Source organism: Anopheles moucheti, chromosome 3 (genome assembly GCF_943734755.1).
Source record: "Anopheles moucheti chromosome 3, idAnoMoucSN_F20_07, whole genome shotgun sequence".
In the NCBI taxonomy this organism is placed as follows: domain Eukaryota; kingdom Metazoa; phylum Arthropoda; class Insecta; order Diptera; family Culicidae; genus Anopheles; species Anopheles moucheti.
The window spans coordinates 5194506-5301031 of NC_069141.1; the positions used below are offsets into that span (position 1 = coordinate 5194506).

Genomic DNA, 106526 nt, shown 5'->3' on the forward strand with positions numbered 1-106526 from the left:
TTTGTAGACCGTTCATGTTGATTGTTTTGGAATTTTAATAACGAAATTCATTCGAGCCTTGCCGTGTCCGTTCACCTTAAGCTCACTTGAGCTTCAAATGGAATTTTTGATGTTTTGAAATTGATTACTTTATTTTCCGGATATAATCCGGTGTGATCGTATTCTTTATTACCTTTATTAATTATGCATTCTCATAGAGTAAACATAACTCATACCATTGACTTATTTGATTGTAATCGCACAGTTTGTCGCGAAATGAAAAGCGATAATCATTGGAAAGATGTTTCCTTGGAGCTTGAAGGTTTTAAATCGCAAAATTGGACTCCTGACGCATTCATACGTCAAAGCATTCACTTTTTCATTCCCTGTCAGTATCTTTAGACACATATTTAACGTGCAATTGATTTTCCCACGCAAAGTTTTCCACGGTTTGGGAGGGGTGCGTCCTCATGCGCTTCAGAATCCATGCCAAAAGCGAGTTGTGGTCGTGCCTACGCTACTTTGGGTAAAGGAAAATCATTCGACTGGAAAAAGCAAACCATGCACAGAATCGTTGTCGACGAGTCGTGCTGGCGAGTTGGTAGTGGCCGCACGTTGGAAAAGTCGATTTTTTTAAGAAAACGGAACAGCATGATGGCAAATGTAAACTTGTAATGCTTATTATGCTACTCTCAGCCTTTGAATATTGATGCTATGGGATCGGGGATCACCGTCCGATTCGTCTTAGACATGTTGGAGTTCTAGAATTTTTCAAAATCATTCGATTCTGGATGTTTGAAGCATTTTACACATTCTGTTTAAAAATAATTTCTAATATGGCAATTTGGTTAGCTTGTTATTTGAAGATACCATCTTGAATTATCCTTTTTTACAATTTGTTAAAATATTTTTTTTATTTAAACCGAACGAATCCCCTTTTAATTATTGGTATGAGTCCTCCTTTTCAAGTAGTATTAAATGAATAAGTTAAATTAAACAATAAATTTCATTTATTTTGCAATTCCTCAAAACATTTGGTCCTGGCAGGAAAAATTGAATTGCAATTTAATTTAACTGGTATTTGTTTTTCACCAATCGAGCAACTTTCGTTGCCGAGTATCTTCGGGGCACGATTTATTTTAAAGAAAATCGTGCTGAAAGCATCATCGCTTCGCAAGCCTCTTCAAGCCGTCTTGTATTACACTGCGATCCTTCAAGGCTTTTATTTGTTTTGAACCACTGCCAACCAAAGTTGTCGTTCCTTATGCCGTGGCTCACCAAAAGAATCGACAAATCTTTGAGCATTCGTACGCACCCTAACCTTCAAGAAGTGAACGATTATTTCATGATTGAACTTTCCCGCCACAGTTTTTGTCGATCGAGTTAAATGAATGCAGCTCGGAAGAAGGTAAAAAAAAACCATGGGAAGGCACACGAATGGTTGTGTAAAAATTTTCCGTCGCAAGTGAAACAGTTGTCGAATTTATTGAGGTTAGTCTTGTTGATTACGTGCAGCTGGTGGAAAAGAACAAACATTCAGGCAAGTAATGAATTCACAAAATATTTCTTTCGACCGTGTAGGACCCCGATATAGATGAGTAAATTTTACAGTGCATACCGCATAGAACCGAAACAAGAAATGGCCGCTCGAGGTTGGTATTTGCTGGGAAAAGGGCAAAACTTTGTGGCAGGTGTACGGAAAAATGGCCACGGCAGTAAACACCGGTTGGGAAAAAGTAAGCTAATGTTTACGTTAGACTTGCTACAGTTCGATGTTGATCTTTTGCTGTTATCGAACGGATGCAAAAGTGCCGCAGACTGGAGTCTACGTTTTACGTTTTGTGGCAAACAAAAAAGTCGCGGCAAGTTTTTTCCAGTGCTTTTGAGGCTATAATCGAACTCCCTTAAATTGGAAAGTTAAACAGAGAAAACCAACAAGGTGAACGTATCACTGAGCAAATCTTTATTTATTATTCGAGAACAGGGAGCTTACGGATGAGCGTAAATAAAACAACCAATATAGCACAGAAGTGTGGTTGGATTGATTGGAAATTCATCTTAAAAAAATGTTTTATGTGTAAATACAATTTTATTATTGCAAGGAGTGTGATTTATGATTTTAAAGTTATAATATTATTGCCACTTTTCCATTTATCAAACTCTCTGTTTTGAGGTCAACATGTTCAAAACAACGTTCAACACAAATAGTTTCAAGCTAATTAAACGCAACTGAGGAAAATGCTATAATTTTTATAGCATCATTAAGGGACGAGTTCCACGCGATCCTTAATTAATTAAAGTTGCCGAAAGCTTCATTACAAAGGCGCACAAATCGTTCATACTTTTCAATCAACGCTGAAAATCGCTTACCCCTTGCCTCTACACTCGAAAAAGGTCCTTGTTTTTCTTGAGGTTTCTTTGCAGGAGTCGGCGACAAACGTACCGTAAAGATTCGTCCAAAGTAACCGTTAAGTAAATGCAAAATGTAGTCCAGAAATTTTCCACCACTCTGCTGCCTACGCATTGTGGAAATTTCCCCGACTTCCCATCTCCCAAAAAGGTGAAAAAGCGCTCTATCGAGAGACACAAAACGGTACTCAACTGTCGAAGGTTAATCAAACATCAACAGGCAGAGTAAAGTATGGGAGTTTATTAGTAGCGAGTTGGGATTGGTCACACAGACTGAAAATACGAAAAGGATTCTTATGTTGAAGATTACTGAGCCGATGTTGAACTGCCTCCTGTTTAGACCCGGGGAACCTTTTATGCCCCGATACTTCAAGAAATTCTTTACCACTGAGTGGGCTCATTAAATTTATTGCAAATAATGATGCTGAATCATTTCACGCGCCCTGCTACCCTGCAGATCTGGCATCCGAAAACAATTTGCCGATGTCCGGTCGGTAAACATTCCACCCAACCTTCTTTTTTTGTAGCAGCCAACGCCAACCTTAAACCTTTTTTTTCTGGTGAGCTTACGGCGTCCCAAAAAGATTCAACCTAATTCAGTTACTTTGCGAGCTGCTGCTTCAGAGCCGAGCTGTGCTTTTCTTCGGCCAGGATGGCATTTTTGGATGCTTCACATCGGAATGCGAACGTGATGCCAAAGAAATTCCAACGCGCTACCAACAGCTTGGCAGCTGCTGGTACCCTATACTGACGAGTACAGCACAACGAGCCCGTTCCTCACTTGCGCGAGCTACAACATGGACAATGGTCAATGGTTTAAGGTGTAAAGTTTTCTCATTTTCATAAGCCGTATTATAAATCCTAATTTGCCAAGCTTTGCCGTACCGATTGGGGTGAAAAATGATTATTAGTTAAAGTTTATTCTCGGTTTTGGATAAAGAATGGCCATGGGAATAATGTTGTTTGATGCAATTTTCGCGAAAGCGTGCCACGTTTGGGTTATTAGTTCATGCTTAGGATACATCTGAGTACTAAAGCTCTTAAATGTACTTATAAAAAAAATACCTCATCAAATTCTGTCATGCAAAACGTCCAACATTCAAATATTGTGCGCGATCCAGTGGTTTATGTACCCTTCTGTTCAGGCACTCTTTTTAAATATTTGATCATAACGAATTCAGATTTCATACCATGCAAACCCAATCCGGTGAGGGCTTAGGCGAATGATAAAACCCCAAATACTCAACCCCAGTTACTCCGAAAGGGACTAATCGCAGTTGTTTACAATATGCCTTTCTTATCGCTTTTCCCATTATCCTCCTTTGGTTGACTTCAGAAATTCTTTTACTCTAGGGCCTCAAACACATTCTTCCCACTCGGTGTAAACCCTACCGTAGTTGCGTAGGACAAATAATTGGATTTATCGTCGGATTTGTAACGATTGATCCTTTATTTTTCTTTCGTTTTGAGCGACAACATCGATCGGTTAAATGTCATTTTTGCATGATTGAATGGTTCGATGTTTTCATCCCCGTGGGAATCGAGTATGGCGTGCGGTAAGGACTTATGGAAAGCGGGTACGGGATTTACACATTTGCACACATTTGACTGGAATGTGATGTTTGATAGAAATATATATATAACAAGAACTCCTTTATTATCCAAAGATAGACTCGATATGTAACGAACCTTCTGCTTTGAATCTTAAAGCCTTATCCTTTCTTCTTCTAGTTCTGTAACTTTAAGCAGTTAACGCGAAACTACAAGCCCGAAGAGCATGTATTGATCGTAAAGAATAAAAAAAACCCTTGTAACACATGGCACAAAACGGTTATGATGAACGTAATATCATCAAATTAAAATAAATCATCCTAAGCTATCGCAAAACGACATCGGCCTTCTCGTCGTTGCCTGCCCCAAAATGCAACGGTCAGTTCTGTTACGCTTGCTGACCACACCACGGAAGTTGTCTGTGGTATGGGGTTTTGAAGAATGTAAATCATCATGCTACAATCATTGGGCACATTCCTCTCAATCACGTCGACATATGCTGTGACAAGACGATTTTTCCTTTGTCCCACATTTCCTTCACGCAACCGTTGTTTTCCTCACAGTCGGCTTTAGTACACACCCGTATCGCAATGAGCGTTGCGCTTAGAACTGTAGTAATGGGTAAGGATTCGGCTCGTAAAGTTCCGTGCCCATAAAGATATCAAGTTGCAAAGTGTTGCCAGTGCAAAATCGCTTCCCGGAGCACTCCATCATAATACGCCTCATTTTGCCGGTAATTGGGTGAAAATTAATGCCCTTTGTTTTGTTGCACTGGACGGGGAAGCGTTGGACGAAAAATATTAATACCGGATATTCAAGTGGTTCCGGTGACACTGGGTTCAAGGGTGACGAATAAAAGAGGCATGAAGGTATGGAAGTTTCGTTGAAGTATCAATTCGCAATTTATGCAATTGACGGATTTTCACCTTGGATTTGTGCAGTAAAATTTTACGAACTTTTGACCTTACCTTATGGCTGGTGGAATTTCAAAATTCATCGATTGCATACATTCAGGCCTTTCGGATGTCGACCAAATATGTAAATGCATTGTAGAGTGTCCGAAATTGATGTGTATAGAGCAACCAAACAAAACAGCTACTTTGAGAGCAGTGTTGAACTATTGATTTTTACTTAAACAACACACCACCATTTATTACAGACTTAGATAGATAAGACAACTCTTGATAACGCTGAGCTAAGCTTGATTGATGATTGTGCTCACTGCTGACATGATTACCATCACGTTCATATCGCCTGTGATGGGAAATAATGGGGTTGAGGGAGACACTTATCCTCAACTGCTGCAAGTAACACTCTGTTACCCAAAGTCTGTACAGTGCGACATGCAGATGAAAGCACCGAGCCGCAACAATAATAATTAATTAATTCTGTATTAATTTCCACTGTGAACCTTGAGCCGTGTGTGGCATCTGTTAGCATTTTCTCCTTCCCCTCGGAACAAAGAACAAACCATCTTGCACGCCGAATGTTTGATAAAATTCACATTTCTGCACACAAACGAGAGCGCGCGTCACAAACGCCGTGCCGTGCGTCACATTAGCGCGTTAGGAGTGTCACATGTTTGACATTGGCAGCCCGGCGGGCTCGCGAAGCTCATCTTGCTTTCACTTTCATCGGGTTGTTCTGCTTGCGCTACGGATTAAATTCCGATTAACCCATTAACCCACGTACAAAAAGCGATGGGAAGAGGCTGATGCGACAGATTAGATATAAATTAATTATTGCATTTCGGCAAATGCTCGTGGGAGGCCTACGAGTTGTTCATCCATATTAGAAAAAAGTTCAAAAGTGTGCTAAATTGGTGAAAGTGTCTTGAAGACTGCAAATTAGCATTAAATTAGGGTATTTTAGGCCGGCTTAAACGTTCTCTTGCCATGCAGATGTCATACGTGCTTGTGAGGGAAATTCGCCTGAAAGTATACTATTTGCATGCCACGGTATAACTTTTAATTCATTCGAATTATTTATCAAGCTACCGCGGAAACTTTAATGAAAGAAGCCTGTTGTCTCTTTTACTGGCTTTGTCAGTCTGCCAGCCATTTTTACTCATTTCATATCACTTTTTGGTATATTAAAACATATCCGTTATGACGCGATATCAAAGCATCGATGTCCCTTTTGAACACTGTGCTGTAAAGCGTACAGCGTAGTATATAGTACAGCGTAGCCTTGTGCCGATGTTTAGCTGTTCTGATCTTCGATAGCAAGTCAGACGTAAATCCCATCGAGAACAAGGTTTTAATCTGCCACGCTCGTGTACCGGGACCGCTGTCGAGGTCGACTGTGGCGAGTGCCGTAATCCGTACGAGATTACGAGATATAGAAATGTATTATGCACTTACCTGGACAGGCGACTCCCGAACGGTTGGGCTCTCACCGTAGTAAACCGGTGCTTCGTGTGGAAATTCGTTTCATGTGGGTTGTTCGAGGTGAGCGCCCGGCCCGGTGGTTTTGGCCCAGCCAACTCTCGAGCATACCGTAACTACATTGTACGAACATGGGATAATACGCGGGAGACAAGGGAATAACTGCCGTCCCGACCGACCGTAACGTCAAATTCTCGTAAACGACAGCGGATATATTTTTACTTTACTAGCATCCCGATCTGCATCACGACGGCCTATACACGTTTCATGGTACTGCAGGGGGTTCTTTTTAGTATCCGGTTCTCCCAACCATGATAACGCCTCTCACGGGATTGAGATCAAGGACTATTTGCTATCTGACCGCAACGACACACCAAAGGCACACCCGACCGAATCGGTGCAAATCGGCTACAGTTTCCCAGAAGAGGGAGTCGTTTTTCTCATATTTTTTTTCGTTGAGGAACAACGATAGTTTCCCACAGCATCAAAACAACCACCACCGCAAAGCTGACAGAAAGCTTAAACCCGGTCGTTAACAGTCCATTGGGCTTGTACGGGCAGGGAGGACCGGATTTTGTCGGATTGGTCCGGAACAAACGTGCGGCGGTCGATGTGCGCATTGCTGTGCTTACTTTTCGGGGGTTTGTTTTGTTTTCAGGCGCAGGGAGGACATTCTTCCACCGAACGGGTCCCCGAAGGGTTGGTGATGGTAAATACTGACTAATCGTGACTAATTCGGAGCTTTCTGTTTTATGCTCGGGTTAAGCTGCAACAGGACGATGCTCGCGGTGAGGATGGTTAAGTAGCTGTCGCTATTTCGGATGTGTGCCGGTAGGGCTAATGACCTGTGAGAGTGGTAGATTAGATGCTTTAAGGTGGACGGTTTACAGGTGTTGTACATGTTTAATGATTCATTAAAGAAAATTACTTAACACTCTAATATTGAAACATGTTTTTTGAGCTGTAGTACAAGCTAGAACTAAAGGTGAATAGTTTCATAACGGAATTCTCGACTCCATATGCATAGTGAGATTCTGTTACATTTCAACTAAATTGGTGACCCCAACTATAAATCCTTTTAAAACTTTGGTGACTTACAAGGATTCCAGTGAGGAGCTGACAAGACCCAGGAGTTGTCAGTTGTAGTAAATGCCACTTGTTGTTGAATCCAAATGACATCTTACGATGTCATGTTCCTCTTCACGGACGTAGCTTTCACGAGCCAGATGTCCTGTACTCGAAGACAACCGCGTAGATAAATGGGGCATTTGATTACGAATTCATGAAACGCACAAACTGCGACCTGTCGATCAAACCGGCGTCTTGAGTTTTGTTTCTTTGCTTCTCCAGCACGCCGCTAAGCGCCAGCTTAAGGCACGAGCATGAGCTTCCCAATCAAACCCGATGCCGATGAGTATGGGCGTATCTTAGGCAGAAGTTTGTTATTCGGGAAAAAAAACATGAAATCGAGATCGTTAAAATGTACTTTTTGCCGAAAAACTTGCCCGTTATGAGGTGTGCAAGAGATGGACGAGAAAGAATCGTTTGATCACGCGAACAATATTTGCGATTCGATGCTATTTTCGGTTGTGGTTGAGTTTGTGAGCTCACCGTATGGAGTATGACAAGAAATATTAATGGGCAAAAGTGTGGCAAAATTAGGCATGTAGCAGCAAAAGTTAACTGTACCAAATCCTCACGAGTAGCGAAGCTCTTAAGGTGAGTTTTTAATGGGTACTGTTTGTAGTTCCGTTCTTTTGCTGTTGCACGGAAAGCACTTACATTCATAAATCAAACTTGTGCGTCATACATTCGGTCGACCCGTCAGTTAGATTTTGTAGAACCGCAGTCTTTCCGGGTGACGTAAAGGATCGTTGGCACCAGGTACGTTTGTTTGTGGCACGGATGTACATTTGTTACGCCCATTAAGATGAAAGTTGTTGTTTAGTGTGGTACAGTTCCATTATTAGCTCGGTCTGTACAAAGAACTTGTACAGAAGCTTCCAGTTCCTTTTCCGACACTAGCAGTCATACACTAACCGGTAACTTCCGACAATTGCATAACTTCAATGATTAAAATAACGCAATTCAACTTTGTTTCCCCTTCCAAGAATGTTGAATCTTTTGAGAAAGATTACGTTGTGACGACTGCTTGCGTTACCGGCCTATTCATTGCATGTTTGTCCTCGTATCATCAAGGAGAGGTATGTTGCAACAAGTTTGTCCACAGTTGTGGGGCAACTAAAATTGACCATCGTGAAGAAAAGCACAACTTGAAAGGAACTATGAATACGGGACGTTCTGAATACAGAAGACGAATGTGTACCATTCGTCTTTGCAACATAGCTCCAGACATGAGCGACATGAGCTGAAGTTTCCATCATCAAACTATTTGAGGTCTGTTACATGTACCGCACCAAAACCACCAGATGACGATGGATTGGCAGCGGCTGAGTTGCAGCAAGTGCCGGAAGTGCTCGTAATGAACGCAGATGGTATAACTTTTGCTCTCATGCCTTGGATGTCTGGAACCACGCACATGTCCGCGAGAGTACCTTGCGGTGTATGAGGGTTGTACGGCCAAAAAACATGATTCTCGAATCCATCTCTTCTCGGCGGGAGAAGTTTTATGCAGCATCAAGCAAGCGAGTAGTGTACGCCAACCGGGTTAGTGATAAGGGATGGTATAGTCTGTCAGACCCCGACGGTAGAGGGAACTCGAAGCTAGAAACAGAAAAAAAACATATACTCCTCTTAACCAGTTGCGTCAAACTCGGGCGAAGTAAATTTATTTTGGCCAAAATTTCATTAATGTGCTAATTCTCGACCCACGACGGACGGGTGAACGCTCACATCAGGGATGAACCTCTCTGGGAGGGGTTGAGAGTGAAAATTAGTTTCTGCCTTAAATTGTTACACACTATGTTGGGTGATGAAAAACTGGTAAACGTGGCGAACGGAAAGGACAAAGTTGTATCCTTTCATTGACACCGAAAGATGGCGTGACATACGGTACCGTGCAGTTGTTTCTGTTTGACGTGACTGGAAAAAGCGTAAGCATATGAGCGACTTGGTAGTGTTTTCGGTATTTTTATCAGAAAGGAGAAGTTTTCGATTGCGAACGTAACTTGTTTGATAAATGTGTGGCATTGAGTAGTTGTGGCGCTTTATGAGGGAGGTAGCGAGGATACTTTGAGATTATCTTGGACCATGGACCAGTGGACAGCGGAGAAGATCATAATTTGAGGACGATTATCTTGTTATTTGTTTGTAATTAATAAAATAGTGGAATTTTTAATGAAGTTTGTAGTGTTTTTACCTGTACATTGCATAAAGCATATTAAAAATAAGGTTAATGTCGCCATTTTTTCAAGTTAAGCGTGTCAGCGCCATGTTACGGGAACGGTTATTATAAAGCAAAGGTGATATAGTATGTTTTAATGAATAGTGAGTAATATTGTACTTAACCACACAAATTGCTACATTACTACGAAACACTAATTCTGTACAGTCCCTCGGAAAACTCGTTATGCTCCCGCACTAAAACTCTACCTATTAAATGCTTCAAGTTTCATTTTCTTTCCCACTATGTTGCGCTTTATACGACCGAGGACCGGTAAACCAATACTCGAAACTCATGAATTACCCAGTGAAACGTATTTAAAAAGAAAACGCATCCTATCTAGCAGACAGGAAAACGCCATGTTCTGTGGTTTCTACCTCGCTTTCCTGGACACTATTTTCAGGTGTTAAAATCACTGCTCTAATAAATTTCACCTCATGCGCCGGGCACAAAATAGCACAACATTACCAGCTCGGATACACTTGTGGAATGTCCCTGCATTTTTTTTTAGTAGTTTGCACCCTTTTCTGTTCTCTACCTGTACAAACGAGCAGTATCAAAAGAACAATCCGATGATGAAGCGGTGTGTTTCGCTTCTTTCGACTCTGTTCTGTGTCGATGCACCCGGGTTCTCCGGTTACTCAACTCGCGCCGGTGTTTTTTTTTACGATCTTTCCACCCATTTGCTGCTATTCGACGAATTGCAACACTTTCGGGTGGGAAAGATGTGAGCAAAATGGGTGCTTGCGAATAAAGTGCAAACTTTAGTATGTCATACCGTACCACCGTGCCGCCCATTTGCCGGAACAGGACAGTGGCAGGACGTGGACTCGGTGGTCTAGAAATTATATCGCTTTTCGCCGGGGTGCTGGAGTTTGTTGATAGACCCAGCACTGCTGTACGCGCCTTGCTTTTCAGGGCGCATGTTTGCTGTTACAATATGTAATGGACTTAACTTTCTACCGGTGGAATGTAGCAAAAGAAAATCCAACAGAACGCATTAATTTGTGGATGGTTTGCTTTACCTCTCGAGATACGCAAAAATGGGTAGTTTTATTTGCGGTTTATGTGTTGGATGATTTGTGTAAGGGTTTTTTCTGTATTTGTTGTTGAAGTCGTGCAAATAAGCTAGAGCAATTATAGCGAGTGTTACATGTTTCTTGCTTATCCTAGTGTGCTTTAGAGATACTAATTTGAAAGAAATCTTACCAGATAAATTTTAATAGTTGTATTGTAAAAAAAAAGCATTACAATAATTGATTGCTGTACCAAAATAGAAACTGATCTAACATTTCCCTTCAAGCAATTAATGAAATGTCAGTCTGGCTAGACTAAAAAGATTTTATGATTGATTTCATTTTGCTTAACGGATAACGCACTGCCTTGCTCTAAGTTGGTGAGAGTGTAAATAAGCGAAAGTTTTGGGATGTGAAAGGATGAATGCTTTCTGTTAATACCCTGGAATGCAAAACCTTCATCAACGATAACGAGCTGCAGCTGGTCGCGCGACGCAGGCGAAAGTGTTTAAAGAAAAAAAGGACATTTCTCATTCTATTATTATCATTTCCCGTCCAGACTGTTTATTTGGGATTCTTTTAAAATACGAGGCAAATGAAACGATTTGTTAATTTGAGCTGTTTGCATAGGCGTCCCCTTTTTTTTTGGAGATTTTTCCTCCCGTTTGCTCTTATTAACTTTTTAATTACATCAAAACTTATTTCTAGCATTAAATTGTTTTCACGTGGTAGAGACTCCACTCGTCTCATTATGAAATTGCCATATTATAGCTCACAACAGTGCTTAGTGCTTAGTGGCCAATTTTGAGGTGTAAAACGAGCGATCTTCCACCGTTCAGTCCAGCAGCCTGTTGAATTGTTGATCGCGCTAATGGATTCGAATTTTTAAACTCTTCACGGTTCGGAGAATCTGCCCCCTTCACGCCGTCCATCCATCGGCGAATTAATCAATATTAGCTGCGATAGGATGATGCTCAATTTTATCGCTTAATTCATTGCCGCGCCTAAGCTTAAAGCACGCTCAATGTGCCTATGCAAACTGGTTCGGCTTCCGCCCAACTACCGCACTACCGTCCCAATGGAGCCGCACTGAGATGGTGCTAATGTACCGTGAAACCTGAACTCCACACAAAAGCCCCAGCCCTCAACGATTGCTTCCGCTGTAAAGCTACCTCCGGGATCATGAATATTTACCACCACCTGGGAGTGTAGTACGGTCGGTCGTTGTCTCGTTTTTCCAACCGGTAAAGATTTTCTACCCTCAGGTTTGGGTTTTAAACGTTTCCCTACATGATGACACTGATTGGAGTAGGTAATCACCGGTAAATAGCATATCGGCGCTCCTGCCGCTAAGGATGTTCTGTCACACAGTTTCTTGCAGCGAGTCGCTGGTAGAAGACTAATCACGCAAAGTGCATCGTCAGTTGGCGGCTGTAACGTTACCCTCTAATGATCTATTCTATGCCTCGTAGTCACTGCCGTGCTGGAACATCTCAAAATGTGACTAGCTCAAGCGGTTTGGTGTTGAGGTAGGTTTTGGTTTGTGAACTGCAGAGCGAGTGGCAGATTACGTTTCCCTACGGTGGTAACAAATTACCATTAATTGAAATTAATTTGATCGAAAAGCGTTTCCGACCAAGCGTAAAGGATTGAGATGGATGGGTAGTCCTCCGGTACGCTTCCATCCATTACCGGGTTAGTCGGTGAGGTGTGTCAGATTTAGGGATTTTAGCAAGAGTGCTTTACAAAAGAAACATTCGCTTCCTAAAAGCACTGAATGAAGTATCGTTTTATCGCCCAACCCACTTAAGAAGGCATCAGAATCATCGTGTCAGATTGCATTTATATGTTCTCCATTTACAACAGGATCCATTTTAAACTGATGCATGTAACACACTAGCACTCTACGTGAGCTGAAAATCAGCAGTTGACTGTAATTAGTTTAGCTAAAGCGCTTTTCAAATCAACCCGAAAAAAACAAAATAATACGATACAACACACTTCGGGTTGGGTTGCTTCGAAAGTCAAACCGCACAGCGATCCCGAAACGTAGCCGCTTCGCATTCCGAACGAACCATAAAGTGCGTTATAAACAACCGTGAAACTAATTTGCATTCATCTGAATAATCATGATAAGATTTTCGACGATACCGGTGATAGCTTAAACATTCGCGCACCCGTGTGAGATAGCGGGCTAAAGCGGGAGGTTGTTTTGAAGGTACCTTCAATCTCACATGGCTTGGCGAGTATTTTGCGCGCTGTATCGGTTTTCTTCCATCGCTGCGATGGGTCGTAGCTTTGGAACTTGTTGGCTTGATCAAACCGCGGTTTGATTTGAATAATGAATGAGTGGCAGGTACTAGGTTCACTGCTGTCCCTGTTCGGGGAACTTTTGCACGTTAGATGATGCGGGTAATTGTGGTCCGCTGTTTTGGGTAGTTTCCGAAAAAGGTGGTTTTGTAACGATAAAGTTTTGGAGATTTTTAGTCAGTAGTAATTGGAGGGAGGAGATGCGTAGGTAAGTCGGGAAGGAAATCTGAAGGAATCGACCTTAACAACCTTATGAGAGCTTAATTTTAATGATAATTACATGCTTTTCCCCAAGTTATCCCTATATTCCAGGATCTAAGTTGTGCTTCAAAAAGGCATTAAATCACAAAATGGATCCTAAAATTAAAAGTAGCTCAATTATCCATTACGATAAGAAAATCAATACCGCTTTGTAATGCATATTGCATACTTTAAGGCGAATTCATCAACCAATCTGTCTCTTATTTATTTGTTATGAATGACTTTAATGGAGCTACTATTCTAGGAATGTTTCAATAAAATAAACTTAACACTGATCCCGCATCTTAATTACCTTTATTTTACCATGTCAACTGTATACAAAATGTTAGATCCGACTTGTCACGTATTTGTAGCACCTGATCGGATACTCGTTACCATCGATACTATTATTATTACATTTATCGACACGATTCCAGTTCCAGCTGTCACTCGACCTGCAAACTGGGCTGGTGTGCATCCATTCGTTGCATAATTTCTATGCTCTATGATCCAACACCGCAGTCAGTCCTATCCCGCGACGAAGGACACATTCAGCAACTTCATTTGCAACAAATAATTAGTCGGTACACGTTGATGTTATCACGCCCTTCTGTGACCTGTGGGTTGTCACTAATTCGCGACAGTTTCACCGAATGGAATGGTGTGACTTTTTGCATCAATTGTGCATGCAATTGATTCGTCGATTCAATTAGGGCTAAATGAGGTTTTGTGAAATTGATTTCGTTGCTCCTAATCATACACTATCGTAACGACCAATCTTGACTCGTGGCGCTGAGGTTGTAGAAGTGCTTTGCAATTAATTGCACTTGTGATTTGAAACAAAGGCTCCTTCAGCTCAGCAGGAAGGGACTGTAAGTACTTGCGCTGTATAATCTATTGGTTTCGAAAATTATCGGTCTGCGGTGGCATGCACTGCGATTGTGGTGATCGTCTCCGAACATGTGAGAGGTGAATCTTGCGTAACATTGCGAAATGCTTGCCACAAGTGTTTAAAAAAAGGCTTCTCGCAAAGGATTTGCTTACAACGCTCCTTCCGTTTCCGTGACTGAGGTTGTGCTGGTGGGGTGGTGTGCCATTGCTTCACGGGTCCACTTATTTGTTTCTCGATTACGGCTCTACTCGAGCAGCAGCCATTCTCTTCGTTCCGGTTGTAGCGCACGGTATTAATTTCCCCATCCGGCGTAAGCCACTTCCGACAAGGTGCTTACGGTTGTTGAAGTTAGTATTGCTAGGGTGACTAAGGGGGGACAAGGGATGACGAACAAAAAGCGCCCGGTTGTATGCAATTCGAAGTTTACATTGAACCCCTCGTGCCCGTTTATCCGAAGTCGAGTGCCATCGATGCTTCGGTATTGGCTTTTCCGACCTACCTAAAAGATTGAATGGCGAGATATCGTTTGCCTTGTGGTATGCAACGATTTGATGCGGGGGAAAAGAGAATGCCACAAAATAAATACTCGTGAAAATAAACTTCCCCACGCTAGGCGTAACCGGATGTGAGAAGGCACACGTACGAAGACACCCAGTACTCACCAGTATTAAGAACAAAAATATCGTATCTATGCCGCTGTTGGGAGAAGCTGATTCTACGAGCAGAGAAAAAAAAAACAGTTCGCCAAAAATAAAGGCCGGAGGTTTGTGTATGGGAGCGAAATAAAAATACTGAATTTTATTACAGCAATATTGACAGAGCGAAGATTCCGCCGTTGCCGAAGACAACGGTTGACAGATCGGAGCGGAAATCGGTGATTTGACAAGGATTTGACGTGGAATTGATTTTCCGATGGTTTGTGGATGAAAGCGGGTGCTAAAATCGAAAGGGTTTGGGATTGTTTTCTCGATTCCTGGGAATCGAAGCTTTAAGCAAGCGTGTGTCTGCGGTGTTCTATGTAGCAATAGCATCACAGCATCTGGTAGAAGCGTATGGTAAATCGCGTATGTATTGAAAAGTCTGTGTCGAATGCGTATTACTATAGGTGACACGTTCATAAATATTTTTAAAGAGCTGTCACCGGAAGCTGTAAGGCTGAGATGGAACAGCACGGTAGGCAGTCATGTAGAGCCAGGTGTATTAATTTAATATTTTCCTGGAAATTGTGACAGTATATCGATGTTTGCTGAATGCAAATGATAGTATCAAAAGCCGACAGAAGCAGATAATAACAATCACAATAAATGGATTGCGTATTACGATAACAAATCAGTCTTATAGTATTCAATCTAGGCTTTATAGCGCCTAATGATATGCGATATGGAAGGTAAAACATTATTATAAAGCCTTTATTATCAATGTATTCGTAATGAAACGTATTACTATTGCATTACAAGATATAAATCAAAAGAAAATATTCCAGAAAGTGGTGTGAATGGAGAAAAGAAGTCCAAAATTAATTACCAGACATGACATTACACATCCAAATTGATGTTCTACGATGAAACAACATTCTTCACGGCAGAAGAAAAGAAATATCGCTTTCTTATTATTTCCCCATAACCACCGGCATCGATGCATGGCAAGGAGATGGTACTTGAGTAATCATTCATCATATGAAGCTATAAGAACTTCTCTTCCATGCCGTGCATGAATGGTGATGAAGCATGCTCCATTAGAAAGATTCACTTACATAAATGCTCAATTCGAATAAATATCAAATATGGTTATGCGTGTGAGTCCCTTCATCGACATACGCTTGCAGAGGGCTGTTATGATTCCTTTCTCGTCATGGTTTTTTTTTTTCTTTCAAGGGTGCGTTCCCCATGAACGCTAATTGAATCACATTTATCACACACATGATGCCGCAGAGCCTGACAGATGCCTACACCATCACAGGACCTTTCAACACCCGTAAAAGGGCCCGAAGTCAATTAATTGCAACCATATCGGTCTCATCATCGCTCTTTTGCACAATTTCCTGCCTCTCAAGCATCTATCGGAGTACCGCCCCGAAAAAAAGGGACGATTAATTGACGGGTGGCAGGCGTAGGCGTCAAATAGGTCCGCTCGTGCTATCGTTCTATCAGTGAAGGTACCGAGAACGGGGCTGTTTTCCGGTGAAAGGAAAATCATTGCAAACGAGTCGGATCTTTTGAGGTTCCGGTGGATGGTTAAAGGCAACCGTCGAGAGCATGTGTTTCCGTGGGGATAAAGGAACGCCACGGAATGCTTCATTTTATCGATGAGGTGTCATCGTAGGACCGGCACGATTTCATCAGCAACGCCTACAGCGCAAAAGGGAGAAACGATGAGAAATTAGCCGCATCGTGGCATATCATCATCTATCATCACACCATCATCGCATGTGAAAATGATCATGGAAATTGGATGAAAAATCACTCCGGTAGTGCTTAACATGCAATCTCAGCCGTCTGTGCGGTGCAGAATTTGGACAAGATCGACACACGGCCCCGATGATGACTTCCAAGTATTGGCGGACATCGAAAGTCATTGGACGTGCCAGACGTTGGTCGAATGCATGAACAGTAACGGTTGCTACACTTTCACCGTTTCATCGCCGTTCTGTGACTATTTTGTTTTTGGTGATGTTCCGTATGCTAGACAAACACCGAAGGACTCTCGACGCAATTTGCCAGCTTCCTGTCTGCGTAGCGTAGTCGTGCGTCTCGAGTACCTTCAAAAAAGTTCACCATCAATTGATGACCAAACGTCTCTCGAGGGTACTATAAATCGATAGGGCAAGTTTGTGAGTGGATTTTTTTGTTTCGGTTGGTGCTCGTAGTCCATCGGTCTCCGTTCTACCGACGCAATTCACCAACGGGAGGATCTTTCATAATATGATTATCCGTATCCTTGGGCGTTTGATAGACTTCGATTCGTTGTGGCACGCTTGGAGAAAGAGAGAGATGTGTTTAAGAGACACACATGGAGTGTTGCAAAATCTGCCAATTCTTGTTTTCATTTTCTTTCGATCTATCAGTCCTTCATGCTCCATACTTCCAGTGGTGAGAGAAACTGCAAGCCACGCGCATGTCGTAGTGCTCCAAATTGTTTCCGGACATCATTGTGCGAAGCAAATTTCGTCCCCTACCAACGGGCGTCCCGTTCCGTTCGGCGTTTGTCGTTGGATCGGATCGTGCACGGAAGCGTACCCTCGGAAGGAAAACTTATTTGGCTGCAATCATGTAAACATGGTGATAAAAAAACGGATTCCCTCCCACCAACCGTCACTTTCGGAACAGCAAACGAACGATCCGTTTTACGCCACCAGGGGGAGATGATCCCTCAAAGTTAGTGTTGCCACACTCGCCTTTTTTGCTGGTTCTTCAGCCCTGGCAGTTTGGTTGACGACGTGGTGTTGAATCGGACCAGCGCTGTGTGCCGAGGGAATAGGGGTGCAACTTTGTTCCCCGTTCGGTGCCATTGTGGATTTTTGTGGAGTGTACGGAACTGGCCGGAAGTTTATTCTGTCAGCTACTTTCCGATTAACCTTTCCTCTTCCAGTCGAGCATGACGTTGAAGCTAGTAAGAGGCATATTGTTTGAAGAGGCAAAAAAGCATGGCAAAGTTATTCTTGTACGAGATTGACGGAACCAACTAACTGCGGACACGTGAAGGATGGTGGGGAAAAATTTGTTTATTAAATATTACTCTTCTCGTACTGTTTGTTGGGAACATGTTTGGGCTGTTCTTTTTCTTGTTGTTATTTCAACAGACTACCTGACGTTTGGCAAACAGTTTCTCGTTAAAGCTGGCTTAAAAGGATGCTGTTTACCTTCGCTTTACATTTAATCCTGTGAACTAGTTATTGACAAACTCTCGAGGTGTTCTCGATTCGGACATCGTCTGACTGTTCCTTCTGTGCCGGATACTACAAAACGGAAACACTTTCAAAATTTATTTTTACACTTGCGCTAGAGCAAACTTAACTCAGATAAGTAAAAGGTTCTTATACACGGAAAACTTTACCCCCTCCTCTCACACCGCTGCTTGTGTTTCCAGGGAGGATGTTCGAGCATCTTTTTTTTTTAATCTGACCCGAGGACATGCTAATTAGGGGAGCAAAAACTTTGAAAATGCACCGGAACGAACCCGGGCTCGGACCGTGTAATGTGCGGGGCTAGAATATTTTGCACTGCATGATTTAACGAAGGTATGCCCGAGAGGAACTTCCGCGAATTCACACTGACCGTTTCGAAAGCACCGGAACGCAACCGGTGCTTCTGGTAAAGTAAACCAGCGCTTAAATTGTTTACCTAACCCGCTAAACCTGTGTGTTGTTGTTTGTGGAATTTACAAAATCTTAACGCTTCTTTGAAGTTGCAGGTTAGCGAGAGCTTTAAGGAATGTTACCCAGAGCATAGTCCGCTTTGGTTGTACCGTTTCATGGCTTAAGGAATGAGCAAGGCGTTGATAGTCTCTAATGAACTTTGCACAAGGCGAATAGTTTTAATCAAGCATCACACATCGGTGCTCATAATTGGAATGGGGAAGTATTTAGTGGTGAATGTACCAAGCAATAGAAGATCATAGGTATTAGATGATCTAAGATACCCGAACCAAAACCTTTATGGTATAATTTAGGCTAGTTTACAACCTTATTTTTGTTCAGAAAATAGAAAAGTGTTGTGTTATCAATATTGCCAATAATTTCGTTGGCCAATCGTTGGCAGCAATTCGATCGATTTGTTAAAATAGATATGTGTGTCAAAATGACAATGTAACATACCTCAAATTTTCTACAGTATACGGGCAATCATATGTATATATAACTAGTATTTTGCGACACTAGCAAAGTGAGATAAATAATTGATGAATTGACCTGACAAATTCTATTTAAATGTGTGTTTTTTTTCTATCAACTGTATCTAAAATGGAATGCAGGAATGGGGTGTTGGATGGACATCGGAATTTAGATATAGCAATGAATTGCTATAAAAGTCATTCGAATATATTGGTATTTTTCATGAATATTTTTCTCTGCTGTATGAAAAAAAAAATTTCTTTTAAACGAATTGATTTTATACAAACATTCCACAAAAAATATTCCCGCGCCTACCCTGCACTTATGTGTTTTTGTTTGTGCATTTTGTGCTCATATTTCCCGGGCCGTTATCATTGAGTATTATTGCACTAAAAGAGGCTTGGTTTATGACACATTTGCTTTCAAACACTCGCCGTGTAACCGTGACACGTAAGCTCACCCTGCCAATCCGAAGAAATAACACATTTTCCGATAATTTCCCCTCCAGTTACAAAACCTTTGAAAAGAAAATGGAACTTTAAACACCGTTATAAATACCGAAACAATGCCAGTGCCGCCCGCTACCGGGTGTGGTTTCCTCTCGGGGATGGCGAACGTTTGGTAACCTTCGGCTGTTTTTTCTTCGGAGCTTGGCTTACGTCATTGGAAAGCATATGAAAGCTCGCAATGTGTGACACGAGATGGAAAAGGACCGGTTTGAAAACGGCGAAAACTCTCACATGTTGACAAACATCGTTTTCCAATCGCTTCACAATTTCCGGCCCAAGTACGGCCTGTGGCTGCTGGCTGGTGCTGTGTTGGTGTGTGGTTGTTGGCCGTTTGCTCACACGGTTAAGGATACTCACCGGGTTGGGCGAAAGCACTACCAACCCTACGTCCCTTCTGTCGCTACCTTTTCGCTCAAGACTGTTGCACTCAGCGTGGTGCAATCGACATGCATCGTGGTGCATGATTTAGTACGAGCAACTGTTATTTAGCAACATAGTGGAACTTTGAAATGGTTTTTAGGTGGTACGAAGCTGTAGCAGCAGCTATTGTTTTAATTTCTCCCGACATTTAAAGCTATACTTTGAACGAGTTACTTCTTTCCGGTTTTTACGATTTCACCAAATGGGTATCGATTGGGTTGCAGACTGGAATGGCTGTTGGTGTACGAACTTACAGGGAATGTAAACCAGTTCTGCTGGTTTTGATCCTCTGTAGTATAATTTAAATTTGATACAACAGTTTTATGTTTGTTTGGATGTGGTTTCGTTCGACACATTCAGCATAGATCTATTTTTTTTATTTATATTAATTTGATGAAATGTTTTCGTTTCGTTGAGTTGATGAAAGGTTATACGGTGTATTTGCGGAAGTTTGTTTGCTGCAATGCTTTGTTTCACTAAACTGCATGATAACTGAGCATTTATTTAATCTATAGAAAAAAAATCCTCACAAACCAGCTTTAAAGTAGATTTTATGCTCGCTAATGATTCTCTCCAATTAATTTGTATGCCTTCGTTGATTGGTTTCTGATTATTAACAATAAAATTGCTAAGCTTCCGCAACACTGAACGATAAAATTGATAGAGTGATAGACGCCGAAGCTCCTGCCGGTCACCATCCAGTACCAACCCGTCGCACGTACAGTACGCACCGAAGGGCTGGTTAATGAAAGCCAAAACACCGGACCGGTGGCAATACGCACCGGGTTCGGCCCGTTCCGGTTGCGTTCAAATCAAATCGGTTTAAGTGAAATTTATTGGCCTCGTAAAACGCCACCGAAACCACCACGTGGCCGGTGGTGCGCACTTTTATAGGTTTGTTTTTATTTTCTAATAAAATTTCACCCAACTGGGTTTGTGGGTTTCGCGAGAGTTTTTTGTTTTCCGCACGGGGCCTGTTAGTTCCAGGACCTTCAAATTTTCATTCCCGACCTCTGGTCCGATTCGGTGAACCGTAATAAGGATTAGATCGATTTTCGTACCGCGCGAAAGATAAATTGATTCGACCGGGTTTGGGTGGGGAAGAAAGGCGAAATGGGCAAAACTCAAACAGAAGATAAACTTAGACATGCAAATCAGTGGTACGGTGAGTCAATGCAAGTTTGCTTTACATTACACTTACACATCTACCTTCCCGGACTTTCGGGCGGATGGTTGCAAACGGTTGGGGTTGCTCTTTTTCGTGTCGAAGTATGTTCGAGGTTCATTAAAGCGTTGGTAATTAAGATTTGAAATGTATTAATGAAGGATAAAGATATTTAAGTGCTTATATTTTATACATCTCGTTTGATACTTTGCATACTAAATTTTCCGAGTTTTAAACAAACATAAAATTAAATAAAATAATTGTACGATGTTTCTTTTTGGATCTTCACACCAATACACACCTACTTTTGGTAACTAGCATATAGCATATAAAATCACATGATTGTTTTTCATACCGAGAACGAAGCAAAGCGAAACTTCCTCACAAGAATCAACATATTAAATTTTCCATTTCAACACCGTACATATCGCTCCACCTATAATCCTATCAGCGAGTTTTACAAAACGATATGGAAAACTTGTACAAAGGAAACCAAAAACGAAAAAGCAGAAGAAAAAAAACATATGTTCCAAAAGGGTGTTCCACCACCCATGATCGGGCAGCTGGCAGCATCAACGATAAAGAGATGGCAAAAAAGAGTTAGCATCCTTTAAACACTCACCAGTTGAACGTACCCCAAGGGGAAAAAAGGCATGAAAAAAGATTCTCACAGAGATTGGCATGTCGGGGGTTCGCTAAAGTGAAGCAAAAATAATAAAAAATAAAAGCCCAACTGAGAATGAATATCCGACGGTGGAAGGATGAAAAATTAGGTTAAACTCCGTGGAAGGACATCGACAGATGACTAACGTGGCCTGTGTGCCTGTTCGCATCGCTGTCGTTAGTAACTTTTCGATGGAAGAATGGTCTCGTTTTTTTATGGCTTTTTTTTTGTCCTGCTGAGGTCACTCGCATTGCTGTCTTTTACCAATGTTGTATACGATCGTGAAGGTCTGTAAACTGTTGCCTTTTGTCGAATGGAGGTCGATAGGATCGATAGGAAAAAAAGCTTAAAGAAAATGAACACACGATGGCTAACTCAACCGGGGGAAATGTCATAACGGTAGAAAATTGGATAAATGGCCGAAAATTGAACTTTACAGTGGTATATTGGTGGCACACGGAGGAACGAGTTGTGGAAAAACTTCCAAAAAATCCGACCCGTCGATATTCTGCTTATCGAACAGGATATCATTTTTACGTGTTGCTACATCGAAAATAACCTACCCTGAAAGGTGGACACAAACACGTTATGATAAATGAACTTTTGCTCGCCGGAACCGTTTTTGAATGACAATCGACCACGTCCGTACACCCCACGTTCTGAATGGCTGCGGACAAAATGGTCAACTAATGGTGTCCCCATCACCCCCAACACCGTGTAATGAAATATGCAATGGTGTGCCGTTGTGAGTAGCAGTGGGTGGAAAAATAGTGGAACATTGATTGCAACAGGACCTGCACGGGGGTCATAAGTGTCACGCTGTTGGATTACAAATCGATCGCAGGTGTTGAAGTTCGACCACCGTCGAACCCAACTGTTGACAGACGGAGCTGCTCCCCATCGGGCATTGATTGGACATTCTCCGCCTGGAATTCTATCCTGCCCGAACCGCATGAGCATGTAGTGTGTATGTGTCTATGGGTATGTAGTTTGCGGTTAACCACGAATCGTCACCTACTGCTCTCTTGCCAGAACGTGGGAAATCAACAAGTGACGATTCGAAGTCATCCAAGGCCGACTTTCCAACGTAGACTTGGTAGACTGACAGCACGCACCCGGGTCGGGATGATTCATCCACACACACACACAAACACACATACGTAGGGAAGTTCCGCAAGACCAAAAAAGCTGTCCCAATCTCGTCCCATCCACTCCGATTCACACTTTGGAATATGTTGGATGCCCTCAGTGGAGTACGTTTCGATCCGTCCCTTGGGGGAACGAAGAGGATGTTTCCTGTGGTCGTTTGTATTGAATCGTTGGTTTTGCCGAACATCCGGACCAAAGTTGGGCGTTGATGGAAATTCTTGGACTGCGGTCTGGTCTGGTTCGCACCGTGGTGAAACCGTGCCAGGGTGTCTGAAAGGATGTCAAACTGTCAACTGCAACAATATTGAGCATTATCGGTTAACCAAACGGCTGAACGGATGGAATCCAGTGTCTGTGTCGAATTGTGGGTAGGCAAGTTGTTAGCTTCTTGTTCAACTCCGATTAGATGATGTGCGCCGATAACGAGCTTGCATAAAGCAGAGAGAGCAGAGCAAATGCTTTTGAGAAGTGGAAGTTTTAGGATGTCCAAGAATCGATATGAAAGTAGTGACTACTAAAGATGACACATTTATGGTTCCCGGTTATGCAGCGCACTTGAAGTTGGGAAGATCTATTTCTATTGTGTCTTTAAGATACGCCATCCTTACAAGGTATGGTAGACTCTTTAGCTGTATAATTGATTTTAAGCCAACTTTAAGTCGCTCCGTAAAACCCATTAGCCTGGTGGCACGATAAAGGCAACCATTGAAGACTATGTATCCGGCTTATCCGGAATCCCGTTCCAGCTTAGGCACGTAACAGAAAGTGATGTGCAAAGACACCTGGTGCGACTGCACTGCTTTTTCACCACCACAAAAAAGCTCCCACTGACCGTGAACGAATCTGGAACTGCAAGCAAAGTTTTGTTTCTAGTTCTTTTTCTTTTATGTTCTCGTGCCAGTTCTACTCACTCCCTGATGCCGATATCGGAACGATGTAAAGGCACGTGAACATTGTGCGGCATGGTCATTCAAGGACATATTCATGCAATTTTCGGTTTCGTGCGGTAAGCGGTGCGTTCCGGTTTTCCGGCAGCTAGAGTGGAAGGGACAATGTCCGGAAGCATAATATTTTCGCTCGTACAGTCGTATGGTGTGGGTTGTATTTCTGTTGGTTGCTTTTTTCATGCTTTTGGAATCAAGGTTAGTTGAGAGCTGTGTGCGCTGTTGCGAGAATGAAGGAAAGAACTTTTCTTGAAACATTGGGAAACCCCTTCGAGTGCCAGTTCTTTAAAGTGGTGATAGCGTGAAGACCAGACGGTTCTTGGGTTAAGACGGGACAACATGTGATGTCTGTTGCCTTTAAGTTCAGTAAGTTATATAATTCGACAAAATTCAAAACAAATTCAGCAGAATTCCGAAAATTGTTTACATTGTTTAACATACGACGTTATTGTAAAGTACCTCAATTAGACTTCCTTTTAAGTGCTATTTTTGGAAGCAGTAACTTCGCAACAAAGAAATGCTAAAAATATTAGAGGATAACGAGATGGATGACTTCTACACTCGACCAAGAAATTCGCCTTTCATCTTTTGTCTCCCTGGAGGAGCAGCGTTCAAAAGACGGTCCCACATTTCAGATGAATTGATAATCGTATAAAGCTCAGGAAGCTGGTCGAAATCACCGTTACCCTGTTATCATCCCGTTACGACTCAGCGTTGGAACCCCTGAGATATGTCATACCGTAAAACTGAGTTGTTACGTGGTTTACTTTTATTAATATTACCCACCGAAGTAACAATAGCACCGCAGCAACATTGGCGGGTTGTGTCTTTCATAGGAGAAGTATTTCGGTCAGCTTCTTCGGTGGTTATCGAAACGAGCACTTTTTTTCGAAAGTGCGATACCACTTTTTTGCCCTCGGAACGAGCTCGCTTGTAGCGGATGTAGCTTGTTTCTTGGGTGCCTTTCGGTCGCGTAGAGTTTATGGACAGAATTTTATGTACTAGATTCGTGCTATCTACTGCGAAAAATTTCAAAAGAAAAGAATGAGTTATCAAGTACAGTGCAAAACTGTTTAGAACGAGAACTTGAATCTACCCTTTGATCTGTCTTTTGTTCATGTATCGAGTGATAAGCTTTTATACATCTTTTTATAGTTTGAGTTCGTGAGCTTTTTGTGTACTTTTTACTTGTTTACTTGTTACTTGTTACTTGTTTTACTTGTCACTTTCTTTGGCTTTCTTCTTGAATGTTTCGTGTGTTCTTATAAAATCTTTTCAGCAGTAATTGTTAAATTTCTTTGGGGATATTTATATTTTTATATTATTTCTAGTTTTAAAATGTTTTTAGCTTTATTGAGCAATACTAAAAAATAAAATAAACTTTAGAAAGTAAAATATATAAAATTGTTCTAATATGCTTAAAGCTAAAAAAAGGGTAGTTGGAAATGCAAAGATAAAAACCAAACGTTTCTCATAAACTTTTCCTCCTGCTCAACATGCCGCAGCTAGATCTAACACTGTGCTATATAAAAACAAGAACAAGATGACAACAATAACATGTGCTCCCTTTATGCGAAATTATTTTCGGCTCAATATCCGGTTCAATTCAAACAAATCCAAAGCCATCAACTGTTTGTTTAATCTCAGTAATGAAAACTCATACCCACAGCCCACCCGAACGAGCGACGAAAGCCCACAAACCGATTCCGGATAATGTTTGCATGCTTTTTTTTGCCTCTTTAATTTGGTAGTTTGATACAAGTGCCTTTGTTTGTCGGAGTGTGGTCGTTTAGAGTGGTGTGGATTCCAAAGGCAAACCTCCGGCAGCAGGATCTCGGTTCCCGCTTTGCATCGGTTACCGTCAAACGTTCCGGCGCGAGGCAGCTGGTGGACGACTGCGTGTCGCGTTCGTTCGATCGCCCATTAAACGCTCGATAACAACACAAATATTTCCCCATCATTAACGGGATTCCAATCTGTGGTGACGCGTGTTGCTTCTCCCTGGAGCAATGCGTTTGTTGACGGAACTACAAACTTCAACCGAGATACCGCGCGTACCGCTCCTGGGTGTGAGTGAGCGAATTAGACGCACTGTTCAAACTGGCGCAAAACAACCCCCGTCTAACCGCGGGGTTATCTTTGACTATGTGGAGTGGAGTGATGATGCAGGGCATCAAGATGGTTTGTGGACTTTCGTTTCCCATGAAGATGCGGCATCCCTACCTGGAGGGTATGTTTCAGGGTAATGTTTGCTCTGTCCATGCAACTAGAATACACATGCTTGCGGTGATTGTGTTGACAGCGTAACAAGCGCGAGAAGCTGCCGATGTCGTTCACTTTACTTCGGATGACAAGGGCAATGTGGACAGAGATAAAAAAATGCCACGAGTTTCTCCTGATAGTTCAAGGAATACTAATAAAAATAGGTACACAGAGAAGCCCCGTTTGGAACTTCACGGTTCGGGCTACAAAATGGACCAAAGTGAATTATTTTTACTTTTACGATGGCCGTCATCAAGGGCTATAGGAATCACTTAATGATAATTCGATAGCTATCTGGTTGATGATAGCATCGTGATAATTACACGGTACATCTTGATGTACCATCCTCCTCCATCCCATTTTCTCTTTTGTTTTAATTTGATAACGAACTTGTAAGCTTACAGAACCATCATAACACCCAAAGCTTCACCCCCGTGTTGGAGGCTTCGGTGGATATGTTTTCCCTGTAACGGTCTACATTAATTGAATACCACCTGGTGATGGGCATTCGTGGAAAAAAGTCACGCAAATGTCCCACCCCCGATCGATGCCATAAATAAGCCAACCGGGAGATAAAGCAACGCAGCGCGATCCAACAGTTTGTGGCCGTGGGTGGTGTTAATTGAGGGTGACTTTTTATCGAACATTTATAATCTATTTCAAGTGCGAATTGATTGGCATTTGATGGATGGTTCCGGGAACACGACTGGAGTTGGGGCTCTGGTTTACGGTGCGAAAGCCGTAGAAGATGGCAGATCAACTTATTGAAGATAATCTTGATTTTAATTCTATTGATGGCAAGCTTCCACAATGTAGGAGTATTCTGGAATGGGGCTGTCTTCAGATTGCTTCACTGCAGTACAGTCAACTGCAGACGCTTCTTTTCATGGTATAATGATGGATACATTGTGCTAAAGTATGTCATCCTAACACAAAAGAGTGCTGAAAGATGTGATGGTTGCAGGTTACGTTAACGTTAAAGCGTTTAAACTGATGCCACCAGGTGTAGGACGAGGTTAAAGCATTTTATCGGTTCACGTTGAACGTTACCGTACTACGACAAGCGTCATTTCCCAAACTTCAATCGATCTTGCACCAAAGCTCGCGATGGGAAAGGCGCATTGCGTACTGGTAACAAAGACATCGGTGAAGGGATAAAAAGGATTGATTTTTGATAAGAGTGTGAAATTTAATCTGAATTTATTATGTTGTTGTTTTTATGGAAGTTACTACATAGTGTTACGCAAGGATATGGAAATTTGAATTAATAAAGGATTCGCTAGACCTTTAAAAAGTAAAAAAAAACGAAATTAAAAAGTAATTGCTAAATTGTTAATGATTGTTGTTGAAAAATTAAATTAATTTTTTTTCAATGAATCGACAAACACATCGAATCACTCTCGCATTCAACGCAACAAGTGTTTAATCATATTATAAAGACACTTTGTCCATCAGACACAACGAATTAAAACGTCAAACGCTCTCCAAACACATCCTGCCCACAGCAAATGCCATTGGCCAGATAATTACCAAGCATAACAGCTCCAACACAGATTACACTTTTCTGCACAATATCAACATTTGACCCCTGATGTGTGCGTGTGTTTCTATGGTTTACTGCCTGGGAGAGCAACCGTGACAGGTTGTTTGATTTTTATTGACATTATCGGCACGCTTTTATGCACTTATCAAACATCAAAGAAAAACATTTATGCTTTCTGTGGTGCATAAACATGTTAAGCCATAACAGGACGGATGGAACAGGTGTAGGCGCAGGATAATGACATTGTTGTACATCACTGAGGCTTGTTTAATTGACCTTTATGTGATTTATGTGCTTAACGTGGTTCAGCGATTCTTTGACGAAGTCCTGACAGTAAATGCATGTTAAGAATTATTGGTTTAAATCATTAAATTTTCGAGAGAAATTCAATTTGGCGTGCATTGGGCGTATCGGCGTAGCTGTCGGGTTTGATCGGTACAATTTCGCTTCTATCGATACTTTAAAACCACTTCATCAGGCAGCGCACGATTGGAATGAAATTGTAATTCAGCCAGTCAGTTAGAATGTATTATTCATGGTACATAGTAGCATTGCTACCCAATTCGCTACACGAACGCTCCCTACCATTGACCTCAATCGTTTCGATAATTATAACTGCATGTCACGCATTGACTAATCCGACGTATTTCTCATTATTTCAGATACCGCACACAGTACGGCCGCATTTCATTGCTACAGCCCTGCGAACGAGTTCCGCGATCTCGGATTCCCCCAGGGTGCAGGCGAAGGACCTGCCGTAGGTTCGGACGACAAAATCGGACATGAGTGCTAATCGACAGCCGTCAATATCGATCCAGCAGTAGTGTTCCCGTTCGGTGTATTTAATATTTGGTGCGAGGTTTGTGTTGTTTGGACATTGCCTTCCTGGGGAGGTATATCAAACCGCTCGGTTCTGCTCCCCTTTCGTAGCGTGAAGCGTACTGCGTCGAGTGGAAAATGATGTCCCAGCATCTTAACTCGATGCTGGAGCACCTTAAGATGGGTTCGCTGATGAGCAAGGGTGGCTCGGGCGGCAAACAGCAGCAACAGGTTGCACCCGTTGCGTCCGCCGCCAATGGCAGTGTTGCCAGCGCGAGTAGTGCTCCGAACGGCAGCTGTACTAACAATAATTTGCACTGCAATCATCACGGTGGTAGTGGGAGCGCTGGGCACAACAACAACAACAACACCAGCAGCATCAACGCCAACCACAACAACAACTGCCACAATGGTGGCCCACTCGCGGGTGGCAAGATAGCGGACACGGCGGTACTGGTGGAACGGCGTGAAGTTGCCGAAGGGCGTGAGAGCAGCAAAGCGAACCACATCGGTGAGGAACGCCGCGGGTATGATGTGTCACGGAAGAGGTGTAGCATATCGGTGCAGCAGCACGGCGGTGGCACGGACGGTGGCGGTAACATACGGACCAACTACCGGGAGCTGTCACCGGCCTCGTTACGGATCCATCGGAAATCGTCGCATGACATTCGCAATACGCTGCTCGGACCGGACGGTGAGGTGTTGCATCTGCATGACCCTTCGGGCAAGGGTGGTGACGGGATGGGCAAGATGCCGGCCGTCGTCAAGCCGATCAAGCTGAAGAGCATTGTCACGAAGGCGGAATCGTACGACACGATGCACGGCAAGGCGAGCGATGTAAGTAAACGTTGGTTGTACAATATCTTTACTCAATATTGACATATAAATCATTTAAGTTTATTTAGGCTTAGCTACTGGGGTTGTATTTTTTTTTAGTACATTATTTACTACTTACATACTCCCAAGGAAAGATGACAATCATTACCGACATCTTATGTATATTGTTGCTGTTATGAATGACTTTAATGTATGCTATCGTACAACACAATGCGCACTAAGTTGTTCGATCATCAGCAGAACGCCTCGGGCCATTTAGCATGGCTGGCACATCGTCAAAGGATTACTACTCTCCTTTGATTACACACGTTACCATTCCTGCATTCCTGTCACCCACTGTGCATATTTTTTCATTTAACGATTTCCATACGCTTGATGCAAAACGTCGGAACTTTGCTTTCCCGTTTTGCTTCTGAGATTCCGACAGCTTGCAAGCAGGTCACAAAGTCAGCGTCTCCACCTCCGGGACTTCTGACACTGCCTGAACGGTTCACGCCCTATCCTGGCAGCATCATTTGCCGTTCGGTATCGGTGTACATGCAACAATTGTGGTATTGTTGATGAAAATTTATTATTTGCCCCGATGAGTTTATACGGTGACAAGTCGGATCGGGCGACGGTCACGGGAAACGGTCGACGGATGCTTTTCACTATCGCTGATCTGGCAGCTGTTCTGGTACTGTTGACATTCTTACCCCCTTCTTCGTCAGCACCTTTCGTACAAAATGGGCCAAGTTCCCACACACATAATCCATTCGCTGTGCTTCCATTTCGCCACGTCGAGCAAATCCTTCTTCCAGCGAACGGTGGGAAACCACTCGGAGTGTCTCGCTCCGATCGATCCGGCGAAAGGCGTACACGGTGGCAGAATTCCATTGCTTATCTTTATCTGCGGGAAAGCACATCTAGCCACCGAGCAATGTCCGAGGGGTAAGGTAGTGCAAGTTGCGAAAAAGTCCTTAGCCATCCTTCCGGTAATGTAGCGATAATCGTTTCCGACACAAATATGCCACGTTGCCCACATTAACGCATGGTTAGAATCGGGCCAGAAGAGCAGTAGTGCTGGGAATGCTAGCAGCATGCGATGTGTTTCTGTGGTGCTGTTCTCACGATGAAAGTGTTTTAAAGTCCACGTGGTGTTCTGTGTTGGAATTCGTGCACTTCTTCCCTGGAATCACTGGAAGCTTTGGAAGACATCGCTTTAAATCAACAACCGGTGGCCTGTCATCCATGATGGACGTGTTTAATTTAAATATTTTGCTTTCATACATCCAACAGGTGGTTGAAGAGTTACGACCACGCTGAAATCCGTGTCATGAATGTTTCCATCCTGCTGACTTTAATTCGTGGTTCAGCGCGGGGTTAGCAAGAAGCTGCTTAAAACTACAGTTGAAACATTTGCAACCCCGTCAGACCGTCAAAAGCACATCTAGTCTGGTTTTTTTTATGTTCTTCGTTTAAGTTTCACTTCCCTAATGAGGAAAAGTGCGCTGCCGACAGTGGTCCAATGAATATGGAATTGAAAAACCGACGACCGGCACAAGGTTCGGGTGTGCGCAAGATAACATGAGTTGCATTTTAACTTTGGTCGACATCGGTGGGAAAAGTTTTCCTCGCGACAGTTTTTCGTACAGCATCTTCGTGCGAGAAGTTCCGAGAAGTTCTGGCTGAGGCCAGAAATATGTGTGTGTGTTTTTTTTGGTGCTTCTTTGGAACCCATTTCCGTTCCGAGAGCCTTCATCACAAGAAGCATTTTGGATGATGATGATGGCGATGGTGGCAGTGTTCCGGTGTTTTTTCCCTATTTAAGGTATTTTTCTCGCTTTTTTAATTACTTTTTATGATTGCGTGGGGTCAGTCGTGTCAGCTATTGGAGCGTGGGGACACTCATTGGCACTGAATGCACTCAGCGGGATTCGTTTGTTTGTCTCCCTGTTCTTCTTGATGAGCTATTAAAAAAGAGGTTGAAAAAGAAGCTTGTAAAACTGTCTTCTCTAATAAATTACTTGTAACAAAAGCCCTTCCGGTGAGCAAGAAAGGAAATTAAGGACATTTAGTACGTTTAGAGAAATTGGAAAATTTGTCACTTACTCTTTGTGTGTTTTAGTACAAAAAACGTTACAATAAAGCTTCTTGTAAACACTTTTTTTTCATCCACTGCCATGGTAATCGATTTAAAGATCCACAAAGACCTTTAAAGGTTAAATCTTGATTGTTTATCACCTTACGGTGTGGCAAGTTTATTTCACATTTTCCTGAACATTAGCTACCCACATTGTGGTAACATGAAGCGCAGTAAATAATAGCCTGACGAATAGACAGTTCTGCACAATCATCGCATACCAACGCACCACGGTGAAGGTGAAGACGTCTATAAAAATGATGCTTCCTTTGCACGGAACGTCACCGGCAGCTCAATTTATATCGTCCACACAAGCGATTCCGAGCGGTTTGTTTAAAGCTGCCGATGGTTTACTGCTGCTACTGACAGCAGGCTGAAGGTTGTCCCCTTCAGCAGCACCGAGGGCCGTTCCAAAGGACCGCAAATGAATGGTAAGTGACTGTACTTGTCGCCATTCACAAGTGCGCGCCACCATCGTTAGCGTGACGAAGGGAAGGAAGTCGACCGGCCGCACCTGATGTTAAGGATCGCCGTTAAAAGGGAAGACACCTAAGCACACCTTTTGTGACATACGTCGGGGCAAGGAAAAAACAAGTTGAAATCCCTAGAAAAGGGCAACTGACACAGCTGGTCTCGTAGCAGCTTTCGGGTAGTTGGTTGGTAGATTGTTGGCTGCTCGTTTCACTTGCGGTGTAAACGTGTCCGCCTTTCAAACGACGTTCGGCCTGGTGGCCGTTGGTTGATGGAAGAAACGTACCGTAACCGGCTCGTGTCATAAACGAGCGTAATCAGTTTCTTTTTCCTTTGCCGCCAGCAAAAGACAGCTCGTGTGTGAAAAAGCGGGCATACAGATGCAGGGTTGGGCTTTGTCTGGCATCACTTACACGGTCCTCTCGGTGGTTGTAATGTGATCTGAATGCTAATTTTATGTTGCAACGAAAATGTTTCAAAATTGTGAACGATTTATACATTTTGGCGTTGCAACATTTTAGGGAGTCATTTAAAAACGAGCCATTAAAGATAATCTTGAGGGAGGAATAAATATAGCAAAATGATGTGCAAGATCACATTCCAATACGTTCGAATGGATATTAATGAAACTCTTCATTGCTTCCCTTTAATGGTTTTCCGAAAGCTCAATACTTAGCCAGCAAAACTAATGGTCCTCCTTCCTATTCGCAGCATGGCGAACACCACCATCAGGATGCTTGTACTAACATTCCGCATAAATTCTGGGAAGGTCCAACCTGGTAGCTAAAAACGATTCGGATTTAATTAAAGCAGACATCGGGTTCGAAAGAGTTCCAAGTCCCTGCTTTCTGTCCGGAACCTAATCGCATTGATTTAAGGATATTGTCAATTTGTACAAACTACTCTATAACCTTCCGAGCGAAGCACTACCTTCATTCAAACGTAACGCTATCCTGGCCCCAAAATAAGGGCGCTCATATTGGAATTCACCTTCTTTGGGGACATATCTCATCGTGCAAAAGTAATACGCTAGTCTAAATATGTCACCGGGGCATCCTTTTGAAGTTTAGAAACGTTGTACTAATATAAAGCTCACCGCTCTTGAAACCATGGCAGACAAAAGAAAATAACGTCCCGATCAGGACAGGATGGGGATGGAAGTTTTTGAAAACTCCACTTCATCAATCCAACGACTATGCGTTAGTTTGGGGAGCGCTGGCGTATGTTCATTTACAGTAGCTCCCAAGTTTTTGCCCGTTCCTTCCAGAAAGAAGGCCATAGCTGCCATCCCTTAATGCATCGGGCGGAAGAAAACGAGCCCGATCGTTATAGTTTAGTAAGTGATTTTATTACACCCGTTCCACCGTACGGTACACATCGTAAAGGATGAAGTTCCACAGTGCCTTCTACCGATAATAAATCGGTCAATCGATCGAGTAAAGCCTCCCTCTGTCACTCTGCTGCTACACTGGCATCGATTTATGTTAGTAACTTTATTACCAATTATGGTACTCTTTCTCAAACTTCCCGAATGCCCTTCATTCATAATCGGGTGGGAAGATACGTCTCGGATGTTGTCCAGGTCCACCGATGTATTGGGTGGGTTGAAATGTTCTTTCTTGTGAAGCGAAACTTAATGCCACAATCGATTGTGGTGACTTTCAGAGCATGCAAAATCTCTTCCAATCCGTTCGCCGTTGATGGAGGCATTTCCATCGAACATTCCCGGGCTTCCAATCAATCAGATAAATGATTACCAATTACTTGCGCCTCAAGGAGATACTGAACCGGAGGGATGGAAATGATAAACCGAACGATTATATTGGTGCTCAAGCGGTATGGTATTGGACAACAAATATGCTGCGGTGCATTTATTCGGCCTGTGAGAGCAATTACGGTCTTTATCCTTTACTGATGCATTTAGTGTTGTGTGCAGAGCAAGCTTTAAAATTAAATTAAACGTACTTACAATGCTGCAGACGGCACTAGCTGACCAGCTATTTGAGATTCATTCGTTGGAGAACAATGCAACGAGGCATTCTTCCAGGAGGGAACCTTTATTTACAATTCCTCCAGAGTCTTTATTGTGTCTGATGATGAAATCATCTCAGGTGCTCTAGGCACTGGGCTTGGTATTAAATGGTTCGCCTACATTTCCTTCGCTCTATGAAACTGAGCCCTCGCACTTATTATTGCAATCCGGTCACGGTAGCTGGTCTCTGCTACCAAGCGTCTTTATCAGGATGGTGTCAGAGGCCAGTGCTAGCATCTCACCCGACCCCTCGAGGGACATCTTAATCTGTTCCTCTGTCTGTGCGCTTTTTCCTTCTTCGGTAGCACTCTGTTTACTTTTTCCCTGACCATCGGAATGCTCCCATTGAACTACGCTCTCCCTCCCATTGAAGGATTATCCTGGTGGAGTTGAGCATCCTTTTGGACCGGAGATATGTTCGGAAAGATAGACGTTTGAAGCAAACCGTTCGCCAAAGCTGCGCCAGCGGATGACGGATGACGGTAGCACTTCTGGTTCTATTAGTTTGTTTACGTGTCAAATCAGGTCGAGCACGTTAGATTAGACCATTTTTCACACCGCATTTTCTTTCTTTTCGGTCGTACAGGATGATCTTTGTGGGCGGGTGGAGATTGTGCGTTTGCCGCTAACGTGCTGTCCCCTTTGTACGTGGAACCGGAGGTCAATGAAAGTGTACTTAGAAGTTACATCGGGAAGATACGGGAACTGATGATGGAATCAGTGAGATGGGATCCATTTTTCCCGCACAAACAAAAAGAAGTTCCCTGTCCAACAAACAGGATGCTGCTCACAGGCGGTGTCGGTGTGGCAGTGTGTAGTAAAAAAGAAATTTCGCTTTTATCTACACGATGATGCCATTTGCTTCCGCTATCGATAATCTACCATTCTTTCGTTGGAAGAAGATACACGCCCTACCCGTGCTGTTCGCAAAGGCAACAAAGAGCTCAGCAGAAGTGATTGTAGAGGGGAGAAGAAAAATTATTAGTATTGTCACTTCGCTTTCACCGTCGGTCGGATTGTTCCGTTTTGCGGAGTTTGCAAGACGAATACTCAACCCCTTCAACACCATGGAAAGAACGCACTTTCTTTCGCTTTATCTTGCCAGCGTGGGAAAGGCGTGATACTTTTGCTTGTTTTACATTTCGTTATTGCAGCCAGAGTATCTCGCTACAGCAAGAGGAATAAGTTCTGACGTTGATCTGTTTAAAAGAGGCACCGCCACCGCGTACCGGCGCGTTACTTGTCGTTTTTGATCTTCCCATTTAAAGGAAAGGCAATTTTTCTTTAGCTCTAAGCGATTATCGAGATTTCATGCAATACGGAACCAAGGCAGTAGAGTATAAAAATACTCCAGGCAATAAGTGCGACGGCACGATGGATGGTATACCTTTAAGATGGTCGTGTTTGAATGCTTGTCGCTGACTCGGTCGGCTGACTGACGGTTAATAAATTGGATCAAATCAGTACACTTTGATGGTGTACGATTTGTCCGCAGTTTATTGTACGTTAATTTTAGAATCCAGCACGGAAGTGAAGTTCGTCGACGGAACTGTATTTGCTAGAAGGTGACAATAAACGTAGGTAATCTTTTATTCGATTTAACTTGTGAGAGCTGTTGTATTGATATTGGAGATAACTTAACAGAACTTATCCATAAATAATGGCAGTATTTGATTTGTTTCGAGTTTAGACTTTTCTTCTGTTGTATTTTCCTACAATCTGTTGTTTTAACGGTGTCTTTGATGTGGGTGTCTGTAGGCACGAAGTTTCTTAAAAGCTCTGGAAATTTTGCTATTATATACTGATTTACATTAATATCCATATAGCTCTTAATCCTCTAATTCTGGTAAAGAGATGCGAATTGTATATTTGGAGGAAAAATTCTCCATTAAAATGCATTAACAAATTGGTATAATTGTTACGGAATTTTTAAAATGATAACACTCTTAATTATTTACACCATGTGCTCACTTTTATAAACAAACTTTATTACTTACCCAATGGGAAGACATGCAATGCAATGGATATGTATTCTACTATCCATTTTCCTAACTTGATACAACGTAGCATTTGTCAAAGAACAATTTGTTTCCCCTGTCAAGCGGGAATTAAATGTTCTACAGCATCATTTTATCGTTTTCATATTATTTTACCATCACATCTCGGATAGTAGAGACCAAAATAAAACTTGCCCTGTGGAGCCTTTCCAGTAGCGCTTTACACTTTCTTTTTTGACAAATTGAAAACAATCCTTCTACAGCGCCACAAACATTGTCCTTTTGCCGTCTTAGCTTATTACACGATCGCAGCAGTGTTTTCACTTTCCTTTCGCTTTCCTTGTCCTTTGGACCAGAACAAAAAGGCCAATGGCAAAGGAATGAATAAAAAACAAACACACTCCACCCTGACAGCTTCCTTTATTCGATCGTGTGGTTGTGAGGCGCCTTTCAAAAGTTCCCGCCAGATTTAAAGCATAAACCTCACGAAAAGCTTGTGAATGTGAGCCGCAACGGTGTGAGAAGATTTTCCCTGGGTTTGTGTTTTTCTTTTCCACTCTGCAACGTGAGGTTGGCTGGAAGATATCCAACCGGAACAAGCGCTCGTACAAAGTGGATGAAAAGTGACTGGAATTTAATGAGATTGTACTTAGGCAATTACCATACGCACTCACTGGCGTCTTACTACGGGCACGTCCTTCCCGCGCTGGCAGATGGTTAAGGAGATTTGTAATCATTTTGTGCAGTTCCCACACATACAAACACACGCCCTGTTCGCACCACAGCACACAACCCACACAGGGATTTGTTTGACTTTGTCGGGTAAAGCTTACCGAGCAGCAATTGTGGGTTTTCCACTTTTTTGCAGCACAGTATTACCGTTGGGTGTAATTCAATTATTTCCCCCTTGCCACACTTACTCAATTTGGAACGCTTATGTTAATCGTGGACTTTACATGTGCCTTCGATGGAATGTCGAGTAAGCAAGTGAAATCCGGACCGCATATAGGCACACCTCGGTACGTTATTCATTGCCTCTTTTCCATGTATTTACGCGCTTGAATGAAAATCTTTGACGCTTGAATGTTGTCGGAAGTCGAAAGCGATTCAATTGCTGGTGAACAGTGTTATTTCCTCACCGGGTTTTTTCGGAACAGGTTGCCAACATTTCTTACACCTTCTTGTTGTATTATTCATGTGTTTTAAACCCACCAATAAAACCTCACTGATTGGGAATTCCTTCTGCAGAATTGGAGGAAAAGGTAAACTTCAAACGATCTTCTCGTTTCCGTTTCAAAAATGACGTACTTGACGTTGTTCGAAGGGAGATCTTAAAATCAGATTATTTTTGGGAATTAAATAAGTTTCTTAAGTAAGCATCGGTTGAATAGTTCAGTATCAGTATGACTTGCATGTAAACTTCGAGGCAAAGTCGTACTAAACAGTAGTCCTCCCAAAGAATTCTAAACCCATAGAATGATAAGGCAAGTCCTGTTGAGAACCTGTACATAAGCACACGATCCTTTTGTCCCCATGATTGTCAAGTGATTTTCAAGTGTGTTTTTCTTATAGCATCCTATACTCCTAAATGTGTACATGATGTGGGACGGCACGGGGATTGTACTTTCTTCCTTGGCCAGAATTTCAATCTGAAACTTGCTCGTGCCATATAATCCAGTGGTACAAAAACTTTCGACCAGCGAGTTGGGATGATTCTCGCACACGCAGCAGCTGATACTGCTCTACCGCGAAGGAAGAGTACGTCTCGGTGCCCTAAGCATGACTTGAGTCTTAAGCAGCAATCTTGTCCACTTTAAGTTTACCAAGGTACTAAATAGTACTTTCGAGGATGAGCAACGGAAGCGGGGTAAAAGGGTAAAGCGGTGCAGGTGACGAGCATTTTGTGTTGCATATGAGGTGATCAAATATTCATCATGAGCTGGTCTCATTATTTCATTCCCTTGAGGGTTGGCTAACAGGGTGAAGGTCTGCTAACGACACTCGTGCTGTGTTTTAAAGGCTTTCCCGCCCGTGGATGTTTCATTTGTTAGCTTTAACATTTGAAAGCAAATACTTGGTGCGATTGTTTGCTGCTGGATGGACGCTCTTATCTAGCTAAATTTTTTAATATTTTTAATCCAAAACATTACAGGTAACAGAACAGATAAAAATCTAAGCACAAGGTCGTTTGGCAGCATCCGAATCCTATACAGGTATTCAATTCCCGGTATCCTTTTCTCCTATGCGTTCCTTTAGGAAAACGGTACCTGATTGTTCTCTTTTTTCGATTCGTTTTACAAAGGCTCTATTTTCTTTAAGTGAGAATTACTGAATTGAATTTTCACAATACCGTAAGCATTTGCGGTTTAGGAATTTACATCTAACCCGCGACCTTCCTTTGCTTAAAGCGTCCTTTTAATCCAGAGAGAAAGAGAGAGCGATAAAGAGAGAAGAAAGAGAGCGAAAGAGAAGCTTGTTTGTTATTAATGCTGTCAGGTAAAAAATAGATTGCTCCAGCAAGATAAAACCACCAAAAAAGGTAACGCGACAAGGATGCGAAATGTTCAATCGATTTTAGTGCCGGTACACGAAAGCGTAACACAAAAATTAACCCTCCAAAAAATGAAGACATTTTCTGCCGGGTTTGTATCGAGTGACGTTTGGGGAAATGTTTTTTTCTTCCTTGAAAGCAGTTTCAAGAATTGAAGAAGAGAAAGCATCTCATATTTCTTGATTTTCTGTTTCCACCCCAACTTGATGTTACGTTTAGACAACATAAAATGGCTGTTAAATCATTCTCCGGGGGCAGTAATTACCTTCCGCTGTGGTTCGCTGCCATCCAAGTACAGGAAAAGCCTTCTCATGCATCCAATAATGGAAATTCCATCTCACCTGGCCTGGTTGGTACGGGAGCACAAGCTGACGGGCAGGAAGAGCTGTCTATTATTTTATCTTCATTCGCAAATCGAAACCACTAAATCGTCTAGTCGAACGGAAGGACACGGTCTAGCACAATGTGCGGTATTACTCGCTAGATAGTAAATTTAAAGCACAAAAAATGCGAAGCAAATCATGAAAGATGGTTTGTAGGAAGCGCGCAGACAACGCCATGCCAACGTTGTAGATCTCCGGTGGAATGGTTTTAATTCTGTTAAAGATGGTTTAATATCATTGGAATTCTTCGGAGCGGTTTCGGTTCGAAGAATGTTTGCCTAGGTTGTGGTGAAAGTTGAGGTGAGAGCGGCATGGTAATTGCTACATCGAAGCGAAATAAAAGTCCTTTGTTCGGTGGGACTGTTTTTATTCTCTCCCATTTTCTGATTTGCTATCGATTCTTGTGCGCAATTAGTATTCTGGTGTGTTATTTCGGGAAGGATTAGATGAATTGAGGTCGTGGGTCATATTTTGCGACAAGCCTTGTTAAATTATTCGCGATCTTTTTCGGATTGTGGGTATCGAATGTGAATTGGAATGAATATTCAGGGAATGGATGGTAACGAATTCAAGGCTAAATGTATTAACATGCATTAGAAGTTATTCTTGAGCGTTCAATGTCATTAGCGGAATTCGGCCAGGAATATAGTCCTTAATATTTGACCATCTTGTTGTGAAAGGGTAAGACTTTACTTCCGCAATCTTGTTGCTTTGGATATCGTATGACTATTACTTACACATTTAAAAATTATCTGACTTGTGAGCCTTTGCTAAAAACCCCTTTTCTATTAAACAATCTTAAAGAGATGACTTATTGCCTGCCGCTTTTCAATTCTTCAACCGTGTCTTTCTCTTCTCATCTGCAATTGGAGTTTCTTTCAAATGCTAATCAAGTTTACACTTCTGTTAGAAATATTATTCATATCGCCCGAGTCAACAACGGTGTAGAAGAGGTTTCACTCGAGGTAGAAGTATTTTATTCATGAACGATTCGGAAAGTGAAGCGTAAAGTCCTGGACCGTCTCGAGCAACAGGTCTTCTATCATCAGTCGGTCACGGCGGTTCGGGAATGGGAGCAGAAAATTAAAATGCAACCAATGAAACACGAGCGACATTTCGTTGTGATGACAGGAAGATTCCTTTTTAACGATGAGCTGTCTCTAGTACCAGCGGAGGGGTTGAAGATGTTTGACTCTAGTTGAACCATTTATTTGAACATTTTAGCGTGATTGGGGAAAAGTTGTAAGAACGCGGGAAAAAGCTTTTTAAATAGATGACTTTTGTGTAGCGTGACGCAGTAAAGTTTTGGTAGACTTTCTTCCTGTTTAGGTTTACGATCTTCGTTGAATTGTGCTTGAAAGAGCTTTAAGAGGTTGAAAAAACTAAAAAACTGACGTCTAACAAACTTTCCAGACTATTGGAGACTCAACTAGACTAAAATTCGAGCAACGTTTCGATCAAATCATGCTGAAAGAAACACAACAAATAAATTAAATAATTGTTTCATTATAAAATATAGCATTGGGAAAGGATTAACATCTAACTCATTCGTGATTCATTCGCCTTGAAGATCTTATTCCATAACTCTTTGTGACACATGTTTGATAATGTTGACCTCTAGTTTATGAAATTTTTCCCGACTATAACTAACAAATTAACCCCATTTACCATCGACCTCCAAGCTGTGTAATCACTTCCCTTCGGCATATAATACGGAACTAAGAGCTCTTACAGAAACGTCCAGTAGTATGGATCTCGCTGGCGCTGCAATTTTTTCCTCCATTGACACGGATGAGGATAGAAGTTTGTGTCCCTTTAGCGTGCATCCGTCCGCACTGCAGCGATGCAATCGTAAACTATCTGTTAATGCAGTTGGAGCAAGTTTTTACATCTTCCTTCCTCTCGCAAGCCACGCCAATCGTACAAGCGTGTGAAAAGTTTCGCATAAACCCAAATCATAAACTGGATGAAATGAATCGAAGAAAGCAAGCTTACAGTAGGGAACATATACTACCACTGGAAGATGTCAATCGCATCGTGCAAGTGGGAGAAAATTGGAAGTGGTATATTACGATGGGGGAAAAAGTAATTTACACTTCAATTTAAACTTAGCCAAGCTGCGGTGTGGTGTGTCACACGATCTTTTGCGCTTTGAGGTTTCACTAGAACTCGGGTACCCAATCGCCACTTAAAACCACTCCTCCTATTTGTGGTGTAACTTCACCGAAGTCCGAATGTAGTTGCTAAATTGGTTGAGAACGATTCCTTTGGGGATGCTTTCCTTTTTGCGATTCATTTATTGTGGAAGATGAAATAATTAAGATAATGCACCCGGTAAAGTGGTTTGTAAAGGTCATGGTAAATGATTCCAATATGCAAATTATCCCGGAAGGGTACTATCTATAATAAACATAATTAGGTTTTTAGACAAGGGAAACATATTTAGCCACGAAAGAAAGAAATCATAGAAATTTGATACACGATTACAAGGAAACCATAATAAAATCTGGTCAACCTCTCTTACACACGGTACTTAAACCTAAATTTATGATCAATTCGAACCACTGCCCCGAAGTAGAAAAACAAGTGGGGCCAAAACACCACGGGGCAGACAATGCGCGTTTTATCGTCTACGACATTAAACATAATGTTTATCTTCCTTTGACCAGTGTCCCTTTTTCGCCCTTTTTTATGCTGCCATGTGAGCGGGAAAGATGCGCTAGATAGAGCTAGCAGCTGGTGGAGTCCTACGCATAGTCCTTAGGGAAGAAACGATGGCGATGGCGTCGCACGAGTCCTCCCGTCACACGCTCAGTCCTTCGGTGGTTTAGCAAAAGCGATAAAAAATATGCTCCCGCAAATGGAAAGTTTACGAGCGCAAATGAGCTTGCCCATTTGCTCATCATTAATAAATTATCGTACGCCTCCAGTTACTAGCCAGTTTTGTGTGATGTGGTGAGGTATGTGGATGCTGGATTGCCCGAGCGATGAGGTTTCCGGCCAAGCATGTGCTAATGTTTGTTGCTTCCAGTAGAACATACTGCGCCGTAAGAGCACGTGTTAAAGCTGTGTGTTGTTTGTTGCTGTGCCTCTTTTGTAATGGTGTTTGGTAAATCTTTTCAGCTTTTGTTGACTCGTGTGGCATTGTGGACATCGTTTAACGATACACCTCTCTACAAAGGGTAGGCAAAGAAAAGAGAAACATGCATTTTCTATTTGGACGAAACATTAATTTCCCACCGGAAAATGTAAGGAGCCACAAATGCCCGTTTCTTCCCACTCATAAATCTAGCTTAGGCTGCAATTTTTTTATTACTCTTTACTATAATTTCGCGCACCTTCGTGCCCAAGAAAAGCGTGACGAAATGGTTTGCGAGATAATAAATATTTTATTTCCAATCATTTCTCTATTAAGCTCAACTGTGATTTGATGGCGGGTGACAGATGGAAGGAATGATGGCAGATTGAGCTTTAAATAAAAGCTCGTTGCTTTCTCGGTTGAAGGGTGGCCAAGGTAAAGGGAAAGGCAATGAGAAAAAGTCTCAAACCCGTTAACGTTTACCCTTGGGAAGGTTGCCACATTGAATTAAATTAAATTGAAATGATTTGATTTATAGCTTTGTGCAGAAAATAGCTGCAAATCGACTCAACGATTTGAGGATATTATTTATCAATCAATTTTGTGGTCGATCTTTTTTAATTCGTTTGAAATACTCCACAAGATCAATAAAAGAAGAATAAATCTTCTACGCTTTGAATTCGTTCTGATTTGTCATGCGGAGTGCATACTTTGAGGCGCATATGTCTATATTTTTAAAATTTATTGCCTTCACAAGGGCTTTATGATCTACGCTAAATGAAACACTGATAACTGATAACATGATGATGATGATAACATATTTCCGCCCATGTATAGAAATGATATTTCTGTCGTAGAATTGAAAATAAGTTCTACTATCTTACGCAAACTTTTAACTCAATTCAAGTGTTTTGTTAAACGTTAAAGCAGACATTACATCTAGGCTGCATGTTTCTTATTAGAGCACTGATCAGCGGTATTCTCCCACTCATGCTACACATTCAAGGCTTCACACATTCCCACGATAAATACCCCGGTGCTAGTAACGAGCTAATCTTTGGCATTATAGAGTCTCAGCCACGTTGCCACCACTCGCCGTATCGAACCACCACAAACCACCGGCATGTAAATAATCGTCCACGTCGGCACAGCTTCTCGACTATTTGTATATTCAAAACAATTTTCGCACAAAATGCGTGCCCACGTGTGCCGTGTTTGCCCATGGTGCCACCGTGTGGGTTGTATTGTAGCCGGTTCGTTTGGCACTTTCACGGGACGACTTCTTCGCTGAAGCTGAACAATGTTTATGCTAATGCTGCCGGGTTGTACCGGGTTCGTCTCCGAGCGCGTTAGAATGTGTGTAAACGGTAGAAACATCCTAGTCGCCATATTCCTCCCGAGCGCGGTTTCTGTGTGCGTGGTTGTGTGGTGGTGGTTTTGGAATTTTTAACCATTCCAACGACCGAGCTACTCCGAGCCGGACATGGAAACCCCTGCGACGGATACGGTTGGCCAGATTATGTGGCAAAGGATATATGTGAGAGTGTAAACAGACCGAAATAAAAACGAATCCCTAGCATGATGACGTCGGCTCAAACACGGTAAGCACCTGTTCTCCAGCACAGTAGTCCTTTGGGAGAAAATGTTCTATGGGCTGGTGGTGATGGCGGTGAATTCGGGCGAGCGCTTTGCATCTCATTTTAGAACCAAGCGCGTTCCTCCTTTGCTGAGGATACAGTTAATTCCAGCACCAGCTGTACGGCAAGGCGCACCGTCGGCAGGATGGAAATTACAATAAATGAAATGAAAATTGTCATTGTTATTGGTATGGGGTCGCACACGCGAGGGAAACTTTTTCTTTACCTTCACCGATGGAGACGCCTGGTTGACCCGCACAAGTAATATCCGGTGACCAGCTGTACGCCAGCGGGTGGTGTCCCTGGGAAGGTGACACGAAAATTGAAATTATGCTCGGGAGTATTTGAACGGTTTACTTTCGTGCTTTCATTTGCCCATCCGGTGTGGAAATGGTGGAACGTTGGTGGCATGTTCAAGGAATTTCGTTTTTATTATTTCGTGCCCGGGGGAGGAAAAATGTCCTTTCTACAGCGTATTTGTGCATCAGATTGAGGATCGAAAAATGTTTTCACATTCAAAAGCGTCAATTTGAAAATGAAGAAGTCGTCGGGTCGTTCGCGTAACGTTCCAGCACCGTTGAGGGTAGAATTAAAAGTGTGTTGCTACAATACAATCGAATGGAGGTGGAAGCGAATGGTTGTGTGCTTAAATTTTATCGCAAATATTGGGAAAACGTATCATATGTTGTCCTACAAATCGATAAAGTTTTTGGGACAGAGGTTAAAATCTGTAAAATTTGTAGTACCGATGTTCTTAAAGAGGAAAAACAGTCAACTTTTCATTTGACATTTTAATCTTTCTCGACTAAAATCCAACAAACTTCGTACGAGTCTTTGCCTGCTTTGTTTTGCCCAAGATTATACGGTGTATGATTAAAATGCAACAAAACACAACCCGTAAAGGCCAGCATAAGCAAACAGAAAAAGCCATCCCTTGTATAAGTATTTGCACACACTTGCCAGAAAAAGGAGATTTAAATACGACTTCATTTCGTACTTTGCACTGGCTGCATACAATTTCACATGCGGGCTGCCAGGATTTGCTTCTGTTTCAAGTCATCACGATACGAGACTAGCCAGAGAACGATAATTCATGTGCACACACAAAACTCACCACCAGTCGTTGGTGTTTTGCAGTGGAATTGTTCATCGCAAGAGTTACTGCTAAGAAAGAAACGAGCGATTCGTGGAAGAGTGCGATTCGTATGCGAGATTGTGTCAGTAGAAGCACCGGAAGCGATTTAACATGTCGCTGAATTTAATATTTCTCATAATTCAACCCGCTAAGTTGGTGCCCCATGCTGCAGCCTGCATCACACTGCGAAAGCTCACTGTAAATTACTCCCGTTCCATACCGCCGGCACTCAAAACACAGACGAGCGGCTCAATTTTTCATCTTGAATCACCCGCGAGTGGGACTGTAATTCCCGGGATTGTTTCCCCACCCTAGCCACGCTTTACCGCGTGTGATGTGAGCACCACAAATCCCTCGAGTTGCGTCGGTTTCTGCTGGCTGGTTTTTAATATCTGATTCCTTTTTCACTATTTTGCAGGTAATGTCGTGCTCGCGGGAGGTGTGCATGGGAAGCGTTATGACACCGCACGTCATCGGTACGGAAACGCGCAAACCGGAAATAGTGCAGCAGCATGCGAAGGACTTCCTCGATCAGTACTATTCATCTATCAGGCGGTACGTAAGCGATTGATTCGATTATTGGCTGATCAGCAGTTACTGGAACTGGGAGGGAAATCAATGTAACATTCAACGCCTGAAGATACGCTAAACGCATTGCAATGGATGCTATGAGGGTAGAAAGAGAGGACTGTGCTTGCTGTTTTCCATTTGTTTCTCGTTTGAAACATCAGCATCAATCATGCATGTACCGTACAGGGTAGCATAATTCAATTGTATCCCACTCTTGTCAGAAAAATATTTGCCTTCCAATCTGTTTTCAGTGCACTGCCACATTCAGGTGCTAGGTAGACCCACATCGAACCAAACAAATGCTACGATAGGCCTTTTTTGGGTTTCACATGCTACCTTCCAGTGTGTCTGTCCTTTGGATACCTTCTTGTTCATTCAATTCAATACCCTGAACGGTGCTCAGACGATGCGCTTACCTTAAGTGATACTTTCAGTCTCGTTCCTTTCGCGTGATGTGAGTAACAGAGAGCCTCGCACGTGAATGATATGATAAACACTCATCCACATACATACACGAGAATGCTGCGAAACCTTGCAGGAATTCCCATGCAAAAAGCACAAACATATTGACAAACAGTGGGAAGGAAATGGGCGATCAGCGCCCTTCGCTTCACGGATGGTCCATAGTGAAGAGATCTCCGTTTATGAGAAGAAAACCACGGTACGTGAGTGTATTTCTCATTGATTCTTTTGGGTATTGTAGCCGAGTCACACAGACCCTACGTCGAAGTGGATTGCTTTCGCCCTCCAGCAGCATAACTGGGAAGGCAACCCACGGGAAGCTAGGACCTATTTCCCACGCTTGTTCAGCATGGTGCGATACCTCCAACCGTAGGAAACGCGCTGTTGTTTAACATGTGGGAAAGCAAAAACGAGCCAACAGGAAAGCAGGGAGCTTTTAATGCTCGTTTCTATATTGCTTGTTGTGCTATCCTTTTCTGTTTTCCGAAGGGATAAAGTGTTGAAGGTTTTATACTTTTATTTACCCCATTGCTTCTTGGGTATGGGAAATAATTCTGCCACATCCGCTGACACGGAACACATGCATGAAAGGGTTGTCCACAGATGGTTTGAGATGATTTGGAAGTTAATCCCACCGTTATAATGATGGGATTGTTTGGTTTGAAGACATTTACCTTACGTCATTGCTGGTCATTTGGTGTTGTGTTGCGTTACATTACATGCGGAATATTGTCATTTTGTATTGCGAACGAATGTAAATGTGAAATGTAAATGTAAAATGAGGTCATAAATTGTGCGACTTAAGCTTCAGCAAATGATACATAGCCCGTCTGGTTTGGTTACTAAACCGTCTAAAAGTATACAACCTGCATTACAAATTGTCTTCAAACCGCCCAAAAGTATACTACCTGCATTACAAATTGTTTTCAAAAGTGATTCAAATGATATAATTTGGGTTTTTTGGGTTTGGGGGTCCTCTTAGTGAAGGAAACATTTGAGTTGTGTTGATTGATTATTAAAAACCTCTAAATTATAATCATCATTCTTTTGTTAAATGAGCATCCTTTTACTATCGCTTAATTTGTTTGCCGCAGGGTAGATGCATAGTGAAAGTTTGTCTTCAACACCAGCTTTAAACTTATAATTCACATGTAAACGTACCTCAACACTTCTGAAATACAAGCAAACTTCACAAACAATCCCTTCAAGTATAGGTTCTGTTCGCTGTGGTAGTGTTTACCCTGCAGCGCTATCGTGAAACCACCCAAAGCTCCAACTGTAGTGTATCCTAACCCAGTAACGGGCTTAACCACCTGCTCATTAGCGTGTCCAATGCACCATGCTATAGCCGCCAGCTGGATGCATCTCGATTGTGCAAGTTCACGCTCGTCAAGAACCCATACCCGACCGTTATGTCACCGAAAGCAACCACCGAATGCATCACGGTAATGATGCGCCGTTCTTTCGTAAACTTCCCGAACGCACGCCCACTCGGCACGGTCCACGGGCCAACACTTTACGCACATGCTTCCGAGCGACAGCAGGAACTTTCTCTTTGAATCGAGCACCTCGAAAACGTGCGTCTTAGGTGGTGAAATGTCATTTACACATCGAACGCCGGAAACGAAATGTCCTTGTGAAACCACACCGTGTGGAGGTAATGATGGGATGGGGAGTTGAATATTGGGCAGGAAATAATTACAGGCGCGTTCGTTTCGGAAATGGCAGTTTGCAATCGAATGGAGGAGTTTGTTGAAGGTGTGTTCCTTGAGCAGCGATGCAATTAGGCGGTGGTGTTTGGGCCGGAATAAGGCCAAACCATTCGTAACGCACCCACTGGAACGTCTGATGATCAGTTGAACGTTTACTGCTTCGATTTGATAAGAATTATCACACGTATGCCGGACGGTAAATGAACTAAACCATGTTTAAGCTTTGTGTAAATTGACATGACAAATGGTTTTAATCAACGTGTAAGTTTGTCACGTTCCAGCTTACATGTGCTACCGTTGCATCTTCACATTATTTGATAAGAAATATATTTTGATTATTTTTTTTAATGAAGTCTACATTCAGATATGGAAGGAATATTTATATAACCTCGTTCTTAGCCCTTTTTTTGAGTTCCTGCTAAGCTCCACTTAACCTCTACTATACCACTCTATCTTGCTCTCAACTGCACGAGAATACGTCCCATGAGTATTTGACGAAGAAGAATCGGAAAAGCTGCATGAAGATAGCATCACAGCTGAAGTGCACATCAAACAATGTGCAATTTGCATGGTAATTGCAAGAAAACGTACGATTTGCAAAGAATGCGGTGATGCACTTTGTGACGAAAGCGTACCAAAGCGACGTCGACGAATGTGGTACCTGTAGTGATCGACATGCCCGGGATGCTGTTTCGTGCATTGCGAAACGAATCGATTCCATTCGTTTAAAAAACATGGCCGAGAGGTTTTGGCGCTGGAATTCTAACGGAATAAAAGATTGGTATGAATACTTACTGAAAGAATGAAAATGCTTCCCTGGAAAGTCTCGAAAAGTCTGCAGCCTTCAGCTTCTTGCAAGAGAACATTTTCTGAAGTGCACGCGTTGAAATAGTTTATTTGACATGTGTCATATTAGAATGAGCATTTCCGCTTGAATCGTGTCAAGTTTTCGCACGTCGAAAGCACAGCTTGCTAGAGAGGTTTGCTCGTATTGGATGATGCCGATAATGTTATGCAATCAGTGGAGGATCAATCCCCTTGGAGGCCCAGGGCAGAACAACACAATTGTTTTCAGATTTGCGATACCAGGAAAACTTTTTTTTCAAGAGGTTATAACTGCAGTGTGGAATCACTATTGCATTGCATACTATCAAACACGTGAGAGCGTCGCTAGTGTAAGGAAGATGGATGAAACGGAAAGCATCCTTCATCTCGCTCAAACTTCCCGTCGGATGTTACGAAATTCCATTCAAAACCAGCTGTTTTCAGATTGCCGATACCAGGAAAGCATCCACGGAAGAGGTAGCACCTAGTACAGCAATTTTGCTCGAAGACCGCCGAAAGGTATGCAATGTTTAAACACTAACTTTCCCGTTGGTCGTGAAAAATTTCTTCGAAAACTACCAGTTTCCGAATGTATAGTACCAGGAGAGCATCCACGGAAGAGGTAGCTCCTGGTAATTTTGCCCGCCTAAAGGTATGCAATCAACTTGCATTGCAATGCGCCGTAAGGTATGCAATGTTTATACACTAACTTTCCATACAAACCAGCTGTTTTCAGATTGCCGATACCAGGAAAGCATGTTTTTCAAGAGGTAACACCTGGTACCAGCCGAGTACCAGGATGTTGCACAACACATGTTGCACAACACATGTTGCGCAACATATGTTGCACACCATCTGGTATGCAACATATGTCGCGCAACATATGTTGCGCAACATCTGGCATGCAACATCTTACATGCAACAACTTGGGATTGCAACTGGCAGGAAGCGCGTGATTTGTGCTTGCTCGGCTGGTACCAGGTGTTACCTCTTGAAAAACATGCTCTCCTGGTATCGGAAATCTGAAAACAGCTGGTTTGTACGGAAAGTTAGTGTATAAACATTGCATACCTTACGGCGGAAAATTGGTTGCAAAGTTAGTGTATAAACATTGCATACCTTACGGCGCAGTACCAGGAGCTACCTCTTCCGTGCATGCTCTCCTGGTACTATACATTCAAAAACTGGTAGTTTTCGAAGAAATTTTTCACGATCAACGGGAAAGTTAGTGTTTAAACATTGCATACCTTTCGGTGGTTTTCGAGCAAAACTGCTGTACTTGGTGCTACCTCTTCCGTGGATGCTCTCCTGCTACTATACATTCGGAAACTGGTAGTTTTCGAAGAAATTTTTCTCAACTAACGGGAAAATTAGGGTTCCTGGTTCTTGTGCAATTTTGTTTATAGTTTAAAGTCACAAAGTCGATGTGCTTCTCTGCATTTAATTTATCACATAGAAATAAATGTTTTATATATAACCAAGGAAGATGTTTTTGATCATTTTTTACCTTTTCAATTAAATTTTGTGCTATAAATTAACTCTGTGTATTAATAATTGATACCAATTTTTGGGGCCCCTAACACGGCGAGGCCCTAGGCAACCGCCTACTCTGCCTACCGTTTGATCCGCCTCTGTATGCAATGTTTGAATGGTTGATTGAATAAAGGTAGCCGAAGGTTGCGGTCTCTCGAGCGGAACATTATTTTGACACGTTTGCAATCTTGTCGAATGTTCAAGATAAGTGTCAATAAGTTTTTCGTTAATTTAAAAAAGGTTTTGTACTGTACAAGTTGCGTTAAACATAACCTTATTTATTGCGTTTTGCAGAGAACACTCGCTCATAAATCATAGCCTAACTTCAGGCGTCAACACCGTTGATGCGAGATCCTTGCAAGAATATTTCCCCCTACAACAAAGGATCGATTTTCGAACGAATAATGAAACAAATTGATTATCGCACACTACCATCGAACCGTCTCGTACGTGGTCTATTGTTTCAGCCAAACTAATGTCGATAAAGAGTTCGAGCTCGAGTGGATAAAGTCACTCCAAAAAAGCGATGGGAACATTGTAGCCAATGATTTCTTCATTTCTGCCACAATCCGTATGCGAACCACGTCCAATGTTACTGGGAATGTTCGTTCGGTGTTTGTGCTTCGGTCTTGGCATCAATGGCCACCACAAAACGCTACGCAGAAAGGATGCTGTGTGGATGGTTGTGCGGGAAGAGAATTAATTTTCATTGGCGATCGGTTGCTAGCGTCGACACAGCCCATTGAAACGAGCGATAGGCAGCATTTACGTGCAGGAGAAAATGTTATGTTTATAATAATAAACCTTTTAGTGCGTCCAGATCCCAGCGCTCCTTCCATCTTGAATTGCCAAGCTGAAGGGATAGGATATGTTGCAGAATCGAAAGTGAGAGTGAAAAACACCAATCAAACACAAACAAAGCGGTAAAGCTGTAGTTCCCGTCTGTGGCTGTGTTTAGCTTCGGGGCCTGAAAGGTACAGAAGTCACTTGCTTGCCTTTAATTTCAATCATTTGCAGTACTTGCGAACCAAATAGCGATCGATAGGGTAGTAAATAAATCACACCTGTCGACCTTCGATCGACAACAAACGCCAAAGCTTCAGGACCCTTTTCACTGATTGTTCAGCGATTTTGTCCATTCCATTCCATTGTTGTTTGGTTGTGCGGAGTGTTCGGTTTGACATGGAAGGGTTCCTTTGTTGTGTTATGGTGGCAGTGCAAATTGTGAAAGTTGCTCACCATCAGACCACGTGGAGTTTATTTACTCCCGATGCTAGTGGGCGATTGGAAAAATATTTGCTTTTGACACACCTCAACCACGGCGACACTGGCACGGATTGTGGTTTGTTAATAAAAGGTTTCGTTTCATTTCGACGGTATGTGGTTTGTCTCGCTGTCCCGTGGGTGTTTTTTGTTGTTCGTCAGAAGACATTGTTTTGTAGCATTGCATTGATTAGTAGAGAACTTTTTTGAAATCATGTTCATATCATCCGAACTATTCTACAAGTTATTTCAATATATAGAATTTTTCAGAAAAGCGTCCCCATAGTTTCAACTAAAAGCATTTTTAAAAACGAAACAAAAATAAAAAAAAATGCATTCTTTACTGTCTGTATACGTTATCAACACGGGTGAACGATTTTCGATTGGTACTGATTTGCTCTATTTGTTCGTACGGAATCGTTTTTCAAAAAGCCACCTACCCGATGGTTTGTATCTTATAAATAAATATCCCTCCGGTGAACCTATACCTGACAAAAAAGGGTAAAGGATTTACGACTCTGGCGGGCACTTTTGTAGCCATCCATTTTTGTTTCCCTGTTTCGCATTTGGCCACAACCACGGGTAGCTGTCACCGATCGGGTGGTTTAGGAGTAATCCACCACCAAAGCATAAAGGTATTTTGCGTCGTTTGCTTTGCACGGGGGATCTTATTATTCCGCTAGTGGGTGGTATTGGGATTCCCAGCAGGACGGTGGGCAAAAGGCTATCGCGGATATGCAATGTGTAACTGTCGGTATTTTGGACAAATTTCATGGGTAGATGCAATTTTCACGGTATGGAATGGAATTTGCTCTCTTGCCATAAAATGGCTAGCGAAGTGAACGCACAACATAAACAAACGAACGTAACAATGTTCTACAAGCATGTTTTCAAATTATTTCGTGATTTACTTCACGGAAAGGTTAAAGACACCGCGTTAATTTCGTTTGTAAGCCTCACCATTTGTCAGCTCTTTTAACAAACTTATTCACACTCACAAATACAGGTGTACTACCAGTGACGTAAGAGTAAGAGTTCACACCAGTCACAATCCTATTATTTTCATGTTTCCTACTTATACTTTTACACCCTGTTGCCTAAGCCCTCGCTGAAAGCAATTTGAGAAGAAAAACAATACGCCGCTTCTTTTTAAAGCGTGTCAAAATAAAGACCAACTGTCAATGTGACGCGTATGAATGAAATTTATTTAACATCGTTTGGTTCGTGTTCTGGAAAATGTTTTATCTGGCGTAGCAAGCCCAAATTGGTAAAATTGCGTGTGAATTTACAACAGTTCAACATCTCGCAAGTGCTTCGAATGAATGCTATTCGGATCATGTTAAACAGATCAGATAGGATTGATAGATTTTACCCGAAAGCAAATATTGAGCTCCATGAAGGGATTTAATCGACACAATTGTTTGAAGTGAATTATAATGTAGATGTACATAAAAAATAGCAACGTAAAGTGGGGTTGACGTTTATTTGCTGTAGCCAATCGCACATTGCGTTGCAAATTACATACTTTTAGGCGTACAACCTTTAAACTTTAATTCAAACCTGGTTCTTCTTCATCTCACAACAATCTCAAAAGGTCTAGGTCTGCCTGGTAGTGGGATAGTCAGTCCAGCGTACGGGGGATTGGTCCGAATGGGATTTTGGACCGGTCCTGTCGTGCTGCTACTAGTACACTAACGGAACGTCCATTCATTCTGGTTCAATTATGTAAAATCTTGTAAATCAATTAGAATGTTTTGTTAAAATTTTAAATCGTATCTTGTTACAATAATTCTACCATAATGTAATAGGCGTCGGCAAACCATCAATAAAATAGAATTAGCGAAAATGTCCACTAATTGTTATGCTTGCAGGAATTGAGGCAATTGAGCGCAGACATTTTCTGCACAAAGTTTTGTAACACCATTAACCAGAATGGGCAATCAATTCACCGAGAGGCACCCACCTTAACTTCCTCGCCAGCGGACCAACGTTATCCAAATCACGCCAGTAAATACAATCGTTATCGTTTGCTCTATGCGCCCGAATTGGTGTGGGGGATGTACCGGCCCAAACATTACTAGCCAAAAACATTATTTTCTATTTTCCACCGACCCGGCACTAATTCAATTTGCAAAGCGTGGAAGTATTGAAGTGCGTGCTGAGTTTCGTAATTTCGTGAAGTACCGTCGAAAAAATGTTCGGTTGATTATGAATATTTCCACCGTTTTGCTAATTAGCATCCGGCTGGATAGATGGCATCAAATCGGCATAAAATTGTGTTAAAAAGAGAGTTTAATTTGTTTACAGCGATGATGCTTAGCGAGCAGAGCATGAACTTGACTGTGGATGCATATAAATTGTTTACATAAAGTGTGAAAATGGAACGAGAGTGTGTGCATAGTACAACAAACATTGATTATTTTTATAAAAAGGACGATGGGAATGCAAACAAAAGTTATCGATGGTCCTCGAATACCTCCGATGTGAGCAAGCCCATTGTGGATACATTCAGCACAATTATGCTCTAGCTTAAGTACGTAATTCAAACTCGTTACAACTTGTAAATGAGCTTTCCTTTTTTTTCTTGTTGCTTTCCAAGTACTGATCCTTCTCGCTTTTGTTGGTCTGCATCTAATCGAAATACCGAACCAAGCGAAAATTATTTAAAGAAAAATGGGAATGTAATGCGAAGTCTTGTTTGTTTAAAAGGAACACTGGGTGGAAAAATGGAGCTGGGATGGAAAATGACGAGCTTACAACCTCGAACCATCATCAAATATTCTATAAATATTCAATGTCACCAGCTGATAACATTAGCAATGTAAACAACGCTAGTTGGACTTAACAGTTCTACATCCGATATATCTTCTTTTGCTGGTTTAGAACTGCCCGCAAAAGTTGTGTGGGTTTGCTTCAGTTGTGAAAGCTTTTATTTATGCAAATCTCGCGCTTTCAGCTCTCTTTCTGTGGTCCATTTAAACCACTAATCGAGCAAACGAAACGATTTTCGCTTACAAATCGCCAATCGTCGACACTGTCCGTAACCGAAACCACAGCCGTGAGCGTTGTAAATTTGTTGGTCAATTGTTCGGTTGAACGGTTTTCGGTTAGAATCGCATTTGTCAGTAACAATTAAGCCGATGCAAAGCACGGGAACAAGGAAGAGCGTGCGGTGTCCTTTTTCAGCCACCGGTTGATTGTGAATCAATTGCCGTTGGCTTCCGGTTTGGTAGACGATCCAGACCATTTGCGTGTGTGTGTGTGTGGCCATTCAAAGGACAATACCGCAACACTTGTTCACACTTGCGACCGAAAGCGCTGGCGATATGCACTCTCGGTGCGGCTCTCGGTTGTGATTTGCCGTGCGAGCACACTCCCTATCTCACGCTGGATGTGTGTTTACTGTACGGAAACAAATTCCACACCATTCGAATGGAACAGGCAGGATTAAAATGTTATCAAACCAGTACCCACTCCCACTGCAATGGGAGAAAAACAACTTAAACGCATTCCGGTGCACCAAATAGTGCGGTGCAGTTAGAACCGCACGAATTGCCCCGCAGCTCAACCATGGCCGTGTTGGAGGAGTTTTAAAAGGGCGTTAATAATTCCCACTCAGTTGTGTTGGTTTTACCACAGGGGGAAAAAGCGAATGCTTTTTATCGAGCCAACCAACAACATAAACGAATTATTTGATGAGCAGCACAAATTGAGTAAAACATTAAGCATGGGTGGTGAAATATGTAACCAAGCTTATGATTCGTTTTGTAACATCATTTCCTGCAGATTGTACTTTTTTTTGCTGCTCCTTTTAACGTCATGACATGCATTTTTATCTTTCACCAAAGACCGGAAAATTAGTTGGCAACAGTCAACGGTTGCAAACAAAGCTGACGAAAGGTAACAGGGGATGATTGTTGTTTTCGTAGCAGGATGCATGATGCACGCTCTAATTAGCGGGTTAATGGTAGTACCCTCCCAAACAAACGCCGTGTTCTTGTTTTTAGCTCTTGTATAACTCTTTTCAAACAAAATGCAACGCACCACTATGTTGATGCATGTAGTTTTGGGGTTGAGGTGTTTTTTTTTACTTTCCACAACCAATGTAAACGAAGGAAAATAAATAAACTTCTCTTCACGTGAAATGCTGGCGGCAGATTGAAAACAAGAACGGAAAACGGAAGGAAGCAAAAAAAACCATTTGCTTGCACTACTTTCGTACGGGGTGTAATGAATCAGGAAGCATAATCGTGGATAAAAAGAATGTTCATTGCAGTAAACTTAAATATCCGACGGCTATAGGGGTTGCTGGCTTAGCCTGCAACAATGGTGCAAGCGAAAGAGATACATCCAGCACTGGTGTGTAATTATCTACCACGTAAACATCCCAGGAGATAGCAGCAAGTATTACGTTTACTATCATACTCTGAAATGGATAGAACAAACTGACGGATGGATTGGGGATTATGTGGATTGTGTTAACTTGTGGCTAAAGCCATTGTAGATAATCTTTCGCTCCGTGATAACCAACCAAGCGAATAACCTTGAAATTGTATTATTTGTTGCAGGTTTATTTACAGCAATAATTTTTCTTATGAGATAATGCTCAGAAAGGTGTATTACCAATTGCTGTTGTGTTTGTTGACGCTTAACGCCTCAATGTATGCAATTCTCTTATTTCAAAATAAAATTAATATATTACATGTTTGTCACAGATTGTTTACAAACAAAGCCATCGCCACGAACATTGCACACATGAAAGTCTAATTAATGAAACTGCGTGCGTATCATCGACGGAATAGCATCATTTGGATTAGACATGACACACCATTAGCTTGAGTATGGTCGTCCCCCTGTACCGAAACGTTACAACAATCATTAACAAATCATCATCATTAGCAGCGATTGTTATGGTGATCGTGTCGCTGCAACAAAGCAGTTTAATATTCTAGCTCCATTACGCGGCAAGCCAAAGGATCTGGCGTCGCGTGCGTCCAAACGACAAACTTACCCTTTGTGGGCCATTCGGTGCTAGGCACCCGAAATGTACATGCTCGTCTCAATTACATCCGGCACGAAGATGCTGGTGACCATTCGTACGTACGTCCCGTCATAGCCTTCCCCCTGCATTACCCGAAAGGGATCTGTGTTATAGAGCGTGTAAACGATGACACATAGCGTCCTGCCAGGATGGTAGGCAAAACATTCCCACGGACGCAAGAAATCCTGCCCACGCTTCCCCACAAGGGAATACCCGTCGAGATCTTCACCGAGATTTAATCAGAGCTAGGAAAATTGCATACGCAAGCAGGAAGGAACGTAAAGGCGACAACATGATGTTCTGGGCCAGTGTGGTTGAAAACGCCTGAAAGTAGGCTTCACGCTGTGCACGAGCGTTACTGAAACGGGAACACTGTGGAAAGTCGTCCCACCGAGATCTTCTCGTTTTTCGGTTACATAAGCCCACCATCCCAGTCCGTTTTCCACCGGGCAATCGGCAATGGAGACAAATAAAACCGAATGAACATGGTTCGCTTCTTGCTGACCGCACCACGGTACGGTTCACCAGGGGAACCCTACAAGGGCTACAGGAAATCTCTTTGCGATGAGCTCCAGGATTCATCCTCGGTCTGTCATCGGGACGTTTCATTGCCCCCTCGCGCTGTGTCTTTACCTTTGATGATGCTGATGGTTACGACTGCTGGTGGGAATGACCTGTGCTGCCTAGTGTTATTATGGTGGTAAAATCCGGAACGTACGTGCATTGTTGCTGTGTTCCTTTTTCTTCCACACCCTTTACCATTCGGTCGGCTAAAACCGGTATAAACATGTCAGATGTCCTTTTGCCAGTTGTAACATGGCTCGTGCCGATACAATCCTAAGGTCGCCTTTAGTTGCTGGAATCAGAAGTGTCGCTTTGAAATGGAAGCACCCTTTAAGAAACCCTCCTGAAAAGCAGTAAAGGTAGCCGTGCAGGGACTCAGTGTGGAAAATTCTTACGTGCCTTGAGAGTTTGTGCTAAATGTCCTAAGAAAGGTCCATAGAGTAGCATCCAAGTATCCTTCCCCACGTTTGTTTGTTTAGTAGCGTAGCACGATAAGCATGATTAGGTAAGGAACACTCACGCAAAACTTTGTCTGACGAAAGGTCTAGGAGTGCACATCTTCTGACTGTACACACATGTTGTGTCGCCTAACTCAACAAGTGCTTTCGGTACAAAGCGGTATCATCAGCAGCAGAATCTATAGAAATTGTTTATTGATAGTTTTCCTTTGCAATAGAGCAGTCTAATGGGCTCGAAAGCACAGACATCGTCAAGAAAGAGAACCGTCTGCAAACATACACTCCATCGGTTGTGCTCTGCTTCGTCCCCTTTGCGTGTTGAGGAGATTGTACGGGTAAAACACCGGCTGTTGAACGTTAAGGACGTTTATAAACCGGTTAGCTGTACACATTGTCAATTTTGTTCAGAACAATCGCTCTTCGAGTTCAATTGATTGAACGTTTTTCATTCGAATCATGTGCTTTGAAGCAGATTACTGGTTAATGGGATGATTTTATTTTATTTAATTGAATTTTTTTATGCCAACGTGAGTTTAGAAAGTTATACAATCTTTGGGGATACTCTCCTTGGCATCGTTGTAAAATTATGTGAATTCATAATACATTACAAAATTAAACTTTTTTATCCCAACACATCCATCACACGAACAGTTCCTCATTAGCTCAAATTTTATGTGACACTGTTTAACACCATTGCTCGACTGCTCATTCAATTTGTCAAAATTCTTACAAGCGACCGCATCACGAACAAATACGTGCCGGTGGCAATCAGTAAAATGAACGAAATGACCCAAATTCGAGTGCTAAAAACTTTCAACAAATTATCTCCCACTTCCTACCGCCTGTCGGGTGCCTTTTCCACCGCCTGCAAATGACCTCGAATGCCAGTGTTTAGTAAACGAAGGAAAAATTATGCCAGATTTTTGTGCGCGTAAAAAAACGCACACACACACACGCGAAGCGTCTGGTTGTGGTTGGTGTGCGCGTAAAGCAAGGCACATTTAATCCGGTTTCTTGCGAAACCTGCAAGAAGCGAAAGCGAAAAAAAGCTAAATGGTACAGATTTCTTCAATCTGTTTTCGAGATAGCCGCCCCGTAGTCAGCTGCTAGTCGGGGCACTAAATTGTTCGCGATAACCAGCAAAATTACGAGGCACTTGCTTCCGGTTGTGGGTTCTTTACGTTGTCTTATCGTGAGGGAGGGAGGTAGGGAGGGGTAAAGGAGGTTTTTGTTCATCTTGTTTTATTTACTGGTAAATTTCTTCGACACAGCTGCACACCCCTGCTTAAGCGTTCTTGCTACGGTTAGGGGAATTTTGCTGCTTGCATTCTTTTGTCTGGCGGACGTGTTGTCGATCTCGTGCTACACTAACTTTACTTTCTTGCTGCACTTGTCCAATCATTCTTTCGCAGATTAAAATCACCCGCACACGATAGTCGTTGGCAGCAGGTGCAGAAGGAGGTGGAAGCAACAGGCTCCTACCATCTGACGGAAACCGAGCTGATCTACGGTGCGAAGCTGGCCTGGCGCAATTCGTCCCGTTGCATCGGCCGGATACAGTGGTCCAAGCTGCAGGTAAGTCACCGACAAGAAATCGATAGAATTATCGTTTAAACGAACCAAAACTCGCTCGAGACAAACAGTGCGGATGGAGACCAATAAAAAAAACTGGCAACCGTTTTCTTCGTACGGGCAAAAGCACAACAGTGGCTTAGTAAAACGAGAGCAGCAAAAACGATTCTTCTGCGGCATAGCGCAGACGAGAATGCTACATCCGTTCGTTGAAAACCAAACCCCACGGACATGCAGGACACGCTTGGTGGAGGGTGATAGTTAAAGTGATTAATTATTTAAATTGAGAGTCATAGTCCTTATGTAATTAGCGTACCCCTCGTACCCAACGGGCAGCTAGAAGATAGAACAGAGCTGCCCCAACGATGCCGGTTCTTGGCGAAGACAATTTCCCTGCCACTACGAGGAAGCTCATTGGAAAGCTACAAAATGAAGCAGAAGCAATGAAAGGAAATAAAAAGAGAGGGAGAAAGGGAATGAACGAAAAAAAAGAAAGCCGAACACCAAGCAAACAGCACGCGCCACCAACGATGAAAGCATGTGCTAGAACTTGGCCACCCGTGCCGAAGGCGGCAATGGGCTACCCAACAACAAGGGTGTAAATTAAATGATGAAGAAGGAAAAATTAAATTATTTTCATTATCGCCTGCCCTGAGCATGGGACCATGGCGTGTGCACACGTCTTTTCGCACACTGCGGTAGAGGGAGAGAGAGAGAGAGAGCGAACAGAAAGGAACGTAATTGGGTTCTTGAGGTGACGGGTTCCAACCAGTAGGGGAATGGTGAAAAATGCAAAGCAATCTAAACGTTTTGCTGTGCGAAAGATAGCCTCGGTATGGGTTATACGGGAGATTGTGGTTGTTTCTCTTGGGTGTTGCTGCACGCTTTACCATTTCCGGGTTTGGCTTTTGAAATCATGCTCGGTGGAAGTTGCTACATTTGCGTATGCACAATTAATCATACTGCCACTGCACTGAGGGAAATGGAGTCCATGTTGTTCATAGATTGTAAATGATCTTTATAATGCAAGAATGTAACATTGATTTTTATGGGTGATTTGCAATCTACTAGGATTCTTTGAATACTTCCGCATGAGATTATACGGTACTTTTGATTTATTTGAATCGTTAATCATCGTTGATTTAAGCCTTAAAAGATTATTAAGAGAGCTTTTTTAGATGGAGACGCCTAGTTCTTTGTAGCATTGTAAACTACCGGGCGTCTCCATTATGATTGAAGTAAGGACTTTTGAATATTAAAAATAATTTACATTATGAATCAAATAGTAGAATAAACTTAAGCATGAGTAAGAAACCTTTATTTGAATTTCAATTTGTATTCAAATTTAAATTATTTGGAATGAATTTATTAAGCGTGCAATACGCAGACGGATATCAACGAAATGCAAAGTAATCATAAATATTTTTTTTCATCAGCACAGTTTTCGCATTGTGATGAATTCATTGGAATGCTTCGGTATGCTTTAAGCCATATATTTAAATACTTTTTTCTCGAGATAAGCATCCATATTTAGTGCTGCAGCAAATTCCATCTCCATGAATGATAAAGTAGTTGCGCCGGAATGATAACCAACGAATTACACTGGTCAGTGGAATTAAGCTCATTGTTGGGTCCACCTCTAAATTATAATATCAGCTGGTGAAACGTATCGTAAAGAATGCCTAAACACAACTCCGTTGATGCTCAGGAACACAGGGAACCGAATGCAACAAGTCCGTATCATTTTTTCTAAGCTACCCACAACTTTTTGTGATATTTCAGATTCAGTCTCGCAAGACGAGTGGTCAAAGTTGTGGAACTTAATTTAGTCCTTTGCTGCAATTTCATGCATCCATTCTTCTTTTGTGAATCTAAGTTTTTGTCTCCCGAAAGAAACCGGGGCTGCTGGAAATGACAAGCCATATAAACGGTCGGTGGTAGTCAGCTATGTGTATGTGTTTCGTATTCAGCCTCTCTTCGCCTTTACCACAAACAAGCAGATGGGAAAAGGAATAAATGAAACACCTTCGCTCAAGATGGAACGAGTAAGCTTCTTCTGCCCAAAATGGCTCACTTGCCGGACTTTGTATGCCACGAAAGGAGGAGTAAGCCGGTGTAATTTACATTCTCATAAGATAAACAGCTGGAAAATCGTAGCTGGAAGGGGCTTAGGCAAGCCTTAGAAGAAGGGAACGGAATGGAAAACCAGCTGACCACCTGTAAATGTGAGAGAACGTGTTTCGTATTGGGTCAATATCGTTCCACGGGACGAAACAGCTGGAAGCTTTTTCCTGGGAAAACGACTCGTATTTCCTGATCCGGTGCTTTGCCTGAAGATTCAGTCGGGCTAGGGTATCCTTTGCATAAAATCCTACGAAAGGGACAAATCTGAACCTGATGGTAAAGGATTATCCTAGCAAATATACGGCATCATCTCGTCAACCACCGGTTGGTTTGGGTTTAAAGCTAACCGACACAAAGATATTTAGGGCGGAAACTGTTTTAGGTCGATAATTTGCTTTAAGGAATTTAAAGTCGATGATATAAAGAATTTTTATCATGATATATGTGTATGTGAATAATGAAATATTGGTCCTGCATTGAAAAAAGGTACATTGAAACCATGGTTCATTTACTTCTGTGCACGTTGTTCTTTCCCTTCATATTTTTTTAAATTAAAGATAATCTTTTAACGAATTTGAAGCTAAACGTGCTCAATATCCCATGAGCGGAAATGAAATAACCGGATAGCTGCACGCGGATGTATTTTCCTCTTTAACCTTTTTGTCCGTAATACGCTACTGATTGGCTCATTGCGTTTTTCATCACATACACAAGAAACATCAACCATTTGCCATCTGGGTGTTACTCATCAATCGGTGCTACAACACCGCAATGCACTTTCGATATTCCGAGGAGCATGTTTGCTTTTTTCCCTTTTGTGCCATTTCCTTTTCGTATCGTACCTTATTCAACCGGATGCCACCACATTACGTTGCATCCGCATCCCAAACACCGGTAACGGTTGGCACGCGAATGCAATCGACTGCATAATCCGATGATCCGATCACACTGATGATATGGGCGATCTCAGTGCCGATAGTACACCGGTGTGTCGGAGAGCACGTTGGAAGTGTACTTACAATTTTTTTTCGCAGCCACCAGTGCCTCACAATATGCTGCACACTGTTCCCTTTCCGCTATGTCTCATTCTGTCGTGCTCTTCTCCTTTCTCACCCGTACAGGTTTTCGATTGCCGATACGTTACGACCACCAGCGGTATGTTTGAAGCGATCTGCAATCACATCAAATATGCGACCAATAAAGGAAACCTCAGGTATGCTCTACGTACTTTATCGTTTGTATATACCGACGGTAATCTTGTGTCAGGGCTCGTGAATAAAGCTTGTGCCCGTGTACGTGTACGTGTATGTGTGGATGTGTTGATTTTATTGCTCACGTCCTCACTTTAGCAGGTTCACTGTAGAAATATCCTTTTGTAGAGTGGTGAAGCTCGGAATCCTTCCTCCGAGAGACGAGTATACTTATATTGACACCTCACACACATGAGCTGTGATTTCTTTCTCTTTTTATAATATAAAATGGAAATCTCGTTTACGACGTAACCGTGTGAGTAAGTGTGGGGTTGTCAATTTAGCCAATCAAGTGAAGAATATTTTACTCGTTATCTCATGCTGATGGTAATGCAATATGAAGGCTAGATCATAGTAGGGAAATAGAAAATAAAATCTATAATCATACGCCAGAAGTTATGCAATGCGTGTATCAAAATATGTTTATGAAAGTATAGCGACCGTTTGATTGATATCAAGCATTTCAATATTAGACATCATTTTGTACAAGCCATTAAAATTCAATCAAGTTTTTTCCCACATTGATGAAACCTAAAAACAAATATAATGGAAAATAAATACCCCAAACTAGCACCACAGACACACCTTGACCGAATTCAATAGAGCAAAATCGTTGTCACAAGATAATCGAACAGATTCAATTTTTCACTAATACCCACGTAAGCCTCTCGTGCAAACAGAGAACACGATAAAGTCGTCTGATCCGGTTCATCTTTTTCGCTTCACTTTCACCACCTTTTTTCGCCACTTCCAGATCGGCCATCACAATTTTCCCACAGCGAACGGACGGCAAACACGACTACCGCATCTGGAACAATCAGATTATCTCGTACGCCGGCTATAAGAACGCAGACGGTAAAATTATCGGTGATCCGGCCAATGTCGAGTTTACTGATGTATGAAATCGAACCCATGGCGCTCGCCAAACCGCCCGCACGTGATGTGCAGTCGTACTCATCTTTCGATTTGTTCGCATTTTTTCTTTCTTCCCCTCCTGTTTGATCTCAGTTCTGCGTTAAGCTCGGCTGGAAGAGTAAGCGGACGGAGTGGGATATCCTGCCGCTGGTCGTGTCGGCGAACGGGCACGATCCGGACTACTTCGACTATCCGCCCGAGCTGATCCTGGAGGTGCCACTCAGTCATCCACAGTTTAAATGGTTTGCCGAGCTCAATCTTCGGTGGTACGCCGTGCCGATGGTATCGTCAATGCTGTTCGATTGCGGTGGCATCCAGTTTACGGCAACGGCTTTCAGCGGTTGGTACATGTCGACGGAGATCGGTTGCCGCAATCTGTGCGATGCTAACCGACGAAACCTCCTGGAGGTAGGCAATCCGTGTAGCATACGACATGGACGAGTGGATTAAAAAGCGCTGAATAACCGCTTTAAAAATCACCTTTAATGTCTTTTCCTAGCCAATCGCCATCAAGATGGGACTGGACACAAGAAACCCGACGTCGCTCTGGAAGGATAAGGCGCTGGTGGAGATTAATATCGCTGTGCTGCATTCGTTCCAGAGCCGCAATATTACCATCGTCGATCATCACACCGCCAGCGAGAGCTTCATGAAGCACTTTGAAAACGAAACCAAGCTAAGGTAAATATTTCACCGTGCTGTACAATTATTTCTGCCACTGGGGGAAGAGGAATACATCGCCTTTTTTACCACAAAAACTGATGTTTTGCACATTCTCCACCCAGGAATGGTTGTCCGGCCGATTGGATATGGATCGTGCCGCCAATGTCGGCCTCAGTAACGCCAGTTTTTCATCAGGAAATGGCCGTCTACTATCTGCGGCCATCGTTCGAGTATCAGGTAGGTAGCTTTCGAGGTGGTTTGGTAGTGCAATCGGTCATAAATTGTGTCGCTTCTATTGGAAGTAATAAATTGATGCTTGTGTTCCACGCACGTTAGAAGCTTTTAGTGGTTGCGAGTGTTGAGATACATAAGTTCGTTGTATGCAACCTTGTAAAAAAACACCTTGGAATGGTCACTTACAGCTGAAATATACGAAAAGGGAAAAGTTTGAATCGGAGTGTACCAAAAAAGGATTTCAGTCCCGAGGGTATTCAAAGGATTCGATTATTTAAACACGTCCCCGATGTTCCCTGTCCACTTGAAAAGACATGAAAATAATGGATCCAAATCAATGAGAGAAAACTTTTTCTACAATCTGCTAGCAATATGAGCCTCAGGATGTATCCGTGCCATTTTATATTCCTGGATGAATAGAGTACGAGAAACATTGGATTAGGAATCCTTTTTTTTAGCACAATCTGATTTAACGCTTATCTTTGCCTCTTATTTTTCATTTTGCCCTGCAGGGCATCTCGGGAGATGTTTTTAAACTTGCTAATGACACTGTTTTTTTTTTTTGCACTGATGATGAAATTCGGTGTTTTAAAACTTTTCCATTAATATCCTTCCACAGGAAACGGCTATGAAAACGCACATCTGGAAGAAGGGACGAGATTCGGCGAAAAATAAGAAGCCCCGCCGAAAGTTCAACTTTAAGCAAATAGCTAGGTAAGAAACTTATTGTTTACTTTTCTAAAATACATATTTAATTCTCTGCATTAATAATATCAATTCCTTACGTTTGCTCTAAAAAATCTGCTCGACATAATTCTAATTTTAGTCTTGACTTAAATGATTTGTAAGGATCCATTTCGTAATTTATTGAAGAAAATTAAAAATAAGCAAAGAATTTATAACAAAATGCGAAATGAAACTTTAAACCACACAAAATAATCATTCACATTGTTGTAATCCCGCGAATGGAAAACGATGGAAGATAAATTGAATTATCCTTTGAACATGTGAACAAGCTTTACTAGAAGGTTTTCAATCTATTGCTTCCAATGGTGGATTTTTCATTTAAAAAAATAATCAAAAAAAGGATATGTCTCCAAACAATTAATCTTTTGTTGGAAGGATTATGTTGTTCCGTCCTCTTTGTTATGAAATAGGACAATATAGTTCAGAGAGCAGGCAGAGAGCTGCGGAAACAATCGGAAGGACTGGGAAGGGAATCACCGTCGTCAAATAACTTAAATTGTTCGGTGTATATCGACAATGTCGTGTTATGTCTCCTGCAGACCGGTTCAAATTGAAACAAAATTCCGATGAACTTCCTTCATATAAGCCATAAAATATAATTTACTGCAATAGATACGCATTGTAACACATTCTTCGTCGAAATGATTATATGAGAACTCATTCCACTAAACGAAGGATTAATAATCCTAATAATGATTTCCTTCATTGAATTTGTGCGAACCATCTTCTGCTTTGGTCGGTACGGCAAACGCCTCAATAGCAATCGTCGAACTGCGGAAGCAAAATTACCCGGTGGCATTAGCTTCGATTGGATTGAAACTTCATTCGTGCTAAAGGAGTTTAATCGAACGAGCAGGGTTAATTTGTACCCACCAGTTCATTCCTTGTTCGAAAATTCCAGTCAAACGCACACAGCCCAACATCAAACGAACCGTGGATTGTGTCGCCGGAAAATGTGCCACCCCATTGATCCCATTCATGGCTACGAAAACGACACGAAGACATTCCCGCTGCCAGTGCAAATGTGAAATCAAAGTGCAACGGGTCGGGAAAATCGGAAAAAGTCATAAATTTAATAGCCCAATCATCGGCCACAGACCGATCGATGGAGGGATTTCGGCAGGAGTAGATATTGTCGGGTAGGGTCTTCCGCTTACACCCGTGATATGATCGCACGGAAATGGTCGGATGTTTTTTTTCCTCTCTCTTCGTTCGGCACGGTACATCAATCTCATCCCGGAACACTGCTGGTGGCAGGTTCCGATACCATTGGCACGTGTATTGGGCGAGTCAAAATTGGAACATTCTGTGAAGGGAAAATGATTCTTTCGCTACGCATCGCCAACATCATCGTACCGTGGTTTGGTTCGGCTTCTTTACTATGCCATATGTACACGCACACTTTATTGACGCACGGATGAAATGGGTCAAATTCAAATTTCTTTATATTTGATTGACGTTACATGGTGGCAACACGAGGTCACATATGTAAATAGTAGAGTTTATGCATTTTTCATCGATATTATTTCGAGATGAATTTGCTGTCGGGGTTTTGAAGATAAATGAAACCAACAGTTTCTTAATTGCATATTTTGCACATTCTTTCCTGTTACTAAATTATGGAGTATTTTTTATGATATGAAATGTCCAAGAAACAATATATTTGTTAAATTCTCCTGAATTCTAATCAACCAATTTTCAAATAATCTATTTTAGATTAAATTATTTGCACATTCCATTGTACCGAATGATCCCTGTTAAGCCGTATAACTACTAATCTAATTCTAATTCATCTCACCAAATACTCCCCATCGGAAACATACCGTACCGGTCAACTTTGCCAAATTTGCCAATAAATATTTGCAAACTCTTCCCGCTAATGGAAATGCGTTGAGTGCAATTTCGCTTACCACCCCGAAAAGGCCACCCAGGCGCCTACGTTTACAACGGCACCGTTACCAGTGAATGTTCATCCCCAAAAAGCACCACCCCGAACATCGTGATCAACGGTGTTGTCAGGAGCATTGCACTCCTTCCTGCACTGGTGGTGTGTGCCAACAACATGAACCCACCGAAAACATCCCAACCGATTGAATATTTTGTTTCGGTGCGAGCGAAAACCACCACTCGAAGGTGACCGATCAAGCGAACGAAAGGTGTGCCGGCTTTTAACTAACGATTGGTTTTGGGTTAGCAGCTGTAATAGCAGCGAATGGTCGAAGGCCACCGTACGGAACTTCCACGTTTGACTTTACAAGTACCGCTGCAGCAGCATTCTGCTGACGATCGAATGTGCAACCGGCTGCAAAACTACGTTTCTGTTTGAAATTGGAGTGGAATTTTGGAGTGGACCACGGTTTGGGACGGAACGGTTGTTGTTTCTCGCCCACGGAACATTCAATTGTTTGCAGTCGTTTGAGTTGGGGAAATTATTTTCCTCTCTTGGGTGAGACTTCTTTGAAATCATGGCAATTTCAATAGGATCGTATTGATTAAAAATTAGTTTGAATTGATTATTGCGATAATTTGTATCATGTGAAGGAGTATGGAACGATATTTTCATCAAAACTGCAATGAAGCACATCAACTGCTAATAAATCTCCATAAACTGATAACTGATAAAATCACCACCTCCAAGAAAACATTGAAGAAGATTGCCTGGCTAAAGCCTAAATGCTTAACTGAAGACCTTCAATAATCCCAATGACCCTGTAACGCTTCATGTAACGCTACTGCCAACAGTAGATATTATTTAGACCTCAAACTCCAATAATTATTCGAGACCAACAAGAAGTGATATTTCGTGAAGATGACTTAACCCTTTCCTCGAGCATTGCTAATTTGTAATTCAAGTCACAGCCCGCCGGTAGGCACGGTTGTTCAAGGTTGGCAAAGTTGTAGAGCCCTTGTGTAGAAAATTCACTCATCATCCTACTATTAATTTGGAATATAGTCCGAAGCCTCTTGAATTTTGTGTTGGCTTTACACTAATTGATTTTAAAAGCTTTTTTTTGTATCACTCAAAAACAAAACATGTCATGTAGACCCTTACAAGGACGTGTTTTCCCATCCTAAAATTGCATGGTCAACGATGCGCGACCCAACCGCGCTTCAGTGACGATCGCTTAATACCCGTACTAATAGAGAGTTTAATGCTGGTCATAAAAAAAACATCCACGCTACATCATTGCACGCCATGCTGAAGTACCCTGACCGGCTAAACCATCGTACGCCGTCGTACAACCACCTGTTTCACGGCCCACGTTCCACGGCGTTGTTTGTCCGCCCGCCGGCAAAAAACAAGCAAAAAAGCAAACTAATCTACCGGTCATGAATGAATGGAAATCACTCTACATTAAAACATGAACCTTCAAACTTGTGAACTCAAAAAAAAGGCAGAATCAAAAGACATTTTACAAACACCCACAAAAAAATGATTCTATGCTACTGGGGATTCTTGGTAAAACGAGAAGAGGAAAAAAACCGGGCGTGATGAACAGGAAGTACCATGGTACTATGCCATGTTACTGCCATCATCGTCAAATTGCTAACATAACAGCCAATTTGCACCATTCATTCGTTCGCATCTGCACCGGGACCTGACACTTTCTGACCTGCTCCCGGTTTGGCACCAGGGCGACAGTTGAAGTGACTTTCAAATAGACGGGGAAGCGTTCAGTTCCTCTCGCACTAGGGGATGGTCGTGGTCCTTTCGAGGAAATCGTTCACTTTTCCGACACGATTCAATGGAGATGGCAATTTTTGGGGTGATTTTTTCCCATTTTTTTGTTATCATCCTCTTCGGTTTGCTCGCTCTCTCTCTCGCTCTCTTCGACGATCTTCTCTTGCTGATTGAAAAAGCAAAAAAAAAACAAGCTTCACCATTTTTGTGCTCGTGAGGAAAACGGTCAAAAGTGAAACCAATAAAAATGTCATAATAATCAAATTCAATGACCATTTTGGGGACAAACATTGCTTCAAAGAGGAAAAAAAGTTAAATGGATAAAATGAACACTTTAGAAGCAGGAATGGGCTAGAACGAATAGCTTCCATTAAATGCATCGTTATACAAAAATGATCCTTTGCATAGCAAAACAAAGATGAAAACGGAAGTGTGCAGTGTTTTTAAAGATTTTAAAGCATGTTTTCATATCGACAGAGCGCGAATAAATGAGTGAAATGAATAAATCATCATCAAAATTCGATTGTATGCCATTTAAATGTCGTTAGTTTTGGCTTAAACGCCTCTTATGACGACTTTTTAAGAACTTGCTAGCATCATATCTCATTTTGATTTTTGAAAGACACTACATCTTCTTGGAAAATGTTTTTTCGTCCCGCGTGCCATTAAAGCACTCTCCAGAAGGCTGTGAACAATAGAAACATAAATAAAAACTGCCCAACTGTTTACGCTTTCCATCGTTATTCTTTCTTTAACTCTTCCCATTTTTCTGTCGTTAAGCATGCAATTGCATCTTTAACGACTGGTTTTCTTGACTCTGGCCAAGAAAAACAAACCAGCGGCGGGAAAAGATATACGCTCCAACGCTCTGTTGCAGATGTGCCGATTCGTTTTACACTTTGATGATAGATGGCGAAAAACTATAATAAAAAAAAGGACGAACTTTTCCACAATCGCATATGCATCCTGCACTAAAACTGCACACACGAAGCAAGTGTTTCGTAGTCCTTGGAAAAGAATGGAAAAATCCGTCTCAACCAAGTGACACGACCGTGCGACGTGCCGGCAGAGCGGACACCATGTCCGTGTTGCGCTACTGCCGTTAACTGCACTGCGGGGCATTCGTGGCAATCTCATGTTCAATGTTTGCTGGTTGCGTTTTTGCTATTGCTTTTGCTTGTTTTCTTTAGACCGATTTCCCAGTAACGATCAGGATTCACATTCTTCATCTCCATTTTGTGCTGTCCCTACTTTGGCGTAGCGTTTTCTTCTTACCAGTGTAACTCCAATGGGTTTTTGTTGCTTTTCTTTCAGAGCTGTCAAATTTACATCGAAACTGTTCGGACGCGCTCTGTCCCGTCGGATCAAGGCGACGGTGCTGTACGCGACGGAAACTGGACGTTCGGAACAGTACGCTCGTCAGCTAGTGGAACTGCTCGGTCACGCGTTCAACGCACAGGTAAGTCCACTTGATTGAGAAACCTTCCCGTTTACTTGTTTGCTCTATTACCCGTGCGTGTAGTGCAACGGCATACTCGTCGATAGTTGAGTCAATTTCGGGTTAGGTCAGTCGGTTGGTTGAGATGATTGGAAAGAAAGCGGATACGTTGATCCGAACGAATAATGCCCGGTGATATCGTGATCAGGTCGTATACGTGTCGGTATGGGTAATCTCATCCAGCAGGTCATCGATAGGTGCGGATAGGGACGGATTCATGTTTACTAATCGATTTCGATGGAGATATCACGCTAGTTTTGGTAGATAGATTGGTAGACTGATTGAAAATGTTTGAATGACTGATTGAAAAGATTGATATTTAAAATCGTTTTCTTTATATAAGATAAAGTGGGATTTTAAAGTTGCATGCATTTTAATAGTCGAAGAAGATATTAAATTCAGAAATATTCTCAATTTTTCCCCATAAAAGACAATAAGCAAAACAATTAAAATCACTGCCTAAACTATCTTCATTGATTGTCTAAATTTTGTTGATTCAGAGTACGATTCAGAAGTGCTTACTTTTTTGCTCGCCATTTTTTACCGCATCATTCTATCAATGCGGCAAACCTCACAGCAGGTAGCCGAGCAGGAAATAATTGAATTATCTCAACTGGGTTTCCCATTTTTAGCAGTATCCTCACACCGCAACCCCGTAAAGAACGATTCGCTTATCCATCGCATCGCTCTCGAATATTCACCGTGCACTCTTTCTTGGATGGTGCAGCGTCAGTATAGCGAGCGAAGCATTCTTGTTTCCATCGCAGCTATGCGAAGCATGCTTACAATAACATCTTCTTGAGACTCCCTCGAGATATTCACGAAAGCTCTCGTCTCCCTGCACCGACTTCAGTAGATATCGACTAAAAGCGAATCACCTTCTAGCAGGGAAAACGCTTTACTTTAGAACGCACTGGATACGTGTTTTACACCAGAGTCACAGTTTTTTTTATAATGTTTTTCCTTCAAAAAGCACTCGAAGATGTACAACTCACTCAGAAGGTGTTGTACTGTACCAGCGCCCCAAGAAAGTGTACGTCTTACCGTTCTTTTGGAAAATTTAAACACTCTGCATACTCGCTACTCGAAAGCGTACCAAACGTGTTGCATGTTTTCCAGCTCCTGCATGTGGAAAACGTAACGAAAAGGACCTGTAAATTCGTCCGTATATGCTGCAAAACACTAAACGGCACAGAGTAGCAGTGGAGCGAGTAGAATGTTTGACGACAAGCGCAGGTTATGTTGACGTTAAAGCTTGTTTACGTTCCTGGGATGATGGGCTCCCATGGGACGGGAACACTTTCAGCTGAGGGTAAAGAATTAGCCAACTCATCGTTTTTCACCAAAACCCCTTAACTCGTTTCTCGTTCCACCTTCCTGACTATTTTTGGTGAGGAGTGGAGGAAATTTTTATGTTTCCCGAGGAGAGCACCATCACGATACTATTTTCCACTACTTTCCATTATCAACCCTCTCTCTTTTAACCATTCCACTTTTACACGTCAAATGTTGCGTGATTTTGTGATCTCCCAAAAGGAGCGGAGAGAAAGAGAGAGAGAAAGAGAGAATGCACTCAGGCAGCTTCCGTTTCGAAATTCAATCTAAGTCTTGCCTGGCTATCAAGATTTGGCAAAAAGACTTTAAATGTGTTTATAGTTACCGTTCCATAACGTTCATTTTTCGAACGAAAACCCAATAATCAACAAGGGGGTGAGTTTAAAGCGCATTATGTTTGGCTTGCAACAGCACTTTTCTAATGATGCTTGTTGTTTGGAAATGGTTTTGGGGTTTTTGTGTTTTGACAAATATTTTTCTTCTAGGTTATCTATGCTCAGACAAACCGCAGACAGTATTCTTAGGTGTTTATGTTGGGATACTTCATGGTTTTAAACATTCTGATGAGTGTTCTGTTTTTGTTTACTATTCATCAGTCCACTGGTACTTCGATGTTTGTTTTTCAGTTTACTGTTTTGCTGTGTTAATGATTGCTATAATGCACGTTCCGAGATAACGTCCAGATTAAAATTCTTTCAAGTGCAGACAGTCCTGTAGAGATTTTTCTGGCATCGAAGGTATTTTCGATCAATTTTTAACCTTTTTTGCTTAGATTTTGTGCTATAAACTAACTCAAATGTCAAATTTTCAATAACCGAGTATCTTCGAATCCGCGTATAAGAGGTACCGCGTATCTTGAGCATTTCCTGCTTTTGGATGCATTACACTTTTTAAAACTCTTGTATATTTATTAAATTACCCTTCCTTGAGTATGTTTTGTAAAGAACATATATTTTTAGATATCATTTTTACGTTTTGAAGACTTTTCAATAGAAAATAATTCTTACTTACGTATTGTGAGCTAATCGCACGGTATCTTCCTTACAATTTCCTTTTCATCTCCGTTGAATGAAAATTCATCAGCCAACGATGATAAACCAATGTCTACGACAAAAGGGTTTTGCTACGGCGTAGTTCAATAATAGCACATCCAGCAACCAAAACAATCATGAGTCTTCCTGGCGCATGAGCTCCAATCCGTCCAACGACGGAAAAGAAATGAAACAATCTTACTAAACGCTTCCATTCGCATCCCGTCCAACCGCAGACCCACCCACCAATCCGAAGCGAATTTCAATCGAGCAGAACATTTTCCGCTTCACGAAACCTAACTACAAACACAAATCGTCGACGAAAATTGGGAGCCAACGGGGAGAATATTTATTGTTCGTTGTAATTTATGTTGCCCACCCACACTCGGTGGTAAAGGGGCTAACATGTTCATTTTCCTGCATTTATGTTTCTTCGTTTGGTTGGCTCTTTCATTACGATTTTTCTCATGTTCTCACGTTTTGCTTTCCGTTACAGATCTACTGCATGTCGGATTACGACATCTCATCAATCGAACACGAAGCCCTACTGTTGGTGGTTGCTTCCACCTTCGGCAACGGTGATCCCCCGGAGAATGGCGAGGTAAGAATTGATTGCACCCATCACCATCACCCACCATCAGCATCGTAACCCAGCGCTCCCAGTGTGACTAACGTGTGGCGTTTTTATTTCGCCGAACTAACGACTAATAGGGGCCGCGTATGGGACGAAGGGTATCATGCTTCCAACGAGGGTGTTTAATTAACCACACTTTCGATGTAAAATAATAACCTCAAATTAGCAGAAACGGTCGTGCGCTGAGGTACGGCCTCCGCTTAATGCTAGTTGTAAGGGCAAGCACTAACATTACCTTCCGAGAAGAATGTTCTTGGTTTGTGGTACGCATCCTTTCTGGAATCGAACGTCGTTGTGTTGGGTGGCCCAAATTTGACTTTTAGATGCGAAGAAATTGCAGACGTAAGGCAAAAACCGCAGTGATGCTGAGGATGGACTAAGCAAAACATTTTGATTATATGCGTCTGGGAGACGAGCTGGGTGTAATGAATTGTTACTAACCGCAGCCCAATTAGAGAATTTTGGAAAATGATCTTTTAGGGTATTGTGGCAAGCAAAAGGTTGCACAGCTTTATGGAAAACGTTACTGGCAGCATTACGTGTTTTTGAGGTTATGATATGACTAAATGCATTAAACAGGCCAGTAATAAATGTTAATCTTCACTACATAAATTTGTCATACACTGAAATATTAATCCCTCGACAACAATATCATCAAACAGATCAAGAGAGAAAAGACCGATCTAGACCATCATTAAAATTTGCTGTCAAAATTGACATCGGCACAATACAGACATCGCCCAAACCGCAAACTTCTTGTTCAGCGTGAGGTTGTTCGAATTATATTTTCATTAACGCTCGTTTCGTTTTACCACTTCACACAACCTCGCTTCCTTAAACTGTGGCCCACCCGTGTGGTGAATGCATAATGAATGGAGCTTCACAAGCGACCGAAAGAGTGCCAGCTCCCAAACCCAAACAATCACACGTCAACCGGTGGTTTAACATCACACGCAAGACTTCACCGTTGTGCGTACGACAAAGCAAAAGCCAGCGAACACGGCAAAAGGATGTGTCATTTATTTTCAAACAAAGAGAGTAAAGCTTCTGCCACCCAACTTCGCCAACGGTGCCACCACCGAGTCGGTCTCGATAAAGCCATCCAGTAGTGGATGCTTTTCCTTCACGGCACACGGTGAGATAAATAAAACCCGCTGTCTTTCTTTGCGAAAGTGGCGAAAGTAAAACACCGCCTCCGCCAGTTGTGCCATCATCATTCCGGGGGTAGCGAGTTTATTCATCTTTATTTATGAAATGTCATCGTGTCTGGTGCTTTCCACGGCACGGTAGGATCAATGTTCCGAAGCAGAATGTATTACGGTATCCATTAACACGCATCTTTATACACATTCGTAAACATCTTTATTCATTACTTAAATTCTTGAGTGTGAAGAAATCACGTTCCAAATGCACGTGTCGATATTAAACAAATTAACGACTAACATTTTTGAACAGTGTTTTCCTGTACACACATTGTACGAGAGTTTGCTTTGCCGTGTAATTAACAAGCTTTTGCATGGTATGGGAGCTTATTGCTGTTCCTCCTATCAAAAGGTTATTTATGATTTTATTATTTATTTCTTTTACTTTTATTTTCATGTTTTATTTTACAGTCTTTAAAGGCCATGTTGGATACAAAAAAGAAAAAAATGGTATAGTAAATTAGGAAGCACAGAAGCATTAGGACTTCGATGTGCTAATTGTCTTAGGGCAATGTTTTTAATTTACATTATGATGATTTTGTTGACAAAAGCATGAAAACCCATTGCACTCTTATTTTCCAGCTTTTCGCCCAGGATCTATACGCGATGAAGCTACACGAAAGTGGCCACCATCAGGCGCACAGCGAACTGACGATTGCCGCTTCCTCCAAGTCGTTCATCAAAGCCAACTCGCGCAGCGATTTGGGCAAGTTCGGTCCAATGGGTGGTCGTAAAATAGATCGACTCGATTCGCTTCGCGGCTCCACGACGGACACACTGTCGGAGGAAACGTTTGGCCCGTTGTCGAACGTACGGTTTGCGGTGTTTGCCCTCGGTTCGTCCGCCTATCCAAATTTCTGCGCCTTCGGTAAGTACATTGACAACATTCTCGGTGAGCTAGGCGGTGAGCGGCTGATGAAGATGGCGACGGGTGACGAAATTTGTGGCCAGGAGCAAGCGTTCCGTAAGTGGGCGCCGGAGGTGTTCAAGGTAGTGTGCATGCTCCGATCGTAATGGCTGTGGATGACATTCCAAGCGTTCTTATCCCACAGATCGCCTGCGAAACGTTCTGCCTCGACCCGGAGGAAACGCTCTCGGATGCGGCCTTTGCGCTGCAGAGCGAGCTGTCGGAAAATACGGTCCGCTATGCACCGGTCAGCGAGTACGAATCGCTCGATCGTTCCCTGTCCAAGTTCCACAACAAGAAATCCATGGAATGCTCGGTGAAACGGAATCCAATCAATCTGCACTGCGAGATGAACGGTACGGAGCGGTCAACAATTTTGGTTGAGATTATGGCCGAAGGGGTAAGTTGAGGGGAAATTTGGGGGAGGCGGAAATGTAAATGGGGTTTGTTTTGCTCCGGAAAACTCTCTCCAATTTTGGATGCTGGGAAAACAGCTTTCCGGAGAGTGAGTGACCCGAGCGACTGGATGAACTCACGTGTTGCTTTCCCGAATACACTTGTTGCTTTCTCGTAAACGCCAATTCAATGTGAGAGAACATTGTTTTGTTTTTGAAAAGAATTAATGTTTTACAGCAATAAACAATTTATAAATGATGTTTAGGAAACTTAAACCTGAGTCATATTTCAAAGCAAACAAGACATAAAAAATAACCGTTAAAAGCTACTTCGTATGCACTCACCAATGAGTTCCCTGGAAAAGCTCTCTTTAAGCTACCCTTGCGAGAGCTTTTTGATGCAGAGAGGAACATTTGTAGGGTTCTGTTGATGTTAACTTCAAATTAATAGATGGATTTCTTCATTCCATGCACAGATTGATTACGAACCAGGAGATCATGTTGGTATTTTCCCTGCTAATCGAAAAGAAATTGTGGATGGAATCATCGAACGCTTGACTGGTGTGAACGACCCAGATGAAGTGCTGCAACTGCAAATTCTGAAGGAAAAACAAACACAAAATGGTAAGAGTCTTTGTAGCAGCATCAGTTGATGGATGATTGCTTCAGTAATATAATTTGTGCTGCTCTACAGGTGTGTACAAATCATGGGATCCTCATGAGCGACTTCCCGTCTGTACGCTCCGTACACTGTTGACTCGATTCTTGGACATTACTACACCACCGACCAGACAGCTGCTCACCTATCTTGCCTCGTGCTGTGGTGATAAGGCAGATGAAGAAAGACTACTGATGCTGGCTAACGTGAGTCATTTCAGACTGATCAATTACTATTCAAAGTGCTCGAATATATCTCTCCCTCTAAACTTCATTGATCATTCCAGGAATCGTCGGTGTACGAAGATTGGCGCTACTGGAAGCTGCCTCATCTGCTAGAAGTGCTGGAAGAGTTTCCATCCTGTCGTCCCCCGGCAGCAGTCTTTGTTGCACAACTGAATGCACTACAGCCACGTTTCTACTCCATCTCTTCCTCGCCGAGAAAGTACTCGAACGAAATCCATCTAACGGTAGCCATCGTCACGTACCGAGCGGAGGACGGAGAAGGTGCCGAACACTATGGCGTGTGCTCGAACTACTTGGCCAATCTGCAATCGGACGATAAGATGTATCTGTTCGTTCGCAGTGCACCGTCGTTCCACATGTCGAAAGATCCCACCAAACCGGTCATTTTGATCGGTCCCGGTACGGGTATTGCACCGTTCCGCTCGTTCTGGCAAGAATGGGACCACATTAAGACGGAAATGGTCGACTGTAAGGTAAGGGTAGAAGGATATATCAGTACTGTATCGATAAGATTTAATCAAACCGAATGGCTTTCTTTCGTTCTTTCAGATTCCCAAGGTATGGCTATTCTTTGGATGTCGCACGAAGAACGTGGACCTATACCGGGACGAAAAGGAAGAGATGGTACAGAACGGAGTACTCGATCGGGTGTTTTTGGCCCTGTCGCGAGAGGAAAACATTCCGAAGGTGTGTTGACCATTGCCCGTAGCCTTATCCGTTGTTTGTGCTCCCTATTGATGGTATTTTATCAAACTCTCAGACCTACGTACAGGATCTCGCCCTCAAGGAGGCGGAATCGATCTCCGAGCTCATCCTGCAGGAAAAGGCACACATCTACGTGTGCGGCGATGTCACCATGGCCGAACACGTGTACCAGACGCTGCGCAAGATTCTGGCCACGCGCGAAAAGCGCACGGAAACGGAAATGGAGAAGTACATGCTGACGTTGCGGGTGAGTAGCGTGATCGTGATCGTATCATCTTATGCCATTCGTGCGCGGTACCGTATCTGCAGTGACAGATGAGCTGTAGGAATGTTAATGCAAAGCGAAGCATCTTCACTCGGCGTGTCAGTGCGAGCGGTACTGTTTTAATTTGTTTTGTACGGCCGAACATTTGTTTCTTGGCGTAACCGAACATGAGCGATGCCACGTGTCCTTGCGCGAAGGTGTGCTGGATGGGTGTTTTAATAATATTGTTTACAATCGTGCACCACGCAAGATGAGACGGGAATCTGACTAGACGCCAGTTAATTGCCAGTCGTGTGATTAGATACGAGCGATAGGAGAAGATGTTTTTATTTTAATGATTGATTGGGCTTCGGCGAGTGTTGGTAATTCGAATGGGAATGACTCGTACTCCACCGACAACCCCCAAAGCAATTTGCGTGTTGAAAGGTGAAGTTTAGAAAATTAATTATTTTAACGCAAAATATATTCACAAACAATTTGTTAACTTTGCACCATTCTGCTGGACGTGCGCAATAAATCTTGCTCGTCGTCTCTCCATTTAGCTAAATGAGTGATTAAATTTTATGAGCTAGTAACACCATTGCCGCCTTTGCACAGCCGTGCGCTTCGACCATTTTAAATTCACATTTGTCAGCCTGCAGTAATAATTGAACCATTTTGTTGCGACCGTCACTGAAAGGCATGAACTCGGACGCTCGAATGTGTTTTCAAATCATCCCCTTGCATTCAAATGAGTGTGCAAAGTGCTGGGGGGGAGCGGGGGTAGTATTTGCCACCCCTTCTTTCTTTCGGCACGTCCCACTGGTGGTGCTCACCGAAGGTACCCCAAGATATTCGCCCGGTGATAGAGACATCCATCAGTTCATGCTTGCACCTTTTTTTATCGGTTCGACCAGCGCTCATTCGATTGATCCGAGGGGTGATCGGATCGATTCCGCCGGCATTACGATCACGTACTACTCCTGACCGGTGAAGGTTCCCACTATCTCTAGGTCGGGATCGGGTGATTGAATGCGTTTGTTTACGGAAGAGCGCTGAAGAACAATCGATTGTTGCATTGCACCGGTTAAGTCCTTCGGTTAGGTTATTGGCTTGCAATGCTGTCGTAATAATCCTACTATCCACAAATCCATATTTAGAACGCTGTCAAACACTTCTTTAACCAACATAACATTTTTTATAACGCTAGAAGCATCTCTCTAACGCAATCCTTTTACCTTCCTTTGCAGGATGAAAATCGCTATCACGAGGACATTTTCGGTATCACACTACGTACGGCCGAAATACATAACAAGTCACGTGCTACTGCCCGTATTCGAATGGCTTCTCAGCCGTAAGCTTTATTTGCTTGTACTTTTATCGTTGGGGACAAATTTGCCCAACAAAACGATGACGCACACGGGTGCAGTGTTAGGCATAAGCAAAAACTTTACATTAACTACCTACGACACGTGAATGCGGATGTTGGTGTTGGACGTTGCTTTTTAAAGACAAATTAACGGAAACTGTTTATTCCATTCTTAACACCACGGAACGTCGCAACGAATCTTTAATGAAACAAAAATGTTAGTGTGTTAAGACGTTTGATTTTCCAACAAACGAGAACAACCACTTTATTTCGGTTAAGGTGTTTGTGGAACATGTTTAAGGACGTTCAAGCACCAAGGACACTGAACCTCCTTCTCACACGATCCAATTGCATTTGGTACTTTAACTGCTTAAATCCACACTAAATACACACAACTAAGCTTACGAGATGTATTCAAAACCTCCAAACTTTCTGCACCTTTTCACAAAAGCCTGGTTCTCTCAAGGCACTTTCCATTGCACCTACCCTTGATGTATATGAGACATTCCATGCTAATTCCTGCTTATTGCAAATGTTGCGTGCATTATTAAAAAGAGAAACATATTCAATACATCGAACATGACATGTGAAACTCCTCAGCATCTCATCTACTATCAAACACTTCCGTTTTCTAACTCTCTCTGTTCATTAAAGTAAAATAAAAACTGAAACTCTCAGCACACAACACCCTTAAAAATGCACACCGGTTAGAAGGTTTTTAATGGCAAGTTAACAAACGTTTCACTGTTAAATTTTATCGATAAATCTATTTCAAAACTCTAAAAGAAAAAATATTAATAAAAACTATAGCGCACGCACCTTCTTGGTGTGGGCGTGTTTGTGGTGGTAATGGAAAATGTGGTGATACGGTAAACAAAACATAAGATGTCGGTAATGCTAGGATAGGAAATCCTTAATATGAAACAATTTGCAAAAGCAACACAACAAAAAAACACAAACAAACTAATATAGATAGTTACGTTTCATAAAACAAACAACCAAATCCACACTAACTCTAATGCACAAACTCTAGTTAATTGAGGCAAGCGTTCGTAAAGTGCGCGGGCGGGCGAGAAAAGTCCTTTTGAATGAAACTGAAGAATGTGATCAAGATTGTAGCAGATGAAAGATTGAGATTGTATTAAAAACATCTAACAAAGCAAAAACAACGTAAGACAAAAGGAAATTATTATCTTAACAAGTTTATTCAGCACAAGTTAATCACGACTAACAGCAATAAACAAGTGATGTTTGATTATTCGGAAATGATAATGAAATACACAAATCTAATTGATTATTTCTTTTTATCTACTGGTCGTGTATTATAATAATAGTGTAACAAAACACAAAGTTTTATTAAGAAATATTTTAACACAAAAAAATTCATTATTTTCCATAAAAATTATACACTTTAAAATAACATTCTGATAGAAAAGGAATTCAGGATAAGGAAATTTAATTCAGGATAATTGAGGAACATAGTTTGTTAACTATTTTGCAAATCATTTCAAACATGTTTGCGGCACCCACAAAAAGAAGATTATTTACACTTTAACACAACAACAAAGCAGTTAAATCGAACAAAAGTTGCGCAATGTCGGGGTCAGAACACAGAATGGCACCTTACTCCCGATCGCAAGTTACATCGCCCTTGTGTATCATTCTCAGCTACTCTCAATGGATGTGTGTGATATTGTAAACTATACTATCTGATCATTTTATCAAAAAAAAAGAAGAAACATTAAACAACGGAGCCAGCATTAACTCTATCAAAACACGAGACATGAGATGCAAATAAACCAAATCAAACAAAGCTAGCTATACAGATATATTATACATATATAGATATACACATATATACATTTCGATTATATTCTTATACACACATTCGTCACAGGTGTCTCCGTGAACTTTACTAACAGTCGATGCACAAAGCTATGTTTGAAACGATTGTGGAAGGAGCAACTGTTTCCTCCTAAAATCCCCCAAAGAATGACTACAATATTGCCAGTACATAGAAAGCGATCAGAACATTATCTTCTTACTGCGCTTTTCACTTTGTCTCATTTCAAGGGCTTCAATGGCTGCCCTCCTCCCTCCATCATCGTTTTTAAAATTAGAAACCCCAACTATAATTCCGCCCTGGACCTCCAAGGAGATTGATCCTCCACTGACCACCTCCCAAAAAGGCGCATTGCAAATAATGAACATAATGTATTTGAAAGATTCACAAGTGACGTAGCTGTCATCGGCAGCAAACACCACAGAATGGTTCGAGAAAAGCGATACTTTAAAAGCAAATAAACTCACAAAAACACCCGGAAACGCCTAACAGTCGTATTGCAAAAGCATCACAATTGTGTCCGTGTGTCTCGATCGGTTTGGGTGTATGAAAGAAATTATGTACGTGTGCTCCTTTTTTCTGTTACAGCTCGAAGCGGAACACTATGGCGGTGTACTGTGTTCCGGCACATAAAACATTGGACCCGGGTGGAATGGCTTGAAGAAATTGACCACTAGCACGAATGTGTTTTTCTCGGTTTTTGTTTCTGTCTGTTGTAGTGCTTTCATTCTTCTTACTAAATATACTAGTGTACTACACCGTGTAGCTCATTTATCTTCCGCAGGGTCATAAGTATGTTCTGGTGAGTCGCTTCGGCATATCGATTTTGCCTGCCGTCCTTTCGGAGTACCTTTCGCAGGTGGTCGTGAAACAACAGGCAACCTTGACTGTGAGGCATACACGCTGCTGCCTTATGCAAAGGAAGGAAACAATTTTCAACTGGCGGATTGGTTAGGAGCCCAAAAATATTCGGCAGCTTTTTTACTGTTTCAACAAATCAATACACAGCATGGAAATTATCGTAGGATCCAGAAATTAATTTGAATATGCATAAAATACTTCCTTCCTTCCTATCATATCGGCATAGTAACCCAGAGCATTCTCAAACGGCAATCGTTAATATGTAACCATTTGTCATCATGTTCATTCATAACTCCACACAACGCGTCAGCACGCTTAATCACACAACAATGTGTGGTGTAATATTACGCAATCGAAAGCCAACCAACGGAAGCACATGTATCAGCGGGCAAAGATGCTAAAGTCTAAACAACTACTAACCTACATTTCACAGATGCGTTGTAAGTTGATCCTAGTAACAGATTTTAGGAAGGCTACTGCCAGAGAGAGAAAACTGTGAGTGAAGTGTGAACTTTTAATTGAATAACTTGCATTGTAAAGCATTTTACTGTCCGTCCTATGAAATTGTGTCATCAGGGGAGTTTCCGGAATGCGGGAAACTTAAATCCCTCCAAAACAGGTTAAGCGTAGCAAGCCTCACGTCCAGAAGATCGTGTGCGTATTCTTGTTGCTATGACAAAATGGGTGGCTAAAACAATACATTCTCAATGATGGTGACTCTAGTTCATGTATCGTGGCATATTTCTTTGACCATTTCATTCACATCCATACGGCGTCGAATATCGAAGCGCGCCAATTTGTCGTCCGTCGCCGATGTTCGTCCAACACCCCGCCCGTTCGCTTCCTGTTCGGACGAAATTGGACCCCAAGACGCTACGTTTTCTTTTCCCAATCGCTGGGAACTGCACAAAACCGTCATGTCAACGTCTCGCGAGGAGAGCGTACTGCCAGATCGATGTAATTCTATGAATGGACGAACCAGTACCGTGCCGATTATGCAAAGCAATGCACTTGCAATTCGAGCGCGCACATCGGTGGCAATGGTTTCGCTGGACAGACGGACAACCCTTTGGTGGTTATGCATGCGCACGAATGGACATCGGATGATTGTCCGGCTTATCTTGTGGTGTAAACCGGTGGCAACTGCAACCGTTGCAAGTTTGATGGGTTTTGTTTTATTGTAGGTATTATGTTTAGGACGCCACCGCCACATCATACCATCCGTTTTGCTGAGCTGGCTGGGACAGTACGCACTGGAAGCTTCTCAGCCTCAGTTCTGCTGTCGATGTCAATTCTTTCTCAAATATTGATGAATTGAACAACACCCTTTGGAAACAATTTCATTCAAGTTGGGGAAGTTTATTTTGCTTTTATTGTTTTCAATTGTTTCTGTTTCAGTAGACATTTTGGCAGCAACCAATCGATAATGTCGTTCGATGATGAGGTGATTTTAGCTCCCAATAAATGAAGGGAAGTTTACAGTATTGCCATTGGAGGTTAAAACGATGCGTCAGCTAAACCTAATTGCTAAAAATAAACTGGCGGAGTTTTCTGTTGCCAAAATAACAGCAATGTGTAAATATATCTGCAGTGGACGTCTGAAAATGGTTCGATTGTGACGTTCCGCCAAATAAGGCAAAATGACCAACAAAACTTCACTTTTTAAAGCTCACTTAGCATTTTCTTTTCAAATTACACGTGAAATTTTTAATAATTTCCCATGCAGAAGGTTGCTTGAAGACGCTCTGAAGGAAGATGTTACACTCAATGTTGTACGAAAAAGTCATCTGTCAGGGTCATTTATCATCCCCAAAACCACCTTTCCCTCAAAACAACCAACCCAACCGAGGCGCCAGTCACGTGCCCCAATATCCGGTAGAAAGCCATCGTCAAACGTCTGACGTCCAGCGCACCGGTAGGATACGTTACTTAGTGTCCACACCCCGAAGTGTCCTCCGATTCAATGTCATTTTTGTTGTGTATGAAAAATTAGTCTCAAGAGAAGAGAAAGAAACAGAGAGAGAGAGAGGACGAAGGAGAGATACAGCGATAAGGATCAGTTAAATACGACCCAAATCTTCGCCTTGTATCAGACGTCTGACGTCAGGTTTCGACGGTTGGTGAAAGATACACAGTTTGGTCGGAGCATCGACAACAGGAAGTGAAACCTGGTTTCGTTGGCGCCTCGACTCGATCGAAAGAATCCGGAACACGCGACCGGCGCTCGGACGGTTCGGTGTATGACGAGGCAAGGGAACGCGTTATTCCGCTAAAAATATCCTCCGGTGGAAGATGCAGACGTCCCGAAGGCTGTTTTGCTTTCCACGGGGTGCAATAAATGAAAGAAAGAGATGGGTGGGGTATGTTTGGAATGTCCTCCAGTGGAACGTTCATGCCTTCCATTCCACTGCGTTGGACCCGGGTCGCTGCCTGGAACGGAATAAGTCCGTTATAATTCTTCACTTTACAGCCGGCCAACGCCGGTTACCGGTTCGTCTGATGTCGGTCCACGAACAGGTTTGTTTGGTGTGTCTGCCGTTTTTTCTTCTTCTACTACTACCGTGTGCATTCTTCGGACCTTCCCATCCATTCGGGAGTCCTCCGACAATTAATCAACGATCGTGAGGTGTCTCACGCGACGTTTCGCTCGCATACCCCTGACGACCCGTGGCGACCCCGAGATCCCGGCGAGGCGCCATAAACCCGATCGCTGATCGAATTCCCAACTGATCGAGCATGATGCTGCAGCTTCTGCCATGCCCTGTCGTGCGGTGTACCCTCGGGTCTGGGCGCCATTGTTGATCGACATGTTTTGACACATCGGACGCCGGTTGGACGCCGGTCGATGGCACAATCATTTCGGGATGATTAATGGAAATGATCGATTCCGTCCATCACCGCGTAGCTGTTCCCGCCCGTTCCTGATCGCTTGATCGTTGACGGCCACGTGGCTCTGGAGAATTTGCTCGAAATCCCTAGAGGGATGTACTTAAAAAATTCGTTAATTTTATCTCACCTTCAGCATTGCTTAAAGATTTCAAAAACTAATTTGTACAATGAAATACAACTTGTTTCAACTTTACCACTATTTATCTATTTATTCCCAAACTGGCCATCTCGTCGCCCTGCTTAGGAACGCAGGTGGAAGATCACTCACCTTGGGTTTTCCCCCAAGCATAGAAAATACCGCATAAAGTCGTCAAGCTTAATCGAACGACTCCAACCCATCGCTGCTGCATTCCTGACAGCCGTCGAAAGTGTAAAGTCGTGGTCCATTCGCACACCGTAAACAACCGTGACCGACAAACTGTATGTGGTCGAGATGGCGCCCACAACTGCTTTCGGTCATGGCCATTCAACATCCCATTGCAGCGGCAAAACGGGATAGCCGGATTGAAAACATCTTACCCGGTGCATCTTGTCGTCTTTCGATTCTTTGCTTCGTTTGCGCTTGTCTGTTGCTCATCCTGCTGACGGAATTAGAACTTGTGCGCATGGGCTGGGTCATTTTAACTGTAAACCCTACGTTCCCGGGGACGCACCATTAACGCGTATCAATCAAACTTTATAATATCGATCATCAGCAACTATTCTGCACTCAATTGCACTGCACTGCGCAGTGCGTCCCTTTGCACAGACTCCGGCCAAAGCGTCCCGCGTCCAGACCGCTCAGACTGGGGAGTACCTTGCGCAGTCTTGTTCGCGGTATCCGCGGGCTGACATTCCTGTCGGTGTCTTGCTGGTTGTCTCCAAGGAGGAGCGAGCAAACAGGCAGCACCTTTCTTCCTGGTATTTAAGGCCATGAATAATCATCTAAATCAACTAATGAAGAAAAACGAAGTTAGCACAAACCCTAAATGTACGACCATCGATACCGCCAGCGGGTTCCATCTGTTAATGAGCACACTGGCGCCCGTCGTTATTCATTCGTCGACATGGTTGGGCCGCAGTCTTTAGGCTTCTTCATCACCGGCCCGGATGGTGTGAATTCCTCTTCCCGAGCACATTTTATAATTGCCTTGCAAAGTGTGCCATTTCTTCGCACGTGGCTCGGCCACGAATGGTGCTTTGGAGTGGAAAGAATGATTTCACCCGAAGCGACTCCACCGTCTCGATCGGTTGGTGCAATAAAATAGAAATTCCTGTCCTGTCCGACTGTTCCAGTCGTTCGCAAAAGCTTATTTTTGCTATTTCCGGAGAGAATTCTCGACTCATTGAATGCTGTGTGTGTGCTTTCATAGTACCGGATAATTACACCTAGATTTGTTTTTCACCCTTTGACAGTGATTATATTGTTTACAGTTCGAAAATTGTTCATTTAGTGGTATATAAATGATGGTCCCACGTGCCGGTAATGGGTGTTTGGAGATTTCGATTTCGAATAGTTAATTTGTCGGCAGTATGATCACGAACGGACTCAATCGACACATGTCAATCGTAGAGGAAATTAAAGTTTGATTTAGCAAACTTTTTGCAAAGAGTAAATAAATGTATGTAATAAATGTTTGAATTAACGGATTAAAAAATCAATAGACCTATATTTCAATAGACCTTCAAACTTGCAATTTATAGCAAAACTCAACATGTTATATACGCCTTTGTATAATAACGAATAACGACAAAAAGTATTAAAAATTACCATCAAATTAATCTGCGAGTGCGTTTCTCTTTTAATTACAAACATTTCCTATTGAAAAATCGTCAGTTCAGTACCCAACAATCTTGTGTTCGACACCCTTGGCGAATGGGCAACGTGTATGGAAATGAACACGTTGCTGTGGCAACGACTGTTCCTGCGATCGAAGCCCTTGCTCAGCACAAAGAGCAGAGAGAAATGGGGCAAAATGCGAATGCGGCAAAATGTTTCACTTTACATCATAAACATTTTACGGCACGGTTTCGTTATTTGTTAGTTAAATTTAAACTTATCTAAACAGTATATCCTCGCATTGCAACAATAATGACACTCCCAACACAGCACAATGTTGCCGTTAAAAGCTGTAGTTTATTTTGAAGGTATATTTTGCCCCTTGCTACTCTAGCTACAGTGGTGTCCGTAGGAATAAGAATACACGTTATTTAATTTGTTTAAGAAAATCTAAAAACTACGAAACTTACATAAACTTTAAAAGGCCAGTGTCGTCAAACTATGAAAGTAAATTGTTGAGTTATTCAAAAATAATATGAATAATATGATAGCAAGATCTTAAGGGAGTGTAGATTAAAATAATTTCAATTGATATGAGTAATCATTTATTGCGTATTGATGATACTTACGATACCTTGCTCTGAATTACAAGAAACCTTTAAAAATATAGTCATTAATTTTATAACAAAAATTATTTAAAATAAGCACTCTAGAGATGCAACTTTTTAAGGCAAATAATTGATAGAGATAAATAACTTCATTAACTACTGTCGATGATTTATTTAAAAAATCAAATCTTGAATAGCACCATAACTACACCACGCACTGTACCACACAACATAAAAATGCCGCAACCTTCCTACGGTGAGCACAGTCGTGAAATGCAAGCCGTAGTCGAACGCAGTCGTGCTTCTTCGCGCGCGTGAACGGAATTGATTGTTCGCTTGGTCCGTCTTTCGATATTCTCGCGTATTTCCTCCTATCATCAGTGTCAGCGCTTCGTACGAACGGGCCCGGTCCAACGTAAGAAACGGAAGTGTACAGTAGTGAAAAACAGACAGATCAAGCAGGTTAGCTTTTTTTTATTTTACGTTGGATATTTTATTAATTTAAAAAAGATAATATTTACCGGAAACACTCGAAACGGGAAGGTACGTCCCGCTGCAGGTGTGTCTTAGAAGGCTGTGGAAATTAATTCTCCATTCATTTGTCACCTTTTGCGAACGTTTCGTATTGGTCGTGATCGTCAGTGTGCCCGTACCGCGTAACGAGAAAATCGAATTCCTATCGGTTAAGCGGTGCTACTACCAAACGTGCAATCATCGCGAAATTTTAGTTTGAAGTGTTTCGGTTTTAATTTGTTTGTGTGTGTGTGTGTGGCTGTGTGTGTGCGTGCGTGCGTTTGATAGTGCATGTGAGAGGAAAACAAAACCCTCTAAACCGGGGCAGAAGCATAGAAAAGTGCAAGCTTTCCCCACGCGCACACCGCAAAACCGGCAGAAGAGAAGGAGCAATAGTGAGAGGGAGTTAGAAAAAAAAACACATCCCACCCCGCCATTGGGACAACGTGCACTGGAGGGTGTGTTTTAATATTTTTTTTCTGTTCAATTGTTGAAAGGGAAATTAGTGAAAACGCGGTGTACTTCGTACCGCGTAAACGTGCAATGTGTGAACGGTGGGTGTGCGTGAAATAGAGAAGCGAACGTCAGGTGTGTGCGTCCGGAGGGAGGTCGAACCGTTGCTTTGCCCGAATTAATTTGAATTAAAACGGTTGTTGAAGGTGTGCAAAAAGTGGAAACCGCAGCAACACGACGTTCCACCGGTTCCACGTGTTTAGATGCACCCCAGACGAGGCAGGCTACGAAAAGAAGAATCCTAAAACATTTGACATTTCGTTCCATCTTTGGAGGACACTGAGGACACAAAGGTTTTGCTTTTGTCCATTTTGTTGGTGAATAGTTTTGTTTTCATTTTGCCTTCTGGTGGAAATTGCCGAAGAACGTGAAAAAAGTCCTCTGGCGCATCCGAAGGTGAGTGTTGTCTCCGTCAGTTTGACTACGGCAAGAGTTAGCAAACGCATTGCGAAAGATACAGAAAGTTAACACGGCATCAGCCACGGGGAAAAACTAGCGCAAAACTATGCTTGATTTTAAATATTTTATCGACAAAACAAACCAACCTTTTTGTAGCCCGTTAAGAGGAGGGCTGACATCGCCACCATCACCACCACCAATGAGGGTTGCTATGCGAAGGAAGTTTTTCCAACATCGTCTCACCAATTGTGGCCTGGGCAGGGACGAAACAGCCCCGGTTTGGAATGTGCTGCTCAATAACAACTCAAAAAAGGGGGCAAATATATTAAGCAACTAGCGGGCTCGAGTGTGGCAGTGTACGGAGGCACAGGACTATCGCAACGGTTGAAATTCAGCGTGCGAGTGTTAGCCGCGTGTTGGTTAACTTCGTTGTAGAACTGTAGATGCATTCCTGTTGTTTTTTTTTAATTTCGTGTGAACAGGTGTGCTACGGGTATCATCCCATCTTACTGAAAACGACAGCTCGATAGCCTATGAAAATGAAATTAGATTGGAAGAAAACCAATCGCGACTTTTCCATGTATCCTTCCTCCATCACTGTGTCACTGATAGCAGAAATGAGGACGATTAGAGCAGGGGTACCCTACAGCTGATGGCATGATGGTGTGGTTGGTAGTAGTCGTAGTGCTCTGATGCATTTTGAGCAACTGGAAACATTCCAACCATTCATTGCATGCTCTATTTTCAATTAGTACGACCCGACCGACATTTGCTTTGGGGGAGCCGTTTTGGGCAACTGGAACGCACCAGTGAAGTTGAGACGGGTCTTTCTATTCCTACTTTACCGTGTCATGGACATTTGGGAAAGACTGTGTTTGAGATTGAATTATAAATTACTCAATTTCGATGTCTTTTGCGTCTAATCGATAGGCGTGATTATTTTGCTTAGATTGTGCTTTTGGGTTTTCTACAATTCGAAGAACTTAGCACTTCAATCTAGCGTTTAAGCGTTGCTACAGGAATATATTTGTTTATGTAATTTGTTACTCATTGAAGTTAATACTTTCAAGTATCTAATTTTCATTATTTCTTTGAGAGCAACCTGTAAAACCTTGTTGTCTGGTGTGATTTTCTTAATATCTTGCACATTTTAGAGACTAAACATTTTGTGGTTTGTTTTCCCACAAAAGAATGTATCTGTGAATATTATTTCACAATTGTTTGTATAACATTTTCCCACATAGACACTTACTATTATCTCTTTGCCTATAAATGCCATTTTATCACATAAATTGTTCATCAACTTGATTGATCCGCCTTTCCATGAGGTTTTCCCACTTTGTCTGACGGTGGAAAAATTGCTCTCCACATAAGAGCGCCGAGATGAATTAATATCATTCCCAGCCCCACGATAATTCCAGGGCGCGCTTTGAATATTTTTGGCAGCATTGTTTTATCTTCATCATAATACTGCCTCACGTTTTTCGATAAATGAACAACAAAAAGGCGTGCACCGTACCAGCCGGCAGAGCAGTGCCGGCAAAAGCCTAACTCGTCTGGATGAGTGTAACTCCGCCGTGTGTTGGGCAAAGTTTTTCCTTTACATAACTACATTAAATCGACTAGCAAAATCACCATTCGTAAGCCACCGAAACATTCCCCCGGGTCCCCCCACACCCACCCCTTTCCGGACTCACTCTGGAACACACCGTTTTGCGAATTTATCATTTATTGAATCATTAACGGTTAGAGGTTTTTTTCGTCTTTCTTCTTTCTCTTGGATTGCGCTATCTTTTCGTTTTTTTTTTTCTTGTCCCGGCATAGTAACTTCTCCATCGTTTTCATTATTTTCTACTGCACCATTGTGCTTTTGCTCGTTCGGTTTTGTTTTTCTCGATCCACTGCTCTGTGTCTATGTGCGATTCTGCTATATGTCGCCCAAAGTTTTTTGTGGTTTGTTGGACCAAATTTTTACCAACAGTTTTCTTTTTCGTCTATTCCATAGCGCAGTGGAAAAATTGACGTTCAAACGGGCATCGTAACTGACATGTGGTGGTGCTGGAAGCGATGTTATTTCGTTTCGTACCTTCGAAGCTGCCTGTTTTGGATCATCAACCTTTTGTGCATTATTCGATCCCATTTCACTTCTCCACTTTACGAGACGTCATCTGTCTCGAGAGCATCGTTCTATCCGATAGTGCAGCGAGAGATTGTGTGTTGGTTGGTACTTTTTGTACAAGTACGATTGAAAATCAATGGTTTCGATTTTCCATTCAAGTTTTGTTCTTATATACTTTATATCTACGGTCTACGATCTATAAACGGAAAGCAAGAAGTTTAAAATATGAAAGGACGCATGTGAAGAAAAAACAGTCGAAGGGCTATTTTAAGTTTCTTTAAAAATTTAATGTATCTAAATTGTGATTAATTTTCAAAAATAAAATTTATTAAAAACTTCCACTGCACGTATATGCTGAAAGCATTCAAACGAGTTCGGAAGACAAATGTTAAACTTGACAATCAATATTTGTATGAAAACATTTAATTACAATATATAAAGATTTCAATGAGAGTGCACTCGATACATTGAAATTACATCACATTTTCTTCGATGCAATTAGCCGTAGAAATAAATTCTCTCCTCCAGCGGCAAACTTGAGCATGCCGTCAAAGATTCTGCCATCTGCCATGCTACCGTGTACGTCACAGGAATGCAACATCTTCTACCTTTCATCCCTCTCTTGCGAGAGTGTCAAGTTCAAGTTCAGTATCCTTTTATTGCATCATCTCCCGAGGCAAGCGGACTGGTCAGTACCACTTATTACTGCAATCAGTCGTCCACCCCCGGTACCATGCTCGTGCCACTACGACCTGGTGTGCATGAGGGATAGGTTGCATGCATACCTTTGCGATCGCGATTTATGTAAGAGATCGAGATCGCGCGAATGGTTGTGTTGGACCCGGGGTCCTAGCTTTTCTCATTCAGCGCAATAACTACGTCCTCCATAATTCTCATCCATTCCCGTGTGTTTCTTTTTTTTTCGCGCTGTGGGGATTTTCCCTTTTCCCTCTTCTTGTCTAGTGGCGTACATTGCAGCGAAAGAGAGCCTCCGCCCCGTTGGACGATCGTACTGTACTCGGGTGTTTACAACTGATGCCTACAGCATACCCACGTAACAGGCACGGTGACCACAGCCTCCGTTCGGCAACCAATCGATCGTACCGCGGACATACGCGGTGGAAGCTGTGGGCTCTCGATGGAAAGTTCATTGATTCCTGTACTATGTGATAATTGCCAGGTTGAAAACGGAGGAAAACTGCGCTGACGACGAGAATCAACGAGGAGCGCTGTCCGTCCGGGACATCCCTAGATGCTTCCCCGCGTTGTGCCGGGACGTGATCTTTTTCGCCAATTTTTTCGCCTTTCTTGCTCTCTCGTAACTCTTCGTCATGGTGCAATCTTTACTGTATTCCACCTAGGCAGAAGCGGTTACAGCACGGCGAGTTCTTTATGTGCGGACCGTTCACGAGCACGACCCTGACTCTGATTCTGCTACAGCTGGTTGGGATGTTTTGCCCTCCTCTTGCAGAAGAGATGATAATGATGTTAATGTCGAACCGAAGGTGTTCGCTACATTTTATGCCTCCAGCTTCTACCAGATCCCCCCATTGTGGGCAGGTGGTCAGCTGCATCACATTACATCACCATACCTGTGTGTGAGGAATTCCCGAAGGCAAGGAGCGGGCGTGAACGGTCTCACCCAGCAGCAGCTTTCTGTTTGCCCTTTAACGGGCTAGCACATCCAGAGTTCCAGAATGAAGATGACTGAACACATCAGTAGTACCGGAACGATTCTTTCTAGCCATTGCACCCAGTTCGAACCACCGGGTGAAATGCTCGCACGGACATGTACAAATATTCCTCATATATTTTTGCATTCCCGCTATTCTTGTGTAGCTAGTTACTGCAAGTTCGTTTATTTTGTACAAGAATGTGGACCAAACGATACATTCCAGATGGAAGAAATGTAGCAAGCGTACTAGGTCGTTGGCTTTAGTGATATGGTGATGTGGTTACTCCTCCTTCAATTTGTGCCCCAGCAACCTTAGCTGTTCTTCACAGAAAGACGAAAACGTATTGAAAGAGATCCTTCTCTAATTATCTCCTAACTTGTATGGCGCACTTCCATGCAATCACTCTTGGGCGGGGACGCAACATAAATTAGCTTCTATTTTTAGCGTCCAATACCTTCCAGCTGTTGTAAGTTATGCATCCTACCGAAGGCACATTGCGACGAGAGGCACAGAATGAAGGTGTTACCTGAATGCAAGGTTCTCGCTGTACGAACCAGCATTAAGGTCCAACAAAAACAGCCCATCGTCGTCTCATAGCAGCTGGAACTAAATCAGACTGACAGCTGGCTAGCGACGGACGATCTGCCACGGTGCAACCTTCCACAAATCACGAAACGCTCAATGTCCTCCCGATCGGAGGCGTGCACTACGCGCTATCACTGTACGTTTCAGCTTGACGTCCGTGATTTATTCGTTCATTTCGAGGCTTGATGGATCGTGAAAGAGATGTCGCCGGTCGGGAGCATGCACTGCAACGAAATACGGTTCGGTTGCAGTTGACTCGATTTGCTTTCTACTATGTTTCGCACTGTATTTTTGAGGTTTGTTTGGTGAAGAAGTTTTGACCTGAGGCATTTGACGGGTTGGGGCAGATAAGAATGATGAATTATGTAGATCCGATCGTACGATGTGCGAATTTCGCGGCTAGACTGCTAACGACGGTCCAGTGCACAATTGTGACAGTTATCCAAGCAATGTCCGTCCCGAGAAGGCTGGTAGTAGTGAAGAGGCCATAGTGTGATAATGCGTGACTGCACAAGGTTTAGACGAGAGAGCACGTCTCGCGCACAGCAATTCGGATGTAAATGTGCGTCACTCCTAGCGTAACTTCTATCAAGCACACCTTGCACCACCGCCGAAGACAATCCGTACGGTCGTTGGGTCTCTGCAGTACGTTCGGCAGTGATAGGGCAGATTTCGAAATGGGAGCATTTGAACGACGGATAATTGGAACTCTGGTGTGCTTGGAATCAAATTTTAATTGCATCCACCTTAGCTCTGGCCGGGTACTCTGGCGATTGTTTCGAGGTAATGGAATTTTGAAGGTGATCGTGATTGATCCCTCGTGAGCGCCCTCGCTCATAGTTCCTTTCCGAACCGATCTCCACACACACACTACACGTGTACAAGACGATTACAAATTGACGTTCATTAAACGGCAACTTGACTTCCTCTTTTGGAACGGTGCTATTTGATCGGTTTGCGAGATCGTGGCACCCTTCAATTGCTAGTCGAGAGCGATTACTCGAGACATGCCGTTTGTGCCGTTTGTTACATCTATAATGTCCAAAAACATGTCCAGATAAAAAGCAGGACTTCACGTATAGTACACACCCACACCAATATCAGAAAGGTAACATCTCCTTCGACCGTAAAACAAAAATCTCACATTCAAAAGGTTCACGAACGATCCGGGAACTGATTCATTGGGCAGGAATTCGAATAATTCCCGCTGCGCGGAGCCATCTTCCGATCCAAATACCTTCGCAAAGCCATCCTCGAATCGTTGACCAAAACGGAAAACGGACGTGTGCTGTTTTGCTCGTGTTTTTTATTCTCTTAATTCTTTTTTATCCCTCCTTCCCTGAAGCAGATGGAAGATGATGGGTGTACGTGTGTCCGGCGTGCCTTTCCATGGGCCAGGTCTCGTACCACACGAGGGCGAATGTCAGAAGACGTGATCTAACAACACATAATTTGCCTTAACGATCACCGGTGTCGGGATGGAGATGCATGTTTAACTGCGCCACTGTACAGGGAGGGGAAGGTTCCGTTCGTCATCTTCGGCACAATCTTCACCTTTCTGCATTCCTCTGCCTTTTGACCATGTGTCTACGCTCGTTTCGATCTTGATCTTGGCAATGAACTGAAGTGGCAGTGGCAGACAAATGCCTGCGATTCTGCGCATTTTACGCGAGATTCTAATTCCAGTAGCGTTAGTCTCATTATCTGTCTTTATTCTTTGATACAATCGTTCAAGTCCAATGCACAACCTGTCGACTCATCGCTCAGCACGATTTAGAGAGGATCTCTTCAGGTAGTGGATGTTGTGGATGATTCATTTTTTCCACCTGCTGTATTTTTGTTTTATTGGTTCAACAAGACTACAGCAACATACCTGTTCAATTCCTGTCATTCCATCTCATGTTATTTCTGTATTCTGTACGGCAGGCTTGAAGTTTGTCTTACCATTCGTTATCGTTAAGATAAAGTCCAAATCACGTCTAAATCATACTGTTATAACAAACAATTGAAGATTTTTTTTTATACATAATACGTGACTCAAATGATTGGAAAACTTAGTAAATCACCTTTAAATTTGATGTATTATGAAATCACAAAATAGGACAAACTGCGAGGAAAATGCGCATCAGTCCAAAGTCATCGCAATCGAGACGTCACTGGAAGCGAACGATGTCACATGCCTATGCCCTGAATAAAACAACATGTGCGTGAACGGCACATTCTTTGACCATCGAAACTGGTTCTACCGTGAAGATAGCTCCCTCACCTCCACTCTTTTCATCAATTAAGACTGCAATACCCCTTCCGAACGGTCCAAGATGAGGTCGCTGAAGAAAAAGCTTGACCAACCCCTCAATCCACAATCCGTCCATATTGAAATGAACTCGATCGAACTCGATCGTGCGGTGAATTCCTTCGATCGACGTCACCGTTCCGGTTCCGACATTGAGGTTCATTCGATCCGCTGCGGTTCGTTGCTTGTTGGGCGCCGGCATACTGGAGACTCTTCCCTGACGTCACCAATGCCGACGGATGCCTTTGCCAACGCATCGCTTACACCCAATGCCAATGACACCGGCATACCTTTCTCTGTTTCGTTTGCTTAGGCTCTCCTGCTCTCCCAAACACTTGAATCAACTGCACCGGGCAACTGGTAACGAATTCGCAACAATTTCCACACAAAATAACGGCCCTCTTCTACCGTACTCAACTGGCCTTTCCTCCAGCAACAGTCCAACAGTACGCACTGTATGTGTCACATTGCGTAATGCGGCCATATTTTTGGCCTTTCTGTAATGGGTGGCGTGGCGATGGTAACGGAAAGGAAAAACACACAATCTGCGCCGAAAGTTTTCATTCCCTGTGGTGCTTCTTGCAGCATTCAGCTGTTGTGTATTGGATCTACGTCGCTCTTCTTAGTTTTGTATCTGTCAGTTGGAAAGCGCGTTTACGCTCTTACCAACCGAGCTGGCCATGCGATAGGATGCACTGCAGCTCATAAATCGATCAATCACACACGAATTAGTCATCCGGGAATGGTGATGATTTAATTAGGGAATTACGTTAGGTAATTCTGTCTGGCCGGCTGTACACGAGATGGAGTGGGTTTATACCCACGTACGCTGTACTTGTAGCGCTATTGTTACCTGACATTAAATTAGGTGCTTCAGTTGGTTATTTCCTTTGTATCTTTGCACGTTAAAGTACATTCGTAGATAAGAGCAACAGCAGTTTTACATTTCATTGTGCTGAGATGTGTTCATTGTTGCTACCGCTTCGCTTTTATGTCCTCACTGATATCGCCTGTACGCCATTTATGATAATTAGTCACCAGTTTGCAACGGGAAAACTGAAACAAGGTCTGCGAGAAGCAAACTTTTCAGTAAGCCTCATCTTTGGTTGCTTTTCATTGGTTTTCGCACTACATGTGGCGGTTGCTAACGATTTCACGGTAACTAATTACTCATTAATTGAAAAAAACCCCACAACAACATCTGACTAAACAAGAGCACGCGGTGTCTGTGTCGATGCTGGTGATGTTTGTGCACGTTGTTAAATTTGTCCTCACAAGCTGTTTGTTTTGATGATTCGGTAGATACTGGTGCTTTATTTCACCACCATAGCACAAACACTTCCATACCTCGCCAAGGGATGAGTGTACTTAATTCAGTCAGATAACAATTGACGAACATCATTAGAATTGCATGGATATTGTGCAGTGAAGAAGTGGGTACTTTGCACCTTGGTATACCACTTGTACAACGAATCCGCAAACGGGTTGGTAAATTGTGTCTAAAATAGGACGTCTCTGCCTACGATATCAATTGAATGTCATTTTGATGAATATCAGAATTAAAATCTATTTCTGGAGCAAAGCAGACACGACACTGTTGCGAGGGTTTCCTAATTGAATTGTTTCAGTAACGAAACAGCTTCTAATCGAATTATTGCTTAATCGTACCACCGGACGTACATGAGTGACATCGTCATTTATTAATCACCTCTTGATTGATATTACATAACTCATAAGTACAACATCCATAAATGCCACGAAAGGTGGTTATTGATCGCACAATTTTGTACCGAATTTGACGAAATCCTTTATTTGCGTCGGGTACGAGATTCTATTTTTAAGTCTACGTCCTTAGACGAACATAACAATGTGCCTTATTGTTCAGTAAATTGGGCTCAAAGCCCGTCAGTTTGGGTTTAGACATACCACATCCGTTTACCTAACTACTGTGCATAATAATCTCGTGCAAACGTGCGACAGACTGGATCAAGAAGGTCTCCGCACATGGGGATGAAAACTCGACCATGGTTCACGAGCTGTACTCACATGAATTATGCATCGGCCATCGGTCGAATTGTCAGCAAGAAGGTGTTTTGAGGACGCTAATAGACACCCGCAGATGGGTACTGACTATCCGCAGGGTGTGAATTGCAATGTTTTTTTTTAGCGTTCGCAAAGGTATTGAAAGTTTGAAGAGATCATGCAAGAATCATTAATTTATTAGCACGTCACATTTTTTATCAAGTCAATTCCAACAGGTTAGAGGTCTGGTCTTCCAGAACAACATAACGGGTGCTGGTTTTTTGTGGCCATTAAATTACACTGTAACACCCGTTTAAATATGAATGAATGCAGGAATGAATGGGCCGCGTATCAAATCGTAAAAACCACATGGGGCCACTCCGTCTGGCCCAGTAGTTAGTGTGGTTATTTTCTACTTAAGAAATTACGATAGACAGCAGACATTGGTGTGTGGTGTCTCTAGTAAGAAGTTCCAGCGAGAGAAGGTGGAAACGAATTCATACACGTGCGCACGACTCTGAAGTTGACTGGGAGACACTATCGTGGACACTATTCGACGAAATTAACGTCACGTTATGCGACCGTACATCTTCTGTAATTCCGCTTTCTTGGAGGTCTTGGTCTGCGGTCAGAATTGGAGATGTAAATTTTAAACCCTCTCCACTACTGCAATCTCTCTTGCCTATCTTGATCTGATATTGAAGATGCTTCAGGAATCTTGCATAAATAAGTGTTTGAGTTCAGTATTTTGGTTTCAAAAATGTGTCTTACTTAAAATATGCTCTGAATGCAGTAGTCTTCGGCCGGAAATGCACCCCACAACGGCATACAAAGTCACTAATGAAACACGCACACGCATACACCCCCAAAGCAACGTGGTCATCGTCGAAGGCTAGTGGACCGAGGACCGGGCCAAACTTTTCGCTTCCAAAGTGGTTGTGTACGTGACCGACCACCGACCGCAATGCGTGTTCATACACTGGCGATCAACTACGGACAACCCGGCCCGGATCGATCGCTCGGTCGCGATTTCACAGGGTTTGCCTGCAGTAGTTGTAACATGGTAGAGAGCAGTAGGGACATACTGACATAGACGTGGTACACCACATATATCTTACGTTTCGCGGGGTTTATAGCATTGACCTTGCCTGGTGCTGTCGGTTGCCGGTGCCTGCTGCCGATACTCTATTACCGGCACTAGTCGCGTTGGTGACGGATGTTGATGCCGCATATTTTTTCTACTCTCCGGGGCGACTGTTACTACACCCAACGGAACATTGTTCAAAACACAAACAGCTTTCGATGCTTGTATCCGTGAAACAGCAGCGATGGAATGTAAAGGCACAGGTGACGTACTATCCGAATTTGGAGATTGTTCCGTTAGCGGCTATTAACAGCAGTACCTATACTTCCGCTGGCAATTTTTTTGCAACCCCCGAGTAATATCCTTCTTTCCTTCTCTTCCATCGAGATTTGCAAAACAGAGTTAACACTTAACTCATTCCGTTTACTTATGCGAAGACTCTGGCCAAGGAAATTTGTTCGTGGTGATCATTATTTACCATGTGTCCATTGAGGATAAATATGGTCTGAAAATGGTTTCCAAACTATTATTGAATAAACAACCAATCGTGTTCTTCATTTGATCGATTTTGGGTCCGAAATTTCCCGAAAACATATAAACAACGGAAGAGGGTACTAAACGCTAACCACACGAATCGAGCCGTACGAGAAACCCGTAATCCAAATTTGTTAGAAGGTCCTCCGTGCTAAATGCCAAGTTCAGACGAGAGTGGTCTATTTTCGGGGTTACGATTAGTTACGATTTTCTCGTAATTAATGGGTTTCAACTTCACTTCAGCACTTTTGCCCTCTTCATTTGACTAGTTTTGTTTTCGTGTTTGCCTCACTTTGCAACAATATTTTGCTTGCAGTTTTCAGTGTGCGTTTTTCATTTCGTCTCTTCAGTGTTATACTTCTTTTTGCTCTCTGTTTGTTTATACTTTGCTGCCATTTACACAATAGGTGCCGGTGTGTTAGTGAAGACACGCAGTTATGTATGATGTTTTTCACGCTTTAGTTTTCCTTCTTCTGCACACATATCTAAATGTCTATCAGCATGATTTATTTCCGACCACCCGGTGCCGGGCGGAATCCGGGTGCACCGGAAGGGGTTTGTTCGTCAGGTCACGCTGAAAAGTGAAGCCTTGCGCTACTCCACGTCACGAAACTATTTCATACGCGCTGATCGAATGGTTGACGTGCCGCGGGACTGCTGTCTTTGAAACGCAGTAGCTCAGTAAGCTTCATCCTTCCGGTGCCAGTACACCCGGTTCCACCCTGCTCCAGCGATTGGGTTGAGGCCAGCTCCAACGGACATGGGTTATGCAGTTTTTGGGTGTGTTTGTATCTTCACCATGGTGAGCTTTTCCATGATGGCACTTGTTTTATTCCTCTTTCGTGTATATGTGTTTTTTCTCACTTCTTGCGCACGCTTCCGATACCGTTTGTCTATCGTTCGATAGGCATTTCGTGGCTTTACTTTGTTGTTGATAGTGCGGCGATTAGGTTTCAGTTGATTTTTTTTTCTGCGGCCCATGGGCCCCCAAATGCGGCGTTCCATCGTTTCCGTAACCCTACCGGTACCTTTTCGCCACGCGTCGAATAACCCTCACACCTAGATAACCTAGATTTTCACTTTTTATGTTGCTGTTTTGTTGATAATTTTCCCGTCAGTAGGTTGCTCCTAAGCGACCTGGGTGTTGGAAGTTTTCCGATGACACTCCGGGGCGATAGTTGCTACGAGCTCGTTGAACCACAAATCGGTCTACATTCACTTTCTAAACCACACCGCTGATACTGAAGTCATGCTGGATTTACTGGAATGTCTTCAACAGAACATCGTAGGTTCAAGCGAGACCGCAAAGTTTGTAAATTGAGATGAACGAAAGTCTCATAAAAATGGAACTTTCAATCGTTGTGCTTTGTCCTTTCATGTCAATATTTCTCGATGTGATAGATGTCACAGAATCTGTCGACATTCCCTACAAATTGAGAACTATTTTCATTCATCCGTACCACCACGTCCTAATCAGCCATCCGAATGGACAGCACATACTTTAATGCGTCTATTTCGATCAAGTTACCCATTGTGACATAATAAACCATCCACTGTCACGTTTCACCGGTTCAGGCAGCCGGTCAATGAGCGAACTCGTAAAACTGTGCATGTTCCCCTGTGCGACTACGATGACACGTACGAGCGTCCCACGGGAACGGGAACCGGGTGCAAGGAGGAACCGTCCACGCGACCCTCAGCCAATGTGTGGAAAACGCAAAACTTGCCAAACTACCACCACGGAACGGCGGGCAATAAATTCTCTTGACCTTTGGAGCGTATGCGCCATGCGTTCTTGCTGGCGTTTGATACAGCCGAGGGACGGCCAAGTTGTGGAGGTTCATTTCATGTCGTAAAGTAGCGTCATTTAGTCTCGGTCTAAGACTTTATTGGACAGTCTTGTGTTTTTTTTTCTGTTGGTTCCTTCTACACCGGTACTGACCACTCCTAGGTCGGGACAATGAAGGCTAGCTACAGTAACGTGCCAGAAGTTGGTGGAATGGGTGTACGTTAAACTCCCTCGTCACGACTGTAACAAGAGTTTGATTTCTTCGAGTGCCTTTTTTGTGTCCACTGTTCCCGCTGTCCAGCCCCTACCTACCTGAAATCAGCTGTATCCCGAAGCTTTCACCAGCTGTTTGCAGCACAACGGTTTGTGTAGAGGCCTCACCCGACCGACACTCGAAGGGTTTGGCCGTCCAAGTTCACCAACACCTTCACCCCGGCATAGCGGTTGTTTCCTTCCATGCCTTTTTTTTCGTTCAAGCTAATGCCACACTTCAACAGAACCACCAACCACGCACCTAATTGCAGCCAATGGGTCTTTCACTTTTCGTGATCTATTTCCGACCGATTCTATTAATGCGATCGTGGCTGTGACTGCTGCTGTGCGCCTTCGATTAGGCAGCTTGCCTATTCATGCTTGCCTGCTGACAGCATTAGTATATCGTAGTTCCACATCTAAACTTTGACTTTCCATCCTGTTTCCTATCCATTTCCAGCAACGAGACAGCCGCATCGACGGAAGCACAGCGCACAGAGCTCTCGAGACAGTGAAGATGGGACCGGTAGATAGACCGACCACCACCAGCCGCCCACCGTCGGCGGTGCACGTCCGGCGTCCCACGACGCTGGCACAATGTACATCGGTCGGTGTAACGATGTGTCTATTGCTTCTCACAGCGACCGTCGTACAGACAGGTGAGTAATTGCATCAGCGTCACGCAACGCCCCGACACCTTCGCGCTGGGTGCGATTTTGAATAGAAATTAGAAATGAGAGTACGGCCGAGAGCTTTCCCGGCGGGGCTAGTTCTCATGACGGTTCGATGTTGCCGCTTCTAATCAGACATACGGCTTGTGAAGTTGCTAATGCAAAACGGACCCGATAAAAGCTGCCTGCGCGCCGCACGTGCTGACCAGGAGTCTTTTCGCTGTCGGAGGCAGTAAACAACTTAATTGGGCGTGTTTTGTGTGTACGCGAATTTGTTTAAAGATTGCCGAGATATTGGAAAGTGCTTATAATTGTGGCTTGAATACTTACAAACAGTTTTTAAAGTTTTTTTTAGTGTAAAAATCGCAAACATAAAATTATATTGGAAGCTCAACACTCGACAAAATTAATCCCATCCTAACATCCTTCCAACGACCATCAAAGGCTAATTTGTGTTCCATCACATTCGTTATTGATTTCCTGCATACACCTCTGCGTCACCGTGCTGTGTGCGGTTTGCTCAACGCACACAACGCAGAATAATTTATATCCTTCAATCTGCATCAGCCATAACTTACGTGCGGATGAATTATGCTTAATTTGAATGCAATTAACTACACCGCGCGCGCTCGTACCGGATGGGACCATTAGGAATGCGTCATCCTTGGAGGTAAAGGAGCTACAAGAAGCAAGAGTCCAGCAAGAGTAGCATTTTAATATTTGTGTTTTGAAGAAATGGCTCGTTGCACTGTCTTGGCGGTTTTACCCAGGATGTGGAATTTATTTGCATCTCCTCAATTTCCTGGAGAGTTTAGTGTTCTTACTGAAACCAGAGTTTCAAAAGTCTAGACCAGATTCTTTCTGTTTTTTTAGCGATGAGTTGTTGGTTAGCATATGGTGCAAACTGCTCCGTCTGCTGTGACCTTCAACCGCGTGCGTCACAATACCGGTGCCAAACAAACAAATGGCGCTATAAACAGAAAACGACCATATTTATGTGGCTTTTTTTGTAAAGTCCCCAGTGTACCGGCATCCCTAAAGACCGAGAAGTCTTTCACGCAGAGACCGGACAAGCCACACCAGCTCTGCTGTTGCTTCTCAACTTCTGGACGAATAACCTTCGTAATAGACCCGATGGCATAGGGCAGGGCTTAATGTGTGTTTGCTAATTACGCTTGCAAGGCACATCCACGCGCCGACTACTAGCTCGTCTCCGATGATAATGACCGAACGGCGATAGCGATGATGGGTCACAAAATTTGAAACATTGTCACGACCCTATACGAGTTGTGGCAGTACCGCACCCAAGGTTCGGTTAGCACCGCCGCAGTACAACGGCACTCCGACAGTACGGTAAAGGTCACGAGCGGGAATGACTTCCTGTTGCACAGTAGCACGATTCACCACGAACGAAGAGTTCAATTCAATCATTTTAGCAGACGGTGTTGATACAGTGCAATTGGAGAGTTGTTTTTTTTTTGGAAATTCTCGAGGACAGAATAGTTCCGGGAATGTTCGGTGGCATCATAATCCTGAAGGACTTACGTGCCGCGGTCGGTTAAGTAAGATGCCCTTGGGAAAATGAGGTTCACGAGCATGCGAATCTAAATGTATATCGGAAAGAGCTGGTAGACTCTCGCCTAAAACACGTTATGGACATTCAGATATTGGACAGGTTACGGATATTCCATCCATTGCTAGTGAGTTAACCAAGGATGCGAATTGATCACCAACTGAGCACGACATCCTGCCTGGAAATACCAGTTGTTATTCACCGTGTGCCTAGCTCATGTTTATACCCACGCATGGTTTAATGGATTTGAGTATAATTCCCACAGATTCATCGATTCAATGATTAGATGACAACGCTATTATGTCCGGCGGTACTGCTATTTTATAGAAGCCTTTATCTTATTGCTATTTTCCAAAGATCGAACTCATAATAATATATTTTTCCTACTCTGTATGGTACTCTGTACTGAACGTACATGATTTTTATTTTAAAGGAAATCTGATATGCGATTGAGTTGCGATTTGCGACTCATCTTCTGAGAAGGAAATCAAAACTGAGTTTCTCCAATTGCGCCTTGCAATCAGTGACCACCAGCAAAGAACTATGAATGAAATGAACCTTGGCAATTACACACACAAAAATCATACACCCCTAACTACAACGCTACAACAGCTGACCACTGCTGAAACCTGAACCTTCCTCAACAAACCACTGAGCTACCGTGCCGCTTCTTGTTGCATTTTTATTGCCACCTCGTGCAACACCGTCGCCAGTCCAAGAAGACACATCCCGGAGGGCCGACACTGGCCTGGTAACCTTGGTGTATAGGCAGTTAACCAAGAAGCCAGCTTTCCTATCGCCGGTAACGTAGAAAGAGGAATGCAAATTATGCAAATTTCTACGTCTATCTCTAACCGCCCATCAGAGGACGATGACGTCCGGATGTCGCGTTCGGTTTTGGGGAGCTGACCGCAAGCGGTTGACGCTAGGTCGGTTGTGTCTTGCGGTGTCTTGTTTCCGTTTTGCTTGCAAATAAACCCATCGTCACGGTGGATGGAAAGTTCAGCAATTCCGGGAGTGCAACCTTTGCGAAGTGGCGGTTCAAATTCTAGGATTTTTAAGGTAGCCAAATGCCACCAGTTCCATTATCTGGAGGTCAATGTCAGGTGTTGAATAAACGGTACATTTCGAGCAGGGTCGTATGCAGCTGGACTAATTATTATGCAACTTATCGACCGATTTCATCATGTAGCCGTAGAATTGAAAATCTAAAGTATTATGACTGACGTGCTAAATTGTGTTATCGAATCAGTCGGTGTTTTATGCTTGGTTCACTTAAGGCATTTTTAAAGGCAGTAAAGAAAATTTCAGCTTTTCGCTCTGAAGTCGGTTAGTTTGAAGTTTTTCATGGCTTCTAATGCGATATTTACACCTCAAATACATGGAACTGAAAACTGCAATGTAAAGTTTAAATAAAACCACGTCCTTTCTGTGGAATAGCCGCAGGAAGAAAAGGTTGACGATTGGCGAACATGAATGATGACTGTTTTACCTTTAGCATGCTTCTACAGATGCTTGCCAACCTGCAGAAGAAGCATGGTCTGCAAAGGCCCCCATCAGGGCGCGGACTTATTGTTATAGGTGATCTCTGATTAATGAGTTTTCAGTCACTCGCCAACGACCTCAGGGGAGGTGTTGAAGAAAATCAATTTCTCTCAAACAAAACGAACCTCCCTTTTTCCCTGTTGCTGGGCCCTGCAACGTATGTGACCCGGAGGTGCTTTTAACGTTGTTCTGTTTGTGCGGTGTGTCTTGTGTCATGTGCTCAAACCATACTATTTGTCATCGTTCACACGGCGTATTGTTTGCCGTGTCGGCCATCCTGGCAGCATCGTCGTTCTTCATGGCCACTCTCTACTAACTTCGTGCGCGAAATTGGATGCATTCGACGCGCGAATGCACAAAGAAGAATAACGCTTATGCGCGAATGCGTATAACCAAGGGTTTTGTTTGTCTATTTGCTCGCCCGGCGGATGTTTTTCTTCTTTAGCCAGTGCGCTCGCTATTAACGGATTTGCCGCTGTACGTTACATCCACTACACCCGGGTAATTGTGGCATGAAATTGTGGGATTTTTTTGCATTTGAAAAATATTTGATTCCGCTTGCGACATGAGTCGATTCTATTGGACGAAACAATTCTCCGCTGATGTTCTAATGTCCCGAGGAAAATGGTTTCTAGGATATGACCGCAAAGATGCTTTTAATGTATGAACTGTACAGCACACTTGTCTGGTCTCGGCGCTCATTTAGTGACTCTGCAGATATTACAATCTTCGAAGTGCTACCGTTTCCCGCTAGGAAAGATGATCTCATCGCTCAGCTATGTCTGGTAGACATTCAGAAGCCCTTTTTTCTGACCAATGACACAACTACCCTGACCACGATCGACGGTAATTGTGATTAGGAAAAATTATAGGTCTTACACCCGGCAGATGCTCGAATACCAATCAACGCTCGGCAGAACTCTGCTGTCAATGTGTTTTGCTAACCGGATCTTAGAATCCACTTGGAGCACTACTCTTTCCAACAACTCGAGCCACACATTCCATACGGGATGATGGGAGTCATTCGCTAATTTTCTAATATAAGCTCCTTGGCGGAAGTCGCGATATTAAGATCGGCTTTAGTCTTTTTTGTGTGCTGCCCACCATAAACATTCGAAACCCGCATGATCAAACACGGGCGGGAGATCGAGCCACTGCAGGAAGACAATAACGGGCTGCTGCTATTAGTACCTTGCCAAACGAATTGTGAATTAAACACCCGCTTGTGCGTGCTGCTGTCGATTAATTTGCCAGCTTGAGTTGGGCATGAACACAATAGCTATTTATAAGCAGCAAAGGCACAACATTTCTTCCATCCGATACGGGAACTGTAAAATGCAGTGGAGATGCAGTGTAAAAGGTGAGAGAGATGCGTGTTCGTGACTAGATCACGTTGTGATATGAGAGCGAAAACAAGTAAAAAGGTTGATCGTCTAATTAGATAATAACAAATTCTAAATCATCGTGGCTGCATCTTAATTGATCTCAAGTACTACAAACATGAATACGATCTGTGTATCTACTTTGAATGTCGATTTAATTTAATAAGTTATTATATTGAGGTTGTTGTCTAAATAATCTTAAACTAATCAACATGACTAATCTCGAGGTGCCCATCGAGGTGACTTGAGTAGAAAGCACTGAATATCTTTGTGCGTCGTACATATTTACTTAGAAAGCATTATACATTAGAACAGCGGCGGATCAAACGGTAGGCGGAGTAGGCGGTCGCCTAGGGCCTCGCCGTGTTGGGGGCCCCAATAAATTTGTGCCTATTGTGCGATTTTTGAAAATTTTAAAACAAAGTTAAATTATAGCAAAAAAAAATTTATTTACAAGGTAGAAAATTGATCAAAAATATCTTTCTTGGTTATATAAAACATTTTTTTCTATGTGATAAATTAAATGCAGAGAAGAATATCGACTTTGTGACTTTAAAGTACAAACGAAATTGCACCAGGACCAGGACACTAATTTTCCCGTCGGTCGAGAAAAATTTCTTCGAAAACTACCTGTTTCCGAATGTATAATACCAGGAGAGCATCCACGGAAGAGGTAGCACCTAGTACAGCAATTTTGGTCGAAAACCGCCGAAAGGTATGCAATGTTTAAACACTAACTTTCCCGTTGGTCGAGTAAAATTTCTTCGAAAACTACCTGTTTCCGAATGTATAATACCAGGAGAGCATCCACGGAAGAGGTAGCACCTAGAACAGCAATTTTGGTCGAAAACCGCCGAAAGGTATGCAATGTTTAAACACTAACTTTCCCGTTGGTCGTGAAAAATTTTCTTCGAAAACTACCAGTTTCCGAATTTAAAGTACCAGGAGAGCATGCACGGAAGAGGTAGCTCCTGGTACTGCGCCGTAAGGTATGCAATGTTTATACACTAACTTTGCAACCAACTTGCAACGCAATGCGCCGTAAGGTATGCAATGTTTATACACTAACCTTGCAACCAACTTGCAATGCAAGTTTGGTGCATG

The 106526-nt window shown here is 42.7% G+C and overlaps 2 protein-coding genes across 2 annotated transcripts in view; both read left to right on the forward strand.

Annotated features, from left to right (window-relative positions):
* Positions 1-29156: 29156 nt before the first annotated feature.
* LOC128300309 (nitric oxide synthase) lies at positions 29157-78703 on the forward strand. Its single transcript, XM_053036327.1, has 19 exons — positions 29157-29267; positions 45093-45229; positions 58515-58677; positions 61920-62011; positions 62803-62944; positions 63057-63371; positions 63463-63644; positions 63749-63863; positions 64480-64574; positions 69604-69748; positions 72650-72754; positions 74572-74979; positions 75042-75296; positions 75768-75915; positions 75986-76155; positions 76236-76667; positions 76744-76881; positions 76955-77146; positions 78394-78703. The coding sequence occupies exons 1-19, from the start codon at positions 29172-29174 to the stop codon at positions 78499-78501; spliced, it is 3438 nt and encodes a 1145-aa protein (XP_052892287.1). The 5' UTR covers positions 29157-29171; the 3' UTR covers positions 78502-78703.
* Positions 78704-100768: 22065 nt separating this feature from the next.
* The window catches only part of LOC128300311 (uncharacterized), an 11849-nt gene continuing 6091 nt past the window's right edge, over positions 100769-106526 (forward strand). Inside the window, exon 1 of the mRNA XM_053036330.1 lies at positions 100769-100910. Within this exon, the coding sequence (XP_052892290.1) occupies positions 100769-100910 (142 nt within the window). The remainder of the gene's footprint in view (positions 100911-106526) is intronic.

Bases quoted from the DNA above. Each gene is read 5' to 3' on its own strand.
- LOC128300309 (XM_053036327.1), top strand. From the start codon at position 29,172: ATGGGCAAGATGCCGGCCGTCGTCAAGCCGATCAAGCTGAAGAGCATT. The intron at 45,230-58,514 runs GTACGTAAGCGA...ATTCTTTCGCAG, and splicing joins TACTATTCATCTATCAGGCG to ATTAAAATCACCCGCACACG. The intron at 63,864-64,479 runs GTAGGTAGCTTT...ATCCTTCCACAG, and splicing joins GGCCATCGTTCGAGTATCAG to GAAACGGCTATGAAAACGCA.